This window comes from Cervus elaphus, chromosome 4 (assembly GCF_910594005.1).
Source record: "Cervus elaphus chromosome 4, mCerEla1.1, whole genome shotgun sequence".
Lineage (NCBI taxonomy): Eukaryota > Metazoa > Chordata > Mammalia > Artiodactyla > Cervidae > Cervus > Cervus elaphus.
Window position 1 is genome coordinate 15477668 of NC_057818.1, and position 102813 is coordinate 15580480.

Below are 102813 nucleotides of genomic sequence, written 5' to 3' on the forward strand. Positions count from 1 at the left end.
AGAGCTGTTGGTGCATTTCTCTGGACGGTGGTTGCAATGTATTCTCTGAACTATAGAAGCAAGGTCACCTATGAATCTCAGTGATTTGTACAGTGTGTGGGAGTGATGAAGGGACATCTCACACGTTCATGGTGCCATCTGTTTTGCACCAAGTACTGTGCCAAGGGCCCTACTCTGGGGGACTTCACCTGGTGGACGTCATTTTATTGCTTATAATTTAAATATTGACTATAGAGTGAAATGCATCACCCCACATTCACAGGTTGAAACCTAACCCCCAGTATGATGGTGTTAGAAGGGGGCCTCTGGGAGTGATGGGGTTATGGGGGTGGGGCCCTCATAAAAGATCCCACAGAGCTCCTCACCCTTTCTCCAGGTAAGGGCACCATCATGATCCAGGAAGGGGCTCTTGTCCGACAGCAAGTCTGCCAGCACCTTGATCTCATACTTCCAGCTTCCAAACTGTGAGACCTCAAGGGTGGTTGTTTAAGGCCCCAAGTCTGTGGTATTGTTTGTTACAGCATCCTGAACAAACTAAGACAAAGACAGTATTATATGTACTTGATTTAAAGAGTGAATTATCAGACACTCTTCTATGCCCTCCCCCAGGTTTGGTGGGCACTTTATTTTTTACCTTATTTTGACTGTACTGGGTCTTCATTGCTGGGCGCGGGCTTTCTGTAGTTGTGGCGAGCGGGTGCCACTCTTGGTCATGGTAGGCAGTCTTCTTATTTTGATGGCTTCTCTTGTTGCAGAGCACGGGTCTAGTTGCCCCGGAGCGGGATCTTCCCAGACCAGGGATGGAACCCGTGTCCGGAGGGAACCTATGTCCCCTGCACTGGGCTACCAGAAGTCCAAAGGCAGCCACTTTTAAATCTGTTCTTTTCCTCCGTGTTACTTTTCTTTTTTAATTCATTGACTGTTTTGGCTGCACTGGGTCTTCATTGCTGCATGTGGGCTTTCTCTAGTTGCATCTGGCAAGGGCTGCTCTCTAGTTGCAGTGCATGGGCTTCTCATTGCGGTGGCTTCTCTTGTGAAGCATGGGTCCTAGAGTGCCAGCTCAGTAGTTGTGGCACATGGGCTCAGTTGCCCCGTGGCATGTGGGATCTTCTGGACCAGCGATTGAACCTGCATCCCCTGCATTGACAGACAGATACTCAATCACAGGGAAGCCCCTTCCTCCATGTTTCTAAACAGCCTACTTGTTTCCCTCTTTCTTTTTCTCTTTCCTTTATTATCATTTTCGATGGCATCTTTTGATTGTCACCAAGCAAAAATGAGGAATTGTCTTCTATCCCCACCACAATCCATCCTCCCTCATACAGGTAATGTTCTCAGCATTATGATCAGGTGAACCATGCTCACAGTTGAATGCATAGGTGTAAGTGCCTGACAGTGTGCCTTTGTGTAGTGGGGAACCTTGAACAAACAAGCCCCCTGAAAGAGGGCTGGGCATAGACGCCAAGCTGATACCATCAGCCCCCACTCTTCTGAACAGTCAGCCTTCAAGCATGTGGAAGATAAGCTCATCACAAGGCCTCTATTTCTGGGGCTTTTTGTTAACTAGTTGTGGGTTAATGCCTGTTCTGCCATGGTGGGAGTGATAAACCAAAGGACAGAAGCTTTTACACATGGTCACGTGTTCTGATTTGCTCCATTAATGTTTCATGGAGATGTGGTAGGTGCCTTGACACCTCAGGGAGTCAGCCTGAAGTGTCAAGGTTGCAGGACAAGAATGGAGCCTGGAGCATTTCTTACAGTCTTCCTCAGACTTCCTGTCTTATTTCAAAGCATTTTTTTTAACGTAAAATATGTAACATAAAATTTACCTTCTTAACCTTTTCCTTTAAAAAAAAAAATTTGGCTGCGCTGTGTCTTAGTTGCAATATGTGGGGTCTAGTTCCCTGACCAGGGATTGAACCCAAGTGCCCTGCCTCGGGAGCACAGAGTCTTACCCCTGGACCCACCAGGGGAGTGTTAACCATTTTCAAGTGTGCAGTTCAGTGGCAGTAAGTGCACTACATCGTTGTGCAGTCATCCCAGGTCCGTCTCCAGAACATTTTCCTCTTCCCAAACAGAGACTCTACGATCAGTAAACACTGAGTGTGGATCTCCTTCTCCAGCCCCTGGCAGCTATTCTTCTACTCTCTGTGTCTGAATTTGTCTGCACCAGGGACCCATGTAAGTGGAATCCTGTGTCTGGCTTATTTCACTGAGCATAATGTCCTCAAGATTCACCCATGTTGTAGCAGGTGCCAGAATTTCCCTGCTTTTTAAGGTTGAGTAATATTCCATTGTATGGATGGACCACATATTGCTTATCCATTCATCTATTGTGGGTATTTGTGTTGCTTCCACCCCTTGGCTGTTGGCGAGTAACGCTGCTGTGAACGTGGGTGTCTACTGTGTCTTATTACAGTTCCTCTTATTTGGTTCTTTGGGGTACACACCCAGAGGTAGAGTTTCTGGGTCATGCGGTAGTTCTGTGTTTGATTTTCTGAGGAACTTCAGTCTTTTTTGCATGCTGCTGCACCCTGTTACCTCCCCACCAACGTCCCCAGCTTGCATTTCCTGTGTCTTCACTGACACTCGTTCTTTCCTTTCCTTCCTTTTTTTGCGCAGCCTCCCTAATGGCCGTGAGGTGTGAAGTCGTGTCTCCTTGTGGTTTTGATGTGCATTCCCAGATTTCCTTTCATTTGCAGTGATTTCTCAGTGTTGCTAAGAGAGCGCGTGGTATGGCGTTGCTCAAACATTAGTGTGAGTACCAGTCATCCAGGGAGCGTGTTGAAATGCCGATTCTGAGTCAGGAGGTCTGGAAGACTGCCTGTGTAGCCAGTGTCCTGGGTGTTGAGGGCAGAAGCTTGCTGTTCCAGGGATACACCATGAATAACAAAGAGCGCAGAACTCACGTGGGCTCTGCATTCAGACCAACCCTGTGTGTATGTAACTTTCCAAGCCGCAGATAAGTGTTCCCTACAGCAGAGCAATGCTCCCTCCAGGGAATTAATGGACAGGAGGTGACTTGAAAAGGTGATGTGCAGAGTTTTCTTTATTGCCCTTTCATTTCAATTCAGTCCACCCTGGAGACCCTCAGCAGCGAGGTTTTTTTTGGCATCTGGGGGTGAAACACGACAGAGCGTGGCAGTGAGAGACAGAAATGGAGGGTGTCTTCCCTCCTGGGAGATTACCGTGGGGGCGGGGGTAATCTGACACTCACAGAAGAGGTGACTCTGCAGAGGTGCAGGTAGACTCCACCGCAAGGTGACACAGCTGATGCCCACAGCGTGGGCCCGTGGGCTGGGGCGAGTGTGTGTAAGAGGAGTCGGCAGTGGGAGCTGAGGTGGCCGGGGCACCGAGGAGTGATGCAAGTGGGGCGGTGTGCCAGCAGGAGGTGGGAGGGACGTTCTGGGGGCGGAGGCAGCGGGGAGGGCTGAACAGGAGCACGCCATCCCTCCAGGAGGAAGTCCGTCTCTTCCTCAGGCCGAGCTGGGAGCCAGCAGGCGGCCAAACCCTCCTGTGCACTGGTTGGGAGCACCTGTTCAGAGTGAGAAGGGCCCAGTGCCCCAGACTTCACTCCCACCTCATGGCTTGTTGTCCTTTTCATCATCTCCTGAACTCCTCAGGACTTAGTATCTTGGACCTGGAGATTAAGGCCTTGAACTTGGTATCTCTAAAGACCCAGGATTTGTTCTCTGAGCCTGCACAGCAAGCAGGTCTCATGGGTCGTGACAGAGACATGGAGGTGTGGCCCTCATAGAATATTTTCTGTCCACAAAATCTTTTGATTGTTTGGTACTTTTTTTTTTTTAACAGAATTTTTAAAAATTTCCATTGTAACCATTTTTAAGTGTACAGTTCAGAGGCTTTAGGAGCATTCACGTTGTGGTGTGTCCATCACTTCCGTCTGCCTCCAGAACTCCCTCGCCTTTCTCAAGCTGAGACTCTCTTCCCACTAAACCCTCCCTCCCCAGAACCCTCCTTCCCCAGCCCCCCACAGCCACCATCTACTTGCTGTCTCTGTGGCTGTGACTCCTTTAGGTCCCTGTATCAATGGAATCGTACAGCATGTGTCTTTTTGTGTCTGGTTTATGTGACTGAGCATCATGTCCTCAGGGGACACCCCCATGTGGTGTGTGTCACGATTGCCTCCCTTTTTATTGCTAAGGAGTGTCCCTTTGTACCAATAGACCATGCTTTATTCATCCGCCTGCTGACCACTGTGAAAAATGCTGCTGTGTCTTCTGCTTTTTTTGGACACAACCGTCCTCAGCTCATGGGCTGTCCAGAAGTAGGTGGGAAGGGCTGGGTTTGGCCTCTGGGACATGACTCACTGACCCTGCTCGCAAACATAATCATCCCTGATCACGTTCTGTGCTCAGCTTTGGGTCTTGCTGTGAGTCCCTGGGGACATTCCCATCCAGAGGAAACGCTCTGGGTGGAGTGTCCCAGAGCCGAGAGCTGGCCACATCTGCGGGGAGCCCCTGCTGTGCTCACGGTGCCACAGGCCGCTTCCCTGCATCCCTTTAGCCCCACGCCCGCTGTGAGCAGCCCACAGTCACCTGCCTCAGGATCTTTTCAAGCTCTTCTATGGACCCATCACCCTCTTTAATTACAAGGTGTTCCTGTGAATTAGAACTTCCCTGTAGCTCAAATGGTAAAGAATCTGCCTGCGATGCAGGAAACCTGGGTTGGATCCCTGGGTCAGGAAGATCCTCTGGAGAAGAGAATGGCAATCCACTCCAGTGTTCTTGCCTGGAGAATTCCATGGACAGAGAAGCCTGGCAGGCTACAATTTGTGGGGTCAAAAAGAGTGGACACGACTGAGCAACTAACACACACACACACACACACACACACACGCACACGGACCTGTCACTCCGATGTTCCTCTCCTCTTTTTCCTCTGCCTCTCTGTCTTGTTTCCCAAACTCTGGTCAGCTCTGAGTGGCTTCCTTCCAGCCTGCCTCCCTCTGCAAGCCCTTCCTCCTCCCCCGGCCAGGCACGAGGGTACCCCTTCCCATGTGGCTTCCAGAGCTCCCCTCCCTGCACATCCTCCCAGCCCCTTCTGACCATCTCACCCCATGCTGTGGCCCCAGGTTAAAAACAGTATCTGACATTCTGATCTAGTGCCTTATTTCTGATTTCCAAGTAAAAGGAAATTCAAAATTGCTTACTGAGCAGCAGTTTTTGTGTGGTTTGGGAGCAGGACCCTGGAGCCGGAAATCCCAGCGCTGCCACGGGCCCGCTGTGTGACTCCCGGCAAGCTGCTCAGGCTGTCTGTGCCAGCATCCTCCGTCAGAGGGGACAAAACACGAGAGAGGTCATGTCGGTGCTGCACCACGTGCATCTGCAGTGACTGCTGGTCACTCTTCGTCCCCAAAGGAGCTCTCAGGTAAGTGCAGTCGCCCTTCAGAGAAACTGTTCATTTGGTTAAATCAGGAGTAAGTTACACGGAGTCCATCACTTCCAGCTTTCCCAAGCGAGAGCTCCAGACATGGCATCACGTACTGTATGCACGAGGCGGGGAGGCCTGGCCAGCCGGGACAGGCAGCTGGCATCTGCTCACGCTCCTGCCTCCCCGCCTGAGCCACTGACTGTGGAAACTATTCCCCTCATCAAGGGACACGTGCACCCAGCTCACCTGCTTTCAGACGCCCGCACGTGTGGTCCAGCACCCCAGCCACCCCTGTAAATAGATCTGGGGCTTGATTCCTGTGGCCTGGATAACCCAGGAGACTGCTTTGCAGGCCTCCTGGGGCTGATGATGGTTATTCCATTTGTGCTAAAAAGAGTAGACCCCTCTCCAAGGCTGGGAAAAGCCCCGATAGCTGGATTAAAAGGGGAGGAGAGTGTGGTTACGTCGAGGTTGCCCTGGTCCGTTTATTCCTTTCTTCTTTTGATGGTTGTCCAGGGTCTGGTAGAGGTCAGGCATGGATATGCAGGCTGCCACCACGCGGTGGAGGTCATGGGGGAGAGTGGCTTCATATGTGCTGCCGAGGATGTCGGGCTTGAACTCGAGGCTGCAGGACAGACAGACAGCCTGTCTGAGGTTGGAGCAGCACTGGGTGAGAGGGTGGTGGAGCTGCACCGGCATGCAGGGTGGAGGCTGGATGGAAGATGGACCTGGGGGCCAGAAAGATTCTTCCGCTTGTCAGCCTGAGAAATTGCAAGAATGTGGACTATGGTGAAGGCTATGAGGGTCGAGGTGAAGATCTGGTCTGAGAAAGGCTTGGGAGGTGGAACTGGGTGACTGTGGGGTCAGGAAGGTGAATACAGGGGTGAGGAAGTCATATGGCCTCAGAGTTGTTCCCAGAGTCAGTGAGTAAAGCAGAAAGCATCTAGGCAGAATCACCCCCACGTGCCCAGCCAGTGTCTCCCATGGAGCGATGGGCCCACTGCCCAGCTCCTCCCGGGGCTGCCCACCTGCCACTCCAGCCCCGAGAGCTCACGTTCATACGCCAGGGTCACACGAGGGACAGGGGTTCCCATGCTGTGCATCTCAGGGACCCTCACAGACAATTGAGGATCCCAAAGAGTGAGAGTGTGTGTGTGGTGGGGGGAGGCTCCCATTTATTTTCACCTGCTTCAGAAGTTAAATGTGCTATGTTTCTTACAGATTTTGTTTATTAAATTTATTAAAAATAATCATAATAAACCCGTCACACCTTAACATTTTGTGAACAATAGCTATTTTCTGAGACAAAGCTGTAGTGAGGAGAGTGGTGGTGGTTGGCGTTTTTGCACGTCTCCGCGTCTGGCCCCACGAACATCCTCCTTGTGACACTTTGCCTGGTGGGTGGGCTGCACTGTAACCACTTTTGGCCAACACGGCTCTGACTGGGAAGGACCAGATCTCCTCCAGGTGCACTCTGATCCTGGCGCTGGGCAGTGAGCTTCCCGTGCTCTGCTGGTCTGTCTGCTGCTTTGTCTTTGGTCCAGGCAGGGCTTTGTGGCATCTACATTGGTCATTTGGAAAATACTGCTTCACTGACTAAGCAGAGCTTCCAAATGCTGACGAGTTTCATTTTATAGTATCAAAAACTCTCATCTGAAAAGTCTTTAAACCTGGGGAACTGCCAAGCTTTTAGGGAAGACAGACATTTCCAAAATGGCCATTTTTTTCTCAAAAGCACAAACGCTGTCACTATCAAGTGTACTTCTTCACTCAGAAGCTCAGAGGAACCAGGACTCGGGGGACGGAAGATGTCCTGAAGCTGATGAGCTTTGTGTGGGTGGGTGGTGGTGAACTGCGGTGCCCTGGTGTGTGTGGAGCCCCTGGCAGTGTGGCCCCCCAGCTTCTGCACTGTCCACAGCTATGGTGACCGTAACCAGCCTCCCCCAGCGCAGCCCCTGGTCTGCTGACCACCTGAAGAACTGCTGGTATAGGAATGTGGGTTAGGTTCTGCAAGAGAAGGCGGGAGATGACCCCCAAGGTGACCAGAGCTGAGCAGCCGGCCGGCCGTGCCTCCCCGATGCCCAGCAGGGTCACCTGACTGTCCTCGCTCTCGGGCTCTTTCTGACTGGTCCCAAGCCGCTACGTCTCAGAGTCTGCTCTGCAGTGCTCATGGAAGGGCCCCTGGGCTCCATGACCTGCCTTCCTGCAGCCTCCCATTTCTGAAGTGCAGCTGTGACTGTGTCCTGGGCCCCAGGCCTGTTCCTGGGGGAGGACAGGTGGCAGGTGTTTGAGCTGCGAGCACGGACTGAAGTGATTCTGCATCTTCCTGAGCACTAGTTCCAGGCCATCCTTATGGGGACAAGAGAGCAGCCCTGAGGGGTGGAGGCAGGGGAGGGGTTAGCCTGGGGACAGCGGGCTGTGAACCCAGTTGGGGGCTCTGACTGACCCACGGGAGGACCGCTGCCTATTCCACATGATACCCGAGGATGGACCCTGGTGGTGGCCCCCTCCACTCTCGCCCTCTGCCCTCCTGTTCTCCAGCTCTGCCCAGCGCTCTGCGGGCACCTGGGGATGGACGCTTGGGCAGCTGCCAGACCACCTCCCCAGCAGCTCAGTGGGCCAGGCGGAGGCAGCTGGGAGGAGAGGTGGGCTGGAGCTGGAACTTGGTGGTCAGGAATGGACATAGCATCCGGGAGAGGCTAAGGGTGGAGGGTCTCCCTAGGGGGAGCAGTTGTGTTGTATTTTTGGCGTCTCATGTCTCCTTGGCTGCCATGTCTCCCTGGCCCCTCCTGAGCTCTACAGCAGAGGCTCACCTACTTCCTTATCGCAGACACCGAGGCGTCGCAGTGGAGTGAAGCCCAGCAGAGCCGCAAGGCTGGAGCCAGCACGCCTCACTGCTCACCTGGCGAGGACTCTGCGTTTGCCGGCAGAGGCCAGCAGACCCCCAACTTGGGGAGGGGGTGCCGCCCGCCGCGCCCATGTCCCAGCCTCTCCCTAGCACCTCTCGGTCTTGGCTGCCATGGTGCTCTCCCTGGAATGCTCCACCATCTGCAAGGTGATGGAGGCTGGAAACTTTTGTTCCACTGAACTTTGCCAGGGAGCTATACTTAGCCACCAAGTGGAGGCCCGGAGTGGGCTCTCTGAGTATAGATAGTAACCAGTGGGCTATTTTCAAACTTCCAGAGAACCCCCGGAATATTCTGGGCCAACCCGATATTTATGGAAGCCTCTGGGCTCCCTAGTGTGTCTTCAGTTTCAGGAGAGAGGTCTCAACAGGGAGTGGGGGGCAGCCAGGCCCCCAGGAGGCTGGGCATCCCTCCCACACCTGTCCTGGGACCTGAGCCATGAGCCGGGCGCAAGCATCCCAGTCAGAAGGCAGCCCCAGGGGTTTTCTGTCCACCGCCCCTCATGCGCCTCCCGGGAGCACTTGTCATACAGTGCAGATGCCACCCCCACCCCAATTCTCTTGTCCAGAATGCTGCAGATTTCTTAGGCTCCTGCTTTTGCCCAGACTCAGCCCACCGCCTCCGAAACACCTGCTTCATATTCCTCAGGTCCTGGGCCTCCGGTCCCCCGACCCGGTCTCCTGCCCTAGAGAGAGGCACTGACAATGTGCGTGGAGCAATGTGATCAAAAGGCCTTCCAAAGGGAGAAAAGAGAAAGTGTGACACATAAAAATCTGGGTAGAGAAAAGAAAGCCTGTAGGTGGGGGGCAGGGGACCCAGATTGCAGTGCCCCACCTCACGTGGGGACAAGTGTGAGTGAGGGTTGGACCCCTTCCTGATCCCCACCCGTGAGTGTTGGGAGTGGGCTCCAGAAACCCAAACACTAAGCGAGATTCCTGGGTCAGTGCTGCTGCTGACCAGGCAGAACCACGAGGAATAGCGAGGCGGGAAGCTGTGAGGCCTAAGTGGCCAGTGGGGACGTGGCCCCATGGCAGGGACGCGGTGTGCTGACTGCAGCCGCCCTCCTCGGAGGGGAACATCTCCCCCATTCATTCCACGTTGGCTCCCTGGCAGGTGCCCAGGCCTGTCTTCACCCTGCCTGCCAACCCACCCTCTGCCAGCCCAGATATAAATATAAGAGCATTTTCCATGGGCCAGCACAGAAGGGCAAACATGGGACTTTATTTTAGGCTTGTGAAATTCCCTTCCTCCATCCCCAACAGGTGCATCGGCTTCATTTAGATATTGGTGCTCAGAAATAGAACACAATTTACAATATAGCTTCCTTCAGGCATCTGGATGCCATTTTAAAAAAAGCCGTCCAGTGCGGTGGTCGGACACAAACACAAGTGCAGTTGGAGCTCAGCCTTTGCCAGGAACCAACAGAGGCTCCCGAGCCCTGGGCTGCCCACCCCTCCCAGCAGTGTCCCGGGCACTTCAGGAGACAGCGCAGGGTGGAGGTGGGGTGGCCCTGTAGGCCAGAGGCCCCTTCTCACCCACAGTGGGGCCCTGACCAGGACAGCGGAGAGGAGGTGGGGTCAGGCACCAGCAAACTCCAGAGGGGGCCACAGGGGTGGGCTCACGCCGCCTTTGGCGAGGTGTTTCCAGTAAATTGGCTGTGAGATGGCTGCCACCTCGACCCTTCGTGCCTGAGGGGAACAGGGACCCACCAGGCATCTCTAGGCAAACGTGTGTTGTCATCAGCTGTTACAGGGTGAACGGTGCCTCCCGTTCACATACTGAGGTCCTGACCCCCAGGAACCTCAGAACATGGCCTCATTCGGAAACTGGGTCTTTGTGGATGTTGTCAAGAGGAGGTCATCAGGCTGGGTCCTCGCCCAGTCTGACGGGTGTCCTTATAAAAAGGGGAAATCTGGATACAGAGACAGACACACACATGCGGGGAGACGGAGACAGAGATGGGGGTGATGCTTCCACGAGCCACAGAACGTCAGAGGAGCCAGCAAAACAGGAGCTAAGAGAGGCCTGGGGCCCCAGAAGGGACCAGCTCAGCCGGCACCTCAGCCTCAGACTTCCGGCCTCCAGGCCTGTGGGGGTGTCATTCTCTGTGGTCTGAGGGCCCCGCTCTGTGAGTTTGTAACGGCCACCCCAGCAAAGGGCACCTTTCCTTCAAGGGAAGCGTCTGGTTCCTGCCATCTGTCCCTCGAGGGAGGCTGATTCCTGTGAGGGGAGCAGTGGGCCTGGGAACGCGAGTGTGGCTTCCTCCAGGAGGGTCTGTGTTCTGTCAGCAGATACAGTCTGATTCAGGCTGAAGCAGGGGCTCTCCTGGGTGGTTAGTTTCATCAGGGTCACCCTTGGTCCAAAGAAGCCCAAGGTCCGGTTTCCTCTGGCATGTCCCCAGGTACCTTCTGATGGCCATCATCAAACCAGCCACCGGGGGCCTGTCTGCCCCCTGACGTGTCCCTTGGGGTCTGTGTGTGAGAGCCAGGGGTGGTGTGGTCCTGTCACACAGGACATGGGAAGCAGGTCAGCAGGTCCAGTGGCTCAAGGCTGAGAGCGGGGGCCTCTGACACTTGCCGTGTGATTTCACTCTGGGAGCGGGACCGAGGTGCCTAACTCTGTCCCTTGGCCGGGACCAGCCCTCCTGCAGAGAGGAACAGGCGTCCCCTCCTGGTGTCAAGGACTCAACCCATCTCCGCCAGACTCAGGCTTCCTTCCTGGTTCCTGAACGCCACTCTCCAGGGTCTGGCACAGATGACTCAGACACGCTGCCAAGAGGCCGGGCCAACCCAGCAGGTGACCGCCTGGGGTCTGGGGGTGAGGGAAGGCCACCCATGACAAGGAGATGGGGTCTCAGTGTCTGAGTCAGTTTGGGAAGCTGTGTGTCTGGGTGGGATCAAAGATCGGCTGTTCGCTGGTTTGAGGGTGCTGCAGCCTTAGGAGGGCACATGCAGGAAGCAGTCTGGACGCTGAGTGATGGGCTCGGGCCATGGGCAGGGGGCTGCAGTGAAGCTGCATCCGTGGTGGTCAGTAGAGATGCTGCAGGCACAGGATGGACTGTGCTCTGAGTTAGACTTTGAGGAGATAAATGCCCACCGCAGACAGGTGGCCTCGGCTGCCCTCTCACACCCTCACCCCATCCCTCGTCTGCACTGAACTGTCCCTGCGTCCTTCCAAGGGAAGGCACCCTACTTACCCGGGGCTGCTGCCCCGGAAGCACCACACAGCTCAAGGCCCTTGCCCCTCGGTTTCCCGTACCCTGGCCAGAAGCCCGGATCATCCAGGCGCCCTGCAGCTGCAGCAGCCTGTCAGAGCTTAGCCTCCTCCGCGGACTCAGGGGACTGGGTGAGCCTCAGAGGCCAGCGCATCAGGAGTGCAGGCTCTTTATCACCCCGAATCCACCCCCCTCGGGGTCTCCTGCTGCTCCCTCCTCAGGACAGCCTAGTGAGGAGGAGGCAGGGGGATGCGGGTCGTGAGTGTGAGCCTGTGCACATGTGACATGAGACAGCTTGGCCCACCCCCAGGCAGGTGGAGGTGAGCCTCGAGGTAGCTCTGCCCACAGGTGGCCCGCAGGGATGTACTCGGCCCAAGTCAACCTGTCAGTCAGGAGCAGAGGGCACCCAGGGCAGCCCCGGCGTCGTCAGCCTTGCTCGGGGGTCATCTGTGCCGGCTCAGCTCGGAGGTTCTCGTCCGTATGAGTGTCTTCCCTGGAGAGAAGCCCCTCACCTGGGCAGGGGAGGGCGCCGGACTCCTCGAGGACGCCCCTCCCCTCTCAGGGCGCACAGCAACCAGCTTCCTCATGCCGCGCCAGGAGCGCCATGCGGGAGAAGGTCTTGGCGCAGCGCTTACACCGATACTTCTTGGTGTCTGAGTGTGTCTGCAGGTGGGCCCGCAGGTTGGAGCGGTCGGCGAAGGCCCTGCTGCAGTGAGGGCAGGTGTAGGGCTTCTCACCTAGGGGAGCAGAGGGGACACTGGTGAGTGGCCCCGCTTGCAGCAGTCAGAACGCTGAGGAGGGCAGCCCCCGCCTCGTGAGTGAATAAGCTGCCCCACCCAGAGCTCAGCACCCCCACAGGGACTCCAATGCCTTCCTCCCCATCACCCCCTCCCTCCAGATAACTGGTGGGGGGGGGCCTCTCCACTCCTGCCCTCGGCCGAGGGGTCACGTGCCCGGTAACCTGGGCAAGACCTCAGCAGCTAAAACACAGACCTTGGCGAGATGGCTCTTCTGCTGGAGCTCCCTGGGGCCCCTGCCACCAGCCCTGGACGGGAGAGGTGATGCGAGCCTTCTGGCAGCTGTACCCGCCCCCCACCTCCCTCCCAAACCGTGAAGGTGGCCGTGCACGGGCGGGCATGCAGGACCTGGAGCGTGCCCGTGTCCTCCAGGCCACCTCCAATCAGGGCAACCAGGGATTTGGACAGAGTCCTTCTGCTGGGACCTTCAGTTAGGCCGACCCAACAGGTGTAAAAGGAAGGTCAGTGACAGTCCTCTGTTCAGCTCTGTGTGGACAGTCCTGCGGGGCCCAGAGCATCACATTCCCACTGCCCGGCCTTCATGTTCCCAGACCAGGGCGCTGACCCCTGACGGTGTGGTGGGGCGCCCGGAGGGGGACATCCTCAGTGAGTGGTCAGGGAAAACCGGATGGATTTCCAGCCTGAGAAAAGGCTCCTACGAAGCCCTCCTTCCCGTCCCTCACTCAGTGTGACTCACAGGGCTGTGACCGAGGGTGAGGGAGGCCCAGTTAGGACAGTGTGTGGTGAGGCCTGCAGCTGCCTCTCCGTGCCTGTCTCTCTTTGACCGAGCGCTTCACGAAGCCCTGGACCCGAGAGGAAGAGTTCCCCAGGGCCGGGCCAGGCCGGGCCGGGCCCGTGCACTCTTTCTGGGCTGTTTAGTTTGTAATCCAGAGAGTGGAGACGCGGCTCCCAGCCCCACACCCCCTCCCGTCCGCCCCTCTCCTGCAGCACGTGTGCTCCGCGGCCACCCTCTCACCCAGTGGTGGGTTTGCTCCAGAGTGACTCCCAGCCCCCGTCTCTGTCCCTCAGACAGACTGTGTGACCCCCTGGGCTCCTCCTGCCCACGCCAGGCCTTTCTGGCTCCTCTCCTTTCCTGCTCCTCCAGAATGTGGAAAGGCCACAGAATGTGAGAGGTCAGGCCCCGCGGACGCCCTGTGCATCCCACCAGGTGTACAAGTTGTTTCTGGAGACAGGAATGTCCTCAAAAGGATGCCTCTGTGTCCTAAACCCGGGTACCTGTGAGTCTGGGGGTGTGGGCCTTTGAGCCGCAGCCTCAGGACACGGGGAAGTAGAAGCACTGTGTGTGCATCCATCCTCTTGCTTATGAAACCAGCCCTCTCCCCCGCACCTCCCGCTTTGACCCAGCTGGCCCCTTGGGGGCCCACGTCTACCTGTGTGGGTCCGGAGGTGGCCCTGGAGCAGCCAGGGCCTGGAGAAGGCCTTTCCGCAGACGGCGCAGAGGCAGGGCAGCGTGTGCGTGCGGATGTGCATCTTGAGGGCGCCCAGGCTGCCGTACTCCTTGTCGCAGAACTTGCAGGTGAAGCAGCGCTGGGCCTGCAGGTGGCAGTGCAGCTGCTGATGCCCGGCCAGGGCGGCCGGCACTTGGAAGGACTTACGGCAAGGGAAGCCCCCCGGGGTGCGGGGGGCCCGCTCGGCCCCCGGCAGGCAGCAGCCCGGAACCTGGGCCCCGTCTGCGTTCAGGATCGAGGGCCAGCGCGTGGGCAGAGCCAGCAGCGGGGGCAGGTTGAGGTGGTTCACGCTGTCTCTGAGAGGTGCGCTGGGGGCCCGGCCAGCCCGAGGGTCCTCCAGGCTGACTTCCAGGGGGCCTGGCCCCGAGGCCCTGCCAGCTTCCTCATTACACAGGAACGTGGGGAGGGGCAGGGAGACGTGGGCGACGACGGAGGTGAAGTCCCAGGGCCGGGGAGGGTCGCCAGATGTGGGCGGGGCTGCCTTGTCTGGGAGCACGAAGGGCACCACCAGCCCCCCGCAGGCCGAACAGGCACCACTGGCATCTAGAAGCAGGGCGAGGAGACAGTGCACGGTGAAGTCTGCGTCCCAGCGCTGCAAGTTCTCCAACCCGCCTTCCTGGCCCAATCCCACAACCAGGCCATCGGCAGCCCTGCGCAAAGGAGGTCCTCACCAGACAGAAGTGTGGGCCACTGGGCCAGAGCAGGAATCTCAGTTCCTCTTTAAAAACATGGACAGAGAAACATCTCACAGGGTCCCAGAACATCCCTCAGGGGCCAAGGGAGGCCCTCTGACACCCTGGGCAAGAAAGGCCCTGTCTCTGAGCCCCTACCCCAGCTCAGGGCCGGCTCGGAGCTCCGTCCTGTGGGCTCCCACACAGCATTAATTCACAGCACTTGGCAGCAGGCCGATGTGTGTAAAATAGCTAATTAGCCTTCAGTCACCTCCGATCCCCCCTTGCCCATCGCAACACAGGTGCACACAGCCTCCTGCAGACGCTCCTGGGTCAAAACAGGTTGTTCCAGCTGGTGTCCGCTGCCTCCTGGGACGGCCTGCCCTCAGGCTGTGGGCCAGCATGCCTCATGCTTGACCCAGGGGACAGAAGCCCCCAGAGTAAACAAGTTAGGAAAGTAAGAGTTCAATTCTACACATCCCCAAAGATCAAATCTCCAAACAGCTCTCAATCTATTTCTTATTTCATGTGTTGAAATAAATCTTTGGCCCCATTTCTATGTCCACACTATTGCTCTGGGTTGAGAAAGACAGACCATAAAATGGGGAAAATATTTGCAAATCCGATATCTGATGAGGAATTAGAGTCGGGACCATATAGGGAAACCTTGCCCTCAACAATGAAACAACAAATAATCCATTTTTTAAATAGGTAAAGAATCTGAATAGACACTTCTCCAAGGAAGACATACACATGGTCAATAAGTGCCAGAAAAGATGCTCAATGTCCTTAGCCTGCAGGGAGATGCAGGTTAAAGCCACAGTGAGGTGCCACATCATACCCACTAGGATGGCTAGAATTAAAAATAGACCATTAGACATGTTGATGAGGATGCAGAGAAATGGAAAAGTGAAGGAAATTTCCCACCCTCCACTCTCTCCTGACTTCACCGGTTTTCCACTGCAGTCTTCCCAGTGATAACATCAACACACCAGTTTCCTGTCCTTCCAGAAATGGAGGCTGGACAGGGACCAGCTAAGAGATGAAGTCCAAGGAATCTCTGGAGACAGCACTGGGGTGCCCAGAGAGTCTAAGGGCCCTTGTATAGGAAGAGAGTCACCTTAAGTCTCTGAGGCTCAGCCACTACCCAGGCCCCAGGTGCCACCATGGAGCCAAACCCTATCTGGGGGCCAGTGTTGACCCCAGTGGGAGGGCAGGGGAGAGGCAGCCATCTGCTGGGTGCTTGTGACTGCATGCTCCTGTTAATACTTTTCTTTTTAGTTAATTAATTACTTTGGCTGTGCTGGGTCTTAGTTGCGGCACATGCGGTCTTAGTTCCCTGACCAGGGATTGAACCCAGGCCCCATGCATTGGGAGCACAGAGTCTTAGCCACTGGACTGCAGAGGAGTCCCTCTGTTAATACTTTAAATGTTTCCCCATATGTCCTGGGTTAGCTAGATTGTTTTATTCATCCTGTAGCTCAGATTCCTGGGAGAAGAGACTTAAGTTCCCTTCTGGCTTCGGGGTTCCCTGGGGAGGCCTAAAAGGGCACTTATTGAAAAGTAAAGAATGGGGGACCCCAAATCCAGCATCTCAGGTCTATGCTAGGGTAACTGCCTGACAGAAAGAGGATCACCACAGCCACTTGGCTTCAGGAAGCTGGTGCTACAAGGACGAGGGAGGGGGTGGGGAGCAGAGCACTGGTGGCTCCGAGGCTGCTCCCTGACCGTCAGTCACTGGGCCTTGGGTGGCTGCGGGGTCTGCACTGATGTAAAGTGGGGTGCCTGTGACACTGGACTCTAGACAATGGTTTTTCAGCCTTTAAAGCCATGACCCATGTGAATTATGTGTTCTGTCATACATGTATATCCAAAAGAAAAGTTTCCTTTACTGTCTGCATTGCACTCTGATGGTTTCAGTTCTTTTTTATTTTATAAAGTTGCTGGTGGTGACTCAACTGGATTTCTAAATGTGAAGTTGAGGATCCCAGTTCTAAACGCTGCCCACTGGTGGCAGCACCCGCCCCCCACCTCCAGCCTGGACTCTCTCCCTGCTGCCAGTCCTGAGTGGGCACTGACTATGTGCTCTAGTCTCCACAATGTCCCTCCTCCCCGCTCTGGGACAGCAGTACCCCAGAGGGTCTTCACCCCAAGAAGCTGTGGAGCTGGGAGCATCTCTGACCACTCTGGAGAGGCCTTTGCCCTGGGACCTCCACGTGTCCTGACCGTAAAGGCAGTGGGGATGAGTGCCCAGGCCTGGTTGCTGGATGCCCGTTTCCCCACCTGGGTGAGGACTGTCCTCCCTTAGTATACCCTATCTTGGGCAACCTTCTCTAGGGTGAGGGGAGGTGGGAAGGAAGGAGATCCCCAGGAGGGGTGAGGAGGCATTGGAGAGGGCCCAGCAGACTACTGGGCGAGCTGGGCCTTGGCACCACGGGCCCCTGGGTCACTCTTCCCGCCCTCTCTGCTCACCACCCAAGCCAGGATGCTCTGGGGGCCCTTGGAGAGCAGCCTCGTCATCTCTCTTCGCAATATCTGTGGGGCTTTCTCAAATATCCTGCCCCAGGAAGATGGCCCTGGGGTCCGCTTTGCTAGGATGAACATGCCAGGCAATAGCGAAGAGCCTCAGAGTGACTAGGGGCCTGGAAACTTATCTAAGTGGACAGAGAATCCTCACCCACTCTGCCTGACGCGAGGCCGAGGTTCCTGAAGTGCATAAGGCGCCCGCGGGACACCTTCCTACCTTCATCCCCGTGGTCCCTCCTCCCACCTGAGGCAGGTGTCCCGGCTCCCGGGGGGGGGGGGGCGGGTTGTGGGGTGGGGAGGCGTCTCCCCTCTTGCCCCGCGGGAGTCGAGCCCTGGGCGGGGCAGGGAAGCGCGCAGCCCCTACCTCTCTGCGTCTCCAGCTGCCCGTAGTTGGGGACCCTGTGGCTGGAGTGCGTCTTCACGAGGAAGGAGCGCGGCATGGTGCCCTCGCGCGGGTGCCGCTGAGCGTCCGCCGGCGCCCGAGGCCTGCGCGGCCCGCAGGTGCCTGGAGGGTCAGGTTATTAGCATAGCGCGCCGCCTCGGCCAACCAGCGCGCGGCGCGGCCGGGGCGGGGCGGGGCCGCGGGGCGGGGCCGCGGACCACGCCCAGGACAGGTGCGCGGGCCGCGGGGGAGGGAGCGCGTGGCTGCGTGTCCAGCCCACGGGACTTCCCTGGCGCGCGCCATGAGTCACGCCGACCCCGAGACCTGGCGCGCCCACTCGCCGTGGACTGAAGGGCGGAGGTCAGGCTGGGCGGAAGCCGAGCTGGGCTCAGTCCACCCTGTGGTGGGAGCGTGAGCCGAGTCCAGCTTCGGAGAACCTGCTCCAGCCAGTTATAAACCCGCCCCGCCTCCTGCGTAAACCCGCAAAGGTAGGTTTGATGAGCGCCAGCCCTGAACTCCAGAGCTGACCCTGCTGACCCGCTAGAGTGGTGACCAGGGGCTCGACCGACCTCGGGGAGACTGTCCCTCTCCCAATGGGAGGGGACCCAGAAGAGACAGTACTTTAGCAGTTGGCTCCAGAAAGCTCATTTGGTGGGAGGAAGGACACTGCCTGGCATTCTGGAATTCCGAGGGCTCAGACAGGCAGCTGTGGGAAGTGGGGTGAGAGGGCACCCACTGTTGCAGCCCAGACTGTGTGGCCCAGGCAGCCTCACCTTCTGTGTCTTTTGGAGTTTTCAGTGCCACCGACAGCCGGCCATGCCTGCATGTCTGGTACCTTCTGATGTGGACATTTGATGAATTCAGGGGTCCGTCTCTGGCGGGGGTGGAGGAACACACTGCCAGGCCCCTGAGAACCGCCAGGCACTTCCCTGTCTGTGCAGCAGACCTGCCTTGAAAGGTGAGGTGCAGGCACCACCTGCAGCCTGGTGCTTTGCCAGCCAGGAGCCTGGGGGTGAGTGGAGTTGGTGAGGAGTCCACAGAGGAGCCTCAGAGAGACATGGGGAGGGAGGCCTGAGTCACACCAGGTCGTATGTGCCTTCAGTTTTGCGGAAAAGAAAACATGCTGAGTTAGGTGGCAGTGGGACTGGGACCGGGGTCGGCACTTCCGGCCTCATTCAGGGTGTCTGTTGCTTGGTTAGGGCTCATGGAAGAACAGACAGGTGGGGCACAGATGGAAGAAGATGTCTGTCTCTCCCATCACCTGGCTTACCACCGGGTTGCCACTCGCATGCATTTCAGAGAACATGTGGCTGCCTTCTGCTTGTGTGTTTCTCCCGTGGCCTCAAGCTTTCCGTGTGTACTTTCCCTTCCTTTTTGTCTTCCCAGACGTAGATAACACTTGCAGATACCCGGACCAGCCCTGCACCCACACCGTCCTTCCTTGCCCAGTAAACCACTGTGTGGCTGCCCCAGGTTGACTTTAGTCCCTAGAGGGACTCGCGCACTCCCATGGAGAACCGGCCAATCTCATCCAAGAAATGCCCCAGGGATTTCGAGGACCCTAGAGCACCTCTGGGGTGGGGGTGCTCCTTTCCGAGGGCTGCCATGAGCAGTGACCCAAAGGGAAGTTTGAGGTCCCTGCCTATTGCTCAGAACTGCCCTCCTGTGGTCACACAGACTCCCTGTTCACTGTGACTCACAGGGTTGTGTCCGGGCCAGCCTGGAGTAGGACTCAGGAAAACCCAAGTGCCGGCCCTGTTTGCCCCTGTGCAGCCCTGGGAGGTCGGTGGCAGTACCCCCTCACCTTGGTCTGTGTCCTCTGTCTTCAGTATGGCCACCTTGCCTTGCAGCTAGGCCCCATGCTGCGCTGTCGGAAGCCCACTCCCTCCAGCCTCCTGGAATGGCACTCCCCATCAGAGCAGGACCTGCAGGGACCCCAGGGTCTGCCCTTGACACTTGGAGATGTCTGCTCGTGGCCACCTGCCCGCTTGCCTCTATCCGACACTGAGCCAGCAGAGCCCAGATAACATTGTTACAATTCCTTCTACATTGGTGTTTTCTTTCTTTCTTTTTTTTTTTGGTGTTTTCTTTCTTTGACAGGTATGTTTTGTTCTTTTCTGTGCTTTACAATGTGACTCTGGGCTTGTGCATCTGTATTCCGTTGAGCCTGGATTTTCTACTAACTGGGCTTCCTGGCCCAATGTGTAAAGCCCCTCCGTGTTAGATGCAGCCCAAGGGCTGAAGAGGTGGGACGCTCTCGCCCTCCCCCACAGCACCTGGGTGAGGTTGGGTCTGTGGTCGGGGCTCAGCAGTACCTGTCAGATTACATGGAAAAGTGTCAGGTGTGGTCCAGGCATGCCCCTCCCTGGGGATCTCTCGAGTGTAGACACCTGGATGAAGGTACCTGGCCCCACGGTGGGCCTGGCTCTGGGGCTCAGAATGGCACTCAGAACCTGGCCTTGCAGCTGGGGCTCAGCTGTCCCAGCACTCAGGGTACTTGCCCTGGTGGCGTGGCCCCTGTGCTGGTGTGTGGCGTATTTGTCATAAGGGCTTGACTGTGATAGTCTGCCTTGGAGCATCCTCGTGGCTGTCCAAAGTCACGGACCCAGGGCTGTGGCTCAGGCTGGTGGCCAGTGTGTGTGTGGCCACCCCCAGAAGGGGCTCACAGCTGCTGGCAGCTGCAGGATCCCTCTGGAGGGCTGGTTGTTAGAGGTGATACTGGTTCCTGAGTGGGGGGAGGGGCCCACACGCTGTGTGCATGGGGTTTCTGGGAGGGGACCTGGCCACACACAGCTGTGACCCGCAGTAGGTGCGTCTGCAGGTGCTGAGCCTCACAGGCGATGTGGGGCTGAGGAGGGACACACATGTGAGTGTGTCAGTACTCAGGTGTGTGCAGGCCTGCACTCTGGCGTGCACACGAGGAACGCTGCAGGAGCTGTTCCGGGTGTCACTGCAGTCGGGCTTCCGCAGGTGGGCCGGGGTTTGCAGGGGAGTGTCTGCTGGTGCACAGCCGAATTCCAAACTCTGGGCTCCACAGCACTCTTTCAGAGCCCCTTCCCCATCTGGGCCCTCGTTCCTGGCGGCTTGTGGGAGAGGCCGGAGGGCCACGGGGCACGGCTTTCTTCTCTGTGATCACGAGGGCAGCTCCTCCTGGTCGGGTCCTGGCTCTGGCAGCTGGCTGGGCTGGAGAACAGGGCTCATCACGGGTTCTGGGCATGGAAGCTCGCTGCCAGCAGGTGTTGATCACACGCTGCTGGGGATGTGTTCTCAGGCCCACTGTGTGGAGGTGTCTTTGGGCCCGTCAGTCCCCGCCGTCTTGTGGTGAGGCAGTTCAAAGCTCCTTCCAGGGAGTACGTTTCGTGGGCAGACGTGTGGTGCTTGGGTGTGTCGGAGAGAGTCCAGAAGGAGGCGCTGCAGCCTGGGCATCACCCCCGGGGACTGCCAGCCTGCTGTGGCTGGGAGCCCTTGGTCGTGTGCTGGCATGGTGGGTGCTGAGACCTCTACAGGGCGAGACCTGGGGACAGACACCCGGGCGTCGCTTCCTCGAGGGCACTGTGACGTCAGGACCTGCTGACACTGCCCCAAGGCTGCCCCTGGGACTCTGTGGGCACCAAGGGTCGTAACGGGCACGTGAAAGCAGCTCCGTCCTCCCCAGGCGGCCTGTGGGTGGCTGACCAGGCTGGCTGTGTCCAGGAGGGGAGAACGTAGCTGCTGCCAGCTGAACTGGGGCTGGGACATGGGCCCAGTGACCCCAGAACCACATGTGTCCCGGACACGATGTGCTGGCAGCTCCGGGCTGGGGGGGGGGGTGGGAAGCGACAGGTCCTGGACGGGGGCAGGGTGGCCAGCCCCAGAGGGGTCAGCACTGCTGATTGCCGGGGGCAGGGGAGGGTCAAGGTGGAGTAAGGCACTGGGCTGGTGGGGGGAGGATGCGGGGCAGCGTCTGCACCTGGCCTCTGGAGCTGGGTGGTCCCTGCGCTGCCCCTGCTGGCTCCATGCCCTAGAGGACTGGCCAGGGCCACCCCGAGGATCCTGTACCTGCACACAGGGGGCTGAATCCCAGCCCCTCGGCCTCCTGCAGGAGGGGGACTTTGGCCACACGCTTCCTTTCCCACCAGCCCTGGGGAAGCTGAGGCTGGGCCTGGGTGGCCCCTGGGACCACGTCACGGCCTCTTCTGGAAGGCAGCAAGAAGGACAGGCTGGCAGGTGGCATCCGTGGCCAGTGGGGTCAGAGGGTGGTCAGTGGGGGTGGGGTGCTGGTGGCTCCTGAGGAAGGCTTTCTATAGTGGCTAACTGTGCCCCAGGCAGGACGGTCCTCTTGTGGAGGCCTCTGCTTGTCAGCCCTACCACAGTCTGCGGGAGCCTCACCTTCTCCTGAGGGGCAGGGTCCAGGGCACAGGCAGGGGAGGCAGGCAGGGACAGCTCGGCAGGGCACCAGGACCCTGACCACACGGGGTGCTTGTTATGTTTTAAAGGCCTGTGGTGACTTGGAAACAGCAGGGGGTCCTGGCACTGACATTGGCCTGAGACCACCGTCCCTGGATGGATGTCTGAGAGGAGGGCCAGCTCCTGGGCTGGGGAGTGAGGGCACATGCTGAGGGCACAGCCTGGCAGGCTGCCTGGGGAGGCCGTGGGAGCCTCTGAGGTGGAACTCCTTGGGGACGGACACGTGCCCACAGGCCTGCAGCAGAGGACAGTCTCCTGACCCCACTCCAGCCCTCTGCTGTTAATATTTGCTGAAGGAAATGCACTGGTCAGGCCGCTTGAGATGCTTTGAAACGTTTTATTTAAATTTTTTTTTTTAAAGACAGCAATAATTTATGCCAGAAACCAAACGAAGGTGCTAGTGAGCGTTTTCTGGCCTGACCAGCCACTGCCCCGGCCCCCGCGTCCTGCCACCATTGGGGGTGGCCCTGCCTGGGGCGGGAGGTGGTCAGCTTCAGAACAGTGACAGCAGGGCTGAGGCCGGGACCCGGGTGGGAGGCCAGGAGCAGACCCGGCTGCCTCCACAAGTGGCCAGGCACTGGGATTTCTTCTGGCTGTTATCACAGGGACCCTGGGGAACAGCAAAGTGACCTGGGGATGTGGTCACCTTGGTCCCCACGCACAGCCATTGTCCTGTCTCTCTCCTTCCCCCACCTATCCCACAACTGTTTTTGTTTTTTTTAAAAAATATAATTTTGTAAATGTTCCATAAAAATACTATTGTTCCTAGTCAAACACAGATATTGCAATATGCAGGGTAACTGCTCAGTCTTTGCTCTAGAAAACGTGAAAAGGTCATCACACCGGATAATATAGAAAAGTGCGGAACCTCTAGGTATCACAAAAGCCAGTACCGAGCGCGCAAGGGGGAAGTGTTGCCAGGTGCTGGGCCGGGCCCCTGTGCGTCCCTGCTGGGTGGCAGGGCCTGCGGACGTGGCGGGGCCTGAAGGGTCCTCTCGGCAGGGAGGACAGCATGGCTTTGAGACACGGACAGGGGCCGCACTCTGCCCCAGTGGCTGCCCCGCGAGGCCACCTGCTCAGCCCGAGCACCGAGGAGCCAGTGGCGCTCAGCAGGAGCGCAGGCGGTGGGGACGCGGCCTCTCCTCTGGCAGCGATGTGGTTCTGCCCGGCCCTCGGGGCGCCTTCCCAGGCGGGTCTGGGCGCAGGAGCCGGCGGGCTCTGTCCTTGGAGGTGGGGAGGCTCAGCCAGTGGTGGCACCGTCAGTTCTCAGAGAGAGACAGGGCCAGGGCGGCCTGGAAGGCGGCCTCTTCGTCGATGCTGTAGTCCTGGAAGACAGGGGCGGAGCTGGGCGGGACGCCGTGGTCTCTCAGGGCCACCCCCGCCCGGTCACCTCAGACAGACCGGCGTCCAGTCAGCCCTCACGGTCATGGGTCCCGGGCACCTCGTGGCAACCAGTGGGGGGATGGTCTGGCTGCCCTGAAGTCCACACAGCAAGCTGCCTTGAGGACACTGCGCCCAGTGATGGAGGGCTGGACAGACTGTGCACGATGGATGCGAGTAACGAGAGCTGTCCTTTCCCCCCAGATTCAAGGACGGGGCGGGGAAGCCAGCACCCCCGTGTTTCTACCATCAGGACCAAGTGTGGGCGGAGCAGAGGCGGGACCCTATGAGGCCGGGTGCCTGGAGGCTGGCAGGGGACGGGAAGAGTAGGCCTGGGGGCACACAAGAGGGGAGCGTCTGCAGGTGGGATGTGGCTCTTGCCCAGTGGGCTTCGGAGGGGCCTGTCCCCAAGGAGGGTCTGTATCCCCAGGCCTCAGTGCAAAACCAGGGAGATGGTGCCCCTACGATGGCACCTCCCCCAGAGGAGCCCCGAGTGAGGAGAGCTGGTTGGCCTGTGGGTGAGGGGCCCACTCTGCACAGCCCAGAGCCCCCAGACCTCTGTCTCTAGTGGCCCTGCAGACCCGCCCACCACCAGCACTGCAGGGCAGGGGGAAGGCGGGTCACCCACCACGAAGGTGTCGTAGGAGAACTTGTGCCTGTGCAGCAGGTGTTGCAGGAAGTTGGCGCTCTTGTAGCTGGGGTCACCCCAGGGCATGGCCGAGCAGATGGGACACACCTGGGACAGAGCCAGGAGGTGGGGGGTGAGTCCATGGGGCCGTGCGTGTGGGGAGCAGGGTCCCAGGGGCGGGCGGGCTTACCACGCGGTTGGGGTCGCTGCGGTGGTTGTCCACGCAGTGCTTCACCAGCTCCTGCTGGTCCAGATTGCGGGCACCACAGTAAGGGCAAGCAAAGGTGGACCTGTTGGGGACGGCGCTGGGCCGGGGCAGGGGGTGAGTGGCGCTGCCCCCCTTCCTACGGCCCAGCCGGCTCGCCCTCCCCCGCACCGTGGGCCCTGCTGTGGTGGAGCCCCTGCCCTCCTCTGCACGTTCCACCAGGAGCTCCCATCTAGTAACTCCCAGTCTCTCCTTCCTCGACGAGGCTGCGCGCCCAGAGTGGTATCTGTCCGGCCCCAGCCTAAGGACTGTGCTCCCCACTGGGGGTTGACAGGTGGGCTGGGCCAGGCCCTCCTGGGTCCCCTCCTGCAGGGGTTGAGGCCCTCCGCAGGGGGCCCAGCAGCCCTCCCACCTCCTCAGGGCAGAGCTACACTGCCCACCCTGTGACATAGGCCAGAAAGTGCCCACAGAGGATGACCTGTGCGGGGCCTACCTGGGGATGGGCTGGGACGTGGGCACCACGGGGACGAACTTGGGACAGTTGGCCATCTGCTCCTGGACCTTCACACAGGAGGACACGTGCACTCTCATCTTGGCCAGTGTCACCTGGGAAGAGAGAGGGCAGGGTCAGGGGGCGGGGGCTGGGCCCCTGGTTCCTGACACCCTGGCCAGCACCCCGGCTGAAGGAGGCTGATGCACCCAGGGCTGCGGAGCTGCACCCAGAAGCAGGCGCTCACAGCTCACGCTGTGGTCATGCAGGGGGCCTTCAGGGAGCAGCCCTGACGGGGCCCCTGGGGAGCTGGGGGACATGGGAGGGTTGTTTGTTTAATTGATTGATTGATTTGGCTGCTCTGGGTCTTAGTTGCCCCACTGGGATCTCTAGCTGGGCCTTGTAGGATCTAGTGTCCTGACCAGGGGCTGAAGGTGGACCCCCTGCATTGGGAGCGTGGAGTCTTAGCCACTGGACCACCAGGGATCCCATGGGAGGGTGTTTATTTGTGAAAAGTTACCCCTCATAACGGGAGCCAGCAGACAAAATTCTAGGCAGTCAGATGTGCTGAAAACTCCTTATCAAGAAGTAGGAAAGCAAACGTGACACAACCTTCTCGGTTACCAGGTTGCCCACTCTGGCCAGAGGCGGAACTGGCTCAGAACAGGGCAGGGCAGGGGAGTGCTCGCTCCCCAGGGCAGGGGCCTCTAGCAGTGCCCACCAGGAGCCAGGGGTACAGGGGGAGGGCCTCCTGACACCAGCCTGGCCCCCCTTTGCCCAGGGCTGGGGACGCTGCGTGAGGCCTGCCCCTCTGATCCCACTTGTGTGGAAAGAACCACAACACAGAACAAGGGCGGAGGTGCCTCATGCTGCTCTTGGGCTGGGAGGGAGGGGCACGAGAGCCTGAAGGAGGCCCCTGGACATTCAGACCTTTGACCCGGAGGACAGAGCAACCAGGGCCGCTTCCTACTGTGGTAACTCAGGAGAGTTAACCTGAGCAATTGTGGAATCTGAAAACCTCACTTCACGTTCTGCTCCCAGGTTGGGTCCCTTGCGAGGTGGTGCGCCCGCCTGCAGGAACAGCAGGTGTGGGGCAGGCTGGGGAGCTCGGGTGCTGCAGGGACTGGTGGGCCTGGGCCTGCCTCAGTCACCGCCTGCAGTCCGAGGGTCACTGGTGTGTTAGGCTGTGTCTAGGGTGGGCTCAGCTCAGCCCCCATCCCCGCATCAGCCACAGCCCAGAGCCCAGGCCACACTCGGGAAGTGAGTGGAGCAGCAGGTTGCTCAACAGGACCGTGGGGTGGCCTGCGCCCGGTTCCCCTGCACACCCGCCAGGACCCTAGCCAGTACCTTCTTACTGCAGCCTCGGCAGGGCGCCTTGTAGGATGCGAGCTGCTTCTCCACGTGGGCAGCCTTGTCCACCTTCTTAGGGTCGAAGGGCAGGCGGCACAGTGGGCACAGCGGGGACGGCACCTGCAGGCAGGGCTGGAGGCACTCCCCACAGAACCTGCAGGGGGGACACGGGCCTGAGGGCTGCACGCCCCTACATCAGCGGGTGCTTCTGTGCGGGGCCTGCAGGCGGGGTGGGCACAATCTGGCTGAAAAATGGCCCTGTCCCTGCCCCATCGTGGGCTCCTGAGCTGCAGCCGTGACCCCCTGTCCTGTGCTGGCCCCCAGACTTGGTCCCAGCAAGAGCACTGGTTGTGGGAGGGCCAGGGCCCACCCTGCCTATCTCACTGCAATGGGTGATGACAATACCTCGGGGGCTCCAGAACAGCGTGGGAGACCCTGGAGGCCCTCCACCCACTAAGTCTGGGGGTAAAATCACTAACCCCCAGTGCTGAGAGGAAACCACAGGGCCCCAGGGCCCAGCACTCACTGGACGGAGCAAGGCCAAGGCTGGCCAGGGAGCGTCACCAGTCTTGGGACATGCCCTGTCCCCAGGCAAGCAGGCCTCGGGCCCGGCCTGAGCAGAGGCAGGGTGGCAGAGGGGCTGTGCCCAGGCACCCAGGCTCCTCTTGGCTCTGAGCTCTTAGCCATGTCTCTGGAGATGCCGTGTTCTGCACCTGAGGGTGCTTGGCCACAGCAGCTCATGTTCATAACCAGCCCTGTGCTGTGGAAGAGCACACGCCGCAGGTCGAACACTCTCAGCTGGGGGACAAGAGGGACCAAGAGCCTGATCTCAGGACCAGCTCAGTCTGGCCTTGTAGGAAGTGTCGAGGTGTCTGCTCAGCAGACTGGAGCCTCGTCCACAGCCCATAGGCTTAGCCCCGCGAGAAAGGTGGCAGCTTGGCGGCCTGCACGAACCCTGCTGGGCATCGGGGTGTGCCCTGTCCCGCGGGGGTCAGGGAGGTGGGGCTGCGGGCATTTCTGGGGGCACAGACGGCCCAGCTGAGCACAGGCCCCCGTCCTTCCGCCTCAGATTTTCACCTCTTCTCAGGAAGAGGCACCCTAGGTGATCCAGAGGCCCTTCTCCTGCATCTGGCTTCCATGCAGCCACCTGTGTGTGCTTTCAGTGAGGGGATGTGTCCCCTGAGCCACAAGGAGCTGGAGGAAGCTCACAGAGCGCCAGGCTGAGGGTGTGCTCAGGACAAACCGGCCTCGGGTCAGGAGAGGGGCGCCTGGTGGGGAGGGGAGGCAGGGAAGCTGCGGTTCCAGAAGCAGGACGAGCCCCGCCTGCCACACTGCCATCTCGTGTCTTACTCCCTGAGAAGCCGGGGGCAGAACGAGGTGCAGCGTGGCCCCTGCCCTCACAGGCACATGGAGACCTGGTTGGGGCGTGGGGGGCAGCCTGTCAGCTGGCGGAAGCCTCTTCTGCGTGGGCCCATCGCTCCAGTGCTGCCCCCACTGGTCACCCCCTGCACAACACAGGGGAGCCGCCTGGGACCCAAGCCTCTCAGGCCACTGAGCTGGTGGACAGAGGCCTTGCAAACTGAGCAGAGAAGCCCGCTCCAGGCTAGTATATGCTTAGCAGTCCCAGGTCTCTGCAGGCACTGGCCCACGGGTGCTGGGGGCTGTGGCCGCACAAGGGGCCTCAGTTAGAGGGGCTGAGAGGCTGGCCTGGCCCAGCAGCCTGAGCTCCAGCCTCAGCTTTGCTGCGCACCTGGGAACTGCCCTCGGTCACCGTGATCTCCTTTTCCTTGCACAGAAAGAGTAACAGCACCTGTCTCTCAGGCCTCTGCAAGCAGGGAGGACTCAGAAAATGTCTGTTACCACCATTCCCTATGTATCTCCTTATGCATGAGTGTACCAGTTTTTCTACAACTTCTGTTTATTAACAGACTGCACGTGGGGACACTTAAGTGGGGGACAATGTGATGGCACTGACCAGAGAGGGCGACAGAAGAGGCACAGTGGCTGGAGGCAGCCCAGGCAGAACTCTGGCCCAAATACACTGGCACTAGGGGAGGCTTCGTCAGAGCATTAGAAACAGCCAGGTGGCTTCTGGTTCCAGATGTGGCTTACTGCCCAGGGCATCCCCTGAGTGTGACAGATTACTGGCTTCCTCTGGGGACTTCCTGGGAGTGCTTCCAGTCTCCACCGAGGAGCCCCCTTGCCTCTGGGCTCCTGCTGGAAAGCTCTCCCTGTGACCTGTCCCCTTTTGTCTGGTGCTGGAGCAGTAATCCAGGCCCAGGCAGGGCTGCTGTCACGTCCAGAAAACCCATTTTGTGGAAGGAAACTGCTTAGTCAGGTAGCTGTAGGATGAGGCAGATAACCAGACCACCAGCAGACTTTTTAAAAGGAAAGGTGTGTCTTTAAATCTTTCATATTCGTTTGTACACACGCCTTCAAAACATCGGACAAGAAACTTATGGAAAGTAAGGAGCAGAGATAAACAGCCAGTAGGTTTACATCAGCAGGTAGAGTCAGGAAGAAAATATTTCTAAGGCAGAAGCTGAAGAAGAGGCTGCTGCAGGACCAGCCTCAGGAACAGGAGAAGAGGGGTCTGATTCTGCCAAGAAAAGTGTGGGGAGAGGGTATTATAGAAGAATATGCTTTCACAGCAGTTTGTGTAGTTCTGTATTCTAAAAAGACTATGTGGGAAAAAAGCCTTGTGTCTAGGGCTGGCGAGTGTTGATAGAAATCCTAAGCCCAGGAAAGGCTTTCTAAAACTGGGCCCCAAGACAAGCTCTGCAGCTCTCTCAATGATAGGCTGGAAGAAGCTGAACACACTGTGACAACACCCACTGGTGTGTGTTGACGAGAGAGGTGCTGTTCAAAAGCTGCCCCTGCCAAAATGTCACAAACAGCATGAAAAAGTGAGGCACAGCGCCTTCAGGACTAGTCAGCAGCACTCTCCCAGGGTGCGCAGGTGGGTGTCTGTGCCGCCTGCACTGTGTGTGTGTAAAGGCTTCCCGACTCCTGACACAGTCCTGCAGCCTGAGGATACACAGCATACACACCTAGCAGTTCCAGTTTCCTCTTTGCATCAAGAACCTCCTAGGCCAGCTGCCTTTGTTTGCAAAATGTTCTGGGGACTCCTGCTATCCTGGGTGCACCTTGGCCCCACCTCCTCAGCAGCTCTGCGGGCAGCCAAGCCCTCCTGCCCCTTCTCCCACCCTTCTAATTTCACTCAAGAGCTGTGTTATTCAGCCTTCTGGAGAATTGGAGATCACACACTCTGATCTCAGCCCGCCCCCCGCCCCCCCAACCAGGTTGGCAGCTCCCAGAAGACATAAGTGCAGCTCTCTGCTGGGAGAAGAGCCACATTCTCCGGTTTGTGTTCCTGAAACAACTGGCCCTGGCGCAGCTTGGTGTGTGGCATCTGGTCCACCGAGGGCCAGCCTGCCTGGCTGCTCAGTGACCCATGGTGACCCAAGTTCTCCATCAAAACAAAACAGCACCAGACTCCAAGCAAGCATTTGTCCAAACTTTAGGGAACTCCTCTTTGCAGTCACGACAAGCTGACAGCGGATCCAAAAAATAGTTGACAGCAAAAGCCATAAAGCATTTATTTACAATTGCCCACCCCAGTCTCCAGGAGACCAGATGGAAGGCGACCGGCACAGATGTCGCGCCCGCTGCCCTCTGAGTTCCCAGGGAGGCCCGCCGAGGCCGTCAGCGGCTCCTGGCACCCGAGACCGGGCAGAGCTGCAGGTCGGCCCTGTCTGCCGACGGGGTGATTGGGGTCGAGCGCCCGGGGCGGGCGGGCAGGACGCTGGGCTGAGGCGGATGGACGTGCCCAGAGGGCAGAAACGGCGCTGCGCGTGAAGCCCCTCGCCCCCCAAGTCCTCGCGCGCTGGGACTGCACTGGGGTGGCCTCAGACCTCCCCGCGGCGGCGCCCGACCCCGCGGCCTCCCGGAGGCCAGCGCACTCACGTGTGGCCGCAGCTGCCGATGGCCACGGGCCGGTGGTAGACTTCCAGGCAGATGGGGCAGCTGTACTGCGCCTCCAGGGCGCTGTCGCCGCCCGCGGGTCCGCCCGGCGGCTGTCGCTGCTGAGCCGAGCCCACCAGGCTGCGGAACATCGCCATCCCCGGGCTCGGCCGGCCGCCGCCGCCCCTGTCCCGGCTTGGCCTGCGCGTAACGGCCGCGCCGGCGCCGAGTTGACGTCAGAAGGAGCGCCCGCCCCCGGTTCGAGCGTCACGGCTGCGTCGGCGTCGTGTTGACGTCATAGGGAGCGGCCGCCCTTCGCGCCGGCGCCTAGGTGACGCAGTCAGGATGCGTCCTGCTTCTGCTGTCGAAGCTGTCTGCTAAGCGGCACGGCGAAGCCATGTGCGAGATGTCTGAGGAGTACGGGGAGTCCGCCCCCAAGGGGCCGCCGCAGCCACGGCTTGGGTAAAAGTTGGGCAGCTGCACCCGCCGCTTTCTTTCCGACCCTCCGGCAGGCGGCGAGCTCTGCCCCGAGGGCCAGCCCGTGGGCGCTTTGCGCTCAGTCTCGGGGGCCACGCTCCGGGAAGCCCGGAGACCGCCTAGGGCGGGTTCTGGGAGTCCAGCAATCTCTGGTGTGGGGTGGACCTCGCTCCTCAGCACCCAGGGAGTGCCTGGCAATCCCGTGGTGAACACTTGGCGCGCTCGCTCCTCTAATTTTTGTAGCCAGTGGAGTGGTTCCGCCTCTGACCAAACTGTCCTTACTCGGCGAGGAAAGTCGGCCTCCCGGCCGCTTCTGCACTCTGGTTCCAGTTCTCCCCTCCAGGACCTCCCAGAGCGAGCTGTCTCCCTTCTCGTGCCAGCCCTAGGAGAGCCCACTGAGCTGGCTTTAACGAACCGAAATCCTCTTAGGGCCCTGGTATTTCCTCAAAGGGGTAGTCTGGAGAAGATACAAGGTCCGGTCTGTGAGGTGCAGGCTCCCCCCCGCCCCCACCCCACCATGGCCTCTCTGGTACAACAGCTTGGGATGAGAAACCGGCTGCCGCCTTTCTGAAGCCCCTGAGCGCGTGTAATCAGTGTCCTGGTCTCTCTTCTCTCAATGCCTCAGAACCCGGGATCAGAAGTGTGTGAAGTGCAAGGAAGGCCTGCCTGTGGTGGTGATCCGGGCTGGAGACGCCTTCTGCAGGTGAGGCCTGGAGGTGGGAGGTGACTCGGCACACACAGTCTTAGTAACCAGGACTGCCTCCATTTCTGCGGCTTTATTTCTTGCTTTTGAAAGCATTTTACTCCTAATGTCCAGGGGTGGGTGGGTGGGTGTGTATGGCTCTGGGTGTCGGTTCTTGTGTGAGTGCTATTCTCCCATAGTCCAGGTGTGCATCAGGTGGCAGGAAGGTCCGGGTGTCGCTTACAGAGAGAGTTGGGAGCAAAGGTGAAGAGGAGTGTGGTGCAGGCGAGAAGAGCTCTTCAGGGGCAGCTTGGAGCACCCTGGGCTCCCTGGCAGGCGCTCTGTGTGTTGCCTGTATTGTGAGGGGGGGGGGCATGGAAGGGGGGGTTCTGACCCAGCTGTGGGGGCACCTTTGGAGGTTTTTTGGTTTCTTTTTTTGTTTTCTTTATTTGGCTCCATCAGGTCTTCGTTGAGGCACGTGGGATCTAGTTTCTTGATCAGGGATGGACCCCAGGCCCCTGCATTGGGAGCACAGACTCTTAGCCACTGGACCACCAGGGGCAATCTGTGGGGGGACCTCTGGACAGGAGCAGGGGCTGGTCCCAGAGAGGCCTAGCACATTCTGTCTGATCTGAAGCTGTCTGTGGCCCTGTTACGTTGCCCGTGAATCATAACTTTTCAGTGTCTGGTCATGTTCACGGTGTCCATAGCTCCACAGGGGTCAGGCTTGTCACCTGTTTTATGAAATTCTGGTGACGTGGCATGCATAGCAAACTAACACGTTGAGTTATTTGACCAGCTCACATTTTTAAATTGGTCTCCCAGAGTATCGGACTCTACTTACTAAGTTTCTGAGAAAGAAGACAATGGGATGAAATAAGTTGTTTTCTCCAAACTTTCTCACAGTTGCCCATTTTTGGGGGCCAAGTAGATTTGCTGTGTGCTGTCATGAAATATGTTTTAGATACGAAAGTCACTGCTTTAACCACATAAGAGCATCTGGAAATGATGGTCTCTCCAGTCTGCTTGGAGAGCTCCCTGATGAGGAGGAGAGAGGCCACAGCGACTCCTCCTGGGCCCAGGGCTCCCCTCCCCTGCTTGCTTATTCTGGGAAGAGGTGACAGGCTGATCTTCCAGGTTGCAGATTTTGGCAGTCTGGGTTTTGAGCAAGTTCCTCATTGGTGGAGAAGGTCAGCATGTAGGAAGCTCTTGCCTCACCTGACCAGAGGGAGAGCAGGGGCCTCATGGTGCTGCGGGGGGCACGGCTATGGCAGCTGCAGGGTCCTCTCTGCCACCGTGAGCATCCGTGTTTGCCCAAGGAACCTCCCAGGGTCCTGACCTTCCAGGTTACCCGGTGGCACATCCCCAGGAGTCCCTGGAGCCTCAGTGTTCTGCTGTTGAGTTACTGTCCACAAAGCCTCCATGGGGTGTTTGGTCAGCTGTTCATAAGCAGGGCCTGTTCTGTGTTGGGGGCTGTTGTGACAGTAGATCATCTGAGCAGGAAGAAGGAAATGCTGTGGGGGCACAGCCCTGGTTTGGCCGCTGTCCGGGGCAGCGCTGCTCCCCTCCGCTCAGGTCCCTCTACTCCCCTCTGCTTGGGCCCCTCTGCTCCACCTGGCTGCCTGCTGGGTTGCTGGGGAGGGAGCTGCTTTCTCTCTGCTTGTCTCTCTTCTTTTTCCTCTTTCCTCCCTTCTTGCCCCTTCTTCCTTTCGGTCTTTTTCTCTTCCTTTTTGCTTTCTTTTGTTCCACTTTTTTTTTTTCCCTTTCTATCCTCACCCATCTTTGGGTGCAGCTTTTAATGTCAAGACACTGCTTTGAGGGTGGAAGTGGCTGAAAGAAAATGTAACCTGGTGGACTCTCGGGCTGTCAGCCTGCAAAGTGTTGCTGGGTGGTCGGGGCTGTGTTGCACAGCTGCTGGTGTCTGTGTTGCAGGGACTGTTTCAAGGCGTTGTACGTCCACAAGTTCAGAGCCATGCTAGGGAAGAACCGGCTGATCTTCCCAGGAGAGAAGGTAGGGTGTGGCGCCCCCCTTGCAGGCAGCCTGTCCCAGCCGCATCGTGCCAGCTTCTCCCACGGGTGCACACCCGGACTTCTGGGGGACTCACATCTGGAGACATCTGTGGGCAGAGATGAGGGGCCATGTTGGAGGCGCGGTGCCCCCAGTGATGTTCCTTCTTCCGCAGGTGCTCTTGGCGTGGTCTGGGGGGGCTTCATCCAGCTCCATGGTCTGGCAGGTCCTTGAGGTATGTCTCTACACCATCCTCCTGCCACGCCTAGCCAGGATCCAGTGGTGGGGGCTGGCACCAAGGGACTCTTGCTTGGGGCTGGAGAGAAAGGTCCCCTCCCCAGCCAGGTTGCTCGGGGCTCTTAGATGTGGGCACGTGGACGCCGGCCCCGGAGTGGTGTGAGGAGTGCCCAGCCGTGTCTGGGTTTAGCGCCCTGTCCCTTTTCTTGACTGCAGACATGTGCTGCTGGACAGCACCAGGCACCAGGGGCGTTCCCCTGGTCCAGGGAGGGTGCCCGGAACAAGACAGTGAAGCAAGAGCAGGTGCCCCAGGGACCTTGGATGGGCTCAGTCCTGGCAGGGGTCAGGGTGGCTTTCTTGAGCAGTTTAAGGGGGGTCTCGGAGAGGCAGGGGCAGGGTCTCAGGGGTTGTCAGTGGAGAGACAGGGGGCATGGGGGCTGTGCTCTGGCCCATCCACAGGCCCGCTTTGGGCACTGGAGGCAGTGGGACTCCTCCTGGTAGCCCTGGGGCGCTTGGGAGGCCTTGACCCGTGTGGCACATACCCAGAGCCCTGCGCGCCCTCTAAGGGGTGGTGGTGTGGCCTGTACCAGGGCTTCCTGGAGGCGGCACTTCTGTGCTTGGTTTTCTGCCCTTGCCTCCCGGTCCCCTTAACCTGGCCAGAGGATGTGAGACCAGCCCTCTCCCCCGAGCCCACGCCCGTGGGTGCTCTTCCCCGTGACCAGAGGCGCCTTGCTGTCCTGGTCTCTTCTTGCTCTGGGGCTTGGCAGGGGCTTCTCGGGGTTTTACCAGGAGGCACAGACAGACTTTGTGGGTGGGTTTTACTTGGAGGGGGACAGAGGTACCCCAGGTAGTGCCGCTTTGAAGCGTGTCGGGCTGTGCCTCCTCCCTGTGGGCCTGCATGGAGTTCCGGTACAGCACAGGGGACACTGCTGCCCTTTCCTGGGGGCCCTCGGTCTGGAAGGAGCAGAGTCTCTGCAGCAAAGTGCCCGGTGGCTTCTGGCCTTGGAGCTGAGGCCCTGTCACATCCCCCCAGGGCCTGAGTCGAGATTCTGCCAAGAGGCTGCGTTTCGTGCCAGGGGTTGTCTACATTGATGGTACGTCTCCTCCTGGGCTCTGGTGTTCGGGTGGGCCTGCTGACCGCTGGCACTGTGCCCACAGGAAGCCCTCCTGGGGGCGTTTCTCTGGAGACAGTGAGCGTGTTCGGCGGACAGCACTGCTGCCGTCCTGTCTCAGACCGTCCAGGGTTGGGCAGGAGCGTCTGCTGAGTGTCCACCCCAGGGTCCAGGGCACTGAGTGAGAAGGGCGAGTTCACTGCCTGAGGGGGCCTGCCCTTCCGGCCTCCACCCCATGCCCAGAGAACTCAGCAGCCACTCTGAAAATGCCCCCCAAGGAGACAGGTCAGCGTTCAGAGACCGCTGGCCCCAGGGCACAGGGCTGTTGGTCCTGACCACTGTCTGCATCTCTTTAAGCCTGACTCTCTTCTCTGCCTGCGGTTTTCAGAGGGAGCTGCCTGCGGCCAGAGCCCCGAGAACAGAGCGAAAACCCTGGCAGAGGTGAAGCTGGTCCTGCAGACCACTGGCTTCCCATGGCACATTGTGGCCTTGGAAGAGGTGGGCGGGCCATCCTTGTTAGAGGGCCTGGGGGTGAGCACTGGGTGTCCCTGAGGGGCACAGGTCTGCTTCCCCCACGTTGGGTGAGCCTCACACCCCTGTTCCTCCCGCAGGTGTTCAGCCTGCCACCCTCCGTGCTGCGCTTCTCTGCCCAGGAGCCAGCGGGGACGGAGGGAGCCTACAAGGCTGCCGTGGACAGTTTCCTGCAGCAGCAGCACGCGCTGGGGGCTGACGGGGTGGAGCGGCAGAGCCAGCACTGCTCCCAGGACCCCCACAGCCACACTGGGCCACCCACGACCGCCCAGACCCAGGCGCTGTCCAGGTTGTTTGACTCGGTGAAGACACTGACTGCCAAGGAGGAGCTTCTGCAGACTCTGCGGTGAGTCTGCCTCACTCTGCCCCCCGAGTTCTGGGCCTGCCTGCCTGGGCTCATGAGACCTCCCGCCTCGATCCACAGGACCCACTTGATTCTCCACGTGGCCCGGAAGCACGGCTACTCCAAAGTCATGACGGGGGACAGCTGCACCCGCCTGGCCATCAAGCTCATGACCAGCCTGGCGCTGGGGAGAGGGGCCTTCCTCGCCTGGGACACGGTGCGCCTACAAGCTGCCCAGGGGTTGCCCAGGAGGCGGGGAGAGCTTGGGACCCCGCCAGTGGGCAGGAGCAGCCGAGTACAGCGAGGAACACTGTCCCCCTCACCGCCCCCAGGGCTTCTCAGACGAGCGACACGGTGACGTGGTGGTGGTACGGCCTATGCGTGAGCACACGCTGAAGGAGGTCGCCTTCTACAACCACCTGTTTGCTGTGCCTTCCATCTGCACGCCAGCCCTGGACACCAAGGTGGGCAGTGTGCACACCCCTTAACCGTAGTGGAGCCCACGTGGGGCATCCCCGCCCTCCCGGAGTGGGGGTTTGTGGGGTGGGGTGAGGGGCAAGATAGGCTCTGTCAGGGTGCCTGATTGAACAACGGGGGTGCTCTAGAAGTGGGGTGCCTGGCTTGCTCCACAGCAGACTCTCAAGTGATGCTGTGGAGAAGCCCAGGGTCCACGCTCCTCTGAGGTGGGGCCCCTCCCACAGCTGCCCCCTTGTCTCATTGCTCCTAGGCGCCTGAGAAGGCCAGCATCCACCGGCTGATGGAGGCCTTCATCCTCAGACTGCAGGCCCAGTTCCCCTCCACGATCAGCACCGTGTACAGGTGTGTGTGTGTGAGTACTAGGGGTGGGGGTGGGGGTGGGGCGCTGGTGGGATAGAGCCCCCAGCCAGCAGTGTCTTAGAGCCCTGTCCCCACCCCCAGGACAAGCGAGAAGCTGATCAAGGCCCCCAGGGACGGCTGTGCCGCCGGCCCCCGCTGCCTGCTCTGCATGTGCACGCTGGACGTCGACACTGCTGGTCCGTCCTCACCTGGTGTGGTGCTGGGGCGGGGCACCCGTGAGTGCTCTTGGGGTTTTGTGGCCCCCAAGGTCCCATCAGCTCCTCTCTGTTTGCAGACAGCGCCACGGCTTTTGGGGCTCAGACCTCACATCTCCCCCAGATGCAGCCCCCTGTCACGCAGGCCGGGGCGGCTGCCGGGCCCTGCTGCTGTGCCGGGATGGGCGGGGCCCCCGGCTGCCACAGGAGGTGAGTCCCTGCCTCGCCCTCGTGCCCCCCACCCCGCTGTGGTCGGCGCCTGGGGGCTGCACAGTGTGGGTGCGCGCGGGGGTCCTCCCTGGGGGCCGGGCCAGGCGCTCAGTCCAGCTGTCTCTGCAGAGAGGACCCCCGGGCCCAGGTGATGGAGCAGCTGTGCTACGGCTGCCGTGTGAACATGAAGGACTTGGTGAGTGGCCACCTCTGTGGGCGAGGGGCAGAGGGGCGCTGGCCGGCCTTTGCCACGCGGCCCCTCGCCCGTGCTCACTCTGTTGCAGCCCTCCCTGGAGCCCTTGCCACCCTACATCCTGTCCGAGGCCCAGCTCCGCAGCCAGAGGTACTGCCTGTTCTCCGGGGAGAGGCAGCACGGGGTTCCTTCCGCATGTGGGTTCCTACCGTGTAGTTCCCCTAGGGCCACGGTCGAGCAGGGGGTCCGAGAGTACCTGCTGGGGGACAGCGAAGACGAGACCGGGACTGGCAAGAGCTGAGCTCGCGGACCAGCGCCTGGGACAGGAGACCCCCCCGGGAGCAGGAAGACAGGCAAGGCCGGGCAGGCGGCGTGTGATTGCCCGTTTGTATAAATAAAAACGTTTTAATTAGAAAACTACAGTACGCGTGGGGGTGGGGGACAACGGGAAGGGCCAGCAGTCCTGCGCCGGGCGGGCCGCGGCTTCCTGTGACAGCAGCATCAGGCCGGGGCCTCGACTCCACCCGCGGCGGCTCTACTCCTTGTCGCGCGTCCACTTGATCATGGTCTCGGGCGAGCGGTACAGGAAGATGAGCTTGGCATAGAGCTCCTCCTCCAGCTCCAGCTCCCGCGTCTCCCGCACCAGGAAGATGTCCTGGCAGAGCTTGAGGATGCGGTCCACACACGGCAGCTCCTCGAACATGATGGAGTGCGAGATCTCGCTGAAGAAGCCGCGCACGAACTTACCGATGACCAGCACGATGGACACGTACAGCCCCATGATGCTGGGGGCAGGTGGGTGGGCGAGTGAGCCTCGGGCTGCCGCTGGCCTGCATCCCGCCCCCGGCCCCGCCCCCTGGCCCTGCCATACTCACCCATAGCCGGCCAGGAAGCCCAGGCTGGGTGGGCTGACCTTGTCACTGAAGATGACCATGGGCAGTAGGTTGCAGTTGGCCTGGCAGTCCTGCAGCTCAATGACCCACCACTCGAGGAAGCCAGCTGCCCCTGTACCCACACGCTCCCTGCGCAGCTGGATACGCACGCCGAGGTAGTCAGCCTCCTCGTCTAGGTGGGAACCAGGAGGTGTCAGGGCCCCCAGCTGTCCAGGGCTGCAGCTGCAGCCAGCACCCCCACCCGAACCCCTGCCCCACTCACTGGGCTGCAGCTGCTTCACAGGGTTGGCTTCAGGCCCGTTGGGGGCACGGATGTACTTGGGGAAGAGGTGGGGGATGACCCTGTGAGGAGAAGTGGCGAGTCAGGCCTGGTCCAGCCCTCCTGTCCAGCCCTCCCTCCACACCAGGCCCCCCGCTCACTCACACTGACTGGTCCGAGGTACCTTCCAGCAGGCTGGCCAGCTGCCGCCGGGCGGTGCTGTTGGGGGCCAGGTCCAGGGTGTGCTTCTCGTTGGTGTACTCCACGCTGCCGCCCTTGGCCAGGTCCCTATGGCAGCGGCACAGTGTGACCCGGTGGGGTGTGTGACCCCTTGGGGCTGCTCCCCGCCCAGGACGCACCTCTGGAAGTTCCAGGTGAAGCGCAGGGTGGGGTGCCCCCCTAGGACGCACCTCTGGAAGTTCCAGGTGAAGCGCAGGGTGATGTCGGCTGTGCCGTTATACAGCTCCCGCTTCATCTGCTCCCGGCTTGGCGGGCTGATGCGCCAGAGCGCCCCGGAGCTGCCCTCGATGTGCACCGTGACGATATCCTCGGGGCTGTACTGGCTGATGAACTGCATGGCCAGCTGGGCGCAGGGTGGCATCTCAGTGGGGAGCAGCCAGGCCCCCCTCCCATCCCAGGCAGGCGCATGGGGGGGCCACTCACCGGGTGGGGGTCAAACTGCTTGGACAGCTCCTCGTAGGTGTGGTGCGTGAAGGGCACGATGGACGGCTGCTGGGCACTCATGGTGAACAGGGGCTGGCGGTGGGGACACAGTGACCTGGCGCCCGGAGAGGCCCCCCAGCCCTGCCGCCAGCAGCCACGTGAAGCTGGGCCCCCTCACGATGCTCACCTCGTAGCCTCCCAGCTTGAGAGTGACGGTGACATCGATGGGCTGGTTGACGACGCCGACCACAGAGCGCACCAGGGACATGAAGAGCAGCGGGAACCAGATGATGGCCACGAGGAACAGGATGATGAGGCCGCCCATGCCGTACTTGACGATCTTCTTCTTCTTCTGCCCCTTGGGCTGCGGGTATTTCTGGGGGTGGGGGGTAAACACAGGTCAACCACCTGGCCCCATGGCGGGCCGTGGCAGCAGGCATTGTGGTCTCAGGCTCCCCTGTGAGCCCACAAAGCCAAGCCTTGACTATACATTGAAACTGAAGCCATAGCGGTGAAGACAGCTGACCAGGGAGTAGGGCCCGAAGCCAGAACCAGACCCTCACCTTGAGGCCGTGGGGAAGGAAAGCCTTTGCCACAGAGGGCGCTGGTCACCCACATGCTTGACAAAGATGAACTCGTAGGAGACCTAAAGCAGTAGATGCCTTCAGGGCAAATCTATCTGATGAGGGTCTAGTATCTGGAATACATAAGGAACCCTCCCAATGACAAAAAACCACCCAAGTAAGAACCAGGGAGAAACCTGGACAGACTGTCTCTCCAAAGACAATGATACACAGGTGACCAAGCAGAGGGAAAGATGCTTGATGGGAAACAGAAGTCGCCAGGTGAAAGAGGAGCACAGTGAGACACCTCCCTACTCTTGCCAGGACAGGTGAGGGTGTGGGGCAAGCTGGCTGGTGTCCCTGCCACACCACAGCGACAGGGCCCGGAAGGTGCCCCTAGAGACACAGGGTTCCACTCCTAAGTGCACACCCAGGAGATATGAAAGGCCGTGGAGGCGTTTTTTTTTTTAGGACATACACAAGTCTTAACCACAATGAACTACTACTTAGCCATGAGAAACTGTGGTACAGCTGCATGGATAAACTTGGGCCACACTGTGCTGCGGGAAGCCAGCTGTGGAAGGCAGTGGCGGTGGGTCCACGCAGCTGGCATGACAGGAACAGGCACACCCGTGTAGAGGGTGGATGTGGGCCGAGGGCCGGGGACCCACTGCTGGTGGGGCTGGGGTTTCTGGATGATGAATGTGGTCTTAACTGTGCAGATGCTTATGGAGATTTGAATATACTAGAAACCATCCACCCGGTGATGTGTGAATTTTATCAATAAAACAAATGAGAAAGCACAAAAGCCCAGTTAATAGGTCAGTGCTCACACCATGACCCACGAGAGTGAGCCAGGGCCCAGAGGCCAGGCCTTTCCTGCCCAGTGTTGGCTCCAGCCCCTCTGCGGTTGGGCCACCTCTGAGGCAGCCTCAGTCACCGTCCCCTGAGAGGAACCCTTTCTGGCCGCCAGGAGGATTTTAGGAGAGTGCTTTCTGGACTCATGCTGCGTGGGCGGTGAACCCCAGGTGGGACCCCAGTGGGTGTGAGTGCCCAGTGCCCCCTGGGGCCCCAGCACCTTCTCGGTCTCTCGGCTGCACTTGATGATGAAGATATTGGCATAGATGTCCTCCACGCACATCCAGTTGGACAGGGACAGCGTGGTGTCCGTCCACACCCAGTCCATCACCGCCCGCAGCTCCACCAGGAATGGCACTAGCCGGAACCTGCCCGAGGCAGGGGCACCATCAGGAGGGCCGGAAGGAGGACAGCCCTCCCCCACCCAGCATCCCAGGCTGGCCACACTCACCCCTGGAAGAGGAAGAGGTTGAGGTGGTTGTACTTCTTGGTGAGAAAGTTGCCAAGGATGCGGGTGGGGTAGCCGCAGCGGATTTGGTAGGCGGACAAAGCGAAGTAGATGCATTTCACAAAGTACCACAGCTGGGCCACCGCGTTCTGGCTGAACATCCTGGACGGGACCGGGAGGCCAGGTCAGAGGTCGGGGTGCCCACCCCCCAACCCTGCCTCCACCAGGCACCACAAAGCCTGTGTCCGGGCGGGGCCTGAACCCTGGCACGCACCGCTCAGTGACGGCGGGCAAGATGAAGAACATCCAGAGGTGGACGGCCAGCACCAGGACGACCTGGAAGGCCAGCTTGCCCAGCACGGTCTTGCGCAGGTAGAGGGCGCGGTCAATGACCATGGTACTGAACTGGATCAGCAGCATGACCAGGAAAGCCTCGGGCACCTGGTCATCTGACAGGGAGGATGTGATGTCCGTGGCTGCCGAGTGCTTCTGTGGCCGGGAGAGCAGAGGTCAGGGGTGCTGGGGAGGCCGCGGGGCCTGCGCTCACCAGGGCTGAGACCCAGCTCACCCCAAAGGCCCAGAATCCGAAAATGATGATGATGAAGTCGATGACGTCGGCCAGGAACATGAGCGCGTAGACGTCGGTAGCGGCCCGGTACTTCGTGTGCAGGATGTCCTGGAAGAAGCGCCGCACGGGCCAGTACATGCTCTGGGCCCTGCGGGCAGGTGGGCTCAGTCCAGGCCCTGCTCCTCCCTCCCACCCTCATCTGGGTGCTCCCAGCCAGGCACTCACAGGGACAGGCAGAAGCTCTGCAGCCGGACCCCCAGCACCCTCACTCGTTCCCGGGGGCGACTCCGCTTCTCTCTCCGCAAGGCCGCTGCCCCTGCTGCCACCACCGCCACTGCCACTGCCTCCTCCTCGCCTTCTGTGGGGAACAGCTGCCGCTGATGATGGAGCCCGCATGGCACAGGCTGGCCCAGCTCAGACTCCTGACCATCCCGAGGAAGCCCAAAGGGGCTGCCAGTGCAGCCAGCCCACTTTGTACAGACCAAACGAGTGCAGGGACCTCCCCAGGGTCACCAGCAGAGGGTGTGAGGGACGTGGGGTGTGAGCGGCTCCACCGGGTGGGCCCTCATACCAATGGCCTGTCCTCTGGCTTCTGTGCTCTCCTTCCTCCTCCTCCGGAAACGGAGGCTAATGCGCCTCTTGTCGCCGGGCTCTAGGGGCCCACCCTTCGCTTCCGCCTGGCTGTTGTCCTCAGCAGGGGGCCTGGCTGCCCCTCCTGGCTCCTCTTGGGGTGTGGGCAGGGCTGGCTCCTCCTCAGCCACCTTCTCCTTGGCACTGCCCCCGTCGTGCTCCTTGGACAGTGGGGGGTCCTCATGGTCCCAGAGGCCGTAGCACTGTGGAGGGAGGCAGGCTGGTGAGGCTGGCATGGCCACGCTGGGCTGGGTGAGATGGCCAGGCTCGCCTTGGGCCCCACTGTGTCCGGCCTGCTTCCTGAAATGGCTGTGCGTGTGCACGTGTGTGTGCATGTGTTCCCATGTGTCGACCTATGTGTGCAGGTGTGTGTGTGACCACTCACCAGCAGCTGTGCACGGTGGAAGAAGAGCGCCATGAGCTGCAGCAGGTCATACTTGACGTAGCTGTCGCTCTTCTCCAGGCCCAGGATGCGCGGCGGGAAGTAGGGCTTGTTCTCATAGCGCCGCAGCACTGCGTGGCTGTTCCAGGGGAAGAAGCCAAACTGGAACAGGTACTTGGCGACCACCGTGACCTGCAGGGGAGAGAGGTCAGCGTGGCGCCTGCACCCACCCCCACCCGCACCTCTCCAGCGACGCCCACCTCGGTGAAGATGATGGCCGTCATCCAGAAGCGCTTGCTGGGCCGCGGGATGGAGAGCATGGCCCACAGGAAGACCAGCACGGGCAGCACGAGGGAGGTGGCTGAGGCAGTGACCATGTGGTTGAGGACGATGACAAAGTAGCACAGCAGCTCCGAGTGGGCAGCCACGCACTGGTACATGGCCTCCAGCAGCCGCAGCACCCGACCCCGCCCTGCCGCAAACTGCTCCGCCTCCTCCAGCTCCGGAATGTGCACGCACCTGCGGGGGACCAGGCTCAGGCCTGGTGCAGAGGCCTAGACGGCACCAGCACCTGCACAGGCTCGTAGCCTCGGGGGCCACCCGCTGTGCACCCCTCCCTGCTCACCTGTCCAAGAGCAGCTCGCTGGCCGTGCGCATTCGGCCGCGGCCGCCGGCGAGAAGCTCCCCAGAGCCTCGCAGAGAAGCCCCGGGCTCAGTGACCACCTCTTCGCTGCTGCTGCGGGTGTTGTAGCCGGTGCTCAGGGGGCTGCTGGTGTCCTCGGTCATGCTGCTCAGCGGCTCCTCCACCCCCAGCCCGCTGCGGGAGAGGGCAGCTCACAAGGCGGCCTGCGCTCTGCCGGGGCTCTGGGGCAGTCCTGGAGGGCCTCTGGGTCTCTGGTGGACAAGGGCCCAGCCGGCTACCGCCCCCTGTGCAGCAGCTCAGGCGCTGGGGCTGGACAGGCCGCGTGAGGTGGGTCCCCGCTGTCCTGAGCCGCCCGCCCCCGCTCCTACCTCGATGCTGTGCTCAGCGCATCACGGGCCGCCTCGGCTTCACTGGCGTACAGCTGGTCCACCACATCCCGGCGCACCTCTCCGCCCTGCAGGGCAGCCAGGGGCTCAGGTCAACCGACTTGGGCAAAAGGGGGGGGCGGGGGGGCGTGGCAGGTGTCTGTGCAGGGGCGGGGCATGTGGTTGTGGGCGGGGTGTTGGTGTAGGGGCGGACCCAGGGGCGTGGCACGGCGGGGCCGGGGCAACCCGCTCACCCGGAGCAGCTCCTGCGTGAGCAGATAGCGCTCAGCGCGCAGTACATCGCTCATGGCGCGGTGGTGCCGCGTGAAGTCGTGCAACCAGCGTGTCAGCCCGTCCACCAGCGCCTGGCCCAGCACCCACAGGAACTGCACAGCACTCAGCACTCGCTGCATCACATGGCTGCGGCCTGCAGCGAGGGTGGGGCAGGAGGGCGTAAAGGAGCGGTCAGCGGGTAACCCCCGCTCCCTGACCCCAGGCTTTGGCGCCAACTCACCGGTCACCTCGTCCTCCAAGCCCTCTGCCGGCCCTGCCTCCTGGCTTGGGTCGCCTCCTAGGCACAGGGGATCTGATCAGCGCTTTGCCTCCCCACCACCCCACAACCTGCCCACAGCCAGACTCACCTGTGCGCAGCTGCTCCGCCCGCTGCTGCCGCTGCTGCCGCAGCACCGTCTGCGCATTGGTCACCCACGCCTGGTACGCCAACTGCAGGCAGGGCCCTGGGTTAGCACCCCGCCGCTCCTGCCATGGGATCCCATTTACCCACCTCTGCCTCCCATCCAGGAGCAGCCTGGGGTCAGGAGGCCAGAGTGGGGGCCATCAGATCCCCAGAGGGCTGCGGTGGGAGGACGGGGCTGGTGCATGAGCCCACCCAGCACGTCCTGGCTACCACTCAGCGCCAGTCCCCATGCTAAGAACAGGAGCCCAAAGGTGGACAGGAAGGGTGTGTCTAGCAAACAGTGAGCCTTCTCAAGAGACCAGGGCCTGGGTGGTCAGTCAGGGCCCGGAGAGGTGGGCAGAGGGGCACACAGCTGCCCATGACCTGTACCCCTAGATCCTGCCTTCCCCCCATATGTGAGTGCAGGAGGTCTGAATGGGCTGGGTAGGTGCCCCAGGCCTAGGGAGTGTCAGGCCCACTTGCTCACCTGGAAGGCACTCTGTGATGATGGCCTGGGGTCCTCAGGCTGGGCTTCCTCCTCCTCCTCACTGTCCGACTCGAACAGGAAGTAGTCCCCGGAGTGGATAACTGCAGGCAAGGGGGGCACTGAGAGCCAGCCACGCTCCCTCCTCCCCCCAGACCCTCAACTTCATCTCCTTGGTTTGGGATGGATGCAGTAACAGTCTGGCTATTCTGGCCAGCTTGAGCCCCTCAGCAGCCCGTGACCCTGCGGCAAAGGCCTGCATGCCACCCTCCCGAGGGACAGCCATGGGCAAGAACCAGGGAGTGTCAGGCCGGGGGACAGTGGCACATGCACAGGACAGAAGCAAGAGCAGGGGGACAAGACCAGACTGGACGAGAGGAACATGAGCAGGCAGGACTGGGAAGGAGGGACACTGCCAGCCAGCAGCCAAGATTCAGACTTCTGAGGCCAAGAGTTAGAAAGCAGAAGACACACAGAGCCTGTTGTGGGGACGTGGCCCCTGATGACCCAGAGGCTCAGTGTGAAGCCTGAGAGCAGGGCTCCCGTGAGGTGCTGGCCAGGTCAGTGCAGGGCAAGAGGGAGGTCTGCCTAGTCACAGCGGCCCTGAGAGGGTGGTCAGGGAAGGCCGGGTGGTGGCAGTACCTGTGGCGTGGTCCAGCCAGGGCCGCCACCACTGCTGTCGTGGCGGGGAGGCGCCCCCTGGACTGCCGGGCCCTGTGGAGGGGCAGGGTGCGCATGAGCCAGTGGGGAGGGGCGCAGGCGGCCCCTCAGCGGACACAGACTCGGAGCCCTTAGGCAATGAAGGGGCTACATGAAGTGCCACGGGGGGTGGAGGACAGCCCACAAGTGCAGACGGATAGTCACAGTCCAGCCATGTGGCCTGCAGAGACAGAGTGACCACACAGCACAGGGCGGATGGGCCAGAAGCCCCGTGGGACGCCACACAGCACGAACACGGCTCCAGCGGGCGTGGACACATGGGATGTGGGCACTGAGGCTCTGTCCACACTCACCTGGCTCTTGGCCGGGGTCTGGGGAGCCCTGAAGGCGGCCTCGGTTGGCCCGGCCCTGCCTGTGCTTCTCCTGCTTGGCCCGGATCCGCTCCATCCTGCAGAAGGGGGGGTGGCTCAGCATTGGGCAAGTCGGGAAAGCCCTGGCCTTGCCCACACGGCACCTACTGTCTTTTCAGCTGGGCCAGCGACTTCTCCTCCGCCCTGCGGTGGAGCTCGATGGTCTTGAGGTTGGCAGCGTTGTAGAGGGCGAAGCCCCTGTAGGGCAGCAAGGCTGGGCATTAGCTACGGCCTGGCCCAGGGGGCTCAGTCCTACCCACCCACACCCACCTTGTCCTGCTGTGGGGAGAGGGAGACCCTCTTAGAACCTCCAGTATCACAGGGTAGGAGAGGGAACAGGAGCAGCCAAAGCACAGGGCTAGGGAGGAAGGCCTTCCAGCGGGGATGCACCCTCAGTCCAGCCAGCAACCAAGAGGGGGGCGAGACCGCGCATCGCCAAGGTCCTGAGAAGGTCCCAGGGGGTCTGTCTCCTTGGTTCTCCCTCTAGGTGACAAGTCAAGTCACGGAGGGGCGGCACACCTGGAGGCCTGCAGGGCGGTGGCGCGGAGCTCGGCCTGAACGTGCAGGAAGTAGTAGCTGAGGAACACCCTGCGCTGCAGCAGCAGAAACAGGAAGCAGACGCTGTCCCACAGGACGCCCGCCTCCTCCACGGGCAGCAGGCAGTCCTGGTCGCGGCCCAGCATCTCCTTGGCTGCGGACAGATACGGTCCAGGTCAGGGTCCCGTAAGCCGGGTGTCACAGAGCACCCCCGGGGCCCCGGCCGCCCGCTTTGCCCACTCACGGTCGTAGTAGCCCTTGACGGTGCATACGAGGCTGAAGAGCTGGATAACCCAGCAGAAGCTGCTCTGCATCTGCTCCACGAAGACGCAGGACAGGAGCTGCGGGCGGAGGAGGGTCAGTCTGGGTGTCAGGGTGGGGCGGAGCCAGGGAGGTGGGGCGGAGCCAGGGAGGTGGGGCGGGGCCAGGTGGGTGGGGCGGGGCCAGGTGGGTGGGCTGGGGCGGGGCCAGGCCAGGCTCACAGAGAGCATGTTCTTGGAGACGATGACAGTGACGTTGTAAAGGATGAGGCAGTCCCACAGCACGAGGCGGGCACGCGTGTCCTTCTGCTGCAGGCTGGTGCCGAAGAGCAGCAGGTAGAAGCAGGCCAGTAGGTAGCCCAGCCCAAAGACGCTGATGCGCGTGGCCCCCGTGATGAACACCACCACCAGCACCAGCCAGAAGAGGTAGCGGAAGACGGCCACCTTCAGCATGTCGAGGTAGGACCTGCCGGGTGGATGTCACCGTGGACCCAGGTCACCACCACCTCCCCGGCAGCCCAGGACCAAGGCCCCGGGAGTCCCACAGCCTCTAAGACCCCCACCTGCAGTGGATGAAGTTGGGCACGGGGTTGGGCTCCCCCCGCAGCGGCTCCAGGCGGTCAGTATTGACACCAGCCATGTGCCGCCACTCCTCCGTGCGCTCGGCCGAGAACACCTGCCATTGCTGGGAGGCGCAGAGCAGCAGGAGGAAGTCACCTGTGGGCAAATGGGAGGCCACTGTCACGCCTGGGAAGTGCAGTCCACTTCCTGCCAGCTCAGCCCTTATCCTGGAGTGATGGGGTGTGTGGGCAGCTGAGCAGAAAATCCATGCGTATTTATGCCAGCATCTACACCCCGTGTGGATGTGCACGTGGGTGTTGGAGAACATGCCTGCATACATTTTCCGTGTGTACATGTCGATCTACATACACAAACCACACGCATCAGGAAATGAGGCCAGCGTGAGCCTGACTGTGCCATGTGGCATCAGTGTCCACACCCGTGTCCGCCTGTGCCCACGCCAGTGAGCAGACATGTGTCTGTGTGGTGGAACGTGTACACGTGAGATGTGCCTGTGGGATGGGGTACATTCATGGAACACAGACCCCACAGGGAATGGCAGGACTGGACTGCCTGGTGAGGCCTGGGCGATGGGCCCCTTGCTGGCTGGAGAGGAGGGTCGGTGCCCACCCGCTGCCCATCCCATGGGCATCTGCACAGTCTCAGCATGGCTGGCTGTGGCGTGTGTGCCTGAGGGGCTGGTGACTCACTGATGAGGTTGGTGGCATTGGGGGCACTGAAGAAGTCAGGCAGGTACAGCCACTTGATGAGCGCGGAGTTCATGGGGACGGCCCGGCTCCAGCGCCATGGGTAGTCTGTAGGCAGAAGGTGTGGTCACCCACTGTCCCGACCCACCTCCAACCCCAGTAACCCCCGGAGTCACTCATACACACTCTTGCACACAGGCCCAGGGAGCCCAGTTCTCATGGACATGAGCTCCAGGCACCCTGGGTGGGTGGGGGGATGTGGGTGGGGCAGAGGGGTTGAGGGGAGTGGGGCAGGCCCCCTGCGTGTGGACCATGGCCCAGGTAGACCCAAATGAGGCTTCACTGTGCACCTGTCAGAATGGCTAAAAGAAAACAGTGTGGATGCCCAGTACCAGAGCAGAGGGGACCGGCAGGACCACCTGGGGTGATCACCCCAGAGAAACAGAAACCATGGCCCCAGAGACAACGGCACACTGGCGAACGAGCAAACCTCTATAGCACCTCATCCCCGACATCTCAGACCTGGAGACGGCCCAATGCCATCCAAGGGTGAAAGGTCAAGCCCACTCTGGCACACCCAAAGCATGGAAAACTGCCTACTAGGGGTCTCAAGCCAAGCGGCATCCAGCCCACAGCCCAGTGCACCTTGACCCTGAACAGTGTCTCATGAGAGAAGCCAGAGCCCGAGGTTAAACCATCCTACTCACATGCTGTTCTGGAAACAGCAAACCACAGGGACAAAGACCACGGTGGTCGCTGGAAGCAGGGTGAGGGGCTGATGGCAAGAGCAGGTGGGAGGCGGGGACCTGGGGGGCATACAGAGCTCCTGCCCTGGTCAGCACCAAAGAGTGAATTTTACTACATTACAGGCTGCTGGGGGAGCCCAGGACAGAGCGCAGGCTGACAAGGGGTCTAACCTGACAAGGTGTGCATGACACACCTTCGGGGGGGGGGTGGCGGGGGGAGAATGGAGCCACCCTGAGTAACTTCAGAAATGATGTCTTAACTAAAGACTGTCCAGCAAGAGGGTGTTGGAGCAGCGACACTCATAGCAACAACACAGCCAGGGCCCTTGTCTTGGTTTCTGAGTTTCACTCTCCAGTGAAAGGAACCAAGCTCCATGAGGCAGCGGCCACTTTCCTGGGGCGGGGGAGCAGGGGGTCTCTTGTGGTGGCAGTACCTCATAGAACCAAGTGAGGACATGTCCCAGGGCCACGCAGGGACTGTGTGAACTCAAAGCCCCAGTGACAGGCAGGAGCAGAAGCCCGGGAATGAAGGCCCAGAATCTGTTTGGACAGGGAAACAGCTGGACAGACCAGCAGGGTGAGAGGACAGCTCTCTTAGAGAAGATGCCAACTGAGCATCACAGGGGACAAAGAAAACCAGACACTCCTGTGGACGGATCCCCTGAGTGGGTGAGGGTTTACATGGAAACGAGACCCTCGCCAGGTCCCAAGGTCTCTTCCACAACCACACACATGACAGTGACAAGCAGTATCAGGCCCGGTGGTGGAAGGCCGCCACCTGCGATGGGATACACTGGCCCCAATGTGACGCCCTGAGACGGACTATTCGCAGCTGCATGTTTCTTGCCAAAGACGCATACACTGGTCTAATGAAAACCGTGACGGTGCGGCATGGAGAGTTTCTAGAGACAACTGCTTCGTGCTCCAGAAGCCTCAATATGACAAGAGACAGAGAAGCCCAAGAAGACCTTGGGGCCAGCTCGAGGGGTCTGCTCAGGGGCCTAGGACAGAGAGCTGGGGGAGGGGCCATCACGGCTGCCCACGGCAGCCTGTGGCTCTGCCCGGTGTTGGGGCCCTGCACCTGTTCTGGTTCTTAACTTGGGTCGCTGTGCCAGGTGGAGTCAGAGGCTGACGCTCACATCAGGGAAACTAAGTGAAGGATGTTTACAAACTCTGTTGTGCTTCTGCTGTTCTCTGTCAAAACTCACAGACTGTCAACCAAAAGGGGCATTTCACGGGCCAGGGATCTGCCTTCCACAGACACTGAGGGAGGAAGGGCCTGCCTGGGGGCTCCACGGGCACCGCTGAGATACTCCAAATGTGAAAGGAAGCACAGGACATTACAAGGCATCCAGAGAAACCCCTGTACCTGTGGACCACAGGAAACAGCAGGAGGGAGAGAAACCCAAGCTCCTCTCACAGAGAAGCCAACTAACAAGGGCGCCAGGAGTAACCGACGTGGGAACCAACCTCCATTGCGTGCAGGCCTGCCTGCAGCAGGGAGAGTCTGCAGGTGTGGACGTGCGCACACAAGACTGAGCACCAGCCCCTCAGCATGCAGGGCCGATGGCTGCTCACTCCCCCCGGTGTGGGCCCTTCCTGCCCACGTGTTCACCAGTGTCTAAGCCTGGGGCATAGTCCACAGTTCCAAGATCAGGGCTTTCTGCCAGCCTGTGGCCTGACTCCGGAAAGGACATAACAGGAAGGCAATAGAAGGAGATGGCCAAGTGCTCCTGTCAGGTCCTGCTCAGAGCCAGCAGCTACCAGGGACACGGCCTTGAGGATGCGGCCGCTGAGCTTGGATGGCACACCAGACCAAGGTGTCATCCAGGGATGGGCAGCCGTTCGTGGTCACCGCCCTGCACATAGAGGCCTCCACCCTGGGCATACTGGACGTGAACTCCAGACAGCCCCCACTAGCCAAGAGGCGTGCAGGGCTGCTCCCTGGACTGTTTTCCAAACTCTCAACCTCTCTGATCATTTGAAACTTTTCAAAATAAAATGTTTGGCAAAAAGAAAACAATGATTCAGGGAGACCAATGAACGAAGGGCCAGCACTGCCCCCTAGAGCTGGAATGACTGCAGCCCACAGAGCCCATGGGGTGAGGGGTGCAGGTGGAAGGCGCCTGACACCACACCAGGGGCCAGGGCGCCCAGCGTGTGCCCGGCCGGCAGCCCGCTCACCGATGCACAGGGCTGGGGGGACGCCCAGGCATAGCAGGTACTGGTATAGCATGAAGAGCGCCAGGAACAGGCAGTAATTGGGCCAGAGGCGGGCGATGGCCTCCCGGCGTCGGCGGGTAAGGATGGCCACCAGCCAGCAGCCATGCAGGATGACCATGAAGTTCATGCGCTGCCCAATCACGTTCACGGCCGCCAGGAAGCAGACCTGGGGGTGGCAGAGCGGAAAGGGGTGGCCAGGGTGAGGACACAGTGAGCCAGTGGCAGTGGGGGGGGGGGGGTCCTCCTGGCTCTGCCTCTGGGCAGCCTTGAGGGGCAGAGGGTGTTGTGCCCAGGACAGGGGCAGCAGCCCAGGCCACTCTCCTGGAGGAGCAGAGAGGCTAAACATGTCTCCATGCTGGGGAAATCGAGGTGGGGGTCCTGCAGCAGAGTTGAGCCCAAGCCCGAGCCCACCTCCAGCTGGGGCTCCCAGTCCCCATGGTCTGCTCGCCCCACCCCCCCATCCCATCAAGCCTTTGCTCAGCAAAGGCCCCACAGACGGTGGCAAGGACCCATGTGGCTGAGCCCCTACCCAGGGAAGGGGCAAGGGTTGACCCCTGCCTCACCTCCAGCCCAAATTTGTAGAAGAAGAAATTCACGTAGTACTTGAGGCAGCTGGGCAGGTCATGGTCCAGCCGCTGGCGGGTGCCCTCGGCGCAGACGGCCTGGGCAGGCAGCGGGGCCAGCTGGTGCCGGCGGCGGTGGTAGTCTTGGCTCCGGTACACCATGGCCTCGAACACCAGCAGCAGCAGGATCTGCAGGTGGTTCTGAGGGGCGAGGGCAGTCAGGCCTCACCCGCCCCGCAGCGCCCCTACCCGGCCCACCTGCCTGCTGCACTCACCTGGATGTAGCCCAGGTTGGGGAAGCCCTTCCGCACTCCAAACCAGTTGGCGGGGTCGACAGGCCCGCGGTACAGCAAGGACTGGCGGATCTCTGTCTTCTGCAGGTTCGTACTGTTGGGGAAGGGCTGGGAGAGGAGCGGCGGACACTGCATGCTGACCCCTGGGATGGACCCCCACCCAGGCCCTCTGCACCTGCCCCTCCACTGTGGCGCGTACCTCCGTGCAGTTGCTGGCGTACTCGTGGGGGTTGACCACCTTGAGCTGGTACAGCATCTTGCACACGATGATGATGCAGGTCCACACGGTGGCCAGGCACGAGGCCATGGGCCGGAAGCGTGGGTAGGGCAGGGCGAAAGCCCAGAGCACAACCAGCAGGAAGTTCAGCACCGACACCTATGGGTGTTGGTGGCCGGATCAGCGCCCTCCCCACAGGCCCCTTGCCCCCCCATAGCACCCGGGGGCCACGCGGGTATGCGAGCATGTCCACACTCACCTCCTTCAGAGCCACCCACACGGTGTACAGGGCCACCAGCTTGAAGACATGCAGCTCCAGCAGGCGCCGCACCAGCACCTGCACGCGGGTGATGACGTCCGAGAAGCCGGTGGCCAGGTCCAGCAGGCGCTCGGCCACCAGGCCCCACTTGCTGGCTGGGGCGGGTTGGAGGGATGGACAGTGAGGAGGAGGGGCCCGGGCCATTCTGTCCCGTGCAGATGGGGCTCCAGGGCTCAAGTCTGGACACCTTGAACTTACCCTCTGGGACCTGCGTGGCCTGGTGGGGGCTGGCCGTGCCCAGCCCCTCGTCCCTAGGCACCTCCTCCTCTTCCTCCTGCTGCAGCAGGGGGGTCCGGCTCACCGCATCCTGCCTAGGACAGGGCCCCGGAGTGTCCTTCCCACCCGCACTCCTGGGGTGGCCCTGTAGCCCCTTCCTCTCTTGCCTCCCCCACCCCAGCTCTGGGACCCTGGCTGTGGGTGCTGCAGCCACCAGGTGGGAGCATGGGGCCTGCTGACCTCCTGACCCCTGTGACCCCAGTGGGGCACCTAAAGGTGACGGCTGAGGCCCTACCCCTATTCCGGGTCTCCTGCCCGATGCCACCAGCCTCTGCAGACCCCCAGCCCCAGGGGGCAGGCCTACCCAGGAACCCAGCGTGGGATGCAGGCACCGGGCAGTGGCCGGTGCTCAGGGTCAGTGAGCTGCATGAAGGGCCGGTGGAAGTAGTGCAGCTGCAGGATGCAGGCGAGCAGAAAGAAGCCGGGGACCAGGATGCTGGAGAAGAGCTCAGACACGCTGAACTGCTCCAGGCCCAGGTCCCCCAGCCTGGGTGGGGAGGCGAGGTAGGAGTCAGCACAGTTGCACGACCCCCATAGTGGCGTCCCACACCCCACACCCCCGCCCAGCCCCGCCCCAGACTCACTGCTCATCGGTGAGGCCCGTCAGGTTGCGCCAGTAGGCCGGGAAGTCCTGGAACTGGAAGGTGTAGACGGCCACCAGCACCAGCATGGTGTAGGCCACTACCAGCCACCAGAATGCCTTGAGCAGCTTCCGCCACAGGCTGTAGTAGACCTGCCGGCCAACGGGTGCGGTGAGGCTGACCGTGAGGCCCCAGCCCCCTGACTCCACGCCCCCACCACTCTGCGCCCCGTGTCCCCACACCTGGAAGAGGATGAGACAGAGCAGGAAGAGCAACATGTAGACGATCTTGTAGACCACCAGGCGGCCAGCGAAGCTGACCACGATGAACATGCCTGCACACACGTAGATCCAGTACTTGGCGTAGATGCCCCTGACCAGCTCCCCCAGGCTCCGCAGCAGCATCTGCGTCCGTGTGGGCTCTGCAGTGGGTGGGGCACAGCGTCAGGACCAGGCAGGTGGGCAAGGAGCTCCCCTCCAGTCACCCAGCCCTCCCACCCACTCACCTGTGGCGGCCACGGTGACCTCCGTCAGCGCCACGGGGGCCCGCGCCCTCCTCAGCAGCTTCTCCTTCACAAACTGGCGCAGCAGGAGCCAGAAGGTCAGGGTGCACAGCAGCTGGGGAGAGGGGGGCGGCATCACTGAGGGGCCCAAGCAGGGGAGCCGGAGGCAAGACTGCAGCGGGAAGGTGTCCCCCCACCTGCCATCCTCCTCGCAGGCACGAGTTCACATACAAACGCACACACACTCCTACATGGTGGCTCCTACTCACACACGATCTTGTGTGCACACAGACCCACAGGTGAACACAGGCTCACATGTGTTTGCATGCTTGCATGCCCACAGACTCACATAGTGAGGTGTAGCCCACAGCCCTCCCACGTGGCCAGCGTAGAGGCTGGCATGGATGTCCAGGTGCAGTGACCTGTCTCACAAGGGGACACCATGAGGGCACAGAAACTCACTGGGACCCAGGACCACATGCGGTGCTGCGGGCTCTGAGACGAGCCCGTCTCAGGACACAGGATGGTGCCCCCAGCAACATGAGGTCGTCACTCATTCACTCGACAAACACCAACTGAGCAACTATGCTGGGCTTGGCCAGGGGGTCCTGGTGATAGCCTGACGCGGGCCCTGGGCTGCAGCATGCCCACCGCACTGGGAGCCAGGTGAGGGCTGGGAGGACTCACCATGGCGCCCAGGTCCAGGCAGGGGTAACGGGTGTGCTCCAGCCCCAGCTGGCGCAGGCTGACGGGGCCCAGGGCGGTGGGCAGCTCAGTCTGCAGGTCCATGGCCCACACGTAACGCAGGCAGCAGAGCGCCAGCCCATAGAGCAGAATGAAGGGCGAGCAGAGCATGGCCAGCTGGTGGCGGCTGCGCACCGTCCAGATGAGGCAGGCCCAGAGCAGCAGCACGAAGGTCAGCCAGCTGTGGTAGGTGATGCTCCACACCTGTGGGCCGGGGCGGAGCAGGGCTGCATGCATGCTCCCCAGGCTGACAGCGTGGGGGCCCCCGACAGGAAAGCAAACCCGCCCTGCTGGCCCACCCACCCACCACACAAACGTGCACACACATACAACCATGTGGCTGGTGGCTGGCCTGGACGGCTTGTGGCCCAGCAGGCAGGCCACAGTCCCACCCACTTCTGGTGACAAGGCACCAGGCCACCATCCTCTCCTGGAACGCTGTGGGAGCCCGTGGGAAGGCCCAGCCCCAGCTGGTCCAGGCCAGCGCCCTTACCATCATGGCAATGAGGGCACACACGTAGCTCTGGTCCATGATGAGGTGACCCAGGCCGTGCAGCGGAGACGTCTCCTTTGGCTCAACCAGCCGGGGGTATGCTAGGGTGAGGGCAGGGGTCACAGGTGAAGCAGGACCCCCGCTGGGGAGGCTCCAACATCATTAGGCCAGAGCCCCTCACCCACACCTGACTCAGCCCCCAAGTGCAGACAGTGCTGGAGCCGCAGCCTGGGGTGGGGGCAGGGGGAGCCATGCTCAGCACAGTCTCACAGGGGCTCTGGGGGCAGAAAAGGGCCCAGGCTCCTGTCTGACCCTGTTCCCAATGCATCGTGGGACCCTGGCCCATCCTCGCCCCCATCCCGGCCTTGGTTTCAAGACTCTAGAGGGATGGGGTGGATGAGCTGGCCTCAGTCCCTCCAGCTCTGTGAGTGCCCACATCCCCCAAGGCCAGCAGCTTCATCCCCTGCTTTGTAAAATGGAAATTGAGGCTTAGGGCAAAAGAAAAGAAAGAAAAAGCACCCAGGAAAAACGCCCAGACCTGCCCTGGGGACACAGAGCCAGCCCAAAACAGAGCAGCGAATAACTCTGGGACTGAGAGGCAGGCAGACAGGCATGGGAGATTCCTGCAGGGTCTTGGGTCTGTTAGTGAATGAGTAAGTAAGTGAAAGTCGCTCAGCTGTGTCTGACTCTTTTTGACCCCATGGACTATACAGTCCATGGAATTCTCCAGGCCAGAATACTGGAGAGGGTAGCCTTTCCCTTCTCCAGGGGATCTTCCCACCCCAGGGATTGAATCCAGGTCTCCCGCATTGCAGGTGGATTCTTTACCAGCTGAGCCATGAAGGTCTGTGGGCAGTCCCAAAGAGGGGTGCAGCTAGAGAGGCTGACACGGAAAGGCCGCCAGGGGGCAGCACTGCATGGCTACATATACTTACAGGGCCGCTGCTGGACGGCGCTGTGGCCAGTGAGGTCGTGTACGATGCAGTTGTCCTCGGGGTCTGGTGTTGTGGGAGCGGGCATTGTGTGCTGTAGACAAGCCAAGCCCATGAGCCAAGCCCATGGGCAGGGGGGTGCCGGCCCCATCTCTCAGTCCCGACCCCTCACCTGGGCAGCCCCTTCCTCCTTGATGGCCACAACCCTGGCCTGACCCTGGGGCCACTGGTCCACCTCGGTCAACTCCACCTCCCGTGCGTCATCGTCTCCGGCCGCCTCCTTCCTCTGTGGAGACCAGAGGTGAGGCTCAGCCCCCTCGCCCTGGCTCAAGGGGGTGGGGGATGCAGGGCGCTGGCCTGGGTGCTCACCTGGTCTGCAGGCTGGCGGGTGTGGAGCTTCAGGAGAGAGGTCACCGTGTAGCAGAGCAGCAGCAGGATGCCGGGGCTCACATACACGGGCCAGTCATGGTCGGCATTGATGACCAGCACGTTGGGGCTGGAGCAGTTGGTGGGGGCCACGAAGTCCTTGAAACCAAACACCCTGCCCAGAAAAGGCGTGTTGGTGACTGTGGCAAGGGTTTCACGGGTACCGGGTGGGCAGGGCTAGGGCAAGGGCAAGGGCAAGGCGGTGCCTGGGGTGAGCCCTCACCTGGCCCAGATGCTGGCAGGTGGGAGAGTGGTCTGGGCGAGAGGCGTCTGGTAGCAATAGAGGCAGATGAGATGGCCGGTGCCAAAGCAGCCCACCATGACGCAGAGTGTGTTGAAGCCCAAGGGGCTGATGGGAAAGTGACAGGCCCACCAGGTGCCAATGGCCAGGAAGAGCAGGAAGTAGACACTGGAGAAGGCTGAGGGGTGGGCGATGCCTGCGGGCCAGGCAAGGGCACACAGGGTCACTCCTGGTGGCGGTGGCTTGACCACCGTCTCGCCGGCCAGTGGGGAGCTTGGCTGCTGAGACCCCTCCTAGTGTGGTGGTCAGAGGTGGGGTCCCAGCCCCCTGCCCACTGGGTACCTGCCAGTGCGAGCAGCACGATGGCCAGCGTCCGCCCAGCTGCCACGAGCAGCCAGTGCGCTGTGATCCGGAACCGGGCAGCCAGCCGAGATCTCCGCGTGGGGGACAGTGCAGGGGCTTCCTGCAGCTCCCCCAGGGAGCCAGCGTCTGCTTCCTCACTGTCATCATCCTGCCAAGGTCATGGGAAGGGCAAAGGTCAGGTACGTGGTAGGGGAGAGGGGAGGGGGAGGAGGGAGGGAGGAGCCCACCCCCGTGGCCATCTCCTTGGCCCCCCTCCACACCCACTGCTGGCCCTCTGAGGTCACAGGGCCACCAGCCTGTGTCCAGCAGTGCTGCCCTCCATGCCTGGTCTGCCCACCACCTTTCCACGGCCTCGCAGCCCTGGAGGCCTTCCTGGAGGTGGCCCACTGCGGCAGTGATACATTCCTGCCAAGGCCTGGCACTCAGATGACCCAGGTGCCCCTCAGGTGCATCTTCCTTATCTCCCACCTGTGCCGGGGGCCCCGAGGACAGCCCAGGCCACAGGCTCGTGCATCCGTGCCCCATGCCCCTGGCCTGAGAGTGCCCCAGTGGGGACACATGGCAGGGCCACAGGTGCCCCTCACTCTACAGTCACAGAGCAGCTCCACACCCTACTCCTGGCCCACAGCACTTTCCTTAGCAATGGAGGCTTGGGGGTGGGGGGACTCAGGTCATACTGCCAGGGGAGACTGCGCCCAGGGGACAGTCTACCCTCATTCTGTTGCCTGTGGGCATTCTCTGCCCTCACTCTGCAGAGTGAGGTGGGCCTCCTGGGTGTCCCTGGCCAGCCCTTCTGGCCTCACCTGTCCGCAGGCACGGAGACCCACCAGGGCCTGTCTCCTTGGCCCTGCCTCAAGGTTTCCCAGAACAGACTGTTTCCTGGAATCGGGGAGCCGGAAGGAGGCAGAAAGAACAGCCTCTGTGTTGGAAGCCCAGGCCCTGGGTCCCCACCTGTGACATGGGCGCTGGCCTGTGCCTCACCTGCCCTGGCCAAGGCGGCCCTTGGCGTCCAGGCTGAGAGCATGGGGGAGCCAGGAGCCCTGGTCACACCCCAGCTCCACATCTCCCAGCTGGGCAGCCTCGGCAAGCCCCCTAACCTCTCTGAATCCATCTTCTGCCTGTCAAACGTAGGTGGGGAGCTGGGCAGGCCCCAGGGAGTGCTGCTGGGCTGTGTCTGTTAGTGCGGAGGGGACAGGCCAGGGCAGGAGGCCCAGCCTTGTGGTCAGAGCAGTACCCAGGGTCCCCCTGTTATGTCCTGGAACGAGGGTGTGGGGTCAGCCCTGGAAGGCACTGTAGCCAGGCCTGAGCTCACTCCACCCACAGCCTGGCCCCAGCCCTGGGAAAGCTGCTGTGGAAAATGAGCGCTTCTGGGTGTGGGAAGAACAGAAGCAGCTGCTGGGCAAAAGGACAGGTGCTGGGGGCCGCTAGCAGCATCCAGCCTGCCTCGGCCAGTCCCCCAGGCCGCACCCCCCACCGCAGCCCATCTGAAATGCAGGACAGGCATGGACACATGTTTGCCAAGTTGGGATGGGCGCATGTACGTGGATACATGCGCAATGGCCCTGCCAGGTGGTGTCGTCCACAAGGGGCGCTGTGCCTGCTTCTGCCTCAGACCTTAAATGCTGGGTGCCTGTGATGCCTTGCTCTGAGGTCCGAGGGGTGATGGGAAGCGTGGAGTGGGGGGCTGGCCCCTCCCTCTGCCCCAGGCATGGGGAACCAGCCAGCCCCTTCCCGGCGGAGCTGTTCCTGGAAGCCCTGGCTCTGCTAACGAGGAAACCAGAGGCTACTCTGGCCCCTGTGCCCGCCAGTGCCATGCGCCATAGGGATGGAGGGAGCTGGCCAGTCAGGGGACTGCCCCAGCCCCCACTCGACCCCCACAAGTACCTGGAAGAGCCGCTTGACCTCCAGGCCCCATCTCCTCTGTGAAATAGGGGTGCCAGCCTTGCCCCCCAGGACTCAGGGGATGGACAGTCAGTGGCAGGCTGAGCCCCACCCCAGCCCACAATGGGAAGCACCCCCCTCTGGGGACTGAGGCCCTCATTTTCACAAGCATCAGCAGCCTGACCAGAGGACACTGGGGCTAAGGGTGTGAGCCTGTGTCCCCCACCGCCTCCTGGGCAGGGACCCTATATCACAGACCTGACCCAGTCCTGGAGACCAGGTCCTACTGGACAGAGGCTGAGGCCAAGTGTGGGACCCAAACAGGGCTCAAGACTTCAGCCCCCGTGCAGGAACAGGAGAGCTGAGCCTTCAACCAGAGGACACGGAGGGAAGACCCAGGGTGGGACCCAAAGGACTCTGATGCAGGGCCCTGCTCTAGGTCTCCAGCTACATAGCCTCTGCCCCATCCACAAGCCCACTGATGCCCTCACTGTGGGTGGGGCTCCTCAAAGATCCGTCTGTCAGTCCATCCATCAGTCCCCAGGTGCTCCTTGGCCAGCACACACGGCCTCCAAGCACCAGATTCCCTGTGGCCTGCAGCCTTGAAGACCCTCCATAGGAGCAGCTCTTGGGGCAGATGCTGCCTGCATCCCCCGCACGTGCTGGGACCATGCGCTGCGATGCCAGTGCCCCTTGAGACATGCACTTGACCTCTCCGCTGGTGTCATGTCTCTCCACAGTAGGCACATACAGGCTTTTACAACTAAAATGTCCATGTTTGTTTAAGAAAAGAAAAGAAAGAAAGAGGACGTACAACGGTCCTCAAATGGCTGGAACCCGGGGTGCCCCACAGCCCTCACCGACTCCTGGACGTGCTGGCTGCGCCGGGCTGTCCTCGTGAGGCGCCTGCAGACCCCAAGGCACAGGGAGGAGACCACTAGGATGCCCAGGTCAGGGGCCACCAGGCGGATGGCATTGGGAATGTCCTTCAGGTCCAGCCTGTGGAGGGCAGGGAGAGTCCATGGTGGGCTTAGGGGGGCTGGGGCTGGTGGGGGCATCCCAGGAGCTGAAGACCCCCACCTCAGGCCCAGGAAATCCCCAAGGGAGACTGAGGACTCTCACCTCGTGACCCCAATATGCCGGGAGATGGTGTCCCAGGTGATGGTGTCCCAGGGGCTGCCTGCAGAGAGACGTGGGGGATCCAGGTCAGGCAGGTGGATGTCAAGAAACCCCCTCCTTGTGGCCAAGAGGCCCTCCACCCCTCAAGCCACAGGTCCCCAGGTATTCAGGGATGCTCGAGAATGCTGCCTATGCTGGTGGGGAAACTGAGGCCCAGCCAGGGAAAGTCTGATAGGTCAGAGGCCTGTTAGTTCTGCCTGGCAGAATGGGGCTCACAGCACAGCTGGGAGCTGTTTGTCTGTGGTGGGCTCTTAGGTCTGCTGGCCAAAGCCGACCGCTCCTTGGGAGGCAGGGGGACCCACATGGGAAGCCTGGTCTCAGAGCCACCAGGACCAGAGGGCCCTTGAGGCACCTGACTTCCAGTCTCTAAGCTGTGGGAGACACATGATCTTCACAGAATGAAAATGGGAAGCTGGGTGGGATATCCTGCCCGCCACAATCCAGGTGGGACATGGAGGTGGGAAACCCCTCTCTGAGCAGTGGGGATGGGAGCCCAGGGCTCCTTCATCTGCACACTGGGGTGCTGGAGTCAGTGGAGGTGGAAGGGCTGGGTGCCAGTTGGAGAAGAATCTCCACAGGGTGAAAGGGTACAGGGTACAGGACGGTGGGCAGGCAGCTCACCAGGTCTGCTGGCACCCCTGTCCCCCCAGCCTAGCCTCCATGCCTCCAAAGGCTCAGGAGGAAGATGTGAGCAGGTGGGGCCTGAGAAGACCAGGGCTGTCTGGTGAGCCAGACACCAGGCTCGGTTCAGTGCTGCCAGTGCTCAGCCCAGCCCCTGTCGCTGGGGCAGTTAACCTGGGCCCATTTGCACTGGATATAAACAATGGATAGACACTCAGAGGTAGAAAAAGCCTGGGTGAGGCAGGGTGGCCCTGAGGCTGGCTGACCTTTCCAAAGAGTGTGAGGCTCCCCAACCCTGCCCAGGCCCTCTGGTGGCTCAGGGAGACCACTGGCTCTCCCCAAGGCCTGCTGCCCTCAAGCATCCCCCCAGGCCCCCTAGTGACTCACAGCTTGGTGAGTCCAGGAAAAGCTGGTCCAGGCGGGGCACAGTATGCAGGCATATCTGGAAGGTAAGGTGGGCTGCCAAGAAGAAGAGGCTGAAGCCCAGCAGGGCTCGGAGGAGGCGGCCAGTGTGACCTGCAGGCAGAGTGGGCAGGGGTAAGGCCAGCACACAGCTGGGTCTGCGGGGGTATGGGGAGGGGGAGACCAGTCAAGGCCAGTCAGCCCTGGCTGTCAGCCCTGAGCCAGGCTGTATCCACCAGCCTAGCATGGACCCAGGGTCTGTCAGCAGAGAACTCAGGCAGCACACCCCTCCCATACCATCCCACTGACCACTCACAGCTGCCCCATGGTCCCGGACTATGACGACCTCACTTTACAAAGAAATGGGCACAGAGAGATGAAGTCACTTGCCCATAGTCATACAACAAGGAATCAGTGGAGTACAGCACACCCAGCCTGCCAGTGCTTGAGTCTCGCCCCCTACTTGGGGCATGGGGCATGGGGGGTAGAGCCAGCGCAAGAAGGAAAGGCCCCCTCAGGCTGGGGGCCACCTTCAGGTCTGGTCACGTATCCAGCAAACATTTGTGTTGCTACTTGGCCCTGACAGCATGGTAATGCGTCACCCCCAATGTGGGCTGAAAGCATGCACCATGCAGGGAAGACCCTGCCCAACACTCAACCACATGGCTTATCAAACCTACCCACAGAACAAAGCCTCAGATTCCTAGAGGCGACTGTACCCCAGGAATTCACATGATGGATGGAGGGACAGACGGAGGGATGGATGATGGCTGGATGGAGGGGAAGATACACTGGATGGATGAGAGGATGTATCGCAGGAATGGATGGGAGATGGATAGATGGATGAATGAATAGATTAGAGAAGGGATGGATGGTGGAAGATCAATGAGAAGACAGAGGATGGGAAGTTGGATAAATGGATGGGCAGCTGTGATTATGGACAGATGAAAGGATTGGATGGATGAGAAGATGGATGGATAGATAGGAGGACAGAGAGATTAATGGATGGGTATGGATGGATGGATGGATAGAAGGATAGAGAGGTGGTTGAATGGATGGAAGGATGGATCAACAGGTGGAGGATGGATATACAAGTGAATGGGTGGGTGGGAGGATGGGTGGATAAATGGAATGATGGATGGAGAATGAGAGGGTAGTGGGATGGCTGACAGCAGTGTTGGGTGAGGCCAGGGGGCAGCTCTAACTTCAGAGGGTGGAGGGCAGTCAGGCTGGTATGGGGCTCCTGAGAGGGTGGGGCGGTATGTGGGGGTCCTGGGCCACCCACTGCAGTAGCTGGAAGCCCTGCCTGCCCCTCCCCTCAATCTGGGGTCACTCATTTGGTCATGTGAGGCCTGCAGGGGACAGGGAGAGTGGTGGAAGGATGGAGCCCTGCCTCTGTGGGCAAGCAACCCCCACCTCTGTTGTGCAGGGGAGGGGGTCACACAGAAGCGTTTCCTCCTGAAGGAGCCAGGGCTCCACTCAGGCCAGAATCTCTGGAAAAGCAGGAAATGGGGCTGGGAGGCTGGGGCTTCTGGCGTGGAGGAGAGGGAACTTGGGGTGCAGAGAGCATCTGACCAGAGTGGGCACTGGGGCTCAAGCCCCAAACCTTCCTGATCTAACCACTCAGTCTCCAAATACTCCAAGACAGCCCCACTCCCACAACCCTGTTCTGGGGCAGCCTGGGACCCCTGTGGTTGCGGTGCCCACCTGGGCCCAGTTCTGACACCACGATGAGCTGCTGGTCGACCTCACCCTCCCAACATGAACTGGGTGAAGGATGCCAAGGGAAGAGGAGTCCCCTACTCATCCAAGGCCCTGTCACAGGGAGGATGGTCTGGAGGTGGGGGGCAGAGAGGGACAGGGCCAGGGGAGGTCAGAGCCTGAGCTCGAGGCCCTGGGAATCTGCTCTGCCATACCTAGCACGTTGTCTGCCCACAGGCAGGAGGGCACAGCTCTCGGGAGGACGACAGAGCCTCTCATCCCCTCGTCCAATGAGCACAGGGTCCTCCTGGTGCGCCATTCTGTGACATGAACGAGGCCTGCTTGCCAGGCCCTCCTGTCCATGGCCCCCAAGTCAGAGCAGAGCTCAGGACTCCAGGGCAGTCACCCTCTCCGGACAGCAGCTGCAGGGCCAGGTGTTACTCTAAGGCAGGGGCTGGCTCCTCAAGTCCCTGTTAATCAGGGCACGGGAGCTGACCCTCGGGACTCCCTGAAACTTCTGCTGTAGCTGTGCCCTGCTGGGGCACATAGCTCATGGTGCTGGCAACGTGACTGAGGAAGAGCTGGAACTTTCCTGAGGACGCACTGAACTGGGCACCTCTCTGCCCAGCACAGGGAGCTGGTGTTAAGCTGACACCCACATGAGGATAGAGCCAGGAATCAGCACCCACAGGGGACCCAGGCAGCCTCAGACCTTCCACCCAGAGCCGGCACCAAGGCCCAGCTGCAACACTACCGTGACCCTGTGGCCAGGCACTCAGGCATGGATGGGCCTCACATTTTCCTCTCTCCCACCCGGAAAAACCCAGCAGCCTCTCTGACCCTGAAGGGCCTCTGAGGCCAGACAGATGGACAGAGGAAGGTCAGGCAGGCACGTCTTCCCAGCACCGTGACCCTTCCCCACTCTGGACTCCTGCCCTGGCTGAGAGCCTGTGCTTCTCCCAGTGCCAATTAGAAGAAAGTGTTCCCCATCACTGCAGGGCATGAAATATGATGGAACCAACAGCTCAGAGCTGAGACCCTGGGAACAGGGTCCACAGAGGAGGGGAGGGCCTGGACTGCCGGCAGTCTCCCCAGGCTGGCCTGAGCTGGGGATTGGGGAAGGGCTGGGACAGCCAGCCGTGGACGGGTGTGGCCTGGGGTCCCCCGTGGCTCCCAGCCCTACACCTGTGTGGGGCCCCTCCCTGAATTCTCCCTGCACTCCACAGTCAGGCCGCCCCACCCCTACCCCCCATACCAGTGCCCATGGGAGCAGAGAGCTTGACCTGGGGGTTCCCACCAGACACCACAGGCTGGGGAGGGGGACCTGTCACCCTGTGGGAGGCAGGATGACACCCCTCCAGGAGAACCCACACCCCAATCCTGGGACCCTGTGAACATTTCCTGATGCAGCAAAGGAGAACCAGGAGTGCCAAGCAGCTAATCTTAAACAGGGGCTGCTCCTAGCCACCCCCACCCAGGGCAGGCCCAGTTTCACTCCAAGGTCCCAACCGTGGAGAGGGGGCAGGAGGGCCCAGAGTGACCAGGGGTAATGATCAACTGTCCATTGCTAACTTGGATGATGGGGAAGGGGCACTGAGCTGAGGAGCTGGAAACTGGAACCAGATTCTCCCCAGATCCCCCAGGAAGGACCAGCCCGGTATTCATCCCAAGAAGCCCATGCTGGACTCTGACCCCCAGACTGGAAGCAGGGACCTGCGGGTGGCTGCTCGGTGTGAGGTGGTCTCTGCAGCCACAGGACACACCTGAGGTCCCGGGCAGCCAGCCTGCTGCCAGCACCTCCCAGGAGCAGCAGGCATGGGCCTGGCTCCCTACAGCAGTCTTGGCAATCCCCTGGCCCACCAGGCTATTCTTCCATAACCTATGTCAGGAATAGGGTTGGGGTCACACCACTGACAACCTGCTCCCTGGGAACCCTCTTTTAAGCCTGGGCCTCTCTCTTCACTCTTGGAAACCTAAGGGCCTCCCTGCCCACAGGGCACAGAGCCATCCGCTGCACCTGTCCTTACTGAAAAGCCAGGACAAAAGCTGACCCAGAAGTACCCAGAGAGCGGCCGGTGGGAGCCCGGCCTGAAGGGGCTCCTCAACCACGTGCCCGCGCTGTCAGCCTGCAGGTCTGTGTCCTCCTTCACAGGGACCTGTCCTGCTCCACAGGACAGGGGCCAGGGTGCCCTCCTACTCGGGGATCCTCTCCGCTCTCAGCTCCTCTCAGACAAGCCAGTTCTCTGGGCCCCACCGTGCAGACTGCCCTGGGGGCAAAGGCACCCTGACAGGTTTTCCCACCCATCTTGTCCGCCTAGTGGACTCAAAGGCCACCCTCCAGGAGCTCAGAACTAGGTGGGCACCACCGGGCCCCCAGCTACCCTGACAACAAGGTGGTCAGAGCAAAGCCACTGCCCCATAGAGCTCCAAGCACACATGGATGGAGCCTGAGTCCACAGTGGGGCAGGGGCGCTGGTAACGTGGCTGGACTTAAGGGTTGGCCAGAGCCGTTTTGGGCAGACGGGCTGCAAGGTCAGCGCTGGGACCGGGGAGGGGTCAGGGGAGGGACCTGGCAGGAAGGTGGCTCAACCCATGGCCGGGGGAACATGGCATGGGCCCTGCACAGGAGATCAGAACAGAGATCTGAAACAGCCAAGGGTCCACCATGAAAAATGAACCTGGGACCACTCATCCTTCACCAGTGGCTCTTCAACCACAGAGAACATAACCCCTGCCCGGTTCAGCCACAGCCCCAACTCTCCCCTGCCCCGGGCATCTGGAGAAAGAGCTCTGAGACCCCAGAATCCACACCCCACCCCCACCGAGCCCTGCCCACCCTTACCTCGGATGCTGTGCCGGGAGGGGCCCGGGAACCAGGGCAGCAGCAGCAGGAACAGCAGGTAGACCAGGGAGAGCGCATTGACCCGGAACAGGCAGGCTGCAGAGGAGACGGGACAGTCATCAGGGCCGCTCGGGGAGCGAGGACAGCCAGCCCCACACCCTGGCCACTGCCCCGAGCCTCCCCGCCACGGGTGCGGCGCTTGTCACCTCGGGAGGCTGCCCACCTCCCTCCATGCGTGAGCAACCGTGCTCAGTGCAGGACGGGTCACCTGCCCCGGGAGCCCCGAGTCTGACCTACGACGGGCTCTGTTTGCACCAGGCAGGGGGCTGTCGTGCTGCACGTGTCATAGGACTCGCCCTGCAGAGCCGCCCCCCACACCCCCCTCCCCCTGCCCAGGGTCAGCACTGAGGTCATGACAACCTCCCCACTTGTTTTCTCTCCTTTGTAAGACTTTATGTCTCCAGCCAACACACAGCACGGCTGACTTTGCAGTCTAGCTCTCTAAATCTCCTCCCTCCTGCCCAGCTTCCACTTCCTGGACATCCGTGTACACCCACTGGGGCCGTGGCCATGTCCCCCATCATGTCTCCCAGGGGAACCACAGCACGCATCCCTTCAAGCCACGGCACGCATCCACAACTTACTCCTGGAAGCCTCCCCAACGCCATCCTGACAGAGTGCAGCAAATGCTGGGATTGGAGAGGCTGGGGAAATGCCAAGTGTCCCAGCTCAGGGCTCATCACCCAGAAACCAGCCCTCTCAGCCTTTCCCAGGGGCCTGAGAGGAAGCTGGGCCAGGAAAGCCCAGCTAGCAGCCCAGAGGGTACTGGTAACCCTAAAAGCAGCCCCCGGCCTGGAGCCACCTCTGCCCATTCTGCTCCTCAATCCACTGGGCCCCAGTGACCTGGCCCTGCCCACTCCCCCCCCAGCCCAGGACAGAGTTGATGGCTGTGGGTGCCAGCACCCACCACAGACACAACCTCACCCCCAGACGGTCCAGCTTCATGGCCCTGTCATCGAGACTGAGCAGAGTGGCACAGGGGTAAACTCACCCGCAGACTGGCCTCCCAGGGGGTGCTATCCCACTTCCACTCTCAGCCCCTCAGGCCCCCAGGTGGGGACCATGAACCCAGCAACAGCTGGACCTCTGCTTAACAGCCCTCTGGACATCCTGGGCCAAGACAAGCTGACCTGAACCCGGCCACACCATCTCCCCAGAGCAGTCAGCAGGACCAGGTGGGGTGTTCAGCCCCCAAGCCCTCCAACCACCCCAGCAACAAGGTAACCTGGAGAACCATACTGGAAGAGCTGCAGCCCTGAACTCTGATCAGCAGTCCTCCTTTCTGGACACCACCACGCTCTCCCACTCCACAGAGTGCCCTGACACTAAGCTGCCTCTTTCCATGAGGTCCACTAGCCATAGCGACCGGCTCAGTCAAAGTCTAAAGCTACTCACAATTACACATTTGCATAAAAAAAAAAAATCAATCTGATTTGGCCTGAGAAGACCAGGGAAAAGCATTTATGACAAAGGCTTCTAACATTCTGTTCTGTTTTCCAGGGCCGCACTTTTACCCTCTGGGCTCTGCCCCCTGCACCCACAGCACCAGCCAAGTGATGTCCACCCATCTGACCAGGTAAATTTCCTCCTAAGGGTGCATCCACTCCTAAGGTGGTCTCTGTGCTGAGGTGTTCCTGTTCTGATCCGCCAGGGACAACAGCGCTGGACAAGCACTCGAGCCCCTTTGACAGGTGTGCACAGGCCAGTGATAGGGGGGCTAACTCAGTGCAGCCCCGGGGAGCTCCTGGCTCTGATGCTGACCCTGAGCTGGAGGGATGGTGTTGGGGGAGATGGAGTCAGCGCTTCATGACACGGGCTGCAGCCCGGAAGACGCAAGGTTCTGGAGGTGGTGGTGCCAGTTGCACAATGCTGAGAATGTAATTAAAGTCATTGAACTGTCCACTTGAAAATGGTTAAGCAGGGGACTGCCCTGGTGGTACAGTGGTCAAGACTCCGCACTCCCAATGCAGGGCGCAGGGGTTCCATCCCTGCTTGGGGAACTAAGACCCTGCATGCTGCACAGTGTGGTCAAATAACTAAATCAGTTAATTAAATGGTTAGGATGGTGAATTTCATTTTATGTGTATTTTACCAAAATAAAAGAATAAATGGTCCCAGAAATCAGTGAAGGATCTCAGACCAGAACCAGAAGGGCAGGGGCCACCCCTCCTCTGCCACCAGTGGGGCCACAAGGCATGCGGGGCTGGGCCTCTGCCCCTTCCCCAGCCCAAGCAGAAGGAAAAGAATCTAAAAGCTCCTTCTGCCAAAAGCAGGAAATCAGAGACGAAGGGTCAGAAGGGAGGGCGTGGGAAGACAGGACGGACACGGTCACCCATGTGGGTGCTGCCGGGCACTGCCCCACCCTGGGATGGTTGCCAGGCACCAGAGTTCACATAGGGCCTGCCCTGGAGCGGGGGACAAGGACCCCTCAGTCATTCATTAATTAGATGCAGAGCTGTCGGCCCAGGGGGAGTCCTGTGTCCATGGGGATATGGCAGAGAGCTAGAGAAAGAGAGTGCCCTAGGTGGTGCTAGTGGTGAAGAACCCTCCTGCCAATGCAGGAGACATAAGAGACACGGGTTCCATCCCTGATCAGAAAGATCCCCTGGAGGAGGGCATGGCAACCCACTCCAGTATTCCTGCCTGGAGAATCCCATGGACAGAGGTGCCTGGCCAATTCAGAGGGTCACAAAGAGTCAGACACAACTGAAGTGACTTAACACGCATCATGCACTGCCAATACAGATGAGGAGCGACCTTGGGGTGTCCGGGAGTACAGCCAGCTGCTGGCCCCACAGAGACGGGCTGAGAGATGGTGCCCCACCAGGAAACTGGCACCACAGGCAGTTGGTGCCCGGACAAGCCCTGGACTTGACCCAGGGGACGTGAGCTGGGAACGCAGCCCAGAGGTTGTGGACCCACTGGCCTCCAGCCCCAGCAGGGCAGCCCTGGGCCAGGATGAGAGAGGCTGAGGTCACATTCCCAGACCACCTCCCCTTCCTGTTATCAGGGCCTGGGGCGAGAGGCTAGCAGAGCAAGAGTGACAGAGGGCCGGCCTGGACACAGGGACTAGAAGCAAACTGGCCTCTCGGGGGAAGCCAGGCTGGCTCCCGCATGCTCCCTTGTTCAAAGGAAAAATCAGGTGCCCAGGGGGAAGGGTGTTCGGATGGGACACCAGGACTTGGGTGCAGACTCCTGGCTGTATACCCGCCCTTGGAGTCACTGGTCTAAATGACAAGGACATGGTCTCACTGTGACTCTATGACCAGGAGACTCAGGGCATCTGAGCAGGCTGCCTGGAGGAGGCACTGCTTTTGGTCTTGAAGGCCAACTAAGACTCGGGAGGTTTGGGTCGGCCCCAGCTTCCACAGAGAAGGAAGATGCTCAGCTGGGGAGGCGGTGGGGACATTCTGAGAAGGGGGACAGGCTGCTCTGCCCAGGCAGCTCCCACCTCCCCGTGAGAGCTTCGAGAGCTGCCGGTGGTGGCTGGTGACCTCATGGGGGAGATATGCCTTTTCCTGAGCAGGAACAATGGGGTGGGGGAGGGCTGTGCCCGCAGGGCTGTGCTGGCAGGAAAGGCCCCTGCTACCCCTCCCCACTGCTTAACCCTTCAGAGACCCCAGCATGTCCGCCCCTCATCCTGCAGGTGAGGCAAGTGAGGCCTGGGGGGAGAGACGGAGTCCTGGTCTCACTGGTGCCTGGCCAGGAAGGGAGGCGGGGAGGCAGCGTGGAGAGCACAGATACCTGGACACTGTGTGCAGAGCTGGACCCCCCCGTCTGGCCTGCAGGGAGCTGGGGTCCCTGCTGGGGGCTGGACTTGAGAGACCACAGGTCTCCCCGTGGTGCCATGACACAACCCCAAGTCTGACCTGCCCTCCCCGCCAGCTGAGAGACATGGACAGTGAGGCCCCATCCTTCCTGCTCCCACTCCAGCCCTGATTTCCCTGCCTGTAAAGTGGGTGGGGCTACAGCTCAGCACACACCCTCAGGGTCCTCATCATTATCCTCAGAGGGGTCTTTCAGCCCATCTGCAGGGGGGCCCAGGATGAATGAGGCCTGAGCACACCACCTGACTGGTGGAACCCGCACGCAGGATGGCACGGGTGGGTGACCCCGGGGGCCAGCAGGGATGGCAGGAGGAGGCTCAGAGGTCATGACAGACCTGCGTCAGCATCCAAGTTGGAAAGACAGAAGAACTGGGAGAGACCCTGGAGGCCAGCAGTGGGGGACGCACCACAGCCACCACCATGACTGTCCAGGCATTTCCTCTTCAGAGATAAGGAGACAGAGCAAGTCCCAGGTACAGGGGCTGATAGCACTCCCCACTGGGGAAATGGTGTGGGTCTAGGTGGCCCAGGGTGTAGAAGTGGGTGGGTGAGGGTCACTTCCAGGCCAGGCATTAGGACCTGCTGAACCAGCTCTGGAGGACAGCCAGCAGTGGACAGATGGGGCAGGAGGGCTGGGCCAGGACTGGCAGACCTGTGGGGTCAGCTGCGGACAGGGGACCCGGCCAGAAGGCCCGACGTGGGAAACCAGGGCCCGGGAAGAGCTCCCATATCCTCCACCAGGCTGGGGACACCAGGCCCCTTCCAGGGCGGCCAGCACCGTGGCACCCGGAAAAACAGGGAGGAGGATGGGCGGGCGTGAGGCCCAGAGTCCGGGGCGGCTGCAGCTCCCTGGCCCTTCCTACTCTCCCCGCTGGGCTCCTGCTCGAGGTCAAGGGGAGAAGAGCTGTGGGCCTCTGCTTGGGGATCACTTCTGGTGTGAGGCGGCTCAGGAGCACAGAGCCTGCACCCCAGACCACGAAATTCTGCCTTGAGAAACGACTGGAGGAGACCCAGTCCTGCAGGAGACAGGCCGCTCCGGGCTGCTGTCTCCCCAGCCACTGGGTGGGGGTGGGGGTGGGGCTCAAAACCACCCCCTGAGGGGCTGCTGCCGTGGGGACAAAGCCAGATGGGCAGCAGAGAAAACCAGCCAACCCCCGAGGCACCATGCAGGACAGAGGCCGCAGCCGGCAGCCAAGCCCACCACCACTCCTTGTGTAAAACTTAAGTGAGAACAGACACACGCATGTGTAAACGTCACAAATGCCCAGAAGAGCCACACCAGCGGAGCCAGTGTTTACCTGCAGAGGAGGGACCTTGCCTGCCCAAGAGTTTCCTCGGGGGTGTGTTACTGGGCCTGTTGGCAGGGTGACCAAGAGGGTGAGACTGGGGGACACACCACAGAGCAGTGGGTCCCCAGGCCCAGGCTGCCCGGTCACAGATGGGGCGGGAAGCTGGGGAGGATGTGCGTCACTGGAGTCCCCAGGCGGTGGCAGGACTAGGCCCAGGGTCTCCTGACCCGACAACGGGCACCCTTGGACCACCTCTCTGCCAGCTCTTCCAGGCAGGGCCGGGCAGGGCCCAGAGGCTCAGAGTCCCCAGGGGACTGCTGCCAGGCCACGACAGCCTCCAGGGCAGGGGTCCCGTCCGAGCCTGCCCTCCCCCCAGGCTGCTGCATCTCCCGCCAGCTTGTTCATTCTGCCTTATTTGGCTTGGAGGAGAAACCCATAAACACTTCCCTGCTCACTTCGGCCAGGGGCCGGTGGGTGGGGCGAAGGAGGAAGAGGAAGACAGAAAAGGGGAGACAGACACAGTGGCACCGGCTGTGCCCTGCCATCTGTGGGGCCGCACGGGCAGCCAGGCCTCACAGTGCCCACGGCAGCGCCCACGGCACTCAGTTGCTGCACCTGCCATCCCCCCCACTCCCCACCAGCCAGGCCCCAACCCAGAGAAGACCAAGGCTTGGATCAGACCCGGCTTTCTGAAGAAGAGGGCAAGGAGATTGGCTGAGGGCCCCCAGTGCCCCCCACCTCAGGGGACAGGAGCCCAGGGCCAGCACAGCCAGTGCGGGTGGCACCTCAGGGCCCCTCAGAGGGTGTGCAGGCAGCTGGGGGGAGAGGGGAGCTAAGGCCCTGCTGCCCAGACCCACCTGCGGCCAAGATGCCGGGCTCTTCAGCCACACTTCCTCCACTGCCCAGTGCCTGCCCCATGCTCCGTCCAGCATGTGCCTGCCTGAGACCCCTTCCCACTGGGGTACCACCTCCACCAGAGCCTGCCCACCTGAGACCCCTTCCCACTGAGGTACCACCTCCACCAGAGCCGGCCCACCTGAGACCCCGCACCCCTGGGGTACCACCTCTGCTGGAGCCCGCCCACCGGAGGGTCGCACGCAGGCATCCAGATGCCCCCTCCACGGCCAGCCTTGGGGTGGCGGGGGCACACTGCATGGCAGGAGGGGTGAGGGCAGCGCAGGGCAGCCTCCTCCAGCCTGGGGACTGAGGAGGGTGGGCCCACAACGCCCTGGAGCCTCAGTAACCTTCACAGGAGTCCCCTTCCCTCCACAGCAGAAGCTGAGGCCGCAGGCAAAAGGAGGCCACAGACACAGCTGTGGGCTCGTAGGGGTGCAGGACGGAGCGAGGGGACAGGAGAGGCCACGGGACACGGTTACCCACCTGGAGCTCTGCCAGCAGCCTGGGCGCCCAGGGCAGGCGGAGGGTTTAACCACCGCGTCCAGGTTTAACAAGCTCGGTGTCCAAGAAACCAGGTTTCACGACTCACCTGAGCACACAGGTGGCCACCCCCTCCCCACAGCACGGGCTCCGGGAAGCATGGTGACCAAACTTCCAACCAGCATGGCCCAGGCTAGGGGAGATGGCGGAGGCCAGGGGTGCTGAGAGAGCTGCTCCTGGAGGTCAGTCATGGGCCTCGCTGGCTGTTTGCAGGCCTCCTGACTCAAAGGAGAGCCGCCCTCAGCCCATTCTCTGCCAGGGAGACATGAGGAAGGGGAACTTTGGCACCTGTGCCCCCAAAGGCTTCTCAGACCCCTTCTCAGAGAGCTCAGCCTTCCCTGAAGACCCTCAAGCACTGCTGGGAATGAGCCGGCCTCCCTAGACCAGGGCCGCACAGCTTCCCCAAAAAACAACTGTGCTCCTGGTCTGTGTCTGGAGCTTCAGGTATTCACTGTGGCCGGGAAGGGTCAGGGCTCCCAGCCCGCCTAGCCCTCCACAATGGAGAGGCCGGATTCCAGGCCAGGGGTGGGAACCACATTCCACAGGGAGGGACAGAGAACCCCTGCCGGGCCCCCAGCCTCCCCAGGGCAGGAGGAGACCTCGCTTATCTCAGTCTCTGCAGGTGGACACTAAGGGAGGACAGAGACTCCCCTCCCACCTCTGCCCGGATGTGGCTTGACCATGCGGCCCTCCCCACCGCCTGGAGCCCAGGGCCTGGCAGACACGTAGGTCACAGCTGGGGCTTCACGGAGGGCCACAGTGGGCAGGTGATGGTCAGCGGCATCCTCAAGGCCAGCAGCCAGCAGGAGGAACCCACCCACCACAAGGGCAGACTGGCTCTGCTGGCCTCTTCACATGGGTCAGCTCTGGGCATGGCTCCCGCCCTCCTGGACTCCCCAGGGACAGCCAGCCCCTGTACCAGCAAGGGCCTCCTGCTGGCCATTTGTCAGGAGCAGAAACTGAGGCCCAGAAGGGCCCACATGCAGACCTCAGGGCCTCCCACAGCCCGCTGCTCTTCCTGTGATCAAGTTCTGACCACCTTCTCCATGCACCAGTCCCACTCAGCCAGGTCTCACCTGCTATTTCCCAGACCCTGTCCCCCAGGCCCCCAGGAGCACCCCAAACCCCATGTACCAACTCACAGGGGATGGACAGGCAGCCCCCAACAACCAGAGTGCCCATGTGCCCCCTGCAACAAGGCGCCTGCCTGAGGGATGCAGACAGAAGCGGCCGTGGTGATGGACAGCATCCCAGGTACTCAGCTCTGCATAAACAAGGACGCTCATGATCTGGGCACTCCCACCCCACCTCGAACCCCAAGCCAATCGATATGGTGGGGTTCCTACAGGGGTGGCCCTGGCATGGGGTCCCCTTGAGATGCCCTGTCCACAGTGCCAGGAGCGGGGTGAGGAGGGGCAGTGCCATACAGGGGACCCTCCTGAGCCAGCACTGAGGCATGTCAGCACTGGGGCCTGAGGTAGCCTCAGCCACCAGCACGCCTCCCAAAGCCTCAGCCAGGGCCTCCCATCCCCGAGCAACCTGAATGGGTCATAAGGTCACAGAGAACGTGGGGAGAACCGGGGAGATGTGAAGCCATGGGAGGTGATGTTCACACGAGTCCTGACAGAGCCTCCCCTCTGGGGTGGGCAGGCCCTGGACCCGGGCATCCTGCACAGACAGAGCTCCAAGGGCTCTCCAGCCAGCGGCCCACATCCTCCCCAAAGTTCTTCACTGTGACCAGATGTGGCAGAACCCGTCCTACAGAGCCGTGGTCCTCCCAGTGGGTTCCCAGGCCACCCCATCACGTCCCCTGTGGATCTGGCAGCGATGCCAGGCTTGCCCAGCCCTGCATGTTGTGACACAGCCCTGTGGGACTTGCCCGCAGAGAGAAGGTTACCCAGACATGGAAAGCAGCAGGTGCGTGGTTCTCCCAACAAAACAGTTACTTGTGGGACCCCCTGCTGCAGCCTAGCCTGACCCTTGGCATCTCGGCAAAGAGTGGCCCCCAAGTGCCCCCAGGAGAACAACAAGCTGCCTACCCGAGCCCTGCATCTCCCACAAGTGGAGGCAACATCCACCGTGAGGCTGGCCTCAGCAGCCGGGGCCGAGGCCATGGGGCCTCTGAAGGCTGAGGCGCTGACTCAGAGCGCCCGCCCTGTGATTCAGCACCCCAGTCCCTCAGTCTCTCCGGTCTGGCTAGTGCAAACAGCTCCAGAGCCTGGTCACAGTCCCCCCACTCTCCAGGGCCTTCCTGGCACCTACTGAGGAATGCCACCCAGCCACCTCAGATGGCAGGTCAGGGCGGGCTCACTGGCTGGAGGAGGCAGGCTGGCTGGCAAGAGAGGGTCCACAAGTGCCTTCAGAGCCCTGCCCTTCCCATGAGGTGGGAACTGGGGGAGAAGGGTGTCCTTGTCTGTGCATTTATTTATTTTCAATCAGTTTATATTTTAAATTGGGATAAAGCTGCTTTATGATGTGTTGGTCTCTACTGTACAACCATGCGAACCAGCTATACATATACATAATCAAACACCGTCTTCCAACAACACAAGAGACGACTCTACACGTGGAAATCACCAGATGGTCAATACTGGAATCAGGTTGATTATATTCTTTGCAGTCGAAGATGGAGAAGCTCTTATACAGTTGGACAAAATTAGACCTGGAGCTGACTGACTCATATCATGAGCTCCTTATTGCAAACTTCAGCCTTACACTGAAGAAAGCACGGAAAACCACTAGGCTATTCAGGTTTGACCTAAATCAAATTCCTTATGCTTATACAGTGGAAGTGATGAATAGATTCAAGGGATTAGATCTGATATGGTGCCTGAAGAACTACGGATGGAGGTTGGTAACACTGTATAGGAGGCAGTGACCAAAACCATCCCAAAGAAAAAGAAATGAAGAAGGCAAAATGATTGTCTGAGGAGGCCTTACCAATGGCTGAGAAAATAAGAGAAGTGAAAGGCAAAGGAGAAAAGGAAAGATATACCCAACTGAATGCAGAGTTTCAAAGAAGAGCAAGAAGAGATAAGAAAGCCTTCTTAAGTGAAGAATGCAAAGAAACAGAGGAAAACAATAGAATGGAAAAGACTAGAGATCTCTTCAAGAAAACTGGAGATACCAAAGGAATATTTCATGCAAAAATGGGCACAATAAAGGAAAGAAATAGTAAGGACCTAACAGAAGCAGAAGCAATTAAGAAGGGGTGGCAAGAATACACAGAAGAACTGTACAAAAAAGGTCTTAATGACCCAGATAACCATAATGGTGTGGTCACTCACCTAGAGTCAGACAGCCTGGAGTGTGAAGTCAAGTGGGCCTTAGGAAGCATTCCTACAAACAAAGCTAGTGGAGGTGATGGAATTCCAGCTGAGCTATTTAAAATCCTAAAACACGATGCTGTTAAAAGTGCTACACTCAATGTGCCAGCAAATTTGGAAAACTCAGCAGTGGCCACAGGACTGGAAAACAACAATTTTCATTCCAATCCTAAAGAAGGGCAATGCCAAAGAATGTTCAGACTACCATACAATTGCACTCATTTCACATGCCAGTAAGGTAATGCTCAACATCCTTCAAGCTAGGCTTCAGCAGTACGTGAACTGAGAACTTTCAGATGCACAAGCTGGATTTAGAAAAGGCAGAGGAACCAGAGATCAAATTGCCAACATCCATTGGATCATAGAAAAGCAAGAGAATTCCAGGAAAACATCAACTTCTGTCTCATTGACTATCCTGAAGTCTTTGACTATTCAATTCAGTCGCTCAGTCATGTCTGACTTGCGATCCTGTGGACTGCAGCATGCCAGGCTTCCCTGTCCATCACCAACTCCCGGAGCTTGCTCAAACTCATGTCCATCAAGTCGGTGATGCCACCCAACCATCTTATCCCTCTATTGTCCCCTTCTCCTCCTGCTTTCAATCTTTACTAGCATCAGGGTCTTTTCTAATGAGTCAGTTCTTTGCATCAGGTGGCCAAAGTATTGGAGTTTCAGTTTTAACATCAGTTCTTCCAATGAATATTCAGGACTGATTGACTGGTTTGATCTTCTTGTAGTCCAAGAGACTTTCAAGAGTCTTTTCCAATGCCACAGTTCAAACTCATCAATTCTTCAATGCTCAGCTTTCATTATGGTCTAACTCTCACATTCATAAGTGACTACTGGAAAAACCATAACTTTGACTAAACAGACCTTTGTCGGCAAAGTAATGTCTCTGCTTTTTAATATGCTGTCTATGTTTGTCACAGTTTTTCTTTCAAGGAGCAAGCGTCTTTTAATTTCATAGCTGCAGTCACCATCTGCAGTGATTTTGGAGCCCAAGAAAATAGTCTCTCACTGTTTCCATTGTTTCCCCATCTATTTGCCATGAAGTGATGGGGCTGGAAGCCATGATCTTGGTTTTCTGAATGTTGAGTTTTAAGCCAACTTTTTCACTCTCCTCTTTCACTTTCATCAAGAGGTTCTTTAGTTCCTCTTCACTTCCTGCCATAAGGGTGGTGTCAGCTGCATATCTGAAGTTACTGATATTTCTCCAGACAATCTTGATTCGTTTGTGCTTCATCCAGCCTGGCATTTTGCAGGATGTACTCTGCATATAAGTTAAATAGGCAGGAGTGGATCACAACAAACTGTGGAAAATTCTTAAAGAGATGGGAATACCAAACCACCTTACCTGCCTCCTGAGAAAACTGTATGCAGGTCAAGAAGCAACAGTTAGAATCAGACACGGGAAAACAGACTGGTTCCAAATTGGGAAAGGAGTACGTCAAGGCTGTATATTGTCACCCTGCTCATTTAACTGTATGTAGAGTACATCATGTGAAATCCCGGGCTGGGCGAGTCACAAGCTGGAATCAAGATTTCCAGGAGAAATGTCAATAACCTCAGATATGCAGATGATACCATCTGAATGGCAGAAAGTGAAGAGGAACTAAAGAGCCTCGTGATAAAGGTAAAAGAGTAAAAGCTGGCTTAAAACTCAACATTCAGAAAGCTCAGATAAATGGCAACCAATCCCATCACTTCATGGCAAATAGATGGGGAAACAATGGAAACAGTGACAGACTTTATCTTCTTGGGCTCCAAAATCACTGCAGATGGTGACTGCAGCCATGAAACTAAAAGACACTTGCTCCTTGGAAGAAAAACTGTAACAAACATAGACAGCATATTAAAAAGCAAAGACATCACTTGCCAACAAAGGTCCATATAGTCAAAGCTATGGTTTTTCCAGTAGTCATGCATGGATGTGAGAGTTGGGCCATAAAGAAGGCTGAGTGCCGAAGAACTGATGCTTTCAAATTGTGGTGCTGGAGAAAATTCTTGAGAGTTCCTTGGACTGAAAGGAGATCAAACTAGTCAATCTTAAAAGAAATCAACCCTGAATATTCACTGGAAGGACTGATGTTGAAGCGCCAATATTTTGGCCACCTTATATGAAGAGCAGACTCATTGGAAAAGACCCTGATGCTGGAAAAGACTGAAGGCAGGAGGAGAAGCAGGCAACAGAGGATAAGATGGTTGGATGGCATCACTGACTCAGTGGACATGAGTTTGAGCAAATTCTGGGAGATGGTGAAGGACAGGGAAGCCTGGCATTCTGCAGTCCATGGGTTCACAAACAGTCAGAAATGACTTAGCAACTGAACAACAACAATACATAATCCCGTCCCTCATGGGCCTTCCTCCCACCCCAGCCCCCATCCCGCCCCTCTAGGTCACCACAGAGCACCAAACTGAGCTCCCTGGGCTATAGCGCAGCTTCCCACTAGCTGTCTGTTTTGCACATGGTAGTGTATATAAGGCGCTGCTACTCTCCCACTTCAGCCCACCTGCCCCTTCCCTGCTGTGTCTACAGCTCCGTTCTCTACATCTGCGTCTCTATTCCTGTGTTGCAAACAGGTTCATCAGTACCATTTTTCGAGATTCCACATTATGTGTTAATATACATTTGTCTTTCTCTGATCCAATGTGCTCTATATAACAGACTCTAGGTCATCCACATCTCTATGAATGACCCAATTCCATTGCCTTTTATGGATGAGTAGTATTCCATTGTATATACACACACTACATCTTCTTTATCCATTCATCTGTCATTGGACATTTTGGTTGTTTCCACGGTCTGACAATTGTAAATAATGCTGCTGTCAACACTGGGGCATGCCTGGGCATTTAGGTAGGAGGCCCTGTTCATATGTGTGGGTGTGTGTGTGATCAGGAGATGAAAGGGGACATTCACGGCCCTCTGCCCCATGACCATCCTGCTTCTGAGGAGATGGCTGCCCCAGCATGGTGCTGACCCCAGAAGGCACCCCACAAGTGTGTGACTGAGTGGGTGCCAACAGCAGGGAGCAGCTGGAGAACCTGGCCACCCTCTTCACTCAGGTGAGGGTGCTGAGGTCAGGGGATGGCCCGAGGGCCTGGAGGTGTGACCAGAGATATCACATGCCAACCAGCTCATGCAGACTTCTTTTCCTAGAGAGGCAGGCTGGCTGAGAGCTTCTGCAATGGGCCTCAGGCCTGTGAGGTGCTTCATCTCGTGTCTATCAGAAGCTGGAGGACGGCGGATACCTCCTCATAGTAAAGCCTGAGGCCTCCAGGGAAGAAGGAATTCTCCAGCCCCTTCAGAATCTGAATGCCAGACTGCAACACCAAGGCTTGTTCAAATTTCCGCCTGCTGGGCTCCCTGCAAATTTGACTTGTCTCACAATTGTGCAAGCCAATTCTTTAACACAAATCCCTTTCTCTCTCATGAGTGTATATATATGCCTCTTCCGTAAGACACCACACCGCTGTATCCCTCTCTCACTGGCTCTGTTTCTCTGGAGAACCCTGACTGATCCACCAGCTCTCGGGATTCTAGACTGTGAGCCGCTGGCTGACCTGACCGTCTCTGAGGTCTGGGCCCAGGTGGCTGCAGGGCTGGGGCAGACAGGGTGTCAGGGCCCCACTCAAGCTCTGGAAATGCAACAAGCTCAGAGTCACTGAGGGAGAAACCAACACCATCTAGTCCTAACAACCAGCCTGGGCAGGGCGGCTCAGCCTGGTTTCTCTCCCAGGACACCAGCCCCCGGGGCAGAGACACAGCCCACCCCCAGGGGCAGGATGGCCCCGGGGCAGGGCCTCCCCAGGCCTGAACTCTGGCTCTGTCAGGCCAGGAGTGGGCGATCTATTCCCCTGGGCAGGAAAGGGTGCTGACCAGCTCACAGAACATTCACTTTCCTTTCCTTCCTTTTCAGAAGTTTTTTAGATGCGGAGAAGCACAGAAATAACAAACAAGTGAGTTCCACTCCTCCTGCTCCTGCGGTCTGGCTGTCGCACGGTCCTCCTGCCAGAGCACGTCCTACCAGGTCACACGTCACCCTCAGCCTGAGTGTCCTTTGCTCATCTCCCCAGGCCTCCCCTCCCCGCCCTGAGAAAAAAACGCGCATGAATTTCAGGATATCCTTCCAGGAAAGAGGCACTTCTGGGCTCTGGAATTCCATCTGGGGTGGTTTCCAAGGGGGCATCTGGGCCTGCAGCTGTGGTGTGTTGAGCCAGAAAGAACAAAAGAGCCCTGGGCATGCTGGGCCCCCTGGGCCAGGCCCCAGGCCCACCACGGAGGGTGGGCCACTCTCACCCAGGCTCTCAGGGGCCCCTCCCCTCCTGCCTCCCAGGAGACCAGAACCCAGAGGACCCTGCCAGCCTGCCCGACAAAGGTTGAGCCAGTGCGGGGCTTTCTCCCCTTTTAAATCTGTGCTGAAGCTTCCTGAGGCATGAATTCTGAGCCTGTGGAGAAGGGCTGAGGAAGGGAGGGGTCAGGGCAGTGATCGGCTGTGCTGGACACCCCTGCCCCTTGGCTCCCTGTTCTCAGATTCTGCAAGTGCAAGGCCGTCAGCGCTCACCCAAGGTGCCAGGACAAGCCCACTGCTGTCTGCTCACGGAGGAGGGAGTCCTGCGGGTCACAAGCGACCGTGGTTGCTGGGCCAGTGAGTGACCAAGCCGGGTCTTTCACTGTGTACAAGGCAGCCTCTCCGCAGCGGGAAGCAGCAGCCCTCTCACGAGGTCCTCTCAGGGCGAGGCCTACTCCACAAGCTCCTCTGTGTGGCTCCTGTCACCCACAGACAAGTCCATGCTCCGTACTGTGCCCCCAGCCCCCCCAAGCTGTACCCACAGCTCCACCACCCCTGGGCTTTTCCCTGAACTAGCCATGAGACTCACACCCCTCCCCATGCACAGAGGGCCTGCCCAACCCCTGGCTGAGCTCTTCACCACCTCTTGTGGACAATGGACCCTCCAGACTGAGGCTGGAACCCCCAAGGGTTTGTGCTGTCACGCGAGAGACTGAGGCCAGGCCATCTCCCCCTGTCCAGCATCACAGACCCAGATGTCCAGAGTGGCCGAGAGGTAACCCCCTCCAACTTGCCCGGCTCTCAGACCACATGGTGGGAGTGTCCCTGCTGGCTCCTGTTGGTGGAGTCAGCTCCCTAGACAGAGAAGAACCAACCACTTAAGAGCAGGGGGAGGCGGCGGGTGGGGACAGGGCAGTCCTGGCCAAAGCCATACATTCAGTTCCTGGAAAAAGAGGCGTGACAGAAAAGATCGAACACTGCCTCTCACCCACCACATCCTGTTTTTATGGAAAACTAATCTAATTCCTGACAGCAAAGCAAGCAGCAGACATCCGCGGGGGTCCCCAGGGACCTGATGGATAGGCCCCCACAAGGCGTGAGGTGGAGCCGGCGGCCACCCACCCCTGACCAGCCCTACCCCCAGGGTCAGAGCCCCCATCCCAGCACCCCTGACTCCCCAGGGAGGCCGGGATTGACAGATCTTCCCTGGCAGTGAGGGGCAGGCCAGCTCCTGTCTATGTCCCCTTAGTCTCAGCTGGCCCTGCTCCAGAGGGCCTTGACTGGTCAGCACACGGACAATGGTCACCACAGGGCTGCCACCCACGATGGAAGGGTCACAAAAGACGAGGACGCCCTGAGCTGCAAGAAGAAGCTCCCAGGCCTGGTGGCCTCATGGTCACAGGACTCTGGCTCAGGAGTCCAGTCAGCCTGGGCTGGGGTCTGTGAGGCAGGGACACCAAGACCGTCCATCCTAGAGGCTGGTTCATGGGTGGTTATCAGCTGGTGGTTCTCTAGCAGCAGGGAGAAAGCTTGCTGATGCTCGCCAGAGGCCTGACCTGTGCTAGGTCCACCTGCCCACAGCCCAGGGGCCCTGGGCCCAGAACCTAGCCTCAGGTCACCTCCTACCTCTGTTGCCCCCTGACCCTGGACTCCCTCCCAGGCCCACCTGCTCCTAAGGGTCAGGGCCAAGCCTTCGGGAATGTGCAGGCTCCAGTCATCATAGGGAGGAGGCCGCCCCCAACCTGGCTGCCCCATGGGGTACCTGCTACACAGGGACAGGTCGCAAGGTCTATGTCCCATCCAGATGCTGCAGCCAGTGGTGGGAGAGCAGGGAGGCCAGAAAACTGGAGGAGGCCCACAGAAACCCGCTCCCAATGCCCTCCAGAGTGTCTCTCCACCCAGAGGGGCTCCCAAGGCCAGAGAGGTCCCCCATACAGACATGCCCACCAGCAGAGCGCCTTCTCACTCCCTCTGCCAGCTGAGTATGCAATTCCATCCTCGCACCCTCATCAGACGAATCCCTCAGAAGCCTGGGCAGGAACCTGACACCAGGACTTCCCGTCCCTGTGCCCCCCGATGCCAACCGCACACCCACCCCCCGGATGGGTCACAGCCCGGCTGACATCTGGTTTTGAGGATCCAGTTTGGGACTGGGAACCAGCTCAGCTTCTCTGGGCTGCAAGACTCTCTCCCGCTCCCTCAGAGGTCAGGCTGAGGCAGACAGACTCTTGGTGGGGGGGTGGGGGCACCAGGAAACACGGCCAACTGCCACAGCCCCAGGAACCCCAGGCGCCCCCACCCAGGCTCGGGCTCCAGGCAACATCCTCCATTCCCTCCCAGCCTCTGCCAGCAGCCCAGGGCTGGCCACATGGTGTCCAAGCTGCTGTCCCAGGGGAGTGCCTGGCCGCTGTGACTTATTCAGACCCAGCTGCTTCCACTGCATACGCCTGAGTGAGGTGTCCTCACCCCACTGCCCCCGCCTCAGCCAGGATGTCACCAGCAACTCTGCCCCAGATTCCCCCCTGGTGAGGCCGCCGCATGCCCTGAGGCTCAGGGCACCTTGATTAAAGCGCTGGGCAGCCAGGCTTCCTGAGAGGCACCTGGGGGTGTGGGCAGGGTGGCAGGCAGCCTCGCAGTCAGAGACTCAACTGAATATTTCCACCCACGTCACCTGGCAGGTCACCCCGAGGGCTGCGGGGCCAAGCAGGGTAGGTGCTAGTCTCACAGCTAGAGGTTACGACAAGCAGGTGCAGAGATGCAGGAGCCTGGCGCAGAGCAGCCTCCGCACCCTGGCTCCGCTCTGGATGGCCTTCCCCACAGCAGTGTGTCCTGCTTCTAAAGGTAAGGAGTGCAAGGCCCAGAGAGGCTGAGTCACTTTCCCCAGGGTGCCCAGCAGCAGAGCCAGGGCTTGGGCCAGCTTGAGACTGGGAGCGGAGAGGTGACAGAAGCTTGTCCCCGGAGTCTTTCCACCCCACTCCTCTGCTCTGAAGGCACCCGCCACCCAGAAGGCAGAGGGAGGAACGTGCGGCCTCAAAGCACAGATGCTGAAGTCCCGCCTGGCAGGTGCTGGGCACACTGTGGCCACACACCCTGGGGCCTGAGCCCCGGCCTGGCAGCCCCCTGTGACAGAGCTCAGGACCAGGCGGGGACCGCCTGAGGTCCCAGGACAGCCCTGGCGGGCCCCCACGCTCCGCACGCAGAACAGGACCGGGCAGGGCACCAATGCGCAGGAGTGACACAGGGGTGACGACATCCAAACACCCATTTATAAACACCCCCAAAGCCCTGGGACCATCCCAGCGGGAGGCTGGATTCCAAGCAGAGCACTGGCACGACCACCCGCTACCTCTGGGTCCAGCATCGTGTGTCTCCAGACCTGACGTTCCAGGTCTGCGGTCAGAACGAGGAAGAAGCAACGTGACTCCAGAACCCAGTGCCGGGTGGCAAGTGAGGAGGCTGATGATAGGCCCTTTCCCACAAGGAGAGCCCGGTGGACGGTGGTAGCCCGGCCGTGGCAGGAGCCACCACAGAGAACGCAGGGCAGAGAGGAAAGCGGCTTCAAGTTACAAGGAACCAGCAGATGGGCGCTGGACGCCTAACTCCTGGCAGCCTCACTCACACCACGAGGCCCCTCACGCGCAGGCAGGAGAGAGAGAACAGCCTCCGCCCTGTCCCCCTCCGTGGCTCCAGTGCCTGCCGCCTCCTTGCCTGAGGGGTGACGCTGGCGGCCCTGGTCCTCAGGTCACCCCTGCGAGGGCGCACCTGCTCCCACCCCGCCCCTCCGCAGCAGCACCATCCCCGGGGCCCCTTCATCTCCAAAGTCCCAGCGCCCCGGCCCACGACCCGGCCCCCGCAGGCACCCTTCACCTCCTGAAGACATGGGTGGGCTCCCCCTGACCCCCTTCCACACACCCACCAAACGCCCAGAAGTGTTTCCAGCTCTGGAATGTGACACAGCCTGCCCAGCCCAGAAGCTTCCAGGAGCCGCCTCTGGAGGCAGCCATTCCTCCTCCGTCGGCCTCGTGTGCCCTCCAGGCCCCTGAGGGTGAGCGGGCTCCTCCGTTCAGCGTGGGCGCCCCCCTCCCCAGCAACCCTTGTCCCCAGCCTTTCAGGCCTCACTCTTGCGAGGAAGGGAGCGGACGGGGTGGCGTGCACACTGCCCTCCCTGTGTGGTCGGTCACCCTTCCAGTCTTCACGGTGTGAGGGAGGCGATGGTGAGGGCAAAGGGGCCGCGTGGGGGTGAGGTGGGAGGCTTGCCCCCTGGGGAGCGGAGCAGAGGCTTCTCCCTCCCTGGGTGGCCCAGGTTTCATTTATTCAGTGAAAGCCTGGACAGAGGACCCCCCAGCTGGAGACTCCACCTGCAACCCCAGGACAGAAGCCACCGCCCACCCCGAGGTCCCCAGTTCCTAAGGACTGGAGTCTGATGGAGCAGCTGCTAACAGCCCCACAGAGCCGGGGTGCAGCCCCCAGGGAGCAGGGAACACCGGGACAGAGGATCCAGGGCCCAGGCCCTCCCCCCACCCCAGAGCTGCCTCCAGGCCAGAAGATGCCCCAGCACTTTGCTTTCAGAGCTGCTTCCACCTCCTGAGGTCACATTATCTGCCCATTTGTCAGGACAAGGTTTCGGAGGCAAGAGAGGCCCTTGCCGGGGTCACCTGGTGACACTGCCCAACCCAGGGCCCCTTCTCCGGACCACTCAGGGGCCCCCACAGGGCCTCAAGCCCCTGTCTCTGGGTCACCCACACCCCTGCCTGTGCCCCCCACCCCCTGACCTCCAGAGATTAGGGCCTGACAGGCCAATTCTCCCCAGCAGGGAAGGTCTGCACCACTGATAAGCAGCAGGATGCTCTTGGAGCAGGCAGGGCTCAGAGCCCACGGGGCCTCTGCCTCAACCACTTCCCACTAGCAGGGCTGGGCACGGGCCCACCCTGGCCAGGCCACAGCAATAGTGACAAGGAAACAAGCGCCCAGGGACAAATGGGCACCACCCCGACAGCAAGGGTGGAGATGAACCATGAGGGCGCCTCCTCATAGGGCGGAGAGGCGGGCTGAGCGTGTGCCGAGCTGGGTAGGGCCCAGAGGAGGCAGGAGCAGGCAGGAGGCAGGGTGCCGGCCACCCTGGACATGGACGGGCCCCCAGGACCAACCACCTCCCTAGAGGGTCACATAAGACTCACACCCCAGAATGTGCATCCGACAGTGAGGCTGTCTTGCCCTCGGACTTGGGGGTCCGATTCTGGGGGAACTTATCCTGGAGGGCAGGGAACTGTCAGGAGGGAAAGCCAATGAACAAGAGCTGGTCACCGTGTCTATGGGGACCACAAGACTGGAGGTCAGGAGGCCAAGACCATCTCTGCAGCAGTTGAAATAGACCCACTTCATGCAACCAGCGGCTGTGGGAGGTCACGCGTCATGACAGGCAGAGTGAGGGTCCCAGCGGCAGCATTGATGCCAGGACGAGAGCCTGCCGTGGCAGGACAGAGGCCCTGGAGGAGGTCTGAGAGCCGGCAGAGCCCTAGGTGGGCAGCGGGGGGGCGGGGGGTGGGACGGGAGGGCGAGCAGAGGGTGCAGGAAGGGCATGGGCAGGGTGTGGGGGAAGCAGGAAGGTCCGGCCCAGTGAGCGGAGGGGCCCACCCGCCAGGAAACACTCAGAGACCCCGCCACCAGCTTGGGGGAGCAGGAGAGGATGTCCCAGTCAGCAACATTCGAGTTCATGGGACTTTGAGCTAAAAACACTTGCCCTTAACCGGACACCATAAAGACGATTAGCTCTTAACCGGACACCATAAAGATGACAATTAGGATTGTAAGCCACAGGCAGGGAAAACCGCATGCAGTACAAAAGGGTGATAAAGAGCTTACAGTTTCACGTCCACAAAGAACCCCCCGAGTCAGAAATAAAAAGATAAACAATCCAATTTTTTTTAATGGGTGAAAGATTCTTAGAGACACACGCCAGAGAAGATACCAAGGTGATTAGCATCACTGGCATCAAAGTAACGCAGACTGAAGTCTCAGGAGATGCCACTTCACACCCACAGACCAGCTGGAATCAGAGGCCAACACCACGTGTGGCAAGGGTGGGGCGCCCTGGAACATCCCCAGATGACTACCAGGAGGACAGATCGGAGCCTACTTGCGGTGGACAATCGAGGCCCATGACCTGGCAACCTGATGCCCAGGAGTGAATGAAATGCATGAGTGTGTCCATAGAGATGCGCCAGCTAGCAGCCTACGCCTACTTGCCAGGCAGGATGGGTGACAGGATAAGCAAATGTGGCAGTGCTTTCAGGGGACAAGCCAGAGCCAGAAGGGACCACTGCCACACGGTCACAGACACACAAACTCAGTACTGAGGGGACAGCAGACACAGCACTACACGCCCCCAGGGGTCCCTCAAGCATGGACCCCCAGAGCAGGCAAAACCAAGTTGAGGGCAGAGCAGGGGGGCGCGGGCAGCGCAAGAGGCAGAAATGTTTTCCCAGTCCTTGGGGAGGCGGTACGTGGCTGCACTCAACTGTCAACCCAACCTCAGCTGTGAGGTCTGCCCTTCACCCCAAGCTCTAGCTGTCCCCATGGAGAGCTTGATGTGTGGGTTGTGCCATTCTCCCCTGGGGGCTCTGTGGGGACCCCAGGGCTTCCTAAATCTGGGCCGAGTGTCGGGGGGGCAAGAGGGGAGGCCGTGGGAGGTGGTGGCAGGGGGACAGCTGGCAGGTTCCAGGGTGAGGACAGATTTGGGGAGTTAGCAGGCCAGAGAGAAGTTCTGCAGGGAAAGAGGTGCAGCCAGAGGAAGGAACTGAGGGGTCACCTGTGTGCTGACAGGTGCCGGGGCAGGGGGCTCCTGGGAGGCAGGGGTGTCATGGCCAGAACTCTGGCCCTGGGTGTTCATCTGTGACACAGGGCCACTACTGCCCACCCTCAGGAGCAGGAAAGTGAGTGGAGACTCATCCTGAGGGGAGACTAGAAACCTGGGGGGCCCCGAGCCAGGTGAATGCAGCAGAGAGGGCATGGTGGGCAGCAGGCAGCTCTCGAATGACTGGGAAGGTCACCTGGCCATGGGACGCATCTGGGAGCAGAACTGGGAGCCAGAGGCCCCCAAGGCTGTCCAAGTAGAGGCTATGATGCCAGCAGACATGGATGGAGGCTGCAGAGTTGGGGTGGGGGGGTGAGTGGACACTGAAGCAGAGACATGATGCAGAGCTGTGTGCCCACATGACCGGAGGAGACGGTCAGCCCCAGCTGCCCACACAGGCACATGGGGATTAGGGGCCTGGGGACCTGCCCTGTGACATCACAAAGGCAACTTGTGCAAACCTTGTCCCAGCTGCCCCTGGGCCCATGGAAGCCAGCCAGGGTCTCTGCCATGAGGTGACTCGTTCCCCCATGAAGCAACCCAGGGACACGCCCCCAGCAGGGAAGCCAGGTACACACCACACAGCCTCTGAGGGCTCCTGGGAATGCCCTTGGTCACTACGACCCCTGGCCATCGACAGGGAGGGGCAGAAAGGGAGGATGAAGCAGCTGAGAGGGGGAGTGGAATCAGAGACCCTGCTTCCCTTTGAAAAGCACCTGTTAATGCTGTTGTAATGATGTGTTGTTTCCATGTTTTAACCATAAATATGAATCAAGTGAATGAGAGGATGGAATGGGGGGGGGGGTGGTGAATGAGGGAGAGGGATGGGGTGAATGAAGGGGAGAGATTGGGGAGGGGGGGATGGAGGCAGAACAGGAGCCTGGGTCCCAGGGGGAGGCTGGGGTGTGACAGGGCCCAGCCAACAGCTCACAGGCCTGGTGGCTCCTGGAGGTGACAGAGACGGAGACTCAGGCCTGAGGCTGGTGAGGCTTCTGCTCCGAGGCCCCTGCCCAGGAGCCCAGGCCCTGTCCTCTCTTGATTGGTCCCTTCAGACTGGGCCGCAATCCTGGCCACAATCACAGGCCTTTGGCTGCTCATGCGGGCCCAAGGAATCTGTGCACATAGCAGTTCTGTTCTTTTGTTTTCCCTCAGAGGATCCACCAGAGGCCACTGAAGGGCAGGGGAGGTGGGGAGAGCCAGGCAACGGGCCAGCCGGTACACCTGGGTACCGCCAGGCTCACAGCCGAACCTGGATGGGGCCCAGAAGGCGCATCCCTCACAGCCCACCGTGTGGTCAGCAGTTCCGGACTCAGGACAGACCCCCACCTGCTCTAGAGGACAGAAGCCCCCAGGCCCCTCCCGCTCTGCGGAAGCCACGGGGCCTGGTTCAGCCGCCTGTTCACTGGCAAAGGAAACCACAGGAGGCGGCTGAGGTGGCCATGGTCCCACTTTAGCCTGACCCCAGGGAAGGAGAGGAGGCCTAACTATATATACTCTGGGAGACAAACAGCGCAGGTCGGAGCCTGGTAAACAGCCGGCCGTTACAGGGAACTAAAAATACTCCCTATAATTATGTGATTAAAACACACCAGAAAAATCGACCCGCCCCACTCGGCAAAGGCCCGAGACACCGCACGGAAGGGGGAGGCCACGCACGTCGGCCTGAGGTGCCTGGGGTGGCTGGTCTGGGCCAGCACTGCCCATCACATACTGGTGGCTTTCCAGGGCTGCCTCACAGCGTCCTCCCCAGGGTGGAGGCTGGTGACCCCGGGCACCCACAGAACCCCAGCCACGGGGCACTGCCGTGGCTCCAAACACGGGGGCCACCTAACCTCAGGAGTGGGGACACAGCAACCTCAGGCCCTCACTGCCGACCAGGGCCTTGCTTTGGATGAGAGGGAGAAGAAAAGATGAAAGAAGAAGAAACTTAACTCTCATCAGATTTAACTCTTGGTTATTTTACAACAACTATTCATACTTTACTTCTGTAATGAACAGTTAATACAGATCAAAACGTGGGCAGGGATCAAGTCCCTCCTGCCTGACTGTCCACTGGGCACCGCCCCTCCCTCTCTACCCCACCTCAACCCTCCAACTGGCCACCCAGGGGACCTGAGCCCCCATCTGCAGGCCACTCACTGACCTCCTTCCACAGACGGCCTGGCCCTGGGTGCACTGGTCTGGCACCTTGGATCTGCCTTTCTGCCCCCTGCCCAGCATGGCAGACAACCTCTCTCCCTCCGGCAGACTGGTCTTGTCTGGTGCCCAGCCCCCCCCCCCCCAGCCCCTCCTAGCCCGGACCTCGATCTGTATGGCATTTACTAGGGGATACCCCCAGGGATGGCGTCACTGACGGCAGCATGTTTCTTTCCCATCTGGACTCAGCACAGCATGAACAAACACAGAAAAGGCACTTACAGAACCAAGGTGCCGGAAGCTGGGGGGATCCACACCTCCCTTTACACGCAAGGAAACCTCGGCCTGGTTACAGAGGAGAGTGGGCCCAGCCCCTCCCATTCCACCGCCACGGGCTCTGAACCAGAGCCTAGGAGGCTGCCCAGAGCTCCGTCTCAGGAGACCTGGTAAGACGATGCTTGAATGAACTTGGAAACAGGTTCCACATGAGCACAGGAGTCTGGGCAGGCAGGTGGGCAGGGTGGCTGGGCTGGCCCTGGACACACCTCCTGCCCTGGAAACCACCTGTGGCCAGCAGGCAGCCCTGTGTGCCGCGGACCCACTTGGCACCCCCAACACTGTGCAAGGGAGGGCTGCCCCGCCCTGCCCCATCCAGAGACCAAGAGATCAGAGACCTGGCATTGGCCTTCAAGCTTTTATTGTCTCATTTACAGGTGAGGAAACTGAGGCCCAGAAAGAGGGGTGAGGGCCTGACAAGTCAAAGCAAGGTGGAGGCTGGCACCGCCCATGAGCTCGTCCCACAAAGCCAGCTCCCAGCCTCCCTGAGGCTTCCCACTCTGGGCTCTCCCACAGGTAACACCTGCCAATAGGTACGCAACTCACTTGCCCTGGGAAGGAAAACCTGCCAGTTTTCTCATCCCCCAAGCCCCATGATCCTCATCCAGAGAACAGGCTCAACTCAGAGGGGTTCAAAGGTCAAGAGTGGGAGGAGCTCACACAGAGGCACTGACCCACCTCCTGGAGGCGCTCTGGGAAGCCTTCTCACCTGCTTCTATAACACCTGGAGCCTGTATCCCAAGGAGGAAGGAAAACTGCTTTGGTAACCAGAAAAGAGAAGTCCACATACAAAAGAGTCTACATAAAAAATGTCTAGGAGAAGGAAATGGCAACCCACTCCAATACTCTTGCCTGGAGAATCCCTTGGACAGAGGAGCTGGGCAGGCTACAGTCCATGCAGTTGCAGAGTCAGACACAACTGAGCTACTGACACACACACAAAATTGAGGAGACGCTTGGTGGCACAAGTGGACACTTTATCTATTCTCCCATCTCCTGCAGGAAGCAGGATGGGGCAGGCAGCACCAGGGGGCAGGATGGCTCACCCCACCCCCCATCCCTCCTGGAAGTCTTGGGGCCTCAGTGCCTGCAACAGCTGGCCTTGGGCAAATAAAAGACTAAGTTGTTAAAAAAAAAAAAAAAGTCTATATATTTCTAAAAATAGAAAACACAGAAAAGACCAATATTTCATTGGACCAGGGTGGTCAAGAGTGGCTTCCTGTAAGAGGCGGCTCACACTGGGCCCTAAAGATAAGGGGCGGGCCTGGGGGATACCCTCAACACTTGCGGTGGCCCTGCCACAGAAGGCAGTCCCCTGCGGCTGCACACACAGCAGGGGGCCCCCTCCCTCTCCATCTCTGAGCACTGAGAGTGTCAGAGGAATGACACTGCCCAGGAAGCAGCCCCACAGCCAGGACCCAAGACGCTCCCCGCCGCTCTATCAGCACTTCCTCTGCAGGACCCTTCCCACTGGCACAGATGCCGGTGGGGTGGTTGCCGGCAGGATGACCACAGGGGGCCGTCCTCAGCTCCTGGGCTGACCCCAGCCCCTCCCTGATCACACTGATTCCTCGGGGCCCATCAGCTAGACACCTGAGTCCTGCAACGTAATCAGTCCTGGGAGCGGGCAGGGGCTGCCAAGGCCAAGTCTCCTCCCTAAGGTGGCAGAGGAGAGCAAGACCCACCCCCAGCTCTGGGGGATCTCTGAACAGGACAGCCTGGGCTCGCTGCTGGCTCCAAGAGCCTGGCAGCCCAGGAGCTGAGGTGAACTCTCAAGTCTGCGTTCCTAACAGGGGCCCCCATCCTAGGACTGTCTTCCTACTGCCTTCCTGCCTGCCTCAGGGTGGTGTTGAGACTGTGATGGTGAATACCCTACATAGAGGAGGAAGTGTCCCCATTCTAAACAGTGACACAGCAGCGACAGTCAGGCTGGCAGGTGACGTGGCATGCGGTGGGCGTGCCCGAGAGGCCAGAGCCCCATCCCACAGGAGGAAGCCATGTTGCCGCCCTGCATGTGTTTGCCAGTCAGTGATACAGTTACCACCTTCTCACCACCTGCCTCGCCGCTACAGTGCTTCCTTCAGGCTGCTCCTGTCCCGTTAGGTCAAGAGTTGGGGGCGGGGCTGTTCCTGGAGAAATCACAAAGTGTTCTGTCCTGACGTCTCTATAGAAGCTTTCGGCTCTGGGTCCTGACGCCCCCCAGGGCTGCAGGGACAACAGGTGAAATGATGAAGGCTGTCACCCTTCCTGGGACGGGGGACTGGGGAGTCTCTGACGTAATGAGGAAGTGGAAGTGGGATTTTGGGAGGCGAGGGGTGCCCTAGGATAACCCAAACCCTCTGATGGCCTCATCCAGCACCCACCACTCACTTTGAAAACACTGCAAACTAACCATTTCTACCGAAGCTCATCACAGAGCAAGGGGTGCTCAGAAGGCAGCAGGGCAACCGTCCCACCTCCAGCCAGCAGCACAGCAAGATTCCTCGGGAGCTACCCGGCCCTGAGAGCTGGCCTCCGGCCTCCACCCTCCAGCCTCCACCCTCTCAGGTGTCACTGGGCAGGGCTCTCGGCCAGCTCTACATCACCCTCCCCTGAAGCTCAAGAAAAAACATGGAAGTCCAAGTCCTACACCCAGACACAGAATCCGTGTGGGTTGTGGCCTGGGTATCCAGGTTTTAATTAATAGACTTTATTTTGGGGGACAGTTTCAGGTTTACAGAAAAACTGAGCCAAGCACACAAAAAATTAGTCATCAGGATGTGAAAGCTCTCAGGAGACACCAATACGCCCAGGTGGGAACCCTGAGTAGCTCCACCCCGCATCCAGAGAACTAGAGACCTACCCTCCCCCCGACTCCATCACCCACTTGAGTTGCAGCCAAGGGCCCGAAGAACACAGATTAATTCTCGGGTCAACAAACTCCAGCTCTCGGTCTGAGCCTGGCTCCACTTGTTTTGCTGCAGCCCACAAGCTAGGAGTGGTGTTTACATTTTTTAATGGCTGGAAAAAATATCAGAAGAGTTGATGATGTGAAAATATTTACTATCCAGCTCATCAGAGAAATGTCTCCCGACCCTGAACAAGGAGACTGCACCATGGGGGGAGGCATGCCCTTCAGGAGGGAGGCCCCTCCCGCACAAGCCAACCCGATTCCCTTCATGTCTTCAGAGGCTAAGGAGGCTGCAGGTGTGCTGTGGGGCCGTCAGAGGCAAGCCTGCAGTGAGAAGGTTACCGGCTTCTGAGCCCGACCTCCAGCTGGGTCTCTTCTGCTGGCCTGTTAACGCGTGTTTTCCAGAGGCGAGAGGAGAAAGACAGGCCGGCTGACCCTGCGCTCTTCCCAGCACATCCTGGGCTGTTCTGTCCACACAAGGCTGACTCAGACCCTCCTCCCTGACCTCAATGGTTTTCATTGATTCCTGTCCTGAAATTTTTCCCAAGTTTCACCACCTTTCTCTGCTACAAATCAAACCAGTCTGTGTGGGAGCTGGTGCTGGCTGCTCCAGGCCCCCACATTCCTGGCCCACTGGAGCCCACGCCCACCTATGACAGAAGCGGGCAGAGTCCACCTGGAGAGATTTAAGAGGCTGTGCAAAGGCTTTCAGAGTAAAACCACCAACACCCACCATGGTCTGATGGATTTCCACCCAACAGAGACTCACAGTGCAAACCATTCCCTGTTTCTCTGAATTAATCAGACCACTTTTCAGCTCACATCCAGTAGAGGCAGCCTCAGAGGAGGGAGCTGGGGACGGAGGGCTGGCTTGTGAAGGGTGAAAGGAGGCTCCGGCACTGTGCCCTGGGCACAGGGAGGCTAGGAGGGGTGCAGAGGGGAGGGGCCTTGAGCAACAAGAACCACAGATAGAGCTTTCCGGAAGGGGTGCAGATGACAGCACAAGCCGGGACACTGATGCCCGGGTGGGGACCTCAGCTCTGGCACCAAGACCGGAGTCTTCTGGGGTCACCCTCTCCCCCAGCCCAATTCAGAGCCACCCCCGGCCCCTCCCGCAGCTCTAGAGCCCAGCGGAGGAGCCAGGGCACCGGGAAGGCAGGGAGGAACCCGAACTATTTTTTCCAGAGCAAGGGCCTGCCCTAGTCCGTCCGGGGGTGGGGACGGGAAGGGGAAGAGCGAGGGGGGCCGAGCCCAGGGCACAACGACGTTAGTTCTGCTCCAGAGGCTCCAGATTAAACAGCTCCAGGCAGGAAGCCCGCCTTCTCCCAGATTGGTCAGGAAGTCGTGATGCAAGTTTGCGCTTTTTTTTTTTTTTTTTTTTTAACACGAAAGAGAAAAAGAGATTCGTGCCCCACTCACCGACGCCCCAGCCCCTCCCACGGGGGCCGACATTCCTCCTCCCTGCCCCTGTGTCCCTACCCCCAGCGCCGCGGGCCGAGACACCCGCCGCCCTCTCCGGGGGGCGCTCGCCACCGGCCTTCGTGGGCGCCAGAGTGCCATCTGCCCGCCACCCCGCCGCCGCCCTCCCAGCCTGGCGCTCGGACGGGGCCCCGGCCTTCCCGGCGGGCCCGGCGCTCTCATGCTTCTGGAATGCGGGCGCCCAGGGCCGCGCGTCTCGGGGAATCTCCGCGCCCGCCCGCGCACCATCCTCGGCCCGACCATTCTCGCCGGGTGGCCCGGCCGGAATGCCGGGAGCGGGGACGCAGACCCGGTCCCAGTCCAGAGCCCGCCGCGCACGCCCCCACTCACCGGCCAGAAGAGCGAAGGGTAGCAGCAGCCAGTACAGGACGGCGCCGAGCACGTGCGGCTCCATGCCCGAGGGGCTCCGGGGCCAGCCAGGGTCGGTCGGCCGGCGCGGCGCTAAGGGGCGGTGCGGGGGAGCCCCGGCCAGCGCATGGCGCACAGGGCGGGTCGCCGCACGTGCCGCGCGCCGCGGCCAGGACCCCGGCTGGTCAGCAGGGACCTGAGCGCCTCCGCTTCCTCCTGCTCCTCCTCCCAGGGCCGGGGTCCGCAGCGCCCCGCCGGTGCGGACGGCCGGGGTCCGCGCTCGCTCCGGTGTCAGCCCTGCCCTGCGGCGGAGCGCTGCGCGCGGCTCTTGACTCTCTCGGCGGCTCGCGGAGGCCGAGCAGGGCGGGACGCGGCTCGGCGGCTCCCTCCTCCCTCGGCCAGCCCGTGGGCCTTTATAAGCTCGGCCCCCGCCCTCCCGGCGTGCCCGCCCCCGCGCCTCCCCGACGGCCCGGCGCTCCCCGGCACCCACTCTGCGGCTCCACGCGGCCCGCGCCCCGCACTGGCCCTCACGGTACGGGGTGGCCAGTGGGGGTCGGAGACCCCCGCTCGGCGCACTTCCCTAGAAGACCCCCCACAGCCTTGCCAGCATTGGCGGGTCCGCTCGGAGTCGCGTGGGTGCGGGCGGGGGCAGCTTCCTCCCTGGCCGTCGCTGCCCGGAGCGCTCCGTAAAGGTGTCCCGGCCCCAGGCTTCTCGGACAGCACCCACTCGCAAGTGCGCCCCAGGTGGCAGGAGCAGCTGAAACCTTGCTCCCCCAGCCCGCAGCGCCCCCTGGAAACCGTGGAGTGGCTCGGAGGCCCCGCCCGCAGGGCCGCAGCCGGGCTGGGGCTCGGTGGGAGGCCCCCTGAGGTCCAACGAGGACTGGGGGCCGCTTCCACCGGCGCTTCTGCCTGCCACCACCACCACCACCACCACGGGCCCTGCCGTAAGAAGGAAATGAGAACTGCCCTTGGGTCAATAGGCCAGGGTCTGAATCCAGGCTGCACAGGCACTTCACTTGGCCACCCCAGTTTGGCCTTCTCCACCTTGAGTTGGGCTGGGAAAGGAGAAAAAAAATGGAGCCACCCAGTGTGCGAGGCAGAGCCCACAGAGGGGGCAGGACTCAGGACCCAAGGACACCTGAGGAAGCCAGTGCTGCCTGACCAGCTCCAACACAGGCCCAGACCCTCCCACTCTTCAAGTCAGAAACTTTCAGTGGACTTTCACGAAATCTAGGATTTCAGGGCTGATCGCATTTCTCCCTGCCTCTCTGCTTGCTCCTTCCTGGAGTCATGTCTGACCCTGGACTCTTTCTGGACCCCTTGAGACTTTAGCCTCAGGGTTCCTCCCCAGGTCAGAACCCCAGGGAGTCTGGGGACATGGGGCTGAGCTAACTGAGAGTGCCAGGCTTGCCTGTAAGTGCTACCTATTCCCAGCCTCTAGAGATGGCTGGAACCTGGCCACCAGAGCCGTCCCTTAGCAAGGAGGTGGCCAGCGTCTCTGAGCAGCACCAGCATCAACAGAGAAAACTGAAGGACAGCCCACAGCAGCTCCCCTGGATGCCGGCCTTCTGCCCAGGAGGCCACCCGCCTCTCCAAGCCTCAGGGGACATCCGTGAGCTGGGGTGGGGGCTCAGCTGCAAAACTGTGAAGATTTCAGACAAGGCCACATAAAAGTGATGTGAAGTGACACACACCCCTGAGGGATCACCAACAACCCCCAGGTGACCTTCCATCATCCTTCTTTCCTGGGGTATGGTCTGGAGAGAAGGGGGCAGAGGGAGTGGGGCTTGCCCAGAGAAATGGGCAGAACAGACTCAGCATCAGGGTCAGGGCTCCCCGAGCCCTGTCCTCTGCCTGGCCTGCCCTCGGCATGACCAGGGGTCGCCAAGGGCCCCTCTCGGGACCTGGGACACAGGGCCTTGCTGCATAAAGGGTTTAAATGTGAAAACAACAAAAAGCTTAAAAATCAATCCCTTAAGCTGAGTCCATCTAAGGCCTGGGGTACAAGGGTCTAGACTCTGTCCCAAGAGCAAAGCCTGAGAGAGAAGCAGGAGGACTCAGAAAATGAAGATAAGGGGAGGAGAGCCCTGGGCGAGCAGGCCCCCAGACCCACCACGGCTTCAGGGACCTGGCTCACAGCACTTCCCACCTTCCAGTCTGGCTGCAGAACAGAGCGAGAACTCTCCCTGCAAAGGAGCACAAGGTATGCTTCCAAGAATTGTGAGCAGCAAGATTGGGAAAAAACTAACTGTTCTGGCCAAGTTAGGAGCCCTTATAGAAATCACAGTGTATCCTGCAGTGGAGACTTCAAAGCAGTGAAAGACACAAGCGATTCCCTGTGTATCAACATGGAACAATCCCTAAGATACAGTGTTACAACTGGGGAAAGCAGTGGCCTGGGACCCAGCCTGCAGCAGATATTCCACTCTCTGGGAGGCATACAAGCCTTAACCAAGCTTGGGGGGTTGCTATCAGATAGGAGGAACAAAGGTTGCTGAAATGCCCTTTTGTGTGTGTGTGTGTGTGTGTGTGTGTGTTTTGCTGCACACATGTATCATCTATTCACACAATATATTTTATATAAGCACAGTGGGAACAGATTCTCAGCAGAAGAACTTCCCCACCTGCCAACTTGCCAAGTGTCAGGTGGGGGGAATCCTGGCTGTTCAGTAACACAGGTTCTAATCTTTTGCAGAGGAGGACACAGGGGCCTGATGGGGGACGTCAGCTGCCAAAGGCCATGCCAGGCCTTGAGGGCTCCTGATTCCAAGTCCAAAGCCATTTCTGCCCCACCACCCCATGGCTTGGGGTCCTACCACACTTGTTAATTAAAACAGAAATCTAACCACTATGGAGAACACTATAAAGGTTCCTTAAAATCTAAAAATAGAGCTACCATATGATCTAGCAATCTCACTCCTGGGCGTATGTCCAGAGAAAACCACAATTCAAAAAGATACAGGCACCCCAATGTTCACTGCAGCACTATTCACAATAGCCAAGACATGGAAGCAACCTAAATGTCCATCAACAGAGAAATGGATAAAGAAGATGTGGTACATATATACAGTGGAATACTACTCAGCCATAAAAAGAGTGAGATAATGCCATTTGCAGCAACATGAATGGACCTAGAGATTATCACACCAGGACAGAAAAAGACAAATATCATATGGTATCACTTAAAAAATACAAGTGAACTTATTTAAATAAGTTACAACTTATTTACAAAGACTATTTGAAGAAACAGACTTACAGACTTTGAAAACAAACTCATGGTAACCAAAGGGGAAACACAGTAGGGGGGATAAATTTGAAGAGTTTGGGATTAACATATACACACTGCTATATGTAAAATAGGTAAACAATAAGGACTGACTGTATAGGAGAGGGAACTCTACTCAAAATTCTGTAATAACCTATATGGGAAAAGAACATGGAAAAGAATGGGTATATGTAGGTATAACTGACAACTGTATACCTGAGACTAACACAACATTGTAAATCAACTACACTCCAAAGAAAATAAAAATTAAACTTAAAAAATAGTACTTTAGTCGTGGAAGAGCAGGAACTGTCAGGTCCCCCATGGAGAGAGGAAGGTCCAGGGCAAGAGCGTAATCAGAGGGGATTTCATCATTCAGGCCTAACTTTTCCCCAAGGAGATCACAGTTATCCTTACCTGTCTCTATACTTACAAATTATTTGTGAAAGAACCCAGATACTCATGAACAGATGAATGAGTAAACCAAATGTGATCCCTCCACACAATGAAACATTATTTGGCCATAAATAGGAAAGTCCTATTGCTACTACAACCTGGATAAACTCTGGGAACATTCTGCTCAGTGAAAGAAGTCAGATACAAATGGACAAGTATTACACAGTCCCACTTATATCTAAAATAGACAAATTCATAAAAGCAGGAGCTAGATTAAGGGTTCCTGGGGCTGAGGGGAGGAGGGAATGGGGAGTTATTACTTAACGGGTATGGTCCTTCCTTTTGGGATGATGAGGAAGTTCAGGAAATAGGGGTGGTAATTACACAACAATGTGAATGCACTTGACGCCACTCAATTGCATGCTTAAAAATGGTTACAATAATACATCTTGTATTATGGATTTTTCGCACTTTAAACAACTAATGTGGGGGATTTGCATGTAGCTAAGAAGGTTTCCCTGTAGCCTACACTGAGGCTTCCTCCACCAGGAGCTTCTCTAGAGGCTACCAAGTTGTCTGTTTCTTCTGGATGTGGTTTTCCTGATTCCTGCCCAGAGACTTGATGAGATTGGGGATTATTTTTTAATTTCCCTGAGGACATTCCCACTGAATCTCCCCAGACCCCTTTCCTGGAAACAAGACCAGGAATCGATCAGCAGAAAATAAGCCCTAGTCGTGCTCCTGTCAGTGGATCCCAGGCCAGGCTCCTTCTTCAGGACATGTCCCCCCAGAGCCCCCTCCCATCCACCTGCCCACCTGGAACTGGTCAAAACCCCATTTCCCTGCTCCCCAAAGGCCTAGCCCATGGCTCAGGACATGACTGGACCAGAGTCAGCACTGGTGCTTGGTTCTGAACTCAATGCTCCCAGCTGGTCTGGAATCTGCCTGCTGACCGCACGGGCCAGCTGAGTCCTGAGGCTGGAAATCGGCACCTACAACACAGAAACATGCCTATGGGGCCTGTGGCCACAAGCCCTTCACGAGCCACCACCAGGAATTGCGTGGGCACTAAACCTGCACTGTGGGAAAGGTGGCCTGGTGAGTAACTGCGTTTTCCATGTGAAGCCAACTTTCAGAAGTTGGTCAGTGGTTTCCCTACCCCCATCTCAGCAGCCAAACAGGACTCCAGCTGGACAGGATGACAGAGGGACTGGGCCAGAATGGCCTGGTGGTGCTGATGGCCCAGCCCCAGGCGGCAGATACTGCCCAGCTGCAGCGACAAACTGGGCCAGCGCCCAGCATCCTGTGGCTGACAGGCCAACAGGGACAGTAGGCTGAGGGGCCTCACAGAGGTGACAGGCACCGCTGAGACTCACCGCTCTGCCCAGCCCCCTGCTCTGCCTGGGAGGGTGGTGGATGGGGACTATGCAGACAGCAGGGGGCACTGGCGAAGGAGAGGGGGCAGCCAGGGGCAGAGGCGAGGCTGAAGCACAGCCCTTCACGTGAACTGAGGTCATTTCCACCATCCCCATGAACTGGGGTCATTTCCATCATCAGATAGTTCTTGGGATTATGAGAGTAGGGATGCTGTGAAAAATGTCCAGCACCAAACTTGCACAAAGCAGGTGACTGAGGAAACAGAGGAGGCAGGTGACTGTGGGGCAAGAGTGAGATGGCCTGTCACCCCTTCATTGATTAGCACCTGGGGGCCTGGGGTCAACATTGCACCTGTGGTTCTAAAGAAAACTGGGGACTCCCTGGTGGTCCAATGGCTAAGAGTCCACACTCCCAATGCAGGGGGAGCATGTTCAACCCTGGTCTGGGAACTAGATCCCACATGTCCCAACTAAAGATTACACAGGTCACAACTAAGACCTGGCACAGCTGAATAAATAAATCTTTAAAAAAAAAAAAAATCAGTAACACAAGTGTTTCTAACACCTGAAGAAACTGAGCTCAGGTAAGGGGTTGCCGGGCCCCAGGACAGTCCACACCGACCTGCCCCCTGCTGCCAGGTCCCAGATGCAGCAGAGGCTCGGGCTGGCTTTGAGGATTCCAGGGCCTCTCTGAGCAGAGGACCCCTGCCCCCTCAGGTCCCACTTAGGCTGTGCTGAGTAAGGCGTGAACAGGCAGAGGACAGTGTCTCTCATCACTTCTGCGTCTTCTTCACCCTGGTTGTTGGGGAGACGGTGGTGTGTTCTGAGCTCTCACTGCCCCATCAACATGCTGAAGGAACCCAGGGCAGACCACCAGGGTGTCCCAGGGCAGCTCCCCCGCCCCTGGGCAAAGCAGCAGGCAGGGGCTGCCCAGGATGCGGCAGCCTCAGCGACCAGGCACTCCAACCCGAGCCTGGCAGGGCAAGGTGGGCATCACCAGGTGAGCAGGTCAGCTGGAGGTCCTGCTGGGTCACACTCACCCCTCCTCCCTTCCCACGCTGTCCGATCTCAGTAGCCAGGCTGCCGCAGCCTCCTCCAAACCTCTCGCCCCACAACGTCCTCTGCACGGCAATGGAATGGTCTATTGTTAACATGGATCTGCCTGCCGCTTTCCTCCCCACCAGCCTTGGAGGAAGTTCAAACTTGTTCACAGTATTCTGCATCCTCTGTGGGCTGGTGGTCACACCTGCCCTGGCTACACTGTCTGTCCCGCTTTCAGCTCCCAAAGTTGTGGGCCGGGCCCTCCTCATCCAGTCCTTGGATGTGCCAGCTTTGCCCCGTGCTGGTGACCAACCAGTTCTTGCACCCGAGCACCGCCCTAGAGGCAGCACCCTGCCTGCTGGCCCCGCGGACACACAGGATGCCCTCCTGGGCAGTGCACTCAACCACCCGAGGGCACACAGCATCGCGTGGGAGAGTCGGCCTGTGGCCTGATCTTGGGCTGCCCACTCCTCTAATCCAAAGCCAGGGGCTTGTGCCCAGGTGCCTGCAGCAACCCCTGCCTAGCGTCAAGTCAGTCCACCCAGGCTTCCTGCCCAGCCAGGACAGTGTCTGAAAATCCTGCCAGCACGCGGTTTCCACTGCCCTCAGGAGAGACCAGATGCCCTCTGAGGCCAAGCCCGCCCCCTCCCACCAGCACCTCGCCCTCACTGCCTGAGCTCCGGGGGCCCCCAGCCCAGTCAGAGCCCACGGCGGCAGCACCCCCGGGCGTCACTGCACCCAGTCCACCTCGGCTGGGTCCGGCTCTTCCAGGGGCCCCTTTATACACTTGTTCAAGGTATGTTTCTGCACTGGCGGCTCCCCAAGGTCCCCTGGGCTCGGTACCCCGAGCACAGTCGGCGCTCCGCGAATGCTGGACAGACGGTAGCCTCACTCCAGCCCCAGTTCTCAGCACCAGCTCACCTTCCACTCGGCCGGACTTGAGCCCTCAGAGTTAGGACACCCCCCCGCTCACCTGGGGGGCGGCGGGCGGCAGGCCTTCAAAGCGTCAGAGGAGGGACGTTTACAGCTCCTCGGGGGTAGTCCACGGGCCGCGGCTACCTCAGGAGGGGTGCCCACCGCCAACCTCCGGGGAAGGGAAGGATCCACGCTGGGCAGACGCTGGGGTCATCTGGCTTCCGGAGACAAGCCCTTCGGTCTCAGGAACATCTCTGTTGTCTCAGGTTGTTCACGCAGGTTTAGGACGTCTCGCCACGTGGGGCCACCCTGGTGGGCAAACGGTGCACCGGGAGGGCAGCAGGTGACAGGACACGGGGTGGTCAGGGGAGGCATGCCGAAGAGTGACAGGACCCTGGGGCTGCGGTGACCAGGTAGCCTGGCGCCCCCTGGCGGCCGGCGCCGCGGCTGAGGTACTCTGTCAGGCGGCAACTCGGAAGCTCCTGGAACTCTCCCGCTTTGGCGTGGGGCCCCGCCCCTGGAGGCAGCCACGCCCCTGCGGGCTCGCCCCGCCCATCACGTGGTTCCCACCGCCTGGGTGGGCAACGCCACGTGACGGACAACCAGGCCCCGCCCCTAGCCTAGTCCCCACTAGTCCCGCGCCTGCGAGATTGGCAGCTCCAGGGTGCGTCCCTCTCAAGTCCCGGGTGGTGCGCGTCCACGCGAGGGCTGCACCCGGGATTGGCCCTCACCTCCGGCCGCCTCTTCTTGCGTCGCAGGGCCCTCGCACTGTCTCTTCCTTGTATCAGGCCCCTGGTCGTCCACACCGCTCTTGCCTGCTGCTGGCTCCACAGGCCGGTGCGCAGTGGGGGGCCGCTGGCCTGCTCTTGCATTTACTTTTAGCTAATTTTTGACACTTTTTGCCCTTATTGGAAAAATTTAAGTCTACTTACAATAACTTCGGCACGTGATTCCACTCTTCCAGTTTCATGATTTCAAAATATAGAGTGTTTCCATGATAATTTAGCATTCTCCAAATTGAGATGTGCTGTCAGTGTAAAATACAGGCTTCACTTTATATGATTGGTACTAGTGGTTAGTACTTCGTGATGATGATGATGGTAATAGTAAATTTTATATTGACTTGTTGAAATAACATCTTGGAAATATGGGCAAAGTAAAAATTTATCTCACAACTGTCACCTTATCCTTTATACTTTTTTAATGCAGCTACTAAAAAAGTTAAACTACACTTGTGGATCCAGCTACATTTCTTTTGGACAGCACTGTGGTAGACAGTGACATCGGAGCAAGAGAGTCCCCCACCCCCACCCCGACCTGCTCTGAAACCAAGTGTGCTGGTGACAGTATCTGTCATCATCACGTGAGAGTCTCAGGCTCAGTTCCCTTTTCCATGCATCTCACACTAGCCTGCTGACACCAGGTTCCCTTTAGGTCCCCCTGGTATGGATGAGGAGACCCAGGTCTGGGGAGGGGGGAAGGGGAGACTTCTTGGGTCACTCACCCTGGAGCCAGTGGCTCCCACTTTGTCCCATCCTGTTATGGAGCCCAAGGTTGCCTGGTGGACAGTGAGCCAAGTGCAGATGGATCCTGGCTGAGAGCCAAATGTCTTCACTGAAGGTGAAAACTGCCTCCATACTTGGCCACGGACCTTTTGTGGCAAGCCAAGACCACTAAAAGCACCCTGGTGGCTGCCAGTGGGGGCTTTCGGCCAGGTCCATGGGAGTCCCCAGAAGCCTGAATTCCACCATGAGTCTCTGACTGCAGAAGAAAGAGCAGCAGACTGAGAGGCAGAGGTAGGGATACATACACAGCTCCACAGTGCACCTGCTGTGTGCTGGGAGAGTCGGTTTCTTCACCCAAAACGGGATTTCACTTGTAGGGTGAGACAGATAAGGCATTGCAGTCACAGGGACCAGGGCCTGCACACAGCACACCTCAGCAGAGGCCAGCTAGTTTTGTTTTCTGAAACTGTGGTAAAATCCCTAAGTGGCTACACACCCCTGGTAGTTGTTGTGATGTGTAAATGGTGCCAAGGTAGAGCACTGGGGATCAGAGATGCAGGTACTAAGGCGGCAAGATTGGCAGGAGCAGCAGTGGGGCTGGGTGGATCCTAGGGAGGTCAGACTTGGCCGTGGTCCAAACTTGGAACCTACTGCAACTCTTCGTATTTTGGGGTGTGGCTAAAGTGATGGTGGTGATGGTGATGATGGCAAGCCCCATCTGCTCGAACTGGCTGTGGTCCGAGCACTGTGCTGAACACTTCACTCACAGTAATTCTCATGGGCCAAGTAGTATTACCATCTCTTGTTACAGATAAGAAGACTGAGGCTCGGGTGGTGCAGCCACTTGTGTGGAGTCACATAGCCAGATTCCACTTGGGCTGTTTGACTGCAGATCCTTCACCCATTCAGACCCCAGCTGAACACCTCTAAAAATTACTGAGGACCCCTAGGGGCTTTTGTCGATGTGGGTTATAGCTATCAATATTTGCCATATTAAAAATTAAAATAGAGGCTTTAAAAGCCTATGTATTAGATCATTAAAAATAACAGTGATGGACCCACACTTCAAAAAAATGAAAATGAGTTGTACTTTCCAAGACAAAAAATGTTAGTGGAAGAGTAGCATTCTTTTACTTTTTGCCAGTCACTTTAAAGTCTGGTTGAATAGGAGGTGGCTGGATTTTTACAGCTGCTCCACATCCAATTTGCTGTGATGAGCTGTTTTGGTCAAAGCATATGAAGAAAATCCAGCCTCACATTGGGGATGCTGTCTGGGACCAGG

At 59.6% G+C, this 102813-nt stretch overlaps 4 protein-coding genes across 9 annotated transcripts; 1 reads left to right on the top strand and 3 right to left on the bottom strand.

The window, feature by feature from the left end:
* Positions 1-9505: 9505 nt before the first annotated feature.
* On the bottom strand, positions 9506-17529 carry SNAI3 (snail family transcriptional repressor 3). The gene is made up of 3 exons (XM_043898274.1): positions 17342-17529; positions 13703-14323; positions 9506-12251 (listed from the first exon to the last, which is right to left on the bottom strand). The coding sequence occupies exons 1-3, from the start codon at positions 17415-17417 to the stop codon at positions 12073-12075; spliced, it is 876 nt and encodes a 291-aa protein (XP_043754209.1). The 5' UTR covers positions 17418-17529; the 3' UTR covers positions 9506-12072.
* Positions 17530-17633: 104 nt separating this feature from the next.
* Positions 17634-39831, top strand: CTU2 (cytosolic thiouridylase subunit 2). 3 transcript variants are annotated; one of them, XR_006340470.1, is made up of 17 exons: positions 17634-17847; positions 19214-19382; positions 30924-31001; positions 32913-32991; positions 33164-33223; positions 34259-34319; positions 34726-34835; positions 34949-35214; positions 35293-35428; positions 35544-35675; positions 35939-36030; positions 36130-36224; positions 36323-36452; positions 36582-36648; positions 36737-36795; positions 36871-36998; positions 37292-39831. XR_006340470.1 is itself a non-coding variant. In XM_043898280.1 (15 exons), exons 1-15 carry the CDS (start codon positions 30219-30221, stop codon positions 36944-36946), a joined length of 1506 nt encoding a protein of 501 aa, XP_043754215.1. In that variant the 5' UTR covers positions 30153-30218; the 3' UTR covers positions 36947-37062. The 3 variants fall into 3 exon arrangements, 1 of the variants encoding a protein (XP_043754215.1); XR_006340471.1 differs by lacking the exons at positions 17634-17847; positions 19214-19382 and adding an exon at positions 30153-30283; XM_043898280.1 differs by lacking the exons at positions 17634-17847; positions 19214-19382; positions 37292-39831 and adding an exon at positions 30153-30283 and having other exon boundaries at positions 36871-37062.
* Positions 22123-29979, bottom strand: RNF166 (ring finger protein 166). Of its 2 annotated transcripts, none has more exons than XM_043898284.1 (6): positions 29825-29979; positions 25856-26012; positions 24512-24624; positions 24004-24103; positions 23814-23921; positions 22123-23130 (listed from the first exon to the last, which is right to left on the bottom strand). In XM_043898284.1, the coding sequence occupies exons 1-6, from the start codon at positions 29977-29979 to the stop codon at positions 23065-23067; spliced, it is 699 nt and encodes a 232-aa protein (XP_043754219.1). In that variant the 3' UTR covers positions 22123-23064. The 2 variants fall into 2 exon arrangements, with proteins under 2 accessions (XP_043754219.1, XP_043754218.1); XM_043898283.1 differs by having other exon boundaries at positions 24004-24118.
* On the bottom strand, positions 37035-93605 carry PIEZO1 (piezo type mechanosensitive ion channel component 1). Of its 3 annotated transcripts, none has more exons than XM_043898277.1 (51): positions 93016-93605; positions 64758-64853; positions 60200-60328; positions 59135-59192; positions 58873-59011; positions 56111-56279; positions 55751-55964; positions 55471-55642; positions 55274-55387; positions 55105-55195; positions 54170-54270; positions 53620-53880; positions 52936-53047; positions 52673-52851; positions 52434-52582; positions 52154-52336; positions 51772-51884; positions 51514-51668; positions 51237-51413; positions 51020-51145; positions 50745-50945; positions 50143-50347; positions 47216-47320; positions 46508-46661; positions 46167-46410; positions 45929-46025; positions 45667-45838; positions 45256-45345; positions 45091-45185; positions 44720-44791; positions 44081-44181; positions 43559-43640; positions 43432-43488; positions 43172-43344; positions 42921-43006; positions 42535-42726; positions 42170-42428; positions 41913-42101; positions 41469-41730; positions 41123-41255; positions 40898-41045; positions 40604-40818; positions 40333-40491; positions 40102-40249; positions 38648-38836; positions 38461-38553; positions 38157-38380; positions 37963-38085; positions 37801-37880; positions 37521-37710; positions 37035-37430 (listed from the first exon to the last, which is right to left on the bottom strand). In XM_043898277.1, the coding sequence occupies exons 1-51, from the start codon at positions 93077-93079 to the stop codon at positions 37181-37183; spliced, it is 7590 nt and encodes a 2529-aa protein (XP_043754212.1). In that variant the 5' UTR covers positions 93080-93605; the 3' UTR covers positions 37035-37180. The 3 variants fall into 3 exon arrangements, with proteins under 3 accessions (XP_043754212.1, XP_043754210.1, XP_043754211.1); XM_043898275.1 differs by having other exon boundaries at positions 41123-41252; positions 93016-93427; XM_043898276.1 differs by having other exon boundaries at positions 38208-38380; positions 93016-93426.
* Positions 93606-102813: the final 9208 nt, after the last annotated feature.

Excerpts from the sequence above, each read along its gene's own strand:
- RNF166 (XM_043898283.1), bottom strand. The coding sequence starts at position 29,979 with ATGGCGATGTTCCGCAGCCTGGTGGGCTCGGCTCAGCAGCGACAGCCG. Across the intron at positions 23,922-24,003 it reads GCAGCGACCCCAACCGCGTG|GTGTGTCCCATCTGCTCGGC; the intron begins GTAAGCCCGCCC and ends GCTCTGTCCCAG. Across the intron at positions 23,131-23,813 it reads TCTCCTACGACACCTTCGTG|GACTACAGCATCGACGAAGA; the intron begins GTGGGTGACCCG and ends CCTGTCTTCCAG.
- CTU2 (XM_043898280.1), top strand. The coding sequence starts at position 30,219 with ATGTGCGAGATGTCTGAGGAGTACGGGGAGTCCGCCCCCAAGGGGCCG. Across the intron at positions 32,992-33,163 it reads TGATCTTCCCAGGAGAGAAG|GTGCTCTTGGCGTGGTCTGG; the intron begins GTAGGGTGTGGC and ends CTTCTTCCGCAG. Across the intron at positions 34,320-34,725 it reads AGGGGTTGTCTACATTGATG|AGGGAGCTGCCTGCGGCCAG; the intron begins GTACGTCTCCTC and ends TGCGGTTTTCAG.
- PIEZO1 (XM_043898277.1), bottom strand. The coding sequence starts at position 93,079 with ATGGAGCCGCACGTGCTCGGCGCCGTCCTGTACTGGCTGCTGCTACCC. Across the intron at positions 51,414-51,513 it reads TGTGGGTGGCTCTGAAGGAG|GTGTCGGTGCTGAACTTCCT; the intron begins GTGAGTGTGGAC and ends CAACACCCATAG. Across the intron at positions 38,381-38,460 it reads AGCAGTTTGACCCCCACCCG|CTGGCCATGCAGTTCATCAG; the intron begins GTGAGTGGCCCC and ends CCCTGCGCCCAG.
- SNAI3 (XM_043898274.1), bottom strand. The coding sequence starts at position 17,417 with ATGCCGCGCTCCTTCCTCGTGAAGACGCACTCCAGCCACAGGGTCCCC. Across the intron at positions 14,324-17,341 it reads GCAGCTGGAGACGCAGAGAG|ATGCCAGTGGTGCCTGTTCG; the intron begins GTAGGGGCTGCG and ends CCCTGCTTCTAG. Across the intron at positions 12,252-13,702 it reads CCACCTCCGGACCCACACAG|GTGAGAAGCCCTACACCTGC; the intron begins GTAGACGTGGGC and ends CTGCTCCCCTAG.